The 115282-nt window shown below is 46.3% G+C and overlaps 4 protein-coding genes across 6 annotated transcripts; 2 read left to right on the top strand and 2 right to left on the bottom strand.

The window, feature by feature from the left end:
• Positions 1-302: 302 nt before the first annotated feature.
• LOC149342214 (E3 SUMO-protein ligase RanBP2-like) lies at positions 303-100349 on the bottom strand. 3 transcript variants are annotated; one of them, XM_089544511.1, is made up of 39 exons: positions 100086-100349; positions 98218-98352; positions 96558-96625; positions 94661-94774; positions 94025-94068; positions 93886-93932; positions 93617-93676; positions 93093-93161; positions 88950-89123; positions 78622-78821; positions 73084-73216; positions 70754-70931; positions 70016-70098; positions 68669-68798; positions 67864-67970; positions 67530-67783; positions 61321-61441; positions 58541-58852; positions 56410-56599; positions 50805-50989; positions 48034-48267; positions 43024-43446; positions 38893-39390; positions 36381-36536; positions 35397-35525; positions 31444-34185; positions 29388-29738; positions 26191-26370; positions 23432-23596; positions 22232-22447; positions 20353-20551; positions 19944-20090; positions 17769-18074; positions 16238-16444; positions 13817-13992; positions 12610-12688; positions 9107-9306; positions 4954-5205; positions 303-628 (listed from the first exon to the last, which is right to left on the bottom strand). In XM_089544511.1, the coding sequence occupies exons 4-39, from the start codon at positions 94717-94719 to the stop codon at positions 560-562; spliced, it is 9075 nt and encodes a 3024-aa protein (XP_089400637.1). In that variant the 5' UTR covers positions 94720-94774; positions 96558-96625; positions 98218-98352; positions 100086-100349; the 3' UTR covers positions 303-559. The 3 variants fall into 3 exon arrangements, with proteins under 3 accessions (XP_089400637.1, XP_089400636.1, XP_089400638.1); XM_089544510.1 differs by lacking the exon at positions 98218-98352; XM_089544512.1 differs by lacking the exons at positions 29388-29738; positions 98218-98352.
• LOC149342215 (uncharacterized) lies at positions 53839-55182 on the top strand. Its single transcript, XM_089544518.1, has one exon. The coding sequence runs from the start codon at positions 53854-53856 to the stop codon at positions 55180-55182; it is 1329 nt and encodes a 442-aa protein (XP_089400644.1). The 5' UTR covers positions 53839-53853.
• Positions 62956-65991, bottom strand: LOC149342216 (uncharacterized). The gene has a single exon (XM_089544517.1). The coding sequence runs from the start codon at positions 65236-65238 to the stop codon at positions 63016-63018; it is 2223 nt and encodes a 740-aa protein (XP_089400643.1). The 5' UTR covers positions 65239-65991; the 3' UTR covers positions 62956-63015.
• A 3185-nt stretch (positions 100350-103534) lies between the features above and the next one.
• Positions 103535-114587, top strand: LOC149342217 (cytochrome P450 20A1-like). Its single transcript, XM_089544519.1, has 11 exons — positions 103535-103695; positions 103898-103947; positions 104081-104250; positions 104558-104703; positions 105708-105875; positions 108541-108619; positions 109162-109326; positions 110310-110433; positions 111657-111768; positions 112528-112592; positions 113536-114587. Exons 1-11 carry the CDS (start codon positions 103624-103626, stop codon positions 113783-113785), a joined length of 1401 nt encoding a protein of 466 aa, XP_089400645.1. The 5' UTR covers positions 103535-103623; the 3' UTR covers positions 113786-114587.
• The last annotated feature ends 695 nt before the right edge of the window (positions 114588-115282 follow it).

The raw sequence follows: 115282 nt of genomic DNA on the forward strand, positions 1-115282 counted from the left end.
GAAGCTATAAATATGTCACTTTTATAACGCCTATATTCAAGCTGTTCCTAACAACTTTAACACCCAATGAACTAAGTGACAAACAAAATTCCTACCTCACTATAGCGTACCCCTTGATCAAGTAAGTGCTTGTATTATGCTAACAAAATTTCCCTTACAAGTCCAGCGCTGTGTCGTTCCAGTGCTATCGCACGATGATGCTTGTATGTTGCCCAAAGATCCCAGGTCTTGCGCTGGACGGGCTTTCACTGCTTGAATAGTCAGGTGCACAACCAACATTGGAAGGATACACGTAAAAAATATTGTGAATCACAAGTGGCTTTTATTTTGGCATCCGCACTACAAGGGGCTGGCTCATAACAGCCTTTATGTACACTTAAATTTTAACAATTTGACTTAAAAATTGCCTAAAAGAATTATCCTAAAGTGCTGATTGTTGGCGCAGTAGACAATGTAGTTGCGGTTCCTGCACTGGATCACCATCAAAATGCGTAATAAACAGCACTATCAGTCACATAAATTAAAGAAAAACAGCAGCAAGGCCTCCTCATAGCTTCCATCATTTTGGATGACTTGGAGGCTCGTCAATGGTCTCCACTATGGAACTGTTTACGGCTAGGTCCTTGGCCTGCAAGAAAGAAGCAGAATTCTTGAGAATGGACACCACGTCGGTGCTGAAACACTCACAAATGAAATGAAAGCAAATACAACAAGAACGACCTTCATGAGACTTTCAAGAAGACTTTGGATTAATTTCGAACACCTGAGTTTCTCTAAAGAACACTGGGCACAACTCCAAAGAATTTTGGCTCTCAGTGAAAGTCATCTGGCTTTCTGCGACTATTCTGACGTCTGTTCAGCAGAAAAAGACATTTATTGCAGAGAAAATTGAATTTAGAAATGAACATTTATTTTTCCTGACACTCAATTCAAGCACTGGACATCCGAAACTGAGGAGGACTCCACAAGTACAGTTATGAAGTAAATGACAACACAACCCAGTCACAGAGGTCAGTGTGAAAAAAATCCGGTCTTTAATACACTGCAGTTTGCTTGTGAGAACAGCCGGTGCTGGTGAATGCCTTTGCTTCATTTCTAGATATGTTTTCAGTGAAATAAGTTCTTTGTCAGTAGGATGCGGCCATCTATATATACAAGCTGGCTTTGATTTGAACTCGGTATCCCTTAAACCCTTTTTAGGACAGCGGGACACATGTGGTCCCAAAGGCTTCGAGTAACCACGTTGGCCACCTCCGTACTTAATTCTGCGTGCTCAGTACTACCGACCTAAAGCAAACCAGTCAGCGTGTTTCTTTACCTTCACCTACTAGGCTTTCTTGGTGTTCTATGTGTTTTTACAAGCGCAGGTGCAGTTACACGCAGCTCACTTTAGCGCAAGGAATTTATTTTTGAAAACTCTTGCAGATTTTGAGCCTTTTCCTTCTCTGAACTGTCTAATAATACTGATGGAAGCAATTTTCAATTCTAATTCAGCCTTTCTTATGCATTAAGAGTACGAATATGAGATACAAATACGTACTAAATTTTAACTCTATATAAGCAGTTATTGGCACAAACGTATACCCCCTTTTTTTCTTGCAAAACAGAACAACTGCTGAGTGATATTATTCAATTCCTAGAGTAATTCTGAGTGAAATTTTCCCATCTGTATGCATCTCAGATATGCATACAGCTCACACCTTGTAACAGGTTAATGTGCACTAACATCACAGAGCACAGGGGTATTTTGCATTTAATCTCCATTGAAAATCAGCCTCTGTGACAAGGATTTATCCCCTGACCTTGGGTTTGGCCACTACGCCACTGCCGTGGTGGGTAGGACCTCGCTATCCATAGTGCACTGAACCGCGAAGGACACTAAACAAAAGTGGATTTTGAAACACCCAAAGAAGAATAAAGACAGCGAAAGCTGGGCGAGAACATTCTCAATGCTTCAATTTCATCTGCCATCGACATGGCTTCGAACAGGAACCACAACTCATGTGACATAGCGGAAGATAGGCCCACATTGAATCGAGTGTGCGTTCACGTCATGCCAGTTAAGTGGCTTCCATTTGATGGAAAGACAATGCAAAAAATATGCCTGAGCAGTGGGATCTTGGAACATGTCAGGGAACCCTTTGAAGTCAAGACTAAACAGAAGCCTTGCATTACAACATGGCTCAGTGCCCACAACAAGGGGTTTATCATTCTAGCCTCAGGTAGGGAGCCGCAATGGCTTCCACAAGATGCCGAGGAACCCCACAGATCCTGGCTTCCGTACATTTCTGCCTATAATGCACGCAAATGCACAGCCCCTCAAAAAAAAATGCCCAAATTCAATAAACAATAACTGGCTGTACAGCGAAAAAATCAACCACAGTCAAACCCACTTATAACAGTATATCGGATATAACAATGAACAACCGCAGCACCACCAGCTGTACCACGTGTTCTATGATAAAATAAACCACTTAGAACAATGCTGTCATAGAACAATGCTGTCATTCCAATGCTGTCATAGCACACTATGGGTTGAACGAAAACATCTTTGACGGAGGTCCGTCTGGTTGGGTCCGCTGCTGCTGGCACACTTTAGTCACCCCTGAAAAAGGGACCGAGTTGGTCCCGAAACGTTGGGCAAAATTAAATATTGGTTGGCGTCAGCTTTTTCTCTGACACTATGGGTTGTAACAATTAAATCTGGTCACTGAGTCAACCTTAAAAGAAAGGCTGAAACACAATGAGGAAACGCAAAAGCACACGCGTATAGAGGTGACTGACTGACCGAGCCGATGCAGCGAAGGCGAAAAAAGATCCAAGTGACCACGCACTGGCAAACACCAGCGCACGTGCTTGCATGTTGCAGCGATATGGAAGAGGAGAGAAGAGAGATACTTTACCCCGTGCCAGGGGGCAAGGCAGAGAAGAAGGAAGCACGAAGCCATTTTGCAGCAGGTTATTATTCTGAGGGTGCGCCACTCTCAAAAAACACATCTGCTTGTCCCCACCGCCCCCTTTTTTTTTTTAACTTGGCCACTATGTTCCTCGCTTCTTGGGTTCAACATGTACTGAGGACAGGCTAGATGCTGCATTGCTTCTCTGTCAGTCGGTGCAGTGTATGCGTGTTGCCAGTGCAGTCTCTCTCATCTGCCATCACTGTTTCCTCGGTTTTGCAAGCTCCTTGGATTTCTCGTCAACGATCACTTCCGGAAAGCATGCTTCGTTTGGGATGCCAGTGGCAAGGTGGCTCATGAGACTCCCGGTGATTGGTCATCGGTGAATGGCGATGACTACAGCGAGTCAATTCTTGAAAGGATTCTTGCACGCTGGCGATGTACTCATGATGAATGAAGACCTCACCGACAGAGGCAATCATCGCAGCTGTCGCCGGCGTGGACATCGGCAACCAACAGGAGCCAATGCAAAGTGCAGTAACAGCTCGTTAATTCAACCCCCATTAATTCCGAAATCTGGATAATTTGAACTGCTAGCGCTTTCTAGGCCAACTCCAGTGTAAGTCTATGGCATCGTATGCTCGCTAAGGAGTAACAGAGAGATTTCAAGTTAAACCGCCCATTCACCGACTGACATTTGACACCTTTAGCATCCGTGTACAGTGTTAGCACTGCAGTTACCAGAGAACCGGGAGCCCACACACGTCGGCATTGAGGGTGCCAGATGGCTCCAGGTACCCAGCAGCTTTGAGGACTCCTGCCGCATTGAAACCAATCGACCCATCTGGGCTCTTGGTACTCCGGTACCGATAACCCTGCATAGTAAAAATGTCTATTCTCTATGTTCCTGCTTGCTGCCCTGTGGCCCCGAGTCAACGTAAGCTGCAGTCTTTGGCGCAGCTTGCGGCGCCCACCCCCCTGCCTTCCAACAAAGGTGCGTCAGTGCAAACGCCACCCTCCCGAGAGGCTGACTTTGGGTACCTGCCGCTTGACGACAACAGGTGCCTCATAGCCTTGCTGCTTATCAGATGACAGATGCGAACCCCCGCCTGTACGAGCTGTCCTCCAGTAGTCACTGCAATGCATGAGTACACATCATCGATGGCATCTATGGGGGAGTTCAACTGTAGGCCAACATTTAAGGAGGGAAGGGTGCGGAAAACCTTATTCCTACTCAGTCTTGACATGGCAGACCATCATGCGTCGGGGAACAGCACCAGCTGAACGAGGGGTAAGCTCCCTTCTGGGAGAAGCTCATGCAGTCATGGGAGTGCCACCAATAGGCAGTTACGTGGAACTCCGCGGAACTGAGGAGAGTCTCTTCAGGATCCTGTCAGCATCGTGAGCGGTTGTGGTGGCATGTTCTCGTCGCTTCCGCAATAAGTGCAAGATCCTGCGCCCTGCCGCCGGACTTCTGGCTCTGGGCAGCCAAGTCGGTTCCAGAAAACGCACGCTCTGGCCGTACCCTTGGGCTCATGCCTGGGGATGGCTTTACCTGAAGAATGCGGCGCGCATGAGAAGTCCCGGCCGCCATTCTCAGCACATGCAAATGTTCACCGCTGATACCTCCGAAGTCGCGTCCCTGTCCCAGCTGGTAAGTCCGAAGTCCTTCTATGTAAGTCGTCTGATCCCAAGGAATGCCTCGATGTTTTGTAGCTAGTTGTCCCGCTTTGTGTATCATTTACAAGCGCAAAAAACAGCATCCGAGTGCACATGCTTTGTCGTCCCTCCCTTTGTTCTTATCGAGCGCGAACCTCTCTGCAGTTAGCAGGCTAGGACGTTCCCGTGGAGCGGCAGTTCGAAGGAGAGGACTGCCCCCGATATCGCCACAGCGTACGATACAAAATTCCAATTCTTTCAGAACAATCTGTTGAAACTTGATGAAAAAAGTGGGTTCGTAAAGAGTAAATATGTATCCCCCCCCCCAAGAGTAGGTGAAAGTTTAAGGGCAAGAGCGCACTCCAAGGAACCGACCATGACATAGAAGCTCTCTTACCTCCGCAAAGATTCGACTAAACTCTGCAATAGCAGCAGTCGAGCTGAAGCTGGCCTGGAAGTGTCGCCGGGTGTGCGGGTCGAGAGACATGTCCACAGCTGTCCAGTAGGCTTGCAGACGCTCTGTGCGCAGGCACGTCTGTACGGCTACAATGTTGTCGCACAGCACAGACCCATCGTCCGCTATGACCCGGATGCGTCCCCCAAAGCACGAGTCGTCGTACACCATGCGCAGGTTGCCCATGCCCAGGTGCTGCAGACACAGAACAGGAAAGAATGGAGAAAAAAAGTGTTAAGACACTTGCAAGACATGAGCTGCCATTGATTTCCATTTTTAACAATTTATTACAGTCATGAAGTGATTACGCGTGAGGAAAAAAAACTGGCAATGCAGCTTGAATGGTTCGCAGCTCCCCAAAGTACATACACATACAAAAAAAAGAACACGTTGCCTAGCGACATAAAACAGAAAAACGGAATGATAATGCAGAAATAACTTGTTCACAAAACTCAGAATGCCTGATTCTAGAAATCAAACAGAAAAAAGAAACAAAGTTTTGCACTCAACTTCATGAAAATGCCAATTCTAAAGCAAAGTACACATCTGAAAAACTTGCAAATAACAAGTGCCGTACAAGTGAAAATTTTATAAGAAAAAAAAAAACATGTAGAACTGTTAAAACAGCAAGTTGCTACTCCAAGAACTTGCAGCATACATAAACAGCAAGCAAAAAAACGTGAGTCGGTCACATCAAAAGATTATTGTCAAGCAAAAACAATTCTATTTTCTTTCTCACAGTTATTTGGGGAGTATGAAATACCATGACTATAGCAGAAGTCCAGCAGTGTTCTGTGCTTCTAATGTCATGAGGTATAGTTCTTTTACAAAACGATGCCAACCGTAGCAGAAGATATTTATTATTTTTCACTTCAGACTTCTAACGAGCACACAAGCAATGCGACTATGCTCGTCTATTTGCATTATAAGGTACTTCAGAAACAGGGTGGGAAGGGTGGCTTCTGGTACATTTTCAAGCATTTAACATTTTTTTTATGCAATATTATACCACTCTCTGCACATTACTTTTGGCTGTATTCCCCTAACTAATTAATTGTGCAAGTATAACAGTGGACTGTAAAATAATCAAGTGCGCTATAAAATAATCAATCTGGCTTCCTTCATTTCAGCTTTTCTTAATTGTGACAGCATTCTACTATGAATAAGCAAAATGATATATAGAAAGAAGAGTAGAAGTTTACGAAGTCTCAAAAATTGATACCATGTGCTTCTCCTGTTTCAAAACGGCTGCGCAAGAAATTATCGGATACAACCGATGTAGAGATAAGCACAGTCTCGTTGCGCCGTTACTGCGTTGACCAACTGCTTTACGTCATCACAAAATGAAACTTCTCCCAGTAGCTGACCTATCCAGCAAATCATGCCTCCCGAACTTCTATGGCTATTTGCAACAACATTTACACAAGTTCGCGTCTTATGATCAAAGCCGTCAGAAAATTGCTCAGCAGCATGCGGGTTTGATGTTGCCAAAAAGCGCATAACAAACTGGTACCGAGGAAAACACTGAGAGCACATTTTCATGCGCAATAGAAACGCCATGCTTTCCATTCACTCGAAGCAAATTTCTATCGTTAGTGTGCAACATCCACGGCGCTGTCATGTCGCACCTCAAGCATTCTATCACGTTTTCTCAGGGCAATGCATCGAACTTGTGCTCGGTACGCTACTGTGTGGTCTCTGATGACATGCTGTCTGAGAGCAAACTCCCAACCGCGTAGCTATTGCGGTGCTTGACCATCGTGATAAAATTGCAACGCTCGGCAGCAGCACACGAAAACCACAACTACAACGAACTGACACACAGCCACAACTCCCATGCCTTTGACAGCCACGAAAAACTGGAGCCATCTGGAGCTGGTGATACTGTTGCCGATACGGATAGCAGGAGCTCGCGGCGGAGGAAAAAGTTGTCGATGATGAAGATGAGCCGCAGCCTAGGGCACAGATCGAAGCTCCCGTGTGTGGCCTCTGTGATCAAGTGCACCGCTGCTCGCAGCCGGCGCTGATCACGGAGGCTACTGAGCGTGCATTTCTAAGGTTATTCCTGCGTGAGTCGAGGAAAGTTTGGGTGCGACCCTTAAACGGATTTTTTTTTTTTTAATATTTCCTTAAGGAAAACAGGTTGCCGCCCTTGCTTGTGTTTATATGGTATTGAGCGAAAGCAGGATTTCGCAGGTGGACACCACCGCCACCTACCTAAAAGTGCGACTGAGGTGTACACTGACCCAGGGAGCCGGTTATGCGCCTTTCTTTCTCTCAAACTCAACGAAGACTACAATGCTGTCGACGCCAACGCCAGTGAACCCAATGAACGCCGGCAGCCTGTTGCTGCAGTGCAGTGCTTCTGCCAAAACGCCAATGCAAACACAAACACCATATATCTCTATGTCAGTACCGCCAAAGTGCAAGTGAGGTGTCCACCGACCCAGGGAGCCAGTTACACATCTTTCCTTTTCTTTCACGACGTGCTCGCAGATGGACGTTGATGATGATGAAGACGTGCAATGCACAGTGCAAGAGTGGCACTTTAAAAAACAAGGCGTGATCCGCTGTGGCGACAGCATAGTGCTCACATGCAGCGGCTACCTATGCTGATCTGTTCGCACTGCCGCGGATTCAAAACCCAGTCGCGGCAAAATTTTTTATTTCTGCAGGTATCTTCTCAAGAGACTTCAAACAGACCTCGCCTTTTTCAGGATTGCTAGTCAAAGAGTGGTTTCACATAAAAAAAAAAAAACACTGAAAATGTAGTGAACCCTTATGAGGAGACTCACAAAAACAGTGAAAAGCCCGTGACAAGCACGCAGTTTTTCAGTGGGAGAGAAGAACAGAACATAAGTGAGAAGAACATACACTGGCGCTGGAATAGTGAAACTATTTTTAAAAAGGAATAACAAATGACCAGTGATGCGCCAGTCAGCGTCCAAAACAGGCGCAGAGCTGGGTTCGGACAAGTGGTGAATGCATGGTCCAACAGCTGCCGTTGCCGCAGGCTGGCGGCAAAGTTCAGAAACTGAAACTATGGAGCCAGGCTACTTTTTGCCCTAGAAACAGGGACCCTCGACCGTCGTCATGCTTTCCGTTATGTGCACTCAAGACATGCGCAGGTTACCGTGCACCATGCCGCAAGCGGAATTTTTACATTATCACCTGCCCGCTGCGACACCTCAGCTCGACCCTTTGGAAGCCGCATGCAAAATTTCACAAGTGAGCTTTCCCGCATATCATACTCGACCAAAAAGAAATGGCAAAGCTCACGGATGGATAGTTACGAAGGCAACAGGATGAATGTTAATGGGTGTGGACATTACGTATGTAACACATTATTAAGGAAGGACAAAAAATAAGAAAGACACAGCGTGCTTTCACAATGTTTTAAGAGGGTTGTCGGCCATATTGTTCCCATCAGGTGTCATATGTGGGAAAGCCCATTTGCAGAATTTTGCGTCAAGTCAGGCCTGGTAATGTCCGAAACAGATCGGTTTGGTTGGTTGGCTGGTCAACGGGATGAACGCCGCAGAAGAAAGCAAAGAAAACGCGTTCGTATTATTTTCCAGGAACTTTAAACTTGATTGTCGGATAACTTTCCCGAGATACTGTGGTTTTTCAAAGGCTGAATTTATGAATTTCAGCGCAATATATGAACGCTGCCGAATATTAAAAAATTTTCGAATATTTGAAAATTCTCCAATGCCCAATTATAAAATATGAATATTAACCAAATGTCAAGCATATTCGATTCGTATCCAGAATCTCGAAATTTGCACACGCCTAATATTTTTCCTTCCTTAACAAAGCCGCACAATGGCTCTGTGAATGCCAATGCACGGAACTTCTGTGGTTTGCAGTCGCTGAGAAAGTTGGGTCTTAGTCAAAGGACACTTGAAACAATTCATCTTATGCAGATTCTTTTTTTATATTGAGTCCTCAGGGAAGCCAACAAATGTCGCACGCTGTTCATCTTATCTGAGAATTCGTCTTAACAGGAGTCTACTGTAATGCAAGGGGTGACTTCCAATATCTACAAACCTCAGGTAAGAAATTCTCTACGGTGTTGTAAAGGCAAGAGGCCTACCTCATAACCGCCACCGCCAGGCTTCTGCACAGCCAAAGTGACCCTCTTTTCAAACATAATGTCTTCCCCATGTTCATCGTCTTCCTCATCGTATTCCTCCTCGTCATCTTCTGCCTCCTCCTCTTCCTCCTCTTCATCTTCCTTCGTGGGGTCCTCGTTGGGCTGCTTTACTTCCAGCTCGCCATTCCTCTCAGAGCCAACTGCAAGAAGAATGTAGATGCACACAAGAATGCGGCGAAATGAGACGCACAGCTAAAAAGCTGCTTGGAGAAGCCTGGTGTACCCGTGCAAAGGGTGATCAAAGTAAAGTAGAATCTTGATATGATTACGGTTGATCCGAACTTCGCTATAATAGGAATTTTACAAATTTCCTGGCCAGAGTGCGTTATATAATATACACTAAGTTTGAGATGGCGCGAACTATTTCTCAAGCCTTTGTGGATGCTAAGAACACGCAATCCCCTAGGCATCCGCTGGCAGGCACCCAATAATGATGCCATTCAAAAGGGACTACAGTCAAACCTCGTTATAACGAAACGGTTAATAATAAAACAATGGATATAATGCAGGAATGACAAATCCCCTTGTAAGCTCTGCCAAACAGGCTATAACGAAGCTACGGCTAGAATGAAGCAATCGCCAGGTCCAATTCAACTTCGTTATGACAAGGTTCAACTGTACTTGGCAAAACCGAGGGGAAAAAAAGAAAGGCCCAAGCGATCAATACAAATTTACAACCGTAATTAACAGAGCAAAAATAAACTGGTATACCGAGCCAGCCAGTGCCATGTAGTTCCTGCTCCAATAGTAGGTGGCATGCTTCGCCACCCTATACAGGCTGCTGCTGCTGCTGGTGCAGTACAGCGTGCAGTAAAGCTCTTAGGCATCCGTTCGTGGATTCCGTGTCGCAGTCGGCGGCAGCAACGCTGTCAGCATAGTCAGTGTAACACGCCATCCAACAACTGTAGCAGGCAGTATCAGGGTGAAACGCCTCCATTTACAGTTGAACCTCGATATAACGAAGTCCTACTTGCAGCCGAAAATTTCGTTACATCGCGAATTTCGTTACGTCGAGGTTCCCATGTTTCAGCTGTCAAAATAAAGTATAATTGGTTCAGGAACACTGCTTGTTGATGGGAACTTGTAAATCACTTATTGAGGAAATACGCAAGAAAATCGAGTAATAGTATCGCTAACAAGGGCACCGGATGTTTTTTTCTACATCAGGAGCATAATGAGTGATAGCAAACACCGCGACGGCATCTTTTTTCTCCGTGTGCGCATAGCAAAAGAACGAGCGCAGCGCCTAGTACTGAAAGCCGCCACAAGATGTCGCTACTGGTATCATCATCATCAGCATTGAACATTTGCAGCCGGGGACGCATCAGAGAAAAATAAAGAAAAATGTTCGCATCGCTCACGCCGGCGCGGTGGGATTGTGCTCGCGGCGCGGTTATACTAGCGCGAGCGTGCGGCACGGCGAAGTCACGTCCGCGAAACAGCGGCGCCCGATCGCCAGCGTGTTCGGCGGCTACCGGCGCGCTCTGACGGCGCCCGGCGCGGAATGCAGCCGGCTGCATTTCGCGCGGGCCGCGCCGAGAGCACGCCGAAGCCGCCCACCCAGAATGCACCGCGCGCGCCTCCCACGCCACGCCTCCCCTCTACCCCCTTCGCCACTCGCCTCCTCTGCCAGGGCACGTTTTTTTTTTTTTTTTTCGCCGCTCACCCGTTTTAAAGGTACGACCACACTAGCTCCACGAGTTTGTCAACACTGAAGACTTTTTTTTTGTTGTTGTCTATGAGGACATCACACGCAAAAAGAAAAAAAAAACGAACGGACGCTGCAAGAAAATTCCGGTTTGCGCTTTCACGTTCAGTCTACAGCTCGCCAGTGGCGTCATGGCGCGGCGCGTCTTGAAACTTCCATGCCGCGGGCTTTGTATGCGCACGACAGATGGCGCGGCGGTACGTTCTCGCAGATTCCCACACTGCCGGCAAAATTGGCGCGTAAAAGGGCAAATACAAACTGCGTTTCGTCTCGGCTAAACTTTTAGCTCTCATTCGATTGTCAAGGTAGCTCCTGGCACATGCATGCGATGCGCAAGGACTTCGTTACATCGAAAGTGCGGAGCAAAATTACTTCGTTAAATCGCGAAAAAAAATACATGGCTTTCAATGGGGAAGTGATTGGGAAATGAAAAAAATGCGTTACATCGCGAATTTCGTTACATCGAGGTTCGTTACATCGAGGTTCGACTGTACCTCTAAATGCTGACCTCACAATTGCATCATTCCGTGTTTATCACTTTGAGCTGCATGGGTGCCATCATACGGGGAAGAGGGTCTGTGGCGGGTATGCGTCTGCTTTTTATTTGGCCAACGAGGGGCGCAAGTAGTGGGGTCGACTTATATGCGGTAATGTATCGTATACATTGTGTGTTATGACCTTTGTAGAGTTTTCTAGGCCATATTCGCAAAGCCGCAGCATAATTCATGCAGCCCCATTTTGAAGCCCTTATCTTAGGAAAACACGGGCGCAAAAAATGCGAGCAAATATGGTATGTCCTATTATATCAGGGGTTCTCAAACTTTTCTGACTCAAGGAACGTCAACAGCTTCAAGAGAACGAATGTCATGGCTTCAAGACAGCTTCAAGACAAGAGAACGAATGTCATGGGTGTGGGCATTCAATATATCACGAAGGGCCAAACCAAAGACAGCGCACTTTCATGTTTTGATTGTTGGAAAAAAACAGGGTGGTCGGCCATCTTGTTCTCATCAAGTGGTCATGTAAGAAAGCCAACCTGTGAAACTAAGCGCGAGGTCCATGCCTAGCAGTGTCCGAATGTACATTTTGGGATGGCACAAATTTGTAAAATGCCCTGGCCAAAGTGCATTGCATGCAATGAACAGAAATTCAGATGTCACGAAATCCCCCCCCCCCCCCCCCCGACACCCTTCAATGCGGATGGATAACACACAAGCTGTGATGGCAGAAAGCGGAAACAACGCCTTTATCCTGTTTTGCTGGCTCTAAACAAACTGCAGATAATTTACCCAATCACTGATTTTGCAACGGCCGGGTTTATGAAAGTCTGTCTGATATTTAAACGCTGCTGAGAATCACTTTGTCGAACCTAATATGAAATGAATAACAAACACATATAATTCATATTCAGAATTCTGAATACTCACACACCACTAGTGTTTATAGCTCCCTTTCCTAACATCACACACCATAGCAAGGCTTCCTATTCACAGTTGTCTCAGCATGAGAAGCAACCTTGCTGAGTTGTGGCAAATTCCATTTGGCAATGCAGAGAAAGTTTTCTTGCTCCACGAAAATGAAGAGCACGTTCTAATGAGCATTTTCAATTCAGACCCTGAGTACTGATTGGACCATGACGTAATAATCTTGCCTTCACAGATTTGGAGCTGCTCCGGATTACAATACGGAATATGCCATTATATTCTGCCGAACACGACCACATTCGCAACCTCACCTGTTTGGCTTCCGCAGTCCACAACAGCCAGCCTGCACTCTTCGAAAACCTTTGCAAATGTGTCCATTACTTCTGCGTTCTTTGTGAAGGAAGCATAAAACAAGAAAGAGAAAATAAAAAGGCAGTCAATTATCACTACTCGTGCACCTTTCAACTACGTACGCCAAGGTAAAAAAAAAAAAGACATAGTGGCTCCAGCAACACATGAGAAGGAGGAAGAAAAGAAATGTCTTCCTCACTCATTAGACAAAAGAAAACACCTTGAGATTTAGTTGAATAGCTTGAAACCTTCCCCCCCTCAAAGTGCTATGGAAATCAAGCCATGCCATAATTACAGTTAGCATCCACTTAAAAGCAGCAATATAGGTGGCCCCATACCAAGATAATTCTTTACTTAACTCTCTCTTACTGCGCCCATTAAGCATCGTTAGCATGGAAGTCAGGTTCCGAGTAGGGCTGATCCGGACCTGCCATTCCTACATGCGGCCTCCTTTGAGGAACCAGTTCAAATTAACCAGCACAAGACCCTTAGTGCCCAAGTTAGTGAGCGTCCCAAAATCATATGGTTACACGACACTGGCAGGAACTGAGCCTGCAGTTCAAATTATCCGGATTTCCGAAGTAACCTGTTGAATTAACAAGCTTTTACTACATTACCCTGCAGATGTAATACTTTACAATAGTAATGGAGAGCCCCACCCTTACTACGTGGCCATGCCACTAAGTCTACTCTGTGTTAAGCTGCCAGTTGGAAACTGCAGCGTTTTGTGCAGAATTCACCATGGCGATTATCTGGAGAACAAAGCCCTTCTTCGGTGACGGTAGAGAAGGAAGCTTCTATGCACTTTGTTAGTGAGCCAACGAATCCACTGAAAAGTCCCCTGTGTATTACAAATAGACCTTGTGTATTAAAGAGTGGGGCGCTACATGCTTTTTTTTACTGAACTAACCCTAGGCATGATTAATCCTAGCTAATTGGTTGCGGGCCTCACTCAACACAAACCAGAGATTGGCACCAGCTGGAAGTTACTGGAAGTTGCTAAAAATCGGTAAAAGTTGTCTGCATAGCTTGGTCATTCCCACTAGCGACACCGATTATTTCGTTTTTTCACAACCATGCCTAGGGCATAATCGGATTGTACAGCTAATGGCCTGTTCCAAATGGATCAATAAACCGCCCCATTGAACAACCATGACTTTCCCTTACCTTAAATCGGACTGCAAAGGCCTCTGGAGATGACTTTCCCTCAGAAAAGTCCAGCGCTTTCCACGTTAGGGAGTTTGAAGATGTAGACAGTGGGGACAGCTTGGTAAACTCAGTAATGGAGTGATTGCAGGCTATTTTGTGCACCTGGTCTCTCCTCATGAGCACCCGGAAACAACCTAAATCAGAAAGGAATACGCTAATATAATAATACTCAGAACAGCAGAGTAGTCACCTTAAAATTGTTTCAACGTTAAACTGTGCAAAAAGGCAAAGGAACAGGAGAAATGTAGGACGGCACCTGTGCTTACGCTGTGTCTTGAATGTACAGTCGACGACTGATTTTTCGGACTCTAGGGACCGCGAAAACGACCGAAAAATCAGGCAGTCCGAAAAATCAAATTTCACCGAGAAAATCACACTTATTACCAGTATGCCCGAGAAAGCGGCCAATTGTATTGCACACATTCTAAAGCTCCTCATGACTATATTTCGCCGTGCGACATACCGTATAAATGCGCATAAGGGCCGCACTTTTTTTTTTTCCAGATTCGAAGGCCAATTTTTGGGGAGCGGCCCATACACGCGATGTGCGGAAAAAAATTTTTCCCAGTAAAAACACACCAATCAGGGAATGAGCAACATTTATTCTATGTTCAATCGTCACTCGTGGAGTATTTCGACTCTTGAGCTGGTGTGTGGTCTGGTGCACGCTCATCCCAAAAGAAGCCACGCAGCATGTCTGCTGTCAACGCAAGCCGTTGTTCCGAAATTCCATCACATAGAGGAGCAGCTCTTCTTCCAGTTCGGGAAACCCGCACGGCTTGCCTCGGAAAGCTTGTGTTTCTCTTTTGGCTGCACCATCATCTGACGCACTTTTCGGCCACGTCGAATTTCCTGCCCGCCGCACGCTTACCGTACTCGAGAGCTAACTCGCAGCCGTGAACCTTAAGGCGCTTGCCCATCGCGCTAAAACTGCGAAGCTCGGCGGCAGCACGCGAAAGCCAATATCACAACTATTACGGCGAACGCGCTAGCACGCCACAAAAGGCCGAAGCTGGCAATACTGACGCCAATGTGAATGGCGGCAAATCGTGGCGGAGAAAAAAGTTGATGATGATGATGATGACCACGGCCTCGGGCACCATCCATAGACGGCACTTGGAAGCTTCTGTGCGCGCGCGTGGCTTCCGCGAACAGCGCGGCGCCGGAGCAGATTGCAGCGGCCATGGTGTGCACCGTGGCCGCCGCGATCTGCTGCGGCGCCGCGCCCAAAGCGCGCTTCGATCGCAGAGGCCACGGCATACGCGTAGCCTCCACAATCGTGTTCGCGTTCCGTGTTCGCGTTCCGTATTCGGGACAAAAGACTCGGCACAGATGAGTTCCGTGAACTCAGACTACGGTTCAAGTTCGTGCGGCGGAAGACATTCGAGAACAGTACGAATTCGAAAACATGAGAGCGCAATGTGCCGACTTGCGCAGAATTTCAGCGTTGCAAGTTAAAAGGCTCCCTTTAAGCTTGAATTTCGTTTTGTTTGATCAAGTTTTCGGTCTCTCCTGCAGTTTGAATTAATGAGGTTCCACTGTACACATTATATGGCAGCTTGGGTACTGGCGGCGAGTGCGAATGAGGTCCGAAAAATCGAGTGGTCAGTTGCGGTGCGTCCGAAATTTCAAGCGCTCTTACACATTGGCTCTATGGGCCATGTCGCGGTGCCGCGAAAAAGTCCGAATAATCAAGCATGTCCGAAAAATCAGGCGTCCGCGAATTTTCGGTCATCGACTATATTATTTTCCAGCAATTTAAAGGTAACAATTGCCTTACGAGATTTTGCTTGAGGTGATAAATGGGTTTTCTTAAATCTCAAGGTTAAACCCATGCTCTACCACGTAAAGCAGTCTTGATTCCACCTTTATGAGCAACTATCATTATCCTAAACATAAACCTAGAGACTAGAGTCAAAAGGAAGGTGCTTAAATTTGGCCAAACTTGCCTGCACAACTTGGATTATCACACTTCAACACTGCTTCTTAAGAGCCTCTTGCTAAAAAAACCTTTTCAAAGATCCAGATCATGTCACCAGCCACACGCAATCAACTAACAATGGTGATAAGGGCATTCTTTACTCTCCTGCTGCTTTTACCCATTTATTTTAAGTTCAACATCATTAAGTGCTATTTTTGCACAACTTTTGCACTCTATATATGCTGTACCTAGCCAAGCCAATTCAATTTAAGAAAAGAGTGTTTACGTACATTAGCAGAGCGCTTCCACTAACTCTAAATGTGGTCTCTTGAATGCTTCATCACAGAACACAACTCCATGACCAGGACTTTGCTGACACAGACATCCTGCCTAGGCCTTTACCGAATCATGGCGGGTGGGAAGTGGAAAGAACTGAGTGAAAAGGAAGCCTGTCTCACGGGGGCGTGTCTTGTGCTTGAGGATCTTGATGTCGCCGATGGCGCGCTCTTTCCACTGCTTGTTGTGGCTGTCAAAGAGGTACAGCTTGGCTCGGTGGCAGAAGAGTGCCTCTTCGTCCTCTTCACCTGTGCGCAGCTCCACCAGATCTGGCAGCGGCACTACGGGCTCAAAGTGGATGTCAGCGCTGGGAGCCACCTCATCTCCACCTGCACACGACGGCAAAATAAGGTGGGACGCAGAAATTTCATTGTCATTATTTATACAAGGTAAACAAATTTGGCACAGATGCGCAACTTTTTAAGCCAGTTTCAGAACTGCATTTTATTTTAAGCTGTAGCCATTACAGGATGCTGAGTAATTACAATTAGCACTGCAATAAGCTCATCAACTGAGATGACGATGTAAAGGAAAAAGTGCACAAGTTTTTTTAAGTCAGCACGTTCCCAAAACCCAGTTCTGTGCAATAAAGCTATTAGTTTTTTTTTTTTTTAAATGTCCAATACCCATGAAAATAAAGTTAGTCAACTGCATGCACACTGACAAGAAAACATTCCTTACAAAAGACGGTAGGAAGAAGAATGAGATGAACACACTGCTGCATTTGTCACATTCTTTGTCCTACTACGTGCGCCTCAGATTCCATGCATACATATCAAAACTGAGAGCTGTATTTCACTCCTCAATACCCCTGGATTCAGGCACAAAAAAACAATCTTTCTACTGCCAATCTTTACGCAATGCCGAAGGGCTGAGTGATACAATCATAAAATGTGTGAAAGCCGCAAAAAAGTTTGTTCCCTCATTTGACTCATTTAACATCGTGTCTGCTTTTGCTTCAGGAGAGAGAAATTCAACACTGCAACCAGCGGAAGCTCTAACGCTCCTCTTCACAGTGATACTAAGATGGAATCAGCGATGCGCTGGAACCATCAAGGTGCAATTCGCTCACAATTTTCATCGAACCAACAAAAAAGTCATTTCCTAAATTTCTACTGCATATTGCGCCATACTCACTCATCAGTCACTCAGAAGACCTGAAGAACACAAATACATAAATACTAATAATAAAGTGAGAAATAAAAAAGTTCAACAAATGGCACTTCATTTCTCCCAGGCATTTCATCTGTCCCCAGCAAATTTAAGCCCCAAGCTTATATTTTATTAAGATGCGGGCACAATTTCTCAAACCTGCTACTGAATGTTGAGAGATGGAGTGGAGCTGTTGAGTGGTATTTACACACAGGATGTATACCTCCCTTAGCATGAGCAAGCACACACCATACAACTTAAACTTCCATTCTCCAAGAGGCAGAGAAGTGACGTAGGCTTGGCGCTGGGAATAGGATTGTTTGGTCAGTTTAGTCCCTGGTTTGCTCAGTTCTAGTCTGTGCTGCAATGCTGCGGCATGCAGCACAATGCCGCGGCATGAAAACAGCTTGGGCTGACTGCCAATGGTCTTAAAGCAGTAATCTTAATACGCTATCCTTAGAAAATATGTAAGCGTGAATCTCTGGACATGCAGAACCTTACCGTCATCCTCAGCTTCTGACTTTCGTCTCCCCGTGGAAGACTGAAAAAGTTTGCTGCCCGCTCCTGAGAAGAGGGATTGCCCACTCTTGGGAGATGGTCCTTGTAGTCCGAATCCAGCACCCGACTGCTGCTTAGCCAGGTCGGCAAAAGACACCTGAGCTGACGAGCTGAACAGGCCACCACCTTCGCTGCCCTCGTCCTCCTGACTGCCTGTGGTGCTGTCGGCTGCAGCCAGGTGTGGCGCTGCCCTCGCAGATGAGCGCTGTGCATGGCCTGCAGATGCTGCTGATGAAGCTGCTAGCGTTTCTGCAAGAGAGTTGCAATTGCTGTAATTACGCAAATTGTAAGCGGTTGTGTGCCTGTCCCCATTACTACAAAGAACTGTGTGCATCAGAACAGCAATACATGTAACTCTAGCACTGAGTAAACTACCGTATTTACTCGCGTAATAGGCGCACTCGCATAATAGGCGCACCCCTAGTTAGGGCGCGAAAAATCAGTTTTTTTTTCTTTCCGCGCATAATAGGCGCACCCCGAACTTGGCACTGTGATCAATACTGTATTTACACGATTGCACGACGACGCCTCGCCACCCCCCGCTTCCCAATCTTTATTTTAACAAAGTTTTTGCTGAACTGACTACTAGTCCCTACTAGTGCTGCTGCCGTCGCAGCTGCTGCGGACCCACAGCACGTACAACGACATCGCGTAGAACAGCCGCACACAGTTTTCAGGGATGCTCACTTTAAACGTCTGTTTGGAAAGCTTCATCTCCAGCCAGAAACGTTCCCGACTTAGGCCCACGAAAACTTCGGCGCTTGGAGTCGCGTACGAAAATTTAGGGACGCCACAGTCGCACCTGCCGCAGTTCTCGGCCACGTCGTATTTTCCGACCTGCCGCACGCTTGCCGTGTTCGAGAGCAAACTCCCAGACGTGTAGCTGTTAAGGTGCTTGCCCGTCGAGCTAAAACAGCAACGCTCCGCAGCAAAGCGATAAACCACGATGAACTATTGCGCTATCGCTAATCCCGGCACTTGACAGCAACAACAACAACAAAAAAAACGAGCTGGAGATGCTGATGACGATATAGATAGCGAAAGCTCGCGGCGGAGGAAAACGATGATGATGATGATGAGCATGGCCTTGGGCGCCCTCCGTGGGCGGCGTCTGGAAGCTCCTGTGCGCATGTGTGGCCACCGCGATCAAGTGCCTGTTGCGCGCAGCCGGAGCCGATCGCGGAGGCCTCGGCGCGTGCATACCGAAGGCTATTCCCGCGTGTGTCGTGGAAAGTTTCAGTGCGGCCCTTACACGGATCTTTTTTTTATATTTTCTTCGCGAGAACGAGTGCGGCCCGTACACGAGTGGGTTTACGCGGTGTGTTCAATTTTGCGAGTCGAAATATTTCCGGAAATTTTATCCCGCGTAATAGGCGCACCCCGAACTCTGAGCCGGATTTTCTGGAAAAAAAGTGCGCCTATTATGCGAGTAAATACGGTACATGCAAATTAAAACTATCATAAACAAAACTATGTGCACTATTTAGCAGCGTTTCCTTAACTTTTCAAGTGATATAATTCATATAACAAAATCTTTCTTCTCGTTTCTGTCGTTCCATTTCCTTTTGTTGTGGTATGCAACTTATGGTTTTGTTGTTGTAGAAGGGCTCCAGTACATAAAACACATCAAGGCCTTGTTAAGTAGCTGAACATAAGGTAGCAAATCACGTCATGACAACATTTGCAAACTCGACAGAACAATCTTATTTTGTATCTGTATCGGAAATCACTTTTTGGTTCTGTATTTTATAATGATATCCAAATATGATTTTTGAAGGTATTGCAAGCGAAGATACTTTCTTGGAGTATCCTGCACAGCCCTGACTGATACAATGCATGTGCCAGGCATGTTGGCTGTTCTCTCTCAGCCCCTCAGCTTCCACTGCTTATTATGATTTAGGAACCACCACTCTGTGCCTGAATGCAAACTGCCCATTCATAAGGCTTGAGAAGTTTTACACGTAACTGCAAGGCACAGTGAAACTTAATAAATGTTTTGAATATCCCCTTCAAACAAACTTTTATGAACCAAACCCTTTTCTCAAAAGACTGGGGTAGGGCTGCAATGCAGAGCTCTACCATGAGAGCAACATCCAATGAGTGGAACACACTACATACTTTTTCTGTCCTCCCAATCTTCGCAGCCTCGGCATCCTGGGCAAGGCTCCTTATTCTCATAGAGGTAGAAGTTGTCAGGCAGCTTCAATGACCTTGCACGTGCAACATCCTCAGGACTTGCCTTGACCTCAGACACAACCAACACATCTGGGATAAAAAAAAAAAAAAAAAAAGCCCACAATAACAGCTTTACAAGTGCATGTACAGAGCATGATACACGTGAGCAGGCCCACGTACAAGCCATCCTGACGGAAAGCAGCAGTTAATAAGCGAACAAAAGCATCATTTAATTCCAAGTATCAGCTACATCATACCGTAAAAAGGTTTGGATGCCGATACTGAAACTGCGTCCCAGCTGCATTTCACACATCAATATGAGACACCTGACATCCTCAGCAGTCCAACTCACCGTCGTCTACACTGTCCTTCGATGGCGTGGTGTTGCCAAAAAGTGATCGCACCACAGTCTGCTTTGTTGGTCCAAAACGACTCCCCAGGGAAAAAGCACCAGGTGTGCTACTGGCAGTGCTCCCAGCAGCTCCATCCAGGTGGAAGTTGAAGGTGGAGGCATCCACTGGTGCAGTCTGCTCTTTGGACACTTGAGCAGCCTGTGAGGGGGCCACGCAAAAACATCTTGCACGTACTGTTTCAATGGCACCATTTTTTTTTTTTTCGTTACCAAAGACAGTACTGCAGGTGAGCAATGCATGCACGAATATTATGCTGCTAGTTCCTTTTCAAGCCCACTGCTCATTGTACACTAAGGAAAGGATGTCACAAGCAGCAGTCACCAAAGGGTATGAAGTAAGTGACCGGTTAAACATGGCATGCATGGTTTAATGTTCTGAAGCTGTTCATGGGCTCTGATGGGCGCCATATTGAAGGGTTTCCAATCATTTTTGACTGCCTTGGGTTCCTTAGCGTGTACTGATATCACACAGCACACCAGCTGTTTTGCATTTTGCCTCCAGTGAAAAGCAACCACTGCAGCTGGGATTCAATCCTGCGACACTAGACCCTGCAGCCAAATGCCTATCCCAGCGAGCCACCACGGCAGCTCCACAAATGACGACAAGGTGCAAGAGGAGGCAAAGGGTGTTCGCAGGCTGCTTTAACACAGCCTCCACAGCATGGTCCTTGTTTTCACAATCAGTGTGCATGTGTGTGTGAGCGTGCATGCGTGTGAGAAGCAAGCAAGAGTTGTACAGCACGAGTCTTTGGTAGGCTCCTGGACTGTAGTTTGAAAACCTGATTTCTTCCACAGTGTCACAGCTGATGACACCTGACTCAACAAAAGCCGCAGCCATAATATGACAGTAATGTGAAACGTGTAACATTATGCATATTGTGTAACATTTTGAGCAATGTGCCTAACCTGGCCTTGCCAATATTTTGGGATATGTAAGTTGCAATTAATGAGGGTTTACTGTAAAGTATCTTAGTGCAACAAAAGCCAGAGGCATGAAAAGTGACTGATAAGAACACAGCAGCCGAAAACTGTTCCAGGTGCCAGGAGTGGAAAAGAAGCCATTTTAATTAAAAAATGAAAGGAAACTGCGCTATGTAACCCATCAGCTCAAACAATATATCACACTAAAGCATCACAAATCTGTTACTCCACAATGGGTTACCCTGACCCCCGGTGATTCAATCAGTTCCACCAACGGTATTTTGAACTGCGCACCGTAACTGCTTACGCGACACGTTAACGCTGGCAGTTGTTCTCCCAAAAGAATGATAGGTGGTCGTGAAAATTTCCACACTCCAGGAGCATGTGTCATTCCCGAATCCAGAACTAGAGCCATCCTATAGCCACAGCCAAAGCAGCCATAGAACTGTTGGTGGTGGATCATGACTAAGTCAGTTGGTTTGCCGCTCATACACTTATTCAGTCTTCGATCTCCATCAACAACATAAAATTACCCTTGCAATTCATGGTGGCTTACATAATGGCAGATTCATGTCTTATATTCGAATATTCCTTAAAACCTGATCCACTGTAACGAGATCCACAATACCAATACAGTCAACTCTCAATCGAACTCAAAGCGAAGCGAAAAGCTGTTCAATTTATGCGGAGTTCATATTAAGACCTTTTGAGTGCATATTATGCGAATGGAACCAAATAGTCAGTTCTAATAAACAGAAAGTTCGAATTAAGTGAGTCTGAATTCATGATATGAAAGTGTACTCGTAATTCCTTCAGTTACTGCGACCAGTTCAACCAGACAACTGAAGTTATGCACCTTATTGCAAAACAATCAGTAGGGATAGAAAAGTCTGCTTACAGAAGGCAGTGATGTGCCGGCAGTCTTGTTCCTTGCCTGCTCCACGGCAGCAAGGAATTCATCTGCTACCTGTGCACTCCTGAAGCGCAGGGCAAACTGGTACGGACTTGCAACATCATCTGAGAAGTCTGTCGCGGACCATGTAACAACACGCTCATCTTTCTTGTTGAACAGTAGCTCAGGTGTCAGTAGGTGGTTGAGACACACCTTCAAAACCTGCCCAAAAAGACATGCCAAAGCAGCTGCTGTAGAAGAGAGCGCAGACTACAGCCAACAGCACTCAACAGCAACAAGTCAAAAATTTGTAAAAAGGACTTGCAGAAGCGGGTACATAATTTCAACCCCCCCCCCCCCCATCAATTAGCTCAACAAAAGTACCAAAAGTAGATACAGCAGAATCTCGATGACACAAATCCCACAGGGCCATGAAAAATATTTGTATCGTCCAAAATGAACTATATCCATTGCAGATGCTTGGAAATGCATTCACACAGATTTGTTGATGGGATTTATTTATGGTCGCTGGGGTAGCTGGCGCCATCTACGGCAGCTTCTTTTAACCAGCTGTGCCTAGCAAATTTGTTGTCATAAGGAAAATAAGCAAGCTAAGTCGAACTTCAAGGGAAAGGAACAGGTAAAAAAAGGCTTACACGGGCGCTGGCCGAGACCAAGCCAGTAGTTTGAATTATTTAGATTTTCAAAATATGGGAGAATTACCCAGGTTTTTCTGCTAAAATAAAATGCTTTAGGAGAAAACTAAAAAATCCAAGCAAGGAGTACATTCTGCTGCCGAGGAAGAGACTGCATTTTGGCTCTGTAGCTTCTGCTCCATCACCAGTAAAAGTAGTGACACAGCAATTGCGACGGCGGCGATGTGTGGGCACAGTGAACTGCTCACAGAGCATACCACACAACAGGCGATTGCGGCGGCGGTGATGTGCAGGTAGTGCTCAGTGCTTGAGGGTGCGGTCACAACTCATACATTCAGATTATCCATAGTGCTGTGGGAGTGTGTTCAGAGCATCCAAAATTCTGCACAGGAACATTAGAAAATTAGTGTCGTCACCAAAATCATATCAATCGACATCACATCATCGAGATTCTGCTGCACATGGAAAGCTCTCTTCTAGAAAGTGGAGAGAGTAATTAATGAAAACACAAAGAGAGACGGACAGGAAGCAAGAGCTGCGTTCAACTGACCGGCTCCCGGCGCATTAGCAGCCTGGTGCGTTGCGTGGCCGGGTGATGGAGAAGCTTGATGTCACCCAGGCCGCGTTCTTTCCATTCACCATCTATCCAGCGGAACAATTTGGCCCGGTGGCTGTAGAGAACATCCTCCTCCTCTTCCCCAGTGCGAACTTCCACCTATGCAAAACAAAAGAGCACAGCACTTCAGGCAAAACAGCCTCAGCTCTCACCTTAAGTTTAAGAACCCAAATCCAGTCTGTATCCACAGTCCAAAGTTCATATGCTAGGCTGCATAAAGAAATATTGCACCTCAATCTTCCATCAGCATCAAAATCATCACAAAGGCACCCCCTTTCGTGCCAGTGCATAGAAAGCTGCCCATCCCATTAATAAAAGGACATAGGTAGCTCAGCAATAGTGCTCGTACTTTTGTCACCTCAAAATGATAGTGCGACAGCCACACCAGTTAGCCAAGAAGTACTCGAAGAAAGCAAGCATCATGATAAAATCAGTGAAATCGTGCAAATGGAGACTACCGTAAAAACCCACGTATAATGCTGACCCGCACATAATACGACGTGTAATTTAGAGATAGCAAGAACGGGAGAAAAACTTGTCATCCACGTATATTGCAAGTAAGGGAGGGCAGTCAGCTCGAAGGCGTACCAGAAGTCGTGGAAGCTGAATGCCCCTAAATTATTTGTGTACGTTGTCACGCCGGATACAACGCATGTAGCGCGAGCGGCAGGTACAGAGGCACCGTGCTTGTGCCCACTCGCGTCCTACACCACGAGTATGTGCAGACCGGTTCCGGCACACGCGCTGGCGCACACGAATCAGAAGTGCCTGTCGAAGCTTTAGTGATCGTCACTGCTTGGTGTACCGGTACCATCGAGCGCATGAGATATCCCACAATTCCTGAAACAAGCAGCAAGCTCCTCGGAAATATTGGCCCAAGCGTCCGTGCCCAACTGCACACCATGATAGGAGAGGCCCGTGCCTAGCAGCAGAACTGTAGGCTCCCTACATCATACAGACAATGTAACAGCGCTTGAAGCGGTGCCGATGCTTTCGGCAGATCCGATTACAGTAGACACCCTTTAAGACGAACTCCAAGGGACCATGAAGACTGTTCATCTTATCAGAAGTTCATCTAATTAGGAGTGCTTCTTAAAATGATGTTCGAGCATGCAGTGTGTCCAAATACTTCGTATATGTGAACAAAGCCATGAAATAGTCTTTTAGGAAAAAAATAATTGCAACATAAGCATTTATAGCACTACTAGTGCAGTTCATCAGGCACTGTTGAGTGTTGCCCAGTCTGTTATCTTTTTTTGTGTCTGTCGAGAAAATCGTCTCCTTGCTACAAGCGTAGGCATATCACTTAACCTTCCAAGATATCTTCAGTGCCCTCACAGGGGAGGAGCAGCGACAGTTCTGCTTTCACAGAATCGCCCTTTCAACGGAGACGTGGTTAGGTCTCTGCCTCCCCGCGTCGCATGGATCGTCGGCGGTGCAAAAAGCTTTCAATTTTTTAGCTTTTTTTTTTCTTTCTTTCCGCTGAAATACTGCTAGAATGGTCGAGTAAAGCTGCATGGCTTGGGCACGGCTGGTCGTGAAAGTTCATCTTAATCAATTAGCACGTGTGCAGTGTACATCTTAACAGATTTTTTTTGCATTGACTCTATGGGAAACCAAACAAATGACCACCACTGTTCATCTTAACCAAGGGTTCATCTTAAGCGAGTTCGTCTTAACGGGAGTCTACTGTACTATCTTTTTAAAAGCAGCCGAGTGTTGTTTTCGCGGTTCGGTTGTCATGCGAGGTGCGATTGTCCTGCGCGTCGCGATCTTAGGTCAGCGTAGTGAAGTGCCGTCGGAATCGAAACTACCGACCTACACCACCACTAGAGAGCACCTCCTCTTGCTGAAAGCATGATGGCGCTCGCAAAGCGGATTCGTGCACCCGCTCAGTTCAGCGAGCAAGCGGGAGCACGAAACGCTCAGACGGAAGCATGAGTGGAATGGACTCTCAGTGCCGCTCCCGGTGAGCCAAGCAGAGTGACGAACAGTCCTCGTAAAACCTGCTGGTCTCGCGCCAATTTTGACCGAAAACTGCATGGATCCGCATATAATACGAGGTGGAAATTTGACATGCTAAAATTTGGAAAAAAACCTCGTACCATACAAGGGTTTTTACGGTAATACTGCACTGGTGGCTGAAGTCTTGCTTTCAATCATGTGTATTATAGATGTGAGCCCAAGCTGCAAGCAGACTGGTAAAAAAAAAAAAACCTCGCAAAATGAGTCACTGTTTACATTTCGTGGTCTTTTATAAAAAAAAAAAACAGCTACTGATCATTAATCAATGGCTCTCATTTGTTTGCAAGCACCCAGTTACCAAATGTCAGAGCTTCGCACCAACCAAGAGCTGCATCACTAGATTATGACAGTGGTGAGAGACGAGAACAGATAGCATTGCTCGCAGGCTAACCTCGGCCTGTGGCTCTTTCGTTTGGGCGGGCAAAACCGAACTTGTGTCACGAATGTTCATGCGCCTTCCATCGTACATTGGTGGGTAGCACTACACATGCAAGAGCCTGTGCATCAAGCAAGAAAAAGAGAACAGAACGAGGAAAGGTCGGAGAACATCCTTCTCTTCTCCGAAGCACACATCCACCCATACACCCATATGGTCAGCTTTTGATTGTTTGCATTCCAGCCTGGGAATCCTGTTTAGTCTGCATGCCAAGGCTTGGAGTGGTACTTACTTTCGGAGGCAAGGGCACCACAGGCTGGAAGTAGATTTCAGCCTCGGGGGATTCAATGGTGCCCGACTCTTCTTCTTCCGCATCAGTGGGCGTGCCAGGAGACTTCGGTGTTTTGCCCGGGCTGCGTGGTCGCACCCCACTGAAGCTGAATTCGTACTTTTGAGGGCTGCCAAACTTGAACTGCAGAAAGGAGAGAAAGAGAGCTGAAGGGAGAAGCAACAAGCAATAGCTCACAACTAAGTGCTCGTAAGAATACTCTCCCACAATATGTCGCCACTGCAGTGGAAGCTACGGTTGGAATTAACAGTGCAAAATCATGTCCAAGCAGCACCTGATGATTTGGTTTTTTTTTTTTCACAGCCTTGTGCTGCACAGGCTAGAAACGGCAGTGAGCAGTCTGGGGAAATTGTCCACGAGATTCACTGGACACTGCAGCAACTCACAGCAGACCGTTTCTGAACAACCAAATGTCTCCGGGAGTTCTTCCACACTACCACAGACAATGTAAACAGGGCAGGTCGCCCACAAGCAGTGCCATCCTCATTCTAACTTGTGTGACGGAACCGTGAATCTCATCATTCTAAAATTGAACGGGGCTCAAAAATAGCCGCCTGGCTTGGACAGCACGTATGTGTATGTGTAACCTCGCCGTTTCCAACAATGCTGATCTTTACCCCCTGCAGTATTCATTTTACGTAATGTGAGCTATGTGCACACTAGAGCGACATGCTGATGGTATCAGGTTAGCCAGCACATCCTTGGACTGTGACTCTTTCCGCTTGTCTTTCACTTTCTTGCAGCAGTTTTCAACGATTGTGAAAAAGTGACAAAGAGGTCGAAAACATGCCATAAAAGCTCAAAAGAAGACCAGCAAACAAACAAAGTCCACAGCAGCTCCCACAATGATTGATGAGCACCAGAAACGCTCTGTTTATTTCAAAAATTGGCTTGCAACATGCTTTAGTCCATAAAAGTACGAAAATAACTGAATTCCAGAACATATGTGGCAACTGAAATGGTCTTGATGAATTTGGTTTTAGCCAGATAACAAGCATGTATTGGTAATGATGGTCTGCCTACATTGCATATGGGGAGATTCTTTCAAATCAAGTTGTCGACAATTTTCAGCAGAAATAAGGACACATCAATAAAATCAGGAGGATCGGTATAAATTAAGAGCATCTTGGACAATTCAAGGAAGTTGACTAATCTGCAATTTATCAAAAGAAAAGATAGGATTACCTTCACTGCCAACTGCAACGAAATTTTGGTTTGGCCTCTCAATGCGTTGGGCATGTCATAATAATAACCATGACAAAGTTCTATGCTTCTTAGAGAGCCAGTTCTGTTGTTATAAGCGTTTTAAAAAAGCCAGAGCAGACAACGCGTGTACCTGACAGCTGTGGGGATTGAGCTTCTTGGGCTACCCGAGTGTGCGCCCGCTTCTGCCGTTTCGTTCGTTAGAGACCCCCCCGTGGGGTGTCCACGAGCGGAATGCGGGCAGCCACGCTGCTTGTCCTCCCTTGCAAGGGAAGCTCTTTCGAGAACCGCAGTAAATCACCCTCCCTTCCATTCTTCCCGCTTCGACCTCGCGTCCCCATTGGGTCACTCCGAGTGACAGTTGGGGGCGTTGTTTCGGCGAGAGGTCCCGAGGGGGAAATGAGAGGAGAGATCGCCACAGACTCAGGCAGCAGAAAGATGCGTAGAGTTTGGCTCCCGGGTGCCCCTGCCTTTGCTGGGGGCCCATGAGCGCGGGTGCTTTAATGTGCGCATCTAGTAGGTATGCTCGAGTCCAGGCCTGAACCTCCGGAGTCGTGTAGCCCGCTTGTGCAGCGCCGACGCGCTCCGGATTCGGGAGGGCCTGATTTGGCTGGTTCTCCGTCATCGCCGGGCCATTGCCGGTGACGACGCGCGATGAGACATCGATGTGCGACCTGCGTCGTCAAGATGTGCTCCGCGTATACCCCATCCTCCCTTGTGTTGCGTTGCGCACGATTTAACCCTTTGGTTGGCTGCGCGACATACGGTCGCCCTTAGCTGTGCTGCCACGCGCGTATGTAGCCTTTGCTTTGTGCGTATGGCTCCGCAGGCCCGCTTTTGGGTGCAGCGGCGAGGCTGTGGGTTTCACCGAGGTCTGTGGACTAGTGCAGAGTTGTGTAATGCAGCTTACTGTGTAATACACTTGTGCTTTCGAATAACTGCGCCTTCCTTCCTTCGGAGCGAGAGCACAGGCACGCACCAAACGCTGGCAAGTGCCCTCAGCTTGCTCCGGCCCGAACCCGCGATATGTGGGCGAAGTGCCACCTAATTAGATCACTGGCACTAGGTATTGGTAGATGCCACAAAGTGTACCGCGCAGTTAGGCAACTTGCCGAACATGACGTAGGTACTGACCACCAAGAACCTTCATCAAACCGGACCCGCTGGGACTGAACAGATTACGGACCGCAAGGATTAAAAGGGTGGTGGCTGAAATTAGGCTCAACAGTCCTACTGTGGTACTGCGGAAAAGTGCTTCGACATTTTAGGCGAGACTACCATGAAGAAGCACTGCATAGCTGTCAGGGGCATGAATGCGCACGCCACGCGTATTTTCAAAGCACGACAAACAGCAAAGGTTGTGGGGCGTACGGTGATCTCTCTTCTTCCACGTGGTGCTCTGTTCAGCTCCTTGCCTGGACTCGTCAAAGTGAATCCAAATCCTGCATCGTCTGCCGCAATTCCGTCCCAAAAAGCGTTTTCGCAAAAGCTTTACTAGCAGCACTATGCTTCCTCAGTGACAGAACGATGAAAGCAGATGGCCTGAAACACATGGTTGCCCCTGCTCACGTGCGTTCATTCGTAGCTTTTAAATTCTTCCACTTGGCATTTGTGTTCTAAACAATACATGCTTGAAACAAGTGCCCATTTGCTGCAGTTTCTATGGGAAGCAGTGAGTCTCCGAAACTACTACGGGGCTGAACAGCACCAGCGTAGGCCAAGTGGTTCGTTTCCGCGTTATTTCCGGCATTTGATATTTGATAATGGTGACCCTATTTCAAGTTTTGGTTCGAAACATTTTAGTTCTTGCAAGTGATCCCTTATGCATTTGCTTCTGTTACGAATTTTTGATGTAGATGACCTTCCAGTTTTGCCACGGAGAGAAAAAAAAAAACAAAAGCCTGCTGAAATAAGCCCAGCATGCTGGATGCTCTTACAGCTGTTGGTGTTGATGTTGTGGCAGCCGGTGCGCTAGTCGTTGGAGCTGCTTCGGTCTTGAAAGGAGCCATCCCAAACGTGAAAGTAGAAGAAGGCGGTGCAGCGGAAGTGGGGCGCACAGAACCGAAAACAAATCCGGGAGCCTTGCTTGTTGCCGAGGCCAACTGGGGAGTTGAAGATGGTGTGGTCAGGCTACCAGTTGTGGGCGGCGCCCCACTGCCAGCACTCGGGCAACCGAAGGTGAACTTTGGCGGAGCAATGCCCACAGGTGTACTGCCAAGAGGAAAGCCTCCACCACTGGAGATAGGGGCAACAAACTTCTCCAATGCCTTAAGAGGGGACTGGGTAGGCTGCACAGAGAAGTATGACCGAAAAATATTAGCCCAGCAAAAAAGAAAAAGTCCCAACGTTCAAGGCACCCACGATATCAATGCAGTCAGGGCCGGATACATTGAACATTACTAAATATATTGAACCCATAAAATGGTACAGTGAAATCTCGTTACTATGAACCTTACATTAACAAATTTTTCAGATTTACAAACTTTTCAAAAATGCCCTCCAAAATGTGTATAATTTCAATATGAAAATATTTCACTACTACGAATTGCGAAATGCCCACATTTCAGAATAACTTGAGTATTTATTTCGTCACCCATAGTAAAGGCATTTCATTATTACAAACTTGCCCCGATTTACGGTGGTGAAAGCACTACCAAGGTGCTCGATTTACGGTGCATGACACTGCTGACAGCTGTCATCACCAGTCTCGAGCTGGAAGCTGGGTGCGCGAATGGTAGAACAGTAAACCACGTTACTTTCGCAAAATATTTTATTTTTTCTACAGGGTGCGGTTGTGCAAATGAGGTTTCGCTACATCGAGAAAAAAAACTCAGCAGAGAGCCTGATGTCATGCAGCCATGCTCAGCCTTCACAAGCAAAGTTCTCATGAACCTGTTCTCTCCCACAGTTTTTCGCTCCCCGAGTCAGTCCCTATTGTTTTGATAACGGTATGTTTAGGGCACCCGTCTACGCAGCAGTAGTAGATCACCACACACTATCGCGTGGTGTGATCAAGGGGGGACCAATTCTCTCATTTTTTGACTAGGCTTCACAGTTATTGCCGGACGCTCTCTCCAGAGTTTGTTTCCTCCATGGTTCTCCAGCCTTGTTGCCTTGTTTTTCTTCGTGCTCTCACTATCACGTGTGTTCAACAGCACCGCCAAGTCTCACATGGTGCTGAGACGAGTGCTTGACTATCGTCTCTGGTGATGACCGCGCTAAGAACAAGCGATGGCAGTTTTCGCTAGAAGAGGAGGTACGATGACAACGAACGACCCAGTCCAAGAACAGTCCGACTGCTTAGTTTCGGTTTTGCTTTTCTCAGCTTACGCCAGCCTGCAGCGAAGGCTCGAGCAGCCAACACCTACCAGCCAACCCAGCTGCGCACAGTTTTGGATGCTGCCTGGCGCGTCACCGGTGTTTTCTTCCCCATTTTTTCTTTCTCGCTGCTTAGCGACCAACGAGACGGAACCAATACCCGAAAACTCTCCAGCCACACCTAAATGTATCCTGCAGTAGGTCCAACCAGCAACACACAGAAAATCCTAAGAATTTCTCCCTTACAACCACAGATGACAACCAGCACTGATAGGTAATTCAACAGCAGAGAAGGCATGAGGCCTTTTTATCACCGTAGCAAGTGGCAGCAGCCAGTAAGGCGTCACAATAGTTTGCAAATTTCGTATTAACACTAGCACGACATCAACAAGAACACAAAAAAATTTTAATGTTGCAGTCAATGCAAGTCCCAAAGGCTGAACTCACTCATCCCCCATCTTGTTCACAAGGCCTGAACCCTTGGCTTTATCCTTGGGCCAAGCAGAACATCAGCAAAGATAATGCCAAAGATAATGCCGTAATATGAATTTGGAGGCGCGGCCCATACATGATTAGAAAAAACTTCTTTTTCCTCAATTGCCTAGTGCAAAACAGGGGGTGCAGCCCATACATGGGTGCGGCCATTGCACACAAGAATATACGGCATTTACTGACCTCGCAACTGGCTGCACCAGGCCTTGGGGTCTCGCAGGCTGCACATGCCGTCCGATCAGCAGGATTTGACACGTAACAAACGTCACAGTTCCAGGACCCTGGTTTTGGCTTGAACTCGCTCAGCTGGGACAGTGGAACAGGGGCTGCTGGCTCCACTGGTTTCTGTGCTTCAGCCGCCGGCACTTTGGCATCACTACTACCTTTCTCTGCATCTTTCACCTGAGCTATTGGCTGGGCCTCATCCCGACACTTTTCGAACGTCTGCTTGAAGTCATCAGCCTGCTCACGTGTCTTGAAACGAACTGCAAGGTTTTCCTCGCACAGTTTTCCCTCACTGTAATCATTCGCGAACCAGGACCATGCACGGTCGCTTGTTGACAGTGGGCCCAGTTTCATCTCGGGCAGGATCCGATGGTTGGCACAGAGCTTGAGCACCTGGTCCCTGCGCATCAGCACACGACACACGTGGGTTTCTGGGTGCCGCAGGATCTTCAACTGGCCAATGCCACGCTCCTTCCACTGCTTTGTCTCAGCATCGAACCGGTACAACTTGGCCCGCTCGCAGAACAGAACCTCCTCGTCCTCTTCACCTGTCTTGACCTCCACAAGTTCAGGGAGGGAAACCACTGGCTCAAATTCGGCACTGGGAACAAAGTCCTCCGGCACTTCTCCCGGGCTTCGAAGCGAACTGGCTCGTTGCCTGGTTGCACCGGGAGTTGGAGGAGAGGGCTTTGTCACAGGGGATGTGACCTTAGACTGAGAAGACAAAGAAGATGCAACTTGAGACTGAGATGATAAAGGAGATGCAACCTGTGGCTGAGGTTTGCCTGGTGCCAGACTGAGCTTGTTGATCTCCGAACGAGCACCTGCTAAGAATGACTGTGTAGCATTAGCTGGCTCTGGTGATTCGTCTTTCTTGGCTGCGGTGGGACTCTTGAAGGTGAACCCAGCAAACGGGCTCTGCTTTGGTGGCTCCTTCACTGTAGTCACTGCAGCAACAGGCCTGGTCTCTTCTTTGGGAATCTCTTTCACTTTTGGTGGAGAGGAAAATGTGAACCCGCCAAACACATTCTTTCCAGTTTCTTTCTTGTCTGAAGCAGTGCCACCAAACCCAGGAGTGAGTGCAACAGTTCCTTTCTGGTTTGAAGCAGTGCCACCAAAACCAGGAGTGAATGCAGCAGTTCCTTTCTGGTCTGAAGCAGTACCACCAAACCCAGTAGCAAATGTAGCTGTGCCTTTCTGGTCTGAAGCAGTGTCACCAAATCCAGGAGCGAATGCAGCACTTCCTTTCTGCTCTGAAACATTGCCACCAAACCCAGTAGCAAATGTAGCTGTGCCTTTCTGGTCTGAAGCAGTGCCACCAAATCCAGGAGCGAATGCAGCACTTCCTTTCTGCTCTGAAACATTGCCACCAAACCCAGGAGTGAATGCAGCACTTCCTTTCTGCTCTGAAGCTGTACCCCCAAACCCAGGAGCGAATGCAGCAGTTCCTTTCTGGTCTGAAGCAGTGCCACCAAATCCAGGAGCGAATGCAGCAGTTCCTTTCTGGTCTAAAGCAGTGCCACCAAATCCAGGAGTGAATGCAGCAGTTCCTTTCTGGTCTAAAGCAGTGCCACCAAATCCAGGAGCGAATGCAGCAGTTCCTTTCTGGTCTGAAGCAGTGCCACCAAATCCAGGAGCGAATGCAGCAGTTCCTTTCTGGTCTAAAGCAGTGCCACCAAATCCAGGAGTGAATGCAGCAGTTCCTTTCTGGTCTAAAGCAGTGCCACCAAATCCAGGAGTGAATGCAGCAGTTCCTTTCTGGTCTGAAACAGTGCCACCAAACCCAGGAGTGAACGCAGTAGTTGCTTTCTGGTCTGAGCCTGAAGTGCCAAACAGAGAACCAAATGGGGTGGTTCCCTTTTGATTTGCACCCACTGCCCCGAATATGGAACTGGCTGCAGTGTTACTAGCTCCACCACCAAACAGCGAACCAACAGCAGATGTTCCTTTCTGGTCTGAAATAGCACCACCAAACACAGAGCTGCTAGGTGCGGCTGTTCTCTGGTCCGGCATCGTGATACCAAATTTAAATTCCGCACCTGCAGGTGCAGCCTGTGTGCTAGACAGCTTGGCGCGAGCATCTCCAAATGAGCTGGATGCGGGTACAAGGGGTTTTACTCCTGGCTGCGGGACTGCCACAGGTGCCTCAGCAGCCTTTGGCTTATCAGTGCCTGGCTTTGGCGAGTCGCACGCTGCACATGTGAGTTTGTTGGCATCATTGCTCACATAGCATGTGTGACACCCCCATGCTCCAGGTTTCGGATGAAACATTTTACCAAAACCAGTTGCTGACAGATGGGGCAGACTCGTGGGTGGTGATCCCGATGCCACGATAGATGCAGGTATAGGTGTCCCAAGCGACATAGCAGGCGACGCAGCAGTGGACACAGATGGTGCCAGCGTTGTTTTAGGGGCGGCAAAGCTTGACGGCGAAAATATAGCACCACCAGTAGAAGCCGCAGTAGACATGGCAGGAGATGAAACCATGGTGGCCTTTGTGGACTTTTCAACGGCTTGTTCAAAAGCTTCCTTGAACTCTCTAGCAATTTCTGGCGTTTTGAACCGTATGCAGAACTTTTCTGGATGCGCTTCGCCATCTGCATAGTCTTGGGCATCCCATATCCAAGCAGTGTCCTTCTTTGGCATTGGCTTCAGCGACATTCCTGAGTGAATGTAGTGGTTTGCACATACTTTTAGCACCTGCAATAAATAAAATGACCAGAAATGATACAGGAAAAATTAAGCATGAGATAAGAGACTATGAAGGACAAGGAATTTTATAACCCTATTATGTTAGGACGCCTTACGGACAATAGTTCTTTCTCATTTTTTTCTTCCTTTCCCACATTTTTTTTTTAAAGATTACCAGAAGTCACTCAGAGTGACCTGACCCATGTCGCCTCGCATGAGTCGAAGCTTCCTGTTTGCGCCTCATGCTCGCACTCTGATGCCAGCTGAGAGTATGGTTTATGGTTCATGGGGTTTAATGTACCAAAGCGACTCAGGCTATCAGGGACGCCGTAGTGGAGGGCTCCGGAAATTTCGACCACCTGGGGTTCTTTAATGTGCACTAACATCACACAGTACACGGGCCTCTAGAATTTCGCCTCCATCAAAATTCGCCGCCAGTTGCTCTCAGCCGAGAGGTAGCGCACCAGCTGAGAGTAACTGGCAGCCCTCCTGTCAGCTTTCTCCCCGCATCACTCGCAGTAAGTGCAGGCCATGAAAGCTGCATATTCGACACTGCCAATTACCAATTTCACCGAACTATGCACTGACGCGGCAGTTCAGTCTGACATCACGCTGTGCTATCACCTGTTGTCATCGGTGCCGATGCCCACAGATCACAGTTTCCATTCGTGCTCCTGCCTATTTTTCTGCGCATTTATCAATGTTACAGATTCCCTCTTTCGGCTTTACATTTGTTCACACTAATTAATCTTTAAAAATGGCCGCACCTGAACACCTGAGCCAGGAGGACAGCTTGGTGTTGCTACTGCACACAATAAGGTACTTTCACTGCTTTCCTCGGTATCGCTATCTGAAGCACTTTTCACTGATGTCAAACTCGAGTGCTCGAACTGCTTCATTTGCAAGACCACGATTTGTTCAAATGGTGCTGAAGACAGCCACAGATGTGTAGGAGGCATGACTCACTGCACGGTTCAACGAGTGGGAAGTGTTTCATGTTCCTAGGAGGTGCACGAGGGTTCCTCAGTAAAGTACGAAACATAGTGACAGCCCGAAAAAAATGTCGACTACTGTAAGTGATGATGATGTCAATATGCATCAATCTTGCAGTGTAGCTGCGCAATCAGAATGCGTTAATATTTTCTGTTCACGGTCTTTTCTTTAGAAGAGGATGCTGATGCACATTAGAAGCAAGCTTCAGCAGCAGGTGCGCTACTCACCTGTTCCCGCCTCATGAGCAGGCGCACTTTGCCTTCCTTGTTCTCAAGCAACTTGACCACGCCAATGCCACGCTCCTTCCACTCTTTGTCAACGTAACGGAAGAGCTTGGCCCTTTCTTCAAAACAAACCTACACGAATCCATAAAATATTAGAGCCCATCAAAATGAACCTACAAAAAATGGTTAGCAGCATCAAAGTCAATTCATCACTTTGTGAACATTTGACATTATCAACAGCTGGTAACTGTATAAGCTATTTTAATTTCAATTGAATTCATAACGCACTACAGCTCTCATTTGAAAATCAAAGCCCCCTAACTTTACGGTTGTGCTTGATTATTCACACTTCTTCACAGACCAAGGACATAATCTAAAGAGCCAACGTATAAAGGAAACCCAAACCGTGGAAACATTGCAGCTGATTACTTGATATTTCGGGCTTAAATCGCACCCACCATGGTAGTGCTGCCAAAAGCCATGCCAACATCTAACTTGCATGACGCAACCTTATAACATGTGTCAAAAACATCAATTTGCTTTGAATAAAGCGACACCAAACTAAAAGGAAACAGTTTTAAATAACGAGGTCAACATTCCCAGCAGTTAGGCACACAATAACTGCGCTGCAAAAGCTTGATCACAAGGTCATGTTAGTGCTGGATGTCACCTGCCGCAGTCGACAAGATGTGCAACAATGTAAAAAGCCATGTATAATGCATGCAACTAGGCTTTGAACATATGCTTCATCGATTTGACGATTAATGCTCAGGATGCAGCTGCATTTCATCCTGACCAAATGGTACAGCTTATATGGACAAAGAATGGGCGAAGCTTTTTCTTTTTGCACCCATGCACCAAAACTGCGAACTATGCGCACGACTGACTGCTTGCAGAGGTGTTTAAGAAGCCACAGTTGGTTGAAAGCTAACACATTTTGCATTATACATCTTGCATGTGAGAAAGCAGTAGGCCATGCTTCCACACCTTCTCATTCTCCTCGCCTGTGCAGACAGACACCTCCTCAGGCAGTGGAATCAAGGGTGTGAAATTTCCTTCTACTTCCACTTCCTCCACATAGTCGTCCGAGCCAGTGCTCACTCGCTGCAAGCGTCGTGGTGCCGCAGGTGATGGGGTCTGCACCTGCAAGTCCCAAGCGCGCCTATTATTAATGCGAAAGCCTTATACGGCTCATCAGTCGAAATCCGCCATTGACTGACTAACCATCCACAAGAAACGGACCGATGTGACTTAATGGCATCATCGGCAGTGCCTTCATCATCAGGAAAGAAGGAAAGATAAAATTTCTTCCCAAGTGGGTTTCGAACCCAGGGCACAACAAGTCAGTGTCAAGTCACCACGGTCTCGGAAGTGATGTCATCAGACAAAAAGTGAAACCAGAAGTGATGTCGCCAGGCCAGAGCCAAAACCAGAAGTGCCGTGAAGGATCGGTTAAAACGACTATTTATATGCATTAGTAAGTCATGTGGTCCTTTCTAAAGGCCTTCACCATAAGGCCTTTGACCTCAAAAGCTTTACCGGAAAGGCTTTTCAGACATTAGTACTATCTACTACTAGTAACCCACGGTGACAGAGAAAAGCTTTCACATTCACAGCACGCAAGTAGCTTTAAGTACCCTGTAATTTTTGCACTTTGGAAACTGGCTCTAGCTTCATATGATAAAGCCAGTCAAAGCTCTCCACTTAGAAACACTCACGAGCAGTAAGAGGGGACGCACGGATAAACTCACGAAAATCTCGAAAAAAAAAAAATAAAGAGTTCAGGAAACATCAGTTTTGGTACCTACAAGGTCTTTTAATCATATCCCAAAAACAGCCCAGAAGTAACTTTTAAAAATTTCTTCAACCAATGGTAGCAAAAAACTGGCCTAACTCTCCATGAAAATAGGAGATATTCAACCACGATAGCTCCGCTTTGGCGTTGCCGCTCCCGCCAAGACTGGTGTCAAAAAAAACTGGTTCCAATGCAATTCTCCTCTCGTCAGAATTGCGCGTCAATGATGAAGAACAAAAGAACAATAAGTTAAAATGCGATGGCCTCCACAGAGCGACTGCTTTGCATCGACTGGTCTGGCCTGTCACGATGACGCTCAGAGTGTCTTGTGTGCAGTTTCTCGAGCAGCGGCATGCGTGCATGCTTTTGCTGATTAATTGACAGTTCACGAGTCTACAGCTGCCATTCTGTGAGTAGCACTTCTTTGCTGCACGAGGTTCTATGCGCCAGCGATGCTTAAGATGAAGCACGTGTATAGAAAGCAGAAGTGCAAGCTTGCCATCCCAGAGAAGAGGGAGCAACAGTCGGCAAATCAATGGGATGCATACTGGGCCGCCATCAGCAACGGAAAGGATCAGTGTGCTGTATGATGGGTCACAAAAACAAGGGAACAGCAGTGAAACCAATCAGGATCCTGTGCGTTAACTCGGTGCTATGATGCGGCTGCAACACAGGGCAGTTTCCATTGACTGACGATGCCGACCGATGCAATCTCGCAGTAACACAGGCATGTAGGTTCATCCAGCGAATGTCACATTAAAGGAGTATAGACACATAATTTTGGTGGCATGTTTTCTTCTGTACAATGATGTGGAAGAGGCTAGTATCCATGAATCACCATATGGTATTTGCCTACGACCACTAAATAATTTATAAACAAATTTTCCGTCATCCTGTTTGGGTTTCGGTTTCAACAACCAAACAACGGCTGCGACGTCAAAGTGTAGTTATGCGTCCCGTAAGGCATGAAAAAACTGCGATATAATCACTGCTTCATCGTTTTTATTCACTACAGTGCTGAAGCCAGCCTTCCTCAAGAGCTGGAAAGGCAACGAATGTAGGAGCACCAATTATATTGCAGTTATTTCATGCCTCACATGATCTAAAACCTCTCTTTAAGGTTTACGGAGTTTAAAGTCCCAAAGCGACTCAGGCTATGAGAGAAGCCGTAGTGAAGGGCTCCGGAAATTTTGACCACCTGAGGTTCTTTAACGTACACTGACATCACACAGTACATGGACCTCAAGAATTTCGCCTCCATCGAAATTTGACTGCTGCAGCTGGGATAAAGCCTGCGTCTTTCGGCTCAGCAGCCGAGCACCATAACCACTCAGCCACCGCGGCAGCGCTGGTAATACGACTTGCAAGTTAAAAAGTTAAACCTCTCTTTGACGCCACAGTCATCACTCAGATACACTTAGCACTTTTTCTTTTCAAAGCAACAGTGATTAGACAACCACGTCATATGGTCAGATTTCAGTTCCGATTGTGAGACTTTGTCTCAGAGGCCTGTAACATCGGCGCGTGCAGCTGCACTGGAGTCAGCTTACAATTATGTAAATACGGTAAATTTTTTATTTAAGCATGCAATGGAATTCCCCAATAAGCATGCCACATTTCACTGCTCTACCCCCCCACCAATATGAAGCTCCTCCCACCCCAAGTTTGTGCCACCAAACTCCGCAGTGAACACAAGCAACTCACCGGAACCCTCGGGCTTGCCTCAGCCGTTCTGGTGCCAACGGCGGCAAATGGTGCCTGCTTTTCTGGAGCAACTGAGGCGGACGTTGGCGTTGCTCCTGTGAGCAGTCCTTGCAGCTGGGACGCACCAGCAGCCGACTTGGGGGTCACCATTGCAGTGGGAGTAGTCCCTGCCGCAGGAATGGGAAATGACGAGGGTGCCACCGGTGACACACCGGACCCTGCCACTGCGGTCAGATGTCCCCCAGTGGTAGTTGGCAGGGGGATCTGGAAGGCGTGTGGAGCATTGGGCGGCTTGGGCGGTGTGACTGTAGATGCAGGTTGGATGGAGGTGGCCGGTGGTGGTGCAGTGTGCAGAGATACAGGCTCCACAGGCTTAGCAAGGCAGCTGAATGCAGAAGGTCGACCAACGTCGCCACTGGCCACATGGGAGGCCGCACTGCTGGCCACATGGGTGGATGGAGGCGGCTGGCTGATGTCAAAGGTAAACTGCGGCAGAGGCTAAGAAGGGCGAGGGAAGGGGGAAAAAAAAAAGGAAAGCAGTGCATATATAAAGTTGAAGTGGCTGCTGCTGTTGGCTTCTCAGCAGCATTTGCTTGGGGGCTAGTCAGTTCATGTTTTCAAGGCAGAGTACTTTGAAAGTATACCGCCTTGAAAAAATTCTGTTGGCTTACGAGCTTCGCTGCACTGTCTTAATTTATTAATGAGCTGCGCTTCTTATGCTTACAGTATTAATGCAGTACAGTGAAAGCTCGTTAATTCGACCCCCGTTAATTCAGCAAATCGGATAATTCGACGCGCGCGCGAGGTCCCTACAATTATACATAGGAGTCTATGGGGCGAAACTCTCGTTAATTCGAACAAATTCTGCCGCGCGTCGGTTAATTCGACTTCACTCCGCAGCCCGCCAAGCCGGTGTGCCGAGAGCAAAAAGAAAAAAACACTGCCATGAGCGGGGTGGCTGATAGGCCATCCCTATGGTCATATCATCCATCCATCCGTCCATCCATCCGAGGAAGCGAGTTAGCCGCGGCCAAAGCGGCTGGCGTCTTTTTTTTTTTTTTGTGCTTTGTTGTGTTGCAGCAGTCGCTATCAAGGTTATTTACGGCGCCTTTTTTGGTAAATGCGCGCTTTGTCAGCGTGTTTACTGCGCTACTTGTTGCTGTTTTGTTGCGACTGAGAGAAGGGTGAAAGGAAATCGCAAGGGATTGCCTACTGGCTCAGCCACCACCGCTGTCATGTGCAGATAGAGGAGAGTTAAAAGATCAGAGAAAAAGATAGAGAAAAGATAAGACACCCGTCCACAGTCCCCGTGCAGATAAGAGGAGAGTTAAAAGATCAGAGGAAAGATAAGACGGGGGTCCCAGCAACAACGCCGTCCCCGCGGACGCTGGTTGAAAAAACAGATAAGCGGGGAGGGGCGCTCCCTTCACCTCCTCCCCTCGCTGCTTTCCGGTGGGTAGCGCCATAGAGGAGGCTATGGTAGCGCGCAGGGCCTGACCGAGGATGAAATAATTGAAGTGACAGGCGCTGACAACGACGACGATTTACGATTGTGAGCAGTTGCACCAAATGCCGAAGTGCACGGTGAAAGAAGCCGCAGAAGCCTTGTCTGTGCGGGAGGACTTCTGTGAACAAATCCCTGACGGCGCGTGTGCCGCGGAGCACCTGGCAGCTGTTAGAGCTATCGTAGTCGCTCAAATTCGCTCGAAAAAGCGGACGGTGATTACAGATTTCCTTGCCAACTAAGGGTATACGTCCTGTTGCGGCAAACATTGTTTTTTGTTGTTCATTCGATAATTCGACATTCGGATAATTCGACAATTTTTCGCGGTCCCATCAGTGTCGAATTAACGAGCTTTTACTGTATAACCCCGCTGTTATGTTTTCCATGGGACCATGAAAATAAAACACAGCAGCCGGGAAACACAGTAGCCGTCGGGAAGCACGAAGGAAAAGGGATGTCTGCCGAGCTACATTTTTTTACTCCCAGTACAAGCTGCATGCTTCTCGAAAATTTGCATGAGTCTTTGTGGCTGTCGTGATTGTCCACACAAACCTCATCTGTTACAACCTAAAAATTCCGTGGCAAGGCTAGCACACAATACAAAAACATGCCTCAGAGCCGGCCATGCATCTGTATCAAACAGTGCTGCCAGTGCAGCACTTTGGTGCGGCTCGGTTTCGTTTTCATGCCTCTGAACGTTCGTGGCGACGGGGATGCTGGCATAGTTCAATTTAACTGAAGTTCAAACTAACAAAAGTGAACAAGATATGCGGTACAATGGGATCGGGAAGCAATTGGAAGGCCTCTTCTTTGCCTTCAAAACTGAAGAAGCGAGCAGCATCCGGTGCGTCCAAACTTGCACAGCGGAAGACTGCACCAGAGTTGTGAAGGATGTGCGACTGCCTGTGAGTATGGTCACAAGTGTGGTAAACCAAGCAGAATGTGACTGTCGTGCGGCTCCCACTTTTTGATGAAAACAATATGCACCCTTGCGAGTCATGGAAATTACGCGACCATTCAGGTCGTAAAGTGACTAACCTTGGATGGCCGAATGTATACGGTGCCCGATTTTCGAGCGTTCCGACCCCAAGTCACAAGCTGCCAAACCAAAGAAAGTGCTTTTTGGCAACATCATGTTTCAACGACGCACTGGCGTTAAAGGTGCACTGAAGAGGAATCTGAACTCGTATTTTTACTACTGAAACTCGATCTATACATTCCAAGCGTTCTTAGAAACTTTGAATTATTGCCCTGTGCAGCTGATTTCCCTAATTTAAATCCGATTAAATGTCCCGGCTCCTGCCCTTTTTTTTTTTAATTCCCCGCTGTGAGAAGCTTACTGCATGGAATCGGGAAAAGAGACCTGTGTAAGTGACCCCTCGGTTTCGGTTTCCAAACAGGAAAGGCAACTCTTGGATCAGTATTAACTATTGTAATCCAATCAGCTGGGACAACATCGTTTTTTGATGCTTGTTGACATGATTGAAATACTGCTACTTAACTCCGTTTTTTGGCGATTTATGTTACGACGTGAAGCTTATATATGTGTGTTCATCGCAATAAAACTTCAGTTGACAGTTTGCGCACGAGAGTTTGTGTCGTCCCTGTTTTGTCCCGTCTTTTAAAAAGCGCAATTATGTTTGACCATGTTAACTACCAACTAGCCCAATTTGAAACCCTTTTAACATAGAAAAGATGTGCAGCAAATACCAGCAAAAGCTCCAATTCATTCGTTTCATTCATGTCGTGGTATGTGAACATGGTTTTGGATCCGGAGTACCAGAGATGCTGCGACGTGCCTGATTTTCTATATCTCACCGCTGCTCGCGCTATCCACTGCCCAACAACAAAAGCTAGCCAGCAAGCTATTGAAATCTTAAAGACCAGCGATTACAAGCAACAGCCGGGTACAAATCTCAGACGTCATATAACTAGTTGCAGCCACTAGGCTACACCAGAGAGACTTCCCCTCCCCGTTTATGCAGCCTCGCACCTCATGTGCCATTTTTACCCTCTGCAAATTTCCGAGGCAGCACAGCCTCCTAGGAGCGCTGCTTGGTACACCGTGTGCCCAGGACACCCAGGCAAGGCAATGGGCAGTTCGGATTATCAGTGGTGCCACCCATTTACATTCGAATTAACGGGCTGTAATTTATGTAAGACTCCAATGGTACTTGGACGGACTAAGCTGCACATTCTGGGTTTTTTTTGCGCAAAAGACACGACACAAAAGAAACGAAACGAGGTAGACAGGACAAGCGCTTAACGCAAAAGACACGACACAAAAGAAACGAAACGAGGTAGACAGGACAAGCGCTTAACGCAAAAGACACGACACAAAAGAAACGAAACGAGGTAGACAGGACAAGCGCTTTTTGCGCAAAAAAACCCAGAATGCTTAGGCACCAACTAGCCTGCAAAAACATACTCGTAAGCTGCACAGTTCGAATGATCCAAAAGTTCGAATTAATGAGGTTTGAATTAACACACTTTCACTGTATGTCCAGACATTACAGCATATTTTTAGTGTTTCTGATCAGCAAGCGTCACCGCTACCTTACCAGAACCCCTTCTGAAACTGCTGGCATTTACTTTACCGTGAGCAGCAGCTACACAAGTGCTCTTACCTGCCCCTCGGCTAAGCAGAGACCAGGTGTTGCTACAGCCGCTGCTGCTGCTGCCACCTGTGGTGAGTAGAACGGCTGGGCAGGCAGAGGCGGGGGCAATGGCCGGCCCAGGGGTGGGGGTGGGGGCAGTGGGTAGCCCAGGTGTGGTGGGGGGTAGCCAGGGTAGGCTGGGGGTCCACGGAATGGAGAGTACCCCAGTGGGGCAGGCGGTGGTGGCACGGGATGCGGCGGCCCTGCTCCCACCAGCGGAGCAGCTGTGCTGCCAGAAGCTGCTTCCAGGTGCGAGTAGTCGGTGTACGGATCATAGTCACCTTCATAGCCCCCCGCATACTCATCCACATACTCGGAATCTTCTCGCTGGCGCTGTGAGCGGGATGCACCAGTGGTAGTGGCAGCCTTTGTAGCAATCTCATCAACTTTTTTCTGCAAGAACAAAGAAGGTGGCTTGCCTAAATATCTGCATGCAGCAGCCGTAGCCCTGTGTAACAATGCACTGGGTAAGTAAAACAAACAGCTAGAGCAACCAACAGCGCAACAATGTCCAACAGCTACAGCATGAGGAATGTACACGCAGTATTTACTACGGCAGAATCCCGCTACAACGAATTTCATGGGACCCGCGAAAAACTTGATGAAGCGGAAGTTTCACTGACATGAAATCAGACGAACAACAACAGATAAGACTGGACACCTCATGAACAACATTGAACTATTTTCCGAATATCTTCTAGCTTTGGTCTTCTGCCATTTCAAAGTTAGCGTCATGGCGCTACTTTCATGGTACAGTAGAACCCTGCTATAGTAAACTCGGTTATAGTAAAAACTTGGATACAGGAAAGTGAAGCTGCGGTCCCATTTTGCTTTTTTTTTTTTTTCGGTTATAATAATGTCGATCCATTATACATATATCTGTCTGGCAGGCATTAAAGTCTGGCAGCTTAGTCTCGCCAACCATTTGCCGCAGAACATACCGGATGGTGTCATACGATTCAGTCTGTTGTGCTGCATAAACTTACTACAGTCAAACCTCGATATAACGAACACGCATATAAAGAATTATTGAATATAGCAAACTCTTCCGAAATATTTTTATCAAACACATGTATTTTTAACTTTCTATAGCGAACGCGGTTCGGCATAAAACGGATATAACGAACTTCGTGATGCCAAGCACTACCTCAGGAGGCAGGCTTCGTTGCACTACAAGTGTGTTATGCGGCGCAGCAACCGTTCCAGACTACCTCGCAGGCGCCGACAGCGCCACAGATGCCACGTCGGCAGTGAGAGTTGACAGCCAAAGAAATCGTTCGCATCTCACAATCGCTGACAGTGCCACTTCAGCAGCGGCGCGATGGAATGTTGCTTTTGCCCTTTTGCATTTTAGTGTTAGCCGTGCGTGGTCATCATGGCGTTTTGTGGAGGCTGCGTCGGTGGTCGTGTCGAGTGTGGTGCGCGGGCATGAACTTTCTTCAGGAGGTGGCCAGCACGCGGTGCGGGTTCGGGTGCTGACGTATACGCAGCAACATACACAATACCTATATTGCGCGTTATGACCTTCACGGAGTTTATTTCAGTCGCGCTCATGAAATCCCCGTGTAATTTGTGCACCATATTCTTGGAACCCTAATTTCTGGATAAAAAGTGCGCAAATTATGCGCTTAAATACGGTAGTAAAGACCCTGATATAGTAAAGATTTTTGCTAATCCGAGCTACTTTACTATAGAGGGGTTCTAATCTACCTGATAAATCTCGAAGAATAGACATTCGTGTGCACCCAATACACTTTCCCCCGCACGCATTATAAAAGCATTCCCTTTTGGATTTCGGCCCTGAGGCTCACGAGTTCACATCACAGGCACATTGAAATCGATGCTTTGGATACCGCGCACCTAGCGACACCGAGCAAACAGCTCATAAATCCCCAAGACAGACGGACAAAATCACTGATTCCAGTTGTGAACAGAGCACCACTACAAGAAAGAAGCGTTGCTTGTGCCTGTTCCTGAGCCGTACTAAAGAAACTGATTCTGCTGTAATCCACCCCATCCCATACCATGTCACCAGAAAGGTCTTGCCCTTTGTTGAACTTTTGTTTCTTGGCATCTTGATTTCGAGGATGTGGTCGGCACTTCCAGTTCTGGCTAGCATATGTTCCAACCTCAATGTAAACTTACGATTAAGGCCCGCAATAGACAACTTGCAGAATTGCAGAAAAGTTGGCTAACAGGAAGGTTTCTTCCAACCAAAAACCCTCGTTCAGAGATTGCATTTTCACTTCCTGCTCTGCTGACTGAAGGGTTAGAGCCAGGGAAGGTAAGTCAGTCGCCCTCCACTGTATCCTTCTCTGAATAGGTGAGGGGGCTGCCCCCTGATCTACGTGAACCTGAAGCCGCGATGGTCACCAGCAGCTTTGCAGATAGAGCGTGATCTGCGTGAACCTGAAGCAGCAAAGGTCACCACCAGTTTTGGAGATAGAGTGTAGAGGGAAGTTGTCCAAAGGTTACAATGGGCGCATTTGTTTTTCCAGTCCCGGACTACTTGCTGACAGGTCTCGGCTTCCGCTCCGACAGAAAACAGTGTCATGGTCACATGACCTACTTGCCATAGGCTGCTTGCAGACTCGCCGCCAGAGCCGGGCTCCCCCTCAGTTACTGTACTAGGACACTGTCATCCGCTGCAGACGACGCAAGCCATGGCCACCACGACGCCGAAGCAACGCCGTGCGCTCGATCATGATACTTAGCTGCTTTGAAGACCGTACTGTCAGTTTAGCGTAGGTGCTCACAGAACCCAGCTTCGGGGGTATGCTCGCAGCTACTGCTCGCGGCGCAGTGCACACAAAGGAGCCCAACTCGTTACGGATAGGCAGATAGACGAAAGCCTTCGCAAAAATGTTGACAACAAGCGCTATAGCTGCTCCACTATACGAGTGGTTCACCTGCGATCCTTTCAGGTAAGCATGCAGACAGCATGCCGCAAAACAGGTGAACAAGAACCTCTTGACGACACGAGCAAACAATATGCGCTCGCAGCTCTGAACGCGTGTCCGTGTGTGGTGGACTTCAAGAAAATAGAACGAAGATGCAAGGACAAAAAGTCTTATGATTGCTCAGAGAGCCGCTACAGAGCTCATGTGAAGGTTTTATGCACGATACCGTTCTCCAGGAACACGAAAAGTACGCAAAATGCACGCAGAGTCTAACTCAATATGGCTGGCAGCGCGGCGCGCAGCTGTCGTCTGCTGCCTTCCCCGCAGCTCCAAGTAGCCCGCGAACTGCCATAGGCGAAAAACGAACGCGTTGCTATGGCGATACAGGCAGGTGGGCGGAGCTTTCGGGCTGCCCGAGAAAAACAAATACTGGACTCAAGTCCGCAAGTAGTCCCGGACAGTCCGGGACTGGAAAACAAATGCGCCCAATGATGCATTCCCTAGACGAGTACCTGTCTTGACCCACTCCCCGTTCGCGCCCCTGCTCTACTGTGTCCTTTCAACAACTTCCCTCTCATACAGATGAAGGGATATCTCCCCTCTCCCTTTTCGAACAAGAATGTGAGATTGCAGTCTGCGAACGAGGGTTTTCGGTTGGAAAATTGTAGAGGGCGCTCGATATTCTGCAAGTTGTCGATTCTAAACACTAAAAATCAAAGGTGGCAAGCATTTAAGCTTCAAAAAAATTCGCATTAGTCATCTAAAAACCCCAAAAAATTTACAAACTGAGTAATGCTTTTTGCTGTTTGGCAGCAAATAAAAACCGTGCTAGTGAGAAAGCACTAATCCGGAGGTTCAGAGCCTAGCAAAATTATCTTTCTTCTTTTTTTGCAGGCGGCTGACTTCCACGAAACAAGTCAGAAGTGACTGCAGCAGCTGCAGCCACTCTTTTTCGCGTGAAATTCAGTGATCAGGTGCGGCAGCACAAGCATGAGAGGGAGCTAGCACAAGGTACATGAAAGCAGGTGTCCCTTTCCAACGCCTGACAGGAGGCGGAGCTGGGCACTGGGCATGGGGTGCGTACGCCTAGCAGGTGTACACGCAGTCGCCACATGCAAGCAACAGCTGCAATGCAATCACAAAAAAGTCCAGCAGCTGGAGGTCTCAGAAATGTGTTTGCCAGCTCCGCATGGTGACTCCGGCAATTTCTGATGGCCCTTTTTGCAGCTGTAGTGCGTGACAAAGCTTCAACTCACTTTCATGAAATGGCCTTGAGTGCTAAAAAAATACTGCATATACTGAAAAAGCCTACTGTGCCATTCAACCTTTTTTGTATGCAAGTAGTAGGGTATTGCATAATTTGCGTCCGCAGATAATTTGCACGCCCCCCACTTTTTACTCTATTTTTGTTTTGTTCTGTTTTTTCACTCTGCCGTGCCAGACCAGCAACATGTACTCAGGTGCGTATAAGGCAGACTTGGGAAGATCGCCGTGTGCGGTTGCAAAAAGTGCGAATGGAGAGGACACGAATTGTGCGCAGTTTACCCAGCTCGCTCACGCTACCAGTCATCCTCCCAGACAAACAGCTGAGCGCGCGGCCGAATCCGGAACTATCCAACCGCATGCTGTTTGGTTTGACACTGGTCAACCCGGCACCTCACGAGGGCACCGTTTCATTGCCCTTTAGCTGCGTTGCCTCCCACTGCTGGCTTCCCGATTGTATCACTGCGCGTTTATTGCTTCCGAGCTGCCCACGTGCCATCATGCCATCCCACGGGGAATCACATATGTGAGGCGTGGTAGGAGGGGGTTTTATTTGGAAGGGGTTATATTTGGAGTTATATTTGGAGTAAACATTTTTTTTTTTCTTACCAGTGCAAGTTGGGAGATCGATGTATAGGTGGCAATATAGAGTATATATTGCGTGTTATGACATTCGCTTTGAAACAAAAAAACATTAGTCGCACAGGCCTAGGAGAGACATAAAGGTAACACATACCGCTCCCGCAGTAACAAAAAAAGAAAAGAAAAAAAGAGACATCTGCCTGGAAGTGCAATAAGACCGCAAAAGCAGACCAACCGACAACTGGTCCAGGGCAGCCTGCTGTTGCTTGACTTCAGTCAGGACGGTACGGTGACTGTCGCGTAGCTCCCTCAGGACGCTCTGGTTGGCCTCCTGCATCTGCCGCAGCTGGCTCATCACCAACTCCTGGTGCAGTGACAGCGAACGCAGCTGCAGCTCGACAAACTCGCTTGCACCAGGCACCATTGAAGTGGGGATCCTCGACTGCCGCGTTGGAGACTCCACTGTGACCTGCGAGTGGCAGGCCGCTCCGGATGACGCAACCAGCAGAGAAATTTTTGGAGTGAATTTTACTTTTTTTTACGCCTGTCCAGTTAACTCGCAGCTGCTTCTCAACTTCTATTAAAACCTGCACTCAATCATGACTGCAAATTCAAAGATGCAAACTCGTAAGCACAGCCCACGGAAAATGAACAGCATTCCTTTGCAGGTGAAGCACCCCTTCGAGTGGGACCCCTCACACTGAACAATTACCGTAAAAACCCGCGTATAATACGAACCCGAATATAATACGGGGCTAAGATTTAGAGACGCGAAATGGGAAAAAAAGTTTCACCCGCGTATAATACGAGTAACACAAGCTCATAGAAGACATTTATTCAAATCGCATCCCGCACTTCACTTCAATTACTTTGTTCTTCAGTAGCGCTTTCTTCGAACATTTCTTTGTCCGACAAATCATCCCAAATGTACTCATCTTCCGTGCCATCGAGGGCGTTCGAGATGCCGCACTTCTTAAGCCCACTTCAGCCGCCCGGTTGGCGTCACTGCAGGCTCACCTGAGCGCATCCACTCTGCGTAGCACCGCCTGACTGCGTCCTTGAACGGTTTGTTTACACAACCATCAAACGGCCGCGAAAGCTTTGTCGCGTTCCGCTGCACGCGAAAAGGGCTTCTTTCTGTTGTGGCCATCCACGAATGCTTCCTTCGACGACACCAAACTGCCTCCCGGCCGCACCGTTGCCGATGTTCTCCGCAGCCAAAATCGCTTGAAAGTAGCTGAGTACTGTTTTCGAGACCGTGACATCGTGCTCTCTAAAACAATATCCACTTCACGAAGCGTGCCTTACATGCTAGCACGTGTGTTGTCAACAGGCGCACGGCACACCGCGACCCCCCGGCGCACCCAACGGATCAACAAAGAAACGACGTCGTGACGTCGTTTGTCGAGAGTAACGAAGCCAAGCCGTAGCCACGCGCCAATAGCGAAGCGAAGCCATAGCCACGCCGCAAAAACGAAACCAAAACATCGAGCAACTTCGAAAATTTTTGTTCGGATCCGCAAATAGTACTAGGCGGAAATTTAGGACGCTAATTATGGGAAAAAACCTCGTATTATACGCGGGTTTTTACGGTACTTCTTACAAGCACTCTCATAATCAGGTCTACTGTATGCAACTGACATTTAGGCACGAGCCAAGACAGGTGTTTTCACAAACCCAATCAGGATGACAGAAAAGTTAGCCGCCCTAAAATCCCCAAGAACACACAAGACACACACATCAGACATACAACAAGACTGCAGCCAGCATGACAAACCAAAACTACTCTGTCTTCGGGGTCTCCACATCTCTGAATAGCACAAGACCTACACTGAAAATTAGGGGAGTAAAAACACTTGGAATTTTGAACATGAATAAATTGTCTGTTGTTCAGATCATATTCAATCCAGGAAATGGAATTGGAAATGGAATCATCAGTACAGACTGAATACCGCTGGCTTTCATAAATCTGCTCGTCACAAAACGACAAATTAACTGAAGATCAAGTTTAAACTGTCAGGAAAATTGTACAAAAGCCCCGTCCTCGCTTTCTTCTATGTTGCTTATCGCATGGGCCGGTCGCAATATTCCGCACATGGACTTTTCCATACACCACACAATAATCACAAGATACCTGATCAACCGCTTTGAAAAATCTTAACAAGAAAGTGGTTGTTTTTCTGTTTGACCCTTCCATAATGCGCTTCATACTTAATGCCCACACACATGGCATTCACCCTGTTGCCTGCACAACTCCTCTACTGAAAGCTCCGCCACCTCGTTTCACTTGATCAACTGTGTCCTGAAAGGGAGTGAAAGCTATTTCCTTTCTCACTTGACGAATTTTGCACGGGGCTCCCAGCTCCCGAAAAACTGTACGCTTTGTCACGACTGTTCGAAGCCAGTTTGCCATCTTGTCCTTATCAAGAGTGATATGTGGGAAAGCACACCTGCAGAATTTCTCATGAGGTCCAAGTAAGCAGCATACAAATGTGATAAATCCATGGGATAAATGACTGAGAAGAAAGTGAACAGGATTTCAAAGGAAGCTAAGAACAAACAAAAAAAGTTTATTGCATCGCAAACTTTAGTTATATCGAGGTTCATTGTATCAAGATTCAACCGTGTCCCGGTTTAACTGCATTTATTGTACCATACTTTGCCATATTTTGGGTAGATTCTGCCATCTGAACATACCCAGAAAGCACAGCTGTTCGAAAACAGTGCCACTATAGCCCGATAAATATGAAAGAATCGTAAGCTGCTGTGACACCTAACACAGAGAGTTTTAGATTTCTCAGTCCTGCTCCTGATTGCATTGCAACAAAAGACTTCTCTGGGCAAACTCTGATGTCCCAATTGCACGACGATTCATAGACATGACAGGTAGCTAGCAATATTGAGCCTAATAGCTCAAATTACTCGGTTACATTATAAGAAGTGACCATACCAATGTGGTGGAAGAAGCAAGCATGATCGGTATGGGCACAGAACACAGCAGCATACCTCTGATACACCAGACTGGTCTGCCTCCGCTGGTCTGACTGGTGTTGCATAGAAGCTTGGGTCCACCTTGGGCGTGCTGCTCTGCTTGGGCCTGCGTGCCGAACTGATACGGGAAGGTCGTGCTGGGGGAGAGGCGTCGTGCATCCACGAAGCATCATCCACCGCATGGTCACTGTAGGAGCCATCTGAAGAATAAGAGATAGGAAAATATCATTAAAGCTTCACTGATAAAAGAACAAACATCAGCAGCGATTCCTCAAGGGGTATGCCACCACTTTGGTAACGAAGAACAAACTTGCCCACAAAAAACATGCAGAGAATCTGCAAATGGAACCAAAGCACAATCAGTCTGTCAGGCTTGCTTGACACGCCTGACCCACTTGACTGCTTATAAAATGTGCGAGGCAGCCATGGGTCACGCTGTGAACCACGAATGAATGCAGCACCAGCACACAGCAAGGCTCGCCCTCATCGTCTAAAGCACAAAGCGAGGACACAGCCACTTCTCGGGAGGAGGCAAGCACCTCTGACCCCTCTAGACTTAAGCGCTTACCCCACCAACACCTCCTCACGGCATCACCACACAACGGGAGGTGTCTTAACCAGAGGGTCAGATTTTTTATTGGCGATTTTGAATAAAAAAACGAGTAAAGTCAAGAGAAAAAGAAAAAAAAAATTAGGGACAGTATTTTAGTGACAGCATCACTGAGAACTGCAGAAATGTTCAGGAGAGTGATAATATCCTATGATAATACCCAGTAAGCATCAATAATAAACTAAGGACTGCGCCAATAAAGAACAAAATCCAAGTTGCACAGGCCTCTGCAAAAGAGCGCCAGCAAAAATTTTTAAAAATCCACCTCTGCATGTCACTGTAGCGATCACATGGATAAACCGAAACCACAAATGTGGGTCACCATAAACCAAGCAAAATGCAAACAAATAATCAGGGTTTCACTGTACTTCAAGACGACGCTGAGCAACTGTCTCAAATTGTGAGCATATTTGACAAATTCTATTAGTAGGTCAAACATGAAAGTATTCATTTCGATCCGAATGTTTGCCAGTCGGAATCTCAAAGTATTCGTGCCAAGTGAATAGATGTTTCCAGAACGCCTGCTTTGCGTGGTTTCAATTTAGTGCACCTCCTCCAGGGTGGCACCGTGGCGCACGCGCATCCAAAGACCAGACTCCATGGCCACCTGCCCGACGTGCCTGCACACCCACGCACATGCTGGAGCCAGTCCGCGCATCCACTCGGCATGCACACCCCAGAGCCGGCACAGCGACATGCACTTAAGGGGGGACACTGGTCTTGAAAAGAAAATTTTATTAATTTAGTCATAGTTATGAAATTTTCAGGGCACATGTATTTTTGTGCGCTGATTCTAGATATGTCATTTAATTTCATGTAAAACAATTCCTTGAGCACTTATGCACTTTTTATGCAAGTATTTTGCAGAGAGTTTTGAAGAAAATTTGCTGCAGGAAACTCGCTGAAATGTATGCCATTGGGTTCTCTCGACACCAAGGAATACAATAAGGGTAAAATTATCATCCTGGCTCTCATAGAACTTGAGTAATAGGGTACTGAAGCTGCCACTTCAGAAACAGGAATACACACTTTCCTTCTCATTTCTGAAGCGACAACTTCAAAACTCTATAACTTAAGTTCTATGATAGGCAGGAAGACAATTTCACCCTTATTGTATTCCTTGGTGTCAAGAGAATCCAATGGCATACATTTCAGCGAGTTTCTCGCAGCAAATTTTCTTCAAAACTCTCCGCAAAATACTAGCATAAAGAGTGCATAAGTTCTCAAGGAATTGTTTTACATGAAATTAAATGACATATTTAGAATCAGCACACAAAAATACATATTCCCTGAAGATTTTGTAACTGTGACTTCATTAATAAAAATTCTTTTTTCAAGACCAGTGTCCCCCCTTAAGGGGGACACGGGTCTTTGAGACCAAAAAATGACCAAAAAATCAAATTTTCGAAAATGTCATTTTCGGAATCTACTACTATTAATCTCCAGTTTCACGAATTTTTGACTCCCAGAAATTAATATTTTTGCCGTATTGCGAAATTTAAATCACCGCGTCACCCGATTTTGCGCACGAGCAGACGATAAAAACGGTGCACTTTCTACTCCGCTGAACTCCCGTTTCAGCGCGCCGATCACAGCCATCTTGGTCTCGTTTGAAGGAAGACTCTCCAGGCTTCAATTTTCCGCCGCTTCTGCTTGCATGCCCTGAATGGCCACGGAGCAAACGAAGCACAAACAACAAAAAAAGCGCGAGGCCCGATTCGTCGATACGCGCACGTGACTGAAACGAGCCGTCCCATTGGCGGATTCTCGCATGCTTCGTCTGCTAGGCTTGCTGCGGGCGTTGGCAGACGCGTCCCTGTCGCCATTTTGTTGAAAGGAGCGAGACCGATGCGCAACGATGCTGCCTAGTAAATTCCACTCGCGGCACAAGTTCGGCCAGATGAAGAAAAATAAGCGAGTCTACAACCTTCCTACACGTCCTGCATCATCGGAAAGCACCGATAATGAGCAAGAGCCAGCGGCCGGTGAAGCAGCGGCAGCCGAGGTCGAAGTAAGCCTAACGAGCTCGGCGGCAGCTACGCAGGGCGGCCGCGTACGCCGCGACACCACGATGTTACAGCGTTCGGAATTGCTGGAAATCAAAGCGAAAGCCGAAGAAAAGCTACGAGCTCTCGATTCAACTGCAGCAACGCAGAGGAAACTGGATTTTTGCAGCGACCGCCCGCATCGAGACGCCAACGTCAGTGCTGACGATACTGCGTTCACCGTTGTGAATCTGTTATCTTTCAACGAACTCTTGAGTGCCGTCACGTGCAAGGTTTGTGGTGGAAACGTGAACGTTTCAAAAGGAGATCGTGAGTACGGTTTAGCCGTGTGAGGCTCATTCTCTCGTGCGTGAACTGCGGTGAGATCTCATCTGCTTGGAGTTCGCCGCGCGTTGAAGGCAGCCAAAACATAAGCCCATTTACCATAAATATTCTTGCTGCACAGGCCATGCAAAGTACGGGAAATCGGCAAACCGCACTGAACGATGTCTTCGCGGTAATGGGTATTTCCCATAGGGGGCTTCATAATAAAACCTGGCAAGGTTATGTGAAAAACAAACTGACGCCCGCGACAACACGCGCAGCCGAGAAAGTGATGATGTACAGCGCCCATACCGTTCGCGAGCTGTACAGAGAGTTGCATTTGGACAACCCAGGGAATATCGCTGTCTCGTTCGACGGTTCGTGGATGACCCGGGGTCATACATCACACATCGGTGTGGGCGCAGTGATTGAGCTGTTCACTGGGCTCGTACTGGACTACGTTGTGTTCAGCAACTTGTGTGCGGGGTGCAAGCGCGGGCCTGCAGAAAGTGACCCATCATATGAAGAATGGAAGAGCAGCCACAGGTGTCAGAAAAACACAGAAAAAAAATCTGGCGAGATGGAAGTGCAGGCTGCACTTGTCATGTTTCAAAGGTCCTTTGAGAAGCATGGCCTTCGATACACGACTGTTTTGAGTGATGGAGATAGCCGCGCATTTCTGGCACTGCAGGAGGCTGATGTATATGGTTTCATAAAAGTGCAGAAAGAGGACTGCACAAACCATGTGCAAAAGCGCATGGGCACGGCCCTGCGCAATGCGATTGCAAAGCACAAAGGCGAGGGAACAGAGAGCCTCAGTGGCAAAGGCAAGCTCACGGGTGACCTTGTGAACAAGTTGACTTCATACTACAGCTGGGCTCTGAAGTCTCACTCCGGAGATGTTGAAGCAATGCACCAGGCAGTGATGGCCACCTATCATCACGTCACATCGAATGATAATGTGTCAAACCACAGCCTGTGCCCAACGGGCCCAAACTCATGGTGCCGCCAAAATGCTGCCGCAGCAAAGGGAGAGCCCACTCCGAAGCACAGATATAACTTGCCATCGCATGTGTCCAAGGCACTACTGCCAATATATGAGCGCTTGGCAGACCGAAAGCTGCTGGAGCGTTGCCACCGAGGAAAAACTCAAAACACCAACGAGAGTTTGCACTCGCTGATATGGTCACTGGCACCAAAGGAGCGCCATGCATCATTATTTGCAGTTGAAGCAGCTGTTGCAGAGGCTGTTGTCCGTTTCAATGCCGGCAATCTTGAAGCGTCTTCTCAGATACTCAGCGAGCTGGACATTAACCCTGGCCTCAGCAACAGGAAGAGGATGGCTGAGAAGGATAGGAGACGAACAGCAGAGTCTACGCGCAAGCGGGCCTCTTCTGCAAGTGTGCAACGGGCATTGCAAAAGCGGCACTCCACCCACAAGGAGCAGTCAGACTACATGCCTGGTGATTACTAGCCCTCAGGAAATATAAATATGCAGCTATCATCTTGATATTCAATAAATTTTGGCCCATTTGGGTTTTTCTCATTTTTCTCAATTCGCAAATTTTTGACACCCGGCTGGTTTGGGACAACGATATCTCTGCATCTAGAGCAGATAAAGATGTAATTTTTTTTGCTAAAGGAAGCTTAAGGTGCAGGGGTTGCAATGTTCAAGGCAGAATTCCTTTATCAGGCTTCAAAAATTAATGATTTTGCAAACTTTTGAATGCTTGACAAGCACATTTTCAATGCTGTTGTTCAAAGTTTCATTTAAATTACACACATGGGTAAAATGGAAAAACTGCCTTGAACATTGCATTCTCTATTCATTAGGCTATGTAGCCATGCATAAAAAATTAATTTTTGCTTGGCCATTTTTATTGTAGTGAGGTACTAATTAATGACTAATTAATGTGATGTAACTTGGATAATAATTAAGTTAGGAAAGAAAGAAAGACATATTTGAAACCAGCACAAAAAACTGGACAAGATAGTGAAATTTCATTATTATTGGCTAAGAAATAATGAAAATAGTTTTAAGACCAGTGTCCCCCCTTAATGGAAGACGTGCGGCTCAGAAGGCTTCTATGGGATGTGCCTGAGCTGACTGCAGCTGCAGCAGCCATTCCTCTCCGCGTGAAATTCGCTAATAAAGAGCAACGGCACGAGCCGGAACAGGAGCTAGCAAGAAACAGATGGAGATGGGTGCCCTTGTCCAACTCTTGATGCAGGGTGGCACCAGGTGCAAGTAAAGCATATCAACCTTCGTATGATAATGCTATCTTTGGAAGAATGCCGCTCCGTGGTCACGCCACCGTCTTTGCTTCTCACTCACACTGGCCGCACCATCCACGCCTCCCCAGGCATGCATTAGGCACCATTTTTGACGCAGAAGCAATGCTTGTGGGAGAGAGAAACCGAGGAGGGAGGGAAGGAGGGGAGGGGAGTCTGTGGAGTCACCGCTGAAAAGCAACACCTGCAGAACAACCCAATCGCAATTAAGAGCAGCAGCAGGCACCACATGTATGTCAACTCCCCCAATTTGTGATGGCCATTTCTGCAGCAAGTCGAGACAGCTTCAATGGGTGTGACAATGCCTCAATGCAGAGATGCATGGTTCTGAAAATGCATACTGTGCCATTCAACCATTCACACCGGAACATTCACAACTGACAAGCACTGTCCCTGTATGCATGCTCACTGGAAATGTTGACGAGGCTCATGCGTCCCTCGAGGTCTTCCAGCTCGGCACGCACGGCTGAGACCAGGCTTGCGTCAGGCTCCCTGCGACCACGCTCCAGAGCAAGCTGCAGGGCCGCCCTCTCCCTGTGCAGGAGGACCTGCTGCACACCCCGGTCGGGAGACTCTCGCTGCGCCATCTTTTTCATCACCTGCATAACACATCATTAACAACATCATGAAGGGAAATGACAAACGGCAAGACAAACGAGAGCACAGGCACTAGGCTAGGGATTCTAGCAAACCATTCCACACAGCAGGCTCACGCTAACAACGTAAGGCCTATCAGCATGATAAACCATTTTTTTTTATTTTTCTACAAGCTGCTTACACTTCATCCAAAGAAATCGGGTCATAGCACGCCTCAGTTCTCGGTGCTCTACATGAGTAGCTCAACAAAAAGTACTAGGAGAATCAACATGCAAAAGCTAGTGTTTTTTTTTTTGTGCTTGCACAGCTGCTAAGTGGCCTCAGCTGCTGGAAATTGTGAATCGTGCAGAAATCACTGAACGAAAGACATATGTTGCCACCAGACACTAATTCTTTGAAGGCGATTGCACGCACATAGTTTGTACAATACAAACCACCATCAGCCCCACTCAAGCCTCTTATCTCCTGCCATTCCCACTGCGCTGGGTGGGAGTAAAGGTCAGCAATACCGGCCAATTTTTTTCGCCATGAGAGTACTAACTCCCTCACATTAAAACTAAGCATGAAATTTCTGGAAGCGGACGGAGGCACCGAGGAAGAGAGTAGGAGTGCTGTAGCTCGCATCAAGCTGCATCTCCCTGCCGACTTCTCGAAGAGACTTGAACAATCTCTAACCGCAAGCCCATGAGCACAACTCTGCCAAGGTCATGGGGAGAGTAAAACCAGCCCCGTGAGGCGAGATGTGCTATCTGGAGCACGAGCGTTCAAGCATGCTCCAAACAATCTTTTCTTTCTTTTTTGCCGCTAGTCGCAGGCGCATGACCTGCCTTCATGCTGTGGCTTTCCTCCTCACACTCTCTTTCGCTTAATCCTCCGCTGCAGTCTGAGCTCACTCTTTTTCATCCTCCGATGCGTTCATTCATTCGGTTATACAAATACCGACGCCGAGTCAAGCCTCTGAACACAGGAACGGAAGCCTAGTAGCTGCGTTCAAAATTTTTTTTCTGCTCGACTTTTCTTTCCTTGTAGCATTTTATAGAGTTCCTGTATTTGTCCATTCTTTGGGGCTTGTGCTGGAGACCCTGAGATGCACCTCCAGAAAGAAACAACGGGGAGAACCTAAGAGTTCACAAGATGTCGACCAGAAGTCTGTGTCACTGGTGCTGCGATCATCCAAAAACTTGCGCGTAGATGCGTCAGAATCAGCAGAAACACACTGTTTCAACAAAGAAGCAGCATACGTCGCCGACGCCATCATGGAAATTACGAGCACTCATCACCTGGCTTGGAGGTGATGTCAGAGGGGTATTAAATGTCACCAAGCAGCAGCACAACACAACAAAAAAAACCGAAAAGGTAAGAATAGTTCCACTGCCCACTAGACTCCATACAAGGCAAACAAGGTGCAGAAATTTGGCAACTGACTGTTTAGTAGGGTATGCATGCAAGACAACAGAAGAAACCTGCCCCCTCGTAACAAAGAATGCAACTGAAAGTACAGCAGAATCTCGATGATATGATCACGGCTGATACGAATTTGCAAATGCCCTTACAAAGCGCAAAATTTCAGATGTTCTTAACGCTTTTCTGTGCCACCATGGATGACAAGAATGTGCGAGCCACTACCGCCAGTTGTGCGGTACGCATTCCAAGCAATGAGCAGTAGCAAGTGGCCAGCGTAACGCCAATACAGTGATTTCACCGAGGATGCAAATGAGCGGTGGCAAGCAGTATGCACCTCAAGCAGTGAGCGTTATCGTGGCCGTAAATAAATCCCTTCAGCCATAAACAGATATGAGCGAATGCATTTCCCATGCTTCTGCACACAAACTTTGTTCCTTTTGGATAACACAAATTCCGGACGATGTGAACATTTCTCGTGACCCCAGTGAGACTCGTATCATTAAGATTCTGCTGTACAGCGTCTCATGCAGGCATCTCACAAGGGCTGTGTAGAAGGCAGACTGTGCGGTGGTCAGCTCCGAAAGCATCTCGGCAGCCTCGTCCAGGCAGCCCGCGTTCATGGCACGCACGGCCAGGAACATCTTCGCCTCCTGCTTGAGGGCCCTCATCTCTTGGGGGCCAGTCATGGCAGTGCCGCCGGACAAGCAGAACAGCCGGCGTGATGCTGCCAGGGGGCTGCTGGGGCTGCCAGACTTCTCAAGCATCGAGAGGACCACCCCCCAGTAGCGTGCTGCGTGGTCCTCCAGGGCCTTCGATTCCTCCTCCAGGCCCTCGGCACTCCGGGCTGATGACTGCGCACCAGAGAATACGAGAATGCTCATGATGTAAGGCACACTCTTTACCTTTTCAGTGGCTCTAAAATGCTCCCACCCTAAGATGTAGGCAATTAATGATAATGATGGAGTTAAATTTTTATGGCACGAGAGTTAAGCAGACAAGATCCCCAAAGGGCAAGCAATGCAGTACAGTAGAGCCTCGCTATAGTAAACTCGGATGTGTACTACAAAGTGAAACTTCGCTCTCATTTTGCCTTCCATAGACAATGTACATTTTTTTTCAGTCACATTAACGATTTCCTTCAAAGAAGCAGCTATAATAAAGAGCGTCTGGCCGTGACAATGTACCTCCCACGCAATGATGACATTGCGATGCACGAAGTCTAGGATAACAAGAAATATTAGGAGGCAAGTTGATACTGAAAACGAGAAAACAAAGTTCTTTGAGACGGAGATCGATAGCTGTGAGGAGAAGCCAATCTTTCGAAGTCCTTGAGGTAGCGATGCAGTAATGTGCAGTAATGCAGAAAATTGTAGTAATGTGCAGGGAAGGTAAGAAAATGGCGGATGCTCACAGCATGGCAGCAAGAGGCACGGGGAAGTGTCGAACATGTTTCTTAACTACTGCCCCTTAAATGACACTGAGGTTGTGAAAGATGGTGCCATGTTGATGCAGAGCTTCGGTTTCACGTGATCAACAGAAAACAAATAATCATGACAAAGGGACGATAAGGGCACGACCCATGCTGCTCTCCCTCTGGGAGTTTGCAAGTGAGGCAGCAACTGACCTTCAAATGTGATCTCCCTGTCCCACTCCCCATCTCCTGTGAATAGGCCTTTGTACCAGCTCCATTTAATAAAGGTTACTCAACTCAAGTACCTGCCCCCGATTCCAACGCGCACCCAATTTACGGCACCAAAAAAAAACAAAAATTCAAGCCCCGATTCTAACGCGCGCCCGATATTGGTAATGAAAAAAATAACTACAAGCCCCGCTTCTAACGTGCATGTGGCTTCCACGAATGAAAAGAATTTGCAACCGTTTTATATTTTAAGGAGAGATGCGTGTGAAAAAACCGCGATTTTTTTCGATAAAGTCGATTTTGTATTTGCTTACGTTTTGTATTCCCCCAGGCCTCTTCTTTTATGTATAAAAAAATCAAAGCCGATAACCAATGGGAAGTTAGTAAAAAATGCACTTAAAGCTCTCGCGGTGGCTCGCGAAAGTGCGAATTTGACCGAATTTCGGGAACGCGGCATTTCGCTCCACGGCGTCGCCCGCTCTTGAATTTTCGCGGGGAAGTAGGCCTAACTCTCTCCTACCAGAAGCCACTTCGGCAGCGGCGCATTCTTGATAAAAATACGAAAAAAAAGATCGTTTCCCGCCCGAGTCGAGCGTCGCGACTGGCCCTTCAAATCACGTGGTACGATCGGAGCTCTTCCATTGGCTACGAGCTTTCCACCGCACGGTCGGACGCAGACGCTCTTCCTTCGTTCTGCCGCCACCGAGACGTGAACCAACGCTTCTGCCCAGGTTTTTCTCCTTTCTCCGCTATGGATGCGACTGAGAAACGAGATTTTCTTTCACGCAAGTTCCTGACAAAGCAACAATATAAAGGAAGACGCCCCAAGCGCAAGCGGAGAGCTCCCTGCGGCAGCGGCGATGCACCATTTGGATCCTTCAAGCTTCTTGCGGAGCATCCATGACTTCGTCAGTGCATCTGAGCGAAAGATAAAGATGTTCGACGGCCAAAACAAACGTAAAAACGAGCGCAGAAGCGCTCTTATCTGTTAGATTGGCATGATGCATGACCTCATCAGCGGCGCGACGTGCCCCGCCTGCGGACGATGTAATCTCTGTCAGAGAATCGGCCGCAAAACAGAAAGGACTCTCATCGTTTTTGGAACTTTACCGCCGAAATGACGCGTTTCCAACAGCCGTTGTTTCATCAACATACTCTTCGAGCCGCGTATCTCGATCGTGCAAAGGCAGTGATGAGGCGTCTGCCCGCGGCAGTGCACGGATACCGTTGCCGTGAACGTGGTCCGTGGTCGCTGAGCACGCGACCAATGACAAGTGCCACCGATTGAAAACGGCTCCTGCGACGCAGAAAACGACGAGCAAACGTGCTCCCATGTTTGCCGGCAGTGAGTGAGCTCCTACATTGTATAATGGCGATGACGATGGGCAGCTATGGGGCAGTTTCGGTTTGCACTCGAATCCAACACATGCGATTTTGAGACTCATTTTCCCCGAAAAAAGGTGCGTGTTGGAATTGGGTAAATACGGTAAGTAGCCAGTTGAAGTAAGTAGCCAGTTAATTACCAGAGAGCATCCTCAGAACCATGCCGTCACCAAAAACTGATATAGCAAAGTTTTATTTGCTGGTCCGAGTTACTTAGCTATAAAGGGGTTCTACTGCACAAGTTTGCAATAACACAACAAACAGTTTCGTGGTTTTCAGAGCTGCACATTAACCCACCTTGTCGACAAACGTCCGAGCCAGGTGAACAACTAGGGAAAGATCCATGCCATGGTTTCCGATTCCCCGGATCACTTCAAGGCCCCTTTGCAATATGCGCCTGTAGTCGGCCACCTTGTCCCTGCAGCAAAAGCAGTGAAAAGCTCATTTAAACAGCAAAAGCAAAAAAAAAAAAAAAGGTACCTCAGGTGACATGTGCAGCCTGAAATTTTTACGACAAGTGCAGTACAAGCTGACAAGAATTTTCGACAGTGCTCTCTGTGGGGGGAAAGGGGGCGGTGGGGGGGAGAAGGAATTTTACGGAATTCCCTAATGCAAAATTTGAGAACAGCTCGATTTTGTGATATTGGAGGCAGAAAACTTGGATGGCGCTTACAGGACCATACACACCTAATTTCATTGCATGTTTTCTTCTTTAAAATGGTGCGTTAGACAATGGAATACAAGCATCAACGTGTGACATTCGCCTACAACCTCAAAATAAATATAATTGAATTTCTTCTCTCATGCTGTTCTGGTTTCATCAACCAAACGATGTTTGTGACATGCAGTTGAAGTTTAAGTCGCATCAGGCACGGAATAAACTGCAATATAAACACTGATACACATTCTAACGCACTATAGCACTTAAACCTGCCTGCGCTTAGCAATGCGAAACCACCATAAATTTTTCTCTGCTAGGCCGTATTATTGTTCACTGGCTCTGAGCATGAACTGCTCTAGTGCAATGCAATATGACATTCCAGAAGCAAAAGCAGCAGAGATACACTGACACCACTGGAGCACTGCGTGTTGTCAACTGCAGTCCTTCATTGCGATCATAGACAGTCTCCTCGGGTCAGTTCGTGCTTTATCCTCACTAAGCTTTTCTGCCAAATTTCATAACTCAGCACAAACTAACATATAATCGGCATAGTGAGTTCATTGTAGCAAGGTCAACCACTGCAACACCTTCGTTGCACAGAGGTCTCAAATGCACATGCTTCAACGGGGGTGGCGCTTTGGGAATTGAGAAACGTCGTAATATTGAGGAATTCGCTATATGGAGGTTCGTTACATCCAGGTTTGACAGTATTCAAAATATCAAATAATTTAAAAACAGTATCTGCTTTTAAGGGGGGACACTGGTCTTAAAGCTATTTTCTTTGTTTTTTGACAGATTTTAATGAGAATGCACAGACTTGCTTAATTTTTTATGCTGATTTCAAATAGGCATTTCTTTTTACTTTAGGCCAATTAGATTTCCAGATAATTAACAATTAATGTCCATTGTTTGAGGCCCAAATGACAAAATAATGGCTTCATCAAAAATTGATTGCAAGGCATGGTTAGATAGCCAGAAGAGTGAATTGTGAAATGTTGAGAGCAGTTTTTTGATATGTCAATTATTAATCTTTTTACAGCCTTCTGAACTTCATCATACAAAATGTGTGTACCAAGTAACAGTAAATTAATCAAAACAATTAATTTTTAAGGTTAAAATGAAGAAATCTGCTCCCAACATTTCACACAGCATACATTAGGCTTTCCATTGCAAAAAAAATTTCAGTTCTATGTGACCTGGTTGCTGAGATATCAAGGCCGCAAGACTGCTAGTAGTCGACAATATGCATTTTGAGAAAAGTGCAAAAAACAAGCAAGAGACAGTTTAATAAATATTTGCAGGTGCAGTGAGATTTTTACAACAGGAAATGGCTAGTAGCCTCCAGGGATGTAGTCCTTCTGCTTCCTACTGTCCAGGTGCCGCTTCCTGAGGACTCCTTGAACATTCTCAGCAATGGAATGTTTTCGAGCACATTTTTGCTCTCGGCGCTGGTCCTTCTCGGCCATTCTTTTTGTGCCCCTTGCGTTCGTATTGAGGCCTAGCTCCTTTAATATCGCTGCAGACGTTTTTTCGCTGCCTGCATTAAACCGCATCACTGCCTCTGCCACGGCAGCTTCAACAGTAAACTTTGATGCGTGGCGCTCCTTGGGTGCCAAGGCCCATATTAGGGAATGAAGGCTCTCGTTACTGTTTTGGGTTTTACCCCTATGGCACCGCTCCAACAGCTTCCTTTCCGACAGCCGCTCATAAACAGGGAGCAGAGCTTTAGAAACATGAGGTGGAATATTGTAGCGGTGCTTTGGAGCAGGTTCCCCTCGGGCTGCTGCCGCATTGTGTCGGCACCAAGAGTCCAGTCCCAATGGGCAGAGGCTGTGGTTTGGTACCTCATCAGTAGAGGTAATGTGATGGTAGGTGGCCATCACAGCCTTCTGAGTTGCTTCTACATCTCCATTATGAGATTTCAAAGCCCAGGCATAATAGGAACTTAGTTTTGTCATCAGGTTGCCTGTCAATTTCCCCTTGCCTCCAAGGTTCTCGGTACCTTTGTGCTTAGACAACAAAGTACGCAGGGCTGTTCCCATACGTTTCTGTACGTGGTTGATACAGTCTTCCTTCTGCACTTTGATGTATCCATACACATCAGCCTCTTGCACTGCTAGAAAGGCCCGACTGTCACCATCTGAAAGCATTGTCGTATAGCGAAGCCCATACTTCTCCAAAGACCTTTCAAAAAGTATAACAGCTGCCTCAACCTCCATCTCTCCAGCCTTTTTTTCGGTGTTTTTTTGGCATAGGTGCCCAGCCCTCCAGGACTGGTAAGATGGGTCATCTTCTTTCGGACCTCGCTCGCAGCCGGCACAGAAGTTGCACAACACAACGTAATCAAGCACGAGTCCTGTAAAAAGTTCGATGACGGTGCCCACACCTATGTGGGATGTGTGGCCGCGTGTCATCCAAGTACCGTCGTATGACACTGCGATATTGCCGGCGTTCCCAAAATCGAGTTCATTATAAAGTTCTCGAACTGACCGCGCACTCTCTTCTGTCACTTCTTTGGCCGCACGGGCTGCTGCAGGCGTCAACTTTTTCTTCACGTAGCCTTGCCACGTTTTAGTGTGAAGACCGCGATGGGATATGTTGAGTGACGAGAAAATGTCATTCAGAGCTGTCTGCTGGTTCCCAGTGCTCTGCATTGCACGCGCAGCGAGCACATTCACGACGAAAGGATTGGCTTTCTGACTGCCACATACCCGCGGCGAACTCCATGTAGACGATGTGTCCCCGCAGTTTGCGCACTGAAGAAGAAGTTTAACGGCGAGGCCGTATTCCCGCTCACCTTTTGCAAAGCTAACGTCGTCACCGCCGCACGTTTTACACTTCACTTGTTGCATCGCACTGTTGAGCGATTCGAGGCAAACGATCGTGAAGCTTGCCTCGTCGCGCGGACAGTCCGCCGAGCTGTCGTCGCGGAAACAAGCAGACTTCCTCTTCGTCGCTGGAGTTGAGGCGAGTTCCTGGAGTTTTTTTTTAGTTTTCATATTCCTTTCAAGCAAATCTGACGGCTCGAGCATCACTGTATCGCGGCGGATGCGGGCGCTGCCGCTAGCGGCTTCCCGTGCTTCGGAGCGACTTAGGCCTAGCTGCGCAGCCTCGCCGACTCGATCGCTCGGCGCAGGAGTCTCGTCACTGTCGGCGCGCACAGTAGGAGCATGGCGCCTCTTGAAGTTATCGATGAGCGACTTCTTCCTTTTCTTGGCACCAAATTTTTGCTTTGAATGCACCTTGCGAGCGGAACCAGGCATCGTAGCGCGTTTCGTGTACTGCACGGTCAGGCACAAAGACGCGTCTCCCCGCGGCTCGGGCGCGCCGAGCAGACGCTGCCAGCCAGCTCCGCCAATCGGATGACGACCAGGTGTCACGTGTGCCGCGACAGCCAATAGGATTTCGAGTGCCACCTTTTTTTTTTTTGGTATTTTCTCGCCAACCAACGGGCGAAAAGAAGCAGCACTGGCGGGAAATTGAAGGCAAAAGGCGGCTCTTTCAAATGCAACCAAGATGTCTACGGTGCCGCGCATGGAACGGACGCTACGCATCGCGGAAAACTGCCGTTTCGGCGCAGATTTCAGCTCAGATTATGGCGACACGGATTATATAAATTGGTATTATGACCAAAATACTGGACTTAGAGGTGAGAAATTTAATAGATAGGTAGATAGATAGCTGCTGATTTCGAAAATAACATTTTCAGAAAACCGATTTTTTCGGCATTTTTCGGCCCGAAAGACCCGTGTCCCCCCTTAATACAATTTGCAACATGTTTTTTTGTAATGAAAAATTCAAAATCTGGGATTTTTTTGCTCACTTGACCTCACATGGTCAAACTCGTGGTGTTTCTGAATAGTACTTACTAAGTACAGTAGAACATCACGACAGTACCGTGCATTGAACACACCATGTTCACAAAGCGGGGGGTTCATGGCAGGCGGATCCGACTGGGGATGAAAAGTAGGTTTAGCGCCCATAATTATGCATGGATAAAAAAGTTTTCAAGCAGTTTTCTGATTTCACAGTGCACCTACGATATCCCTTCGCAACGAACAACCAAATTCATTCTATAACGGGTCCTGAAAATGTGACGTGTGATTTCGTTTTATAAAGACAGCTTCGAAATGATGTGCCATACTTTGTCACGCGCTTCTTCAAAGCACTGTTAACGGCCGCTTTCATGGATACTCTGTGAAATGAGAAAAACATTTCTGAAAGTTTTGCTGACATGCGTTTCTATGGACCACGCTCCCAGAAGTCACTCTCATTCGAATGAGTTTTAAAAGTACATTGCCTTCGAAATGACACTTCGTGCTTTCAGAATCTGTTCTAAGATGAACGTGGTTATTCTGCACAAAGGGAGAACATCGTAGTTGCACTGTGAAATCAGTAAACTGCTTCAAAAACTTTCACTTCCATGTATTCCTGTGGGCACTAAGCCTACTTTTCACCCCCAAGTTTTACCCCAGTCGTTCCAGCCGGAGGCAGCAGTGCCATCGTACCGTGCTTACGTCACAGGTTGGTGTTGGTCTATATTCGTGTAAAGGCCGCACCTTTTTTTCCTTGGTTCTTACAGGCTGGGGCCCGTACATGGGGCCAGCACTTTTCAGCAACTTTTTTGGCTACAGCAGAACTCTGATTACATGGCCCCCATTCATGCAGTGACACATACTTTTATAAGAATTTGCGCAGCCGTGGCAAATCCTTTGATTTCGATCGTGGCCAGCAAATTAATCTTCAGCTCGCCATTAACCCGCAGTTTCACTAAAAGACGCACAACCACGCGCTTCCGAAAGCCCAGGCTGAACGCACAGATGGTGTCTTGATCAAGTCGCTATAAAACCGCTGTTGCTTCTGGTGGAAGGAAGCAAAGCTCAATGGTTTTGAGTGAGATGCCGCAGCAGTGTCGTGCTGTGCTGACCAGTTATCCAGGAGGACGCAAGCATGAGGCGCCCGCTCGTGGGAAGTTCCTCGGAAGGAAAATGCAAGCAAAGAAAATAAGGAGGACGCCAGCGTACCGCAGCCTACATAGGCTGCCGAACTGCCTTCTCCCAACCTGAAGCCAGCGTGATAGTTCAGGAGCTGCCCTACGTGCTTGATCACGTGGTAGGGGGCTGCCAAATAGGAGCGCTGCAAAGCGAGGCTGGCGAACAGCGCGGACTTCAAAGGGCTGTTCCTGCTCCCGCGTTTCATGGGTTTCGCTGTAGCACGGCCGGGTGGTCAGGTGGCGCGTCTGCCCTGAGACTACCCTCAGCCGGCGCAGAAGCGTACTGACAGGAACTCAAGAGTTTGATATACCCAATGTGTAGCTTGTTACAAAAAAAATACAGTTTACATGCATAATACTAACGCCACAAGAACTTCCGAGTGTTCGATATAGAGATATTCCGCTCTATCCAAGTTCGTTATATTCGGGTTTGACTGCAGGAGAATCAAGAGCCACAGACATGTCAAGGCGCACTCGTGAGGCCAACAATCTGAGGCAAATGGATACTGATGACAATAAAGTGACGGTAAATAACCGGCATGCTTGTGAGCTCCAAAGAGAAGCCAATTCTTGGAAGGCCTTGAGGCCATGAGGCAAAGCACGCAGCGTGCACACATCATATTAACACAATTGTAGCTCGACCTTTTTTTCTTTTTTTTTCAGATTTTGAAATCCGAAGTTTCGGGGTGTCAACTTACAATCAAAAACAAAGTACAGCACCAAAAACACAGGTACGACAGACGAGATAGCAGGGATGCCACAATGTGGTTGCAACTTTATGCTGATATTATTTTATGTTACGTTAGCCATCGAGACCATGGGAACACTTCCCCATGCTGTACATGGCCCCACCTGACAGTGTTGGTGTGCAGGCGGTAGGCAGCGCTCCACCAGTCTGCCTGCGGTCCTGTGCACAGCTGCAGGCCCACCTGGGGAGGAAGTGCCAGGGGACCCTGGGAAGGCCGGCTGGCCTTCCGCCCCAGCGAATGAGCGGAGCAGAAGCGTGCCGCCTCCAGGAACGCCAGGGTGTCCATCTGGCTCAGCGTCTCTGCCACTCCAGAGTTGAATGCATGCGGCTCCCGCTGCAGCTTCTCGAACACTCGCACCTGCCACCGCAAGGCGCGAAGAGAAGTTCACGATTACGGGCACATTCCAAAAGCAAGCATTTCCATTACGCCTGGCTAACCTCAAAGCAGTGTTCAGTGCCCTTGCACTTCTTGTCCAACACTGTGCTCCAGTGAAGCGCCAGCCAGAGCAAGTGGTTGAGAGAGGCAGGGTGCAGCCATTGGGAACCTGCAGAATTCACATGACGAGGTTCAAAAACTGGCCAGAGAAACAGCTGAACAAAAGGCACCCTGAGGTTGCAAACACAAACATATGCACAACACAGCTTGTGCTCTGCAACCACTTAAACAAATCAGCCAAGCTATGCTCATCCCTAGAGTCGTATGTCATTGTTCCGCACTGAAGAAAGTACGACTTGGCAGAAAAAGGGCGAAACCTACAGTGCTTGCACCCATAGCAGCAGGGCTGAGCACTATTGCAGCACTGCCACTGCCCATGCCCACCATCACATGGTTGTAAAATTTCTTCGAAGCACTGGAGCAACTGTGTCCCTGCCACATAGCCCAAGCATTAATTTCAACGTGCATATGGCCCCTATTTAAACGTGAGTGCATACACACATTCTCAGTACAAAACCTCGCATGAAAACAAGCACTTTAATAATGCACACGGTAAGAAAAAAACAGTTATGCGCTTTGATAGCCAGTGCAGCGGGTGCATTATTACACAACTTCTGAAGCACCACAAAGATCATGCGACAGCACTGATTTTGAAAGAGCAAAACATGAACGTTGTTCATGACAACAGAGGTTCTCAACTCAATTTTAGTGGGTCACATGAATTTCATTTAGCAGTATCTGACATCAGCAATAACCCCACCCCCCTTCCCAAATTCGTAAAATGCGAAGCACAGCATTGATTCTTGCCTTGATCATGTTGCTGGAGAGCTGCAAGTGTGGGGAACTCAAAGGCACAATGGACGAGGGTTGGGTCATGAAGAAACCAGGATGCAGCGCCTTCGCCGTCAAAAAGGCTCCTGTAAATCCGGTCTCGAACCTAAGACAATGTGCATGCAAAACAACAAAAAAAAAGGGAATGAAGAATTGGTTTCATCATGCTGCTGGCAAATAATATCTAAAGCTAACAAAAGCATTACACCTGCCTGAATGCTTGGAAGTAAAATTTGATACAGTCTTTGTAAGGATACATGAGCAAAAATTTGTTTTCATCCCTTTGAATTTTTTTTTTGCACTGACAGTAAACGATGGTTGTAGTAGTTAGCGTTGGTACAAGAAGGCATCCGGTATCCACAAAGGCATTGACACAACTGTGACAATGCCTGTTTATATAGACCAGATTTTTCAGCAATCTCGGGACGCAGCCATTTTTCCGCGACTTGCGCGCTGTGGTGCAAGCACTTCCCAGGGACGATCGACGCTGATCGCTGCTGATGATGGCTGGTTGCTAGGGCACCGCAGCTCTTTTGAAGCTTGGTGAGCACATTTTCGCAACTTTGTACTGTACGATTCGATAGTAAGTGAATGGGCGGTGACAGTGATAACAAGCTGCTGCGCATACATGCAGTGCATTTGCGTAAGTGGTCGTGTATTTGACCGCTGTCGAGCGCCTTTCTGCAGAACCGCGAGTCAAGTAACCTATGTGCACAGTTTTTCAATTGCGCAAACTCTCAATGCAGATAATTTGCTGCGCAGGTCGGCCACACCATGAATGGGCCAATTTAAGTGCGCAGGCTTGAAATACAACAAAGGAAACGCCGGTATGGTTAAAACCGGATGTGGTTTTCAAAGTTCCTCTACGATGCCGGGGACGGGCCGGCACGACGTGTTTTTATTCATCACCGAGCGATGCACACGATTCAACTGTTCGCGACAAACGATTTTTTTTTACAGTTTTGCTTACGTTCCTAGCACAGGCACCCGTGTTTTGCCGCACCCCGAGGCGATCGATGGGCGATGGGTGGGCGACATGCAATTGTGGCCGCCTGTGCAGGAGCACCACATCACATACTACTTGCTATATATCACATACTACCAACTACAGGAACGCCAAGTAGAAGCACCAAAAACAAGCAGACTCGGCCATATTTGCGTTCGGAACAATGCATTCAGACGACGCTCGCAAGAAATCCCGCAGTCCCCTCAGGGAGGCGGCGTTGAGATTACAGCGCCGCCCGTGAACTGCTGATGAGGCTAAAAAAAATCTGGTCTATAACAGGTAAAGTGGGCAAATGTTACATGCCTAGCACGGCTTACCTCAGGTGTGCACACTTCTTGCTTGAGGTCAGACAGCCAACGAGATTTGTTTTCGACTTCACAGAGAATATGCAATATGTGACCTGCAAAAGAGAAGAGCAGAGAGAAACATCCATGCTAGGGAGGCAGACATGGAAAGTAAGCTTTTTTTTTCTTAGTTCCAGTTTTCAAAATGCTTCAAGAAAATGTTTCAAGAAAATGTTTCAAAGAAAATGTTTCAAAGAAAATGTTTCAAAGAAAATGTTGCACTTGCCTTCGGCCAATGCAACACCAAAGAGCAAAACAATGCTTCCAGCTTGCATGCGGTGCTGAATGCACGCCACAGAAACACTTGTAAGACAGTGGACAATGCCAAAGCCCGCATGCCAAATGTGGCTAAAGCATACTAATACAGTAGAACCTCGCTACTATAACACTGGCGCGTGAAAAATTTCGCTGAAGCGGAAATTTCGTTGTGGAGAAATCTGCCCCGTAACACTGTCAGATTTGACTACACACTTCACAAACATAATTTATTTTATAAAGAAATTCTGTCATCTTCGTCAAATGCATCCATCACATCCAGTAAAGGAGGCGGGGCCGATGTATCTTGTGCGTCACTCTTTTGTCGCCCGATGACGCGTCATTACGGTGAACCTCTTCAACTGTGAACTCATCATTTACCTCTTGATGAGTAATTGCTTCCGCGTAAACGGCTGATCTTAAAGCTGCGTCCCCCTTAGAGTCACACTCACTCACCAGACACGGAGAGGCGGTAGTGAGCACGGTCGACAACATTGCGGTACAGCCTCTGCCTGGCCGAGTCCAGTGCAAGGAACCAGCCCTCTTGGGAGAGGCCACTCGGGGGACGCACCGAGTAGGCACACAGCAACAGGGCTGCTGCCCAGCTGCGCGCCTCTTGCCAGCTGTAGCTCTCCTGGAGAGGCACAAGTGGGAAGAACCCTTCACGCACTGACACCTTCAATCCACACAGCACTCAACTTGCATCACAGTCAACGGAAAATACAACTATGTACACCCGGCGCCAAAAGCTTGCAGAGCACACGTGTGGCCGAGAAACGCTGGTTCCGCTTAGCCTGGGCAGACAGCCTGAAAACTACAGGAACTCTGTGTAGTCCCCGCCTTAATGCGCAGGCTGGAGGTTTTCACTTCAGGGTACACGTAATGGCTTATTCAAAATGCACGTTTATCACAATGCGTGCCCCGTAAACTTTTGACGCCGGGTGCACGTCGATCCATGCAAACTGCTCATTCTTATGGTTGACGTTGCCACACCAAAGATTCCAAAACAAGCAGGACCACATCGTTCTCAATACAGAAAATGACTGGGGAAGGAAAATAATTTATTACACAGCAAATTTCGTTAATATTGAGGCTCACTTTAGCCAGGTCCATAATATTTAGATTGCCAGGTTCAACGACATACGCAGTGAAAGCTCGTTAATTCAAACTTCATTAATTCAAATTTCTGGATAATTCGAAATGCAGGACTTCGTCTGTCCACACTCCACTGCAGTATATAGCCTGATGAATCGAACATGAATCTGTTCCACCCCTGACAGTTTTAATTATGCGCCGCCGTGCCTGGCCGGCCGGCCTGGTCAACTGGCCAACCGAGCAACAATACCACAAGGCTGTGCTGCCTGTTCGGAGCAGATGTGAAGGGTTGCATGCAACTAGTTGCATAACCTCAGGGATTCATACATAACTGTAGCTGGCAGCTGTTGACTGCACAGACCTCAGTAACTTGCTGTGCTAGCTTTTCCCGTTCAGAGATGGACGACACGATCAGTGCTGAGATACAGCAAATCAGATGCTTCGCAGCGTCTCCGGCACTCTGAAACCACGCTCGTGTACGCAACCGCGGAGTGCACAAAAGAACAAATCGGAGCTTTTCCTGATGTTTGCTACGCGTTTGCGTTTCGGTTTTCCACTGCCCTCCCCATCACATTCTGTGCTATTGGTTGCCGAGTTGCATCAAGTTAAGCCTACATGCAGCTGCGAGTTAGAAATGTCTGTCCGCGATAATTACCGCGCCACAACGTTTCAAGAGAAGATACAGGCAGGATGTCTCCAAAAAGCCCTCGCATTGGTTTAATGGCTTTCAACTCGGGGTCGGAAGGCTGGAAAATCTAGAAGCACAGGATGGGCCTGGCAACTTTTGCTTTTCTGCATAAACAGTTGCGAAGCCTCTGCGGTCTGCAAGTGTGAATTTGTGGGACACAGAGAGTGTGCCAACACTTTCGTTAAAAAGCAGAAGTCACGGAACGGTAGCAAGCTGCTCAATTTTCCGACATTGTGACCACTAACTTCGGACTTTGGAACATAAGGTATTGGCCATTGCTTCCGGGAAAAAAAGCAGGTGATCACTGAATTTTTTACACCAAAAAAGCAGGGTAATCACACTAATCAAGTGCTTCCCGATCCCAGTGTACCGTATTCTTGTTCACTTTCATTAGTTCAAACTTCGGTTCATTCAAACTGCGTTGGAGTCCCCATGAATTTGCATGTCCAGACTTTCATGGCTATCCTCTCGCATTAAAATCCTCATATGAATTCAACAGACTTGGTAACACCAGACCACTGCTGCAGGGCCTCTTTCGAATACATAACTACTTGAGTCGGCAATAACTCCAATATTTGCTGGCACAGCCATCCCAAGCTGATGACCACAGCATACAAAGCAACAGCTGCTTGGTAGTGCGGTTGGCCAGCTTTCTGCTGGCAGCTAACAAGGCTAGAGAGAGACAGGGAAGATGGAATTCCTGACTGCTCAAACCTGTACAAAAGGCACGAGAGAAGTCTCATCCGGTAACCGATGTTTTTAAAGAGTTGGTCAGTGGATTCAGCTTTTTCTCCAGCACCTTGTGCCAACAGAAAGTGACAACAGACAAAAACACTGCTTTCCTCCCGTCATTCTGACAGAGCCGTACTCTAGCTGGTTGGCCAATACACCCCCCCCCACCCCCCCAAAAGAGCAAATCTCCCCACACTTCTCTCTCTCTGCCTGCACAAGGACGTGGAGAGTTCAGCCTCTGCACCACTTGCGAGCCAAGACGTACACATACCTTCCAGGCTCTCTTGAGCAGCAAAGTGGCCGTGTGAAGATAGAGCTGGGCAGTGACATGCTGCAGCACGAAGGCCCAAGCCCCACCCCGAGGCCATTTCTTTTTGTGCGCCTTCTCCAGCAGGCAGTCCAGCCTGGGCACAGAGCATGTTCACAATGCCTCTTAATCGTGCAGCTATTCGCAACGTGTAATCAGCTACGAGCAAACATGCACACTGGGACTGCATGGGCCTAATTATGGTCTCACCCGACCCAAGCATACCCCTACAGAAGATCGCTCTGCACAGGTTCGGCCTGGCCCAGACTTGCCTGGTTTTAGGCCAGTCATCTGGTTAAGGATGCAATATACGTTTGGTCCTGTAGGCATACAACCTCAACACCTTGACATCTTCAGGGCGTACAGAGTACAGAAGCCTGTAGGAGCCCTCAGAGTGAACGCTACAAGTGGCTCTTAATGTAATCAGTAACCTTTTTCTTGCTTCTTGTCAATGTTTTTTTATTTCCCTCAATTTTTTTATTTCCCTTCAAACTACACCCTTCTGCGAAATTCTTTTCGCGTATTGCATGATGACTGTGGAAAGCACGGCAACTCTTTTATTAATACAAATGTAATTCTACCTATGTTTTTTTAAACACAAATTCCAAAGTCGGGCGGTTGACTTACAATCAAAACCAGATGATGGCACCATCAATAAAGGTGAGACAGACGAGATATCAGAGACGCCATGATGTGATTACAACTGTGTGTTTGATCTACGATGCTACCTAGTAGCATTCAGCTATTCTGTGCACTTGTTCAAAAGTATTTTTCCATCTTTTTTTTTTTTAATTTTACTGCGCTCTCCACGCTCATGAGTGTCGGTAGTTGATGGGACAGGCCACTGTTCCAATTGTGGTGGCACCGCCACTCAGAACTGACGTTTGGTGCTCTGTTCACTGCGGTCTCCGTTATTGCCGTGCGCGGCATGAAAACAGTGCTGTAGCTTTTGAAAAGGCCCCTCTCAGCTGCCATCCTTTCACTGACAAAATTGCGATTCTCCTACACAAGTTACTGGCACAATTTTTTATTAAGAATTTCGGCTATATCTAACTACAGTGCAATTTTTTTATCTGTTCGTTATAAGAAAATATGGCTGCAGGTGGCCAGCGAACCGCAAAAAGCACTCCAAGGAAACCCCATGGTTCTGCGCAACCCAGTTAGAGAACCCCTGGTGTATAGAAACTAGGAGGGTTTGCTGCGTTAAGGGGGGACACTGGTCTTGAAAAAAAAATTTTTATTAATGAAATCACAGTTACGACATCTTCAGGGAATATGTATTTTTGTGTGCTGATTCTAAATATGTCATTTAATTCCATGTAAAACAATTCCTTGAGCACTTATGCACTTTTTATGCTAGTATTTTGCGGAGAGTTTTGAAGAAAATTTGCTGCAGGAAACTCGCTGAAATGTATGCCATTGGGTTCTCTTGACACCAAGGAATACAATAAGGGTGAAATTGTCTTCCTGCCTATCATAGAACTTAACTCTTTCGCTACCGCAGAAAAATGGACGATTTGGAGTGTACGGAAAGAAAAATTTTTTTCACAAGAACTAACACACCCAGCACATATTGCAATGCATGAAATTGTAGCTTATTAGTTACACTTCTGAATGAAACAAACAGAAGAGTTGTGTGTGCGAAAGTAAATAAACATTTATTTGTGAAATTTGCTAAAAACACAAAAAAAGTATATACAGTAAAAGCTCGTTAATTCGAACTTCACGGGACCGGGAAAAACGTTCGAATTATCCGATGTTCGAATTATTGAATGGCCCCGAAAAAACCAACAAGAACCACTTGCATTACGGTGTATGTAGGGTATTTACTCGCGTAACGAACCCACTCACATAATGAACCCACCCGCCCCCGATTTTTGCCTAAGAATAAAAAAAAAAAAGCGTCAGGCGTTAACGCTTCCCTCCGTTTGGCACCGTCACACAACGCATTTCTTGGCGGCGCGCCAAGATGCTGCGCAGAGATAACACCACTTTTGACGTTAGCTCCAGCAGGGGGGAAGGGAACTTTGGCAGAGTGCCAGCGCTTGTTCGGTTGTGCAAGCCTCGTTTTCAGCACCGTCACGGCCCGCAACGCATTTCTTGGCGGCGCGCCAAGATGCTGCGCAGCGATAACATCACTTTTGACGTTAGCTCCAGCAAGGGGGAAGCGAACTTTGGCAGAGTGCCAGCGCTTGTGCTGGCGTCTTGTTCGCGGCTGAGCGCGTGCTTCCGTTGGCGATCGACCGATGTGTGGAAGCATGGACGACACTCGTAAAGAAAAAAAAAGTTTTTCGCTCGTAATTTGTAACGCCCGTCCGAAGTCATAGCCTTCATGGGCGTTGGCTGGGACCGCGCTGACAGTGCTTATCCCTATTTTCGAATTAACAGGGCTCGAATTAACGAGCATTTAGTTGCGAGTTCCGAGTTCTGGAGGTTGCCCGGAAAAGAGGGTAGGCAGCCGCCAGCGCAGTCGCCAACCCCCTTCCCTCCGGTGCCGCCGGCCACCGGCCACCGCGCCAGTGATGGCGCCATTTAAGCTTTACCCACTCTTCCAAGGTTTTATCTAGTTCCATCTTCTGTCCCCGTTTAGGACATACGCAGCCTCTAACTATGCGGAGGAGGTGCTTTTTTTTTTTTTTGACCACATGCTGTGTGCCAAGCCGCCCAGACGCGGTGGCGCGTAGTTCGAATTATCCGTAACGGAACCGACTCGCTTTCGAATTAACGGGCTTTTTTATACACAGATCTCTATGGAGCTTGGCCGGACCAAGTAGTGTAGTTCGAATTATCCGAAAATTCGAATTATCGAGTTTTGAATTAACGAGCTTTCACTGTAGCAAAAACAAAAATTACCAGCTGCACTAAGCCAGATCTTGATTAGAGGAAAACTGGAATATACAAACTGTTGTACATGTTTATAGCTGTCATTATTCACAGTTTCAGCTATGAGAAAAATTTACTGCACTTTCCATGGCCTGTCAAGTCAGGGGTCCTGACTGTGGTGCCACTGTGAAGAGCAATCAGGGGTGAAGATGTGAAGCAGAGGTAGACTGACAGGTGCTTCACATAAGGTTTTATTTTTGTTCCTCCCTTGTTCTCTGATAGCCGAGCTTGCAGTTTCTTCTTTTTTTAATTTTTTTCGGTTGGTGTTGAATGGATTCTATGGGAGGATTGGGGGCGTGGACTTCATTTCCCTCATCATGCCCGAAGATTTCTTGAATGAGCTGCTCCCTGATAGCCAGCTGATAAAATTTGGCATTTTAGGCAAGCTCTAAAACATCAGAATCAATGAAATAAGTTTTAGCGATGTGGTTCGAAAGCCAGGACACTTTCCAAGTCTTGCCAATAGATGCTGCCGCCACTGAATCATCCGGGTCCGTTACGTGCAAAAAAAAACAAACAAAACAAAAAAGCGAAATACCAATTTTGAGAAATGATTTTTGATGGCAGAGGGCCAGAATAGATTATTCTGGTATTTCAGTAGAAATAAAGTCGCGGCAGGTCAACAATTTCATTGTATATGATGATTCCAATGAACATCAGCATCTCCAACAGATTCACGTCTTCCCATGAGCCGTCATGCCGAACTTGCCGAAAATCTTCATCCATGCATACTTATTAGTGTTTCCGCACACGGTCTTCATCATTTCCGCCGTGAAGAGCATCAAAAAAAAGTCGAGAAGTCGAGCTAATCTCCGAGCGCCGCTCCGCAGCGATGTGCCGATATGGGCACCTAGCTGTCGTCTTGGTTGAAAAACGCGACGCGACCTTGAGCATTTGGCAAACTGCCTTCGCCATACGTTGTCAAGACCCTGAAGCACAAAAATAAACCACTCTCATCAATTACAAACCGTATGGACCGCAGAAAACCCACAGCGAACGAAAACAGAACTTACATGCAAGTGCGCGCTCACGTTCCAGGCTCCCGAGGCGAAGTCTCGCTGTTGAAACCGAAATCCAACGTTTGTACATTGTTGCCCGACTAATAACCGCTGCTTTCGCCGCAAAAAACGAAACCGAAACCGGCCGACGTACTCGGTGTCAGCTTTCGTTTTCGAGGAGCGCGCGGCAACGCGGACGCCATTTTCTCCGGCTGACGCTGCTGCGGCCGTTCAAAGTTTTATTTTTCACAGCGCCCCCTCATGTCAAAACACTGAAACCAAGGCTGCAATCCAAAGAGCAGTTGTTGAGCTTGCTAGCTAGATGGCAGAGCACGTTCACGACTCTCCAAAATGAGCTTTTTTGCGTGGGCGATTTGAATCGATCATATACGATCGATGGCCTATGGCGCGGTAGCGAAAGAGTTAAGTTATAGAGTTTTGAAGTTGTCGCTTCAGAAATGAGAAGGAAAATGTGTATTTCTGTGTGTGAAGTCGCAGCTTCAGTACCCTATTACTCAAGTTCTATGAGAGCCAGGATGATAATTTTACCCTTATTGTATTCCTTGGTGTCAAGGGAACCCAATGGCATGCATTTCAGCGAGTTTCCTGCAGCAAATTTTCTTCAAAACTCTCCGCAAAATACTTGCATAAAAAGTGTACAAGTGCTCAAGGAATTGTTTTACATGAAATTAAATGGCATATCTAGAATCAGCACACAAAAATGCATGTGCCCTGAAAATTTCATAACTATTACTAAATTAATAAAATTTTCTTTTCAAGACCAGTGTCCCCCCTTAAGGAGGGACAAAGGTCTTTAGGGCAGAAAAATTGAGAAAAAAAAACTTTTTCGCGAGTAGCATCTTCAAAATCTGCAGCCCATATTCTACCCATCTATTAAGTTTTTTATTCGTTGGATGTCCCGTTTTAAAATGTGATTTATATTTTATCTCTGTTCATTTTTCATTTTCTCAAACAAAATTGCTGACTGTCTGCAAATTTACAAGGCGGATATCTCAGCATCTACAGTAGTACAGCAATAATTTCTGCTGCAACGTGCTGCTAAATGATTAAAGCATGCAATGTTGCAAGCAGATTTTTTAATTTGTGCCTGCAAACATTTTTGTGCACTCTTAGACTGCTCATTAACCAGTCCAACCAATAATGAACTTCAACGCTCTGTAAAATAACCTTGAATAAGTTTGAATTACAGAATGACCCCGAAAAAAAAAAAAAAAAACACTTAGAACTGCTTGCATCCCGGTAAATTTATTTGGTGAAAGAATGGGCAACCCGACTATCACGACATAAGAGCAGTGCTGGAATGACTGTCTTCGCATTTCCATTAATGTTTTACTGTACACACGCTGAATGAAGCATCGAAGTAGAAGTGCTCCAAAATCGTAAGGGCCTACTCCATCATTCACAGTGCGAAGTGGTGAAGCTCCAGCACTGCCACGTCCCACTTATCATTAGCGGGGTAGCATCGCAAGTGAAGAGGCTTCGCCTCACAAACAGTGAATGGCACCTGACAAGCGCACAGTTTAGGCACACCCAATCAGCGCCTGAAAACCTAACCTAACTGCAGAGAAAATGACTACATGTCCTTTGGCGAAACACTCACGCTGTAACGGCATTGATGGCATCTTCCACGGCGACCCGCTCCCCCTGCTTGGCTGACTCTCCGTTGAGGGAGCCAGGGGTAGCACAGGGTGCAGAGTTGTTAGGATTGGCCAGTGTCAGGGTGGCCAGCTGGTCCAGGGTCAGCAAGTACTTGGCAAAGAAAGATTCGTCCACTGGGCCAACCTGATTTTCATTGTACGCCTGCAAGCAAGACACACGAGTAAGTTACCCCCTCGCACTCAATCCCACCTGGCATGCTGCAGTCATGAATCCTTCGCACGAAGCCATTTGTCTAGTGCATGGTTAAGAGCAAGCATCATGGGGATCAACATTCTACTATTCTGCAGGCACTAACATCCCGACATAACAATGACAAGAAGTTTCCTCCAACTAGTTTCTTGGCATTTCTCGCAGCAAGACTGCAGTTGAGAGCTGTTAACCACTTCCACTGACTAGCTACCTTAACCGAGTTTTTCGAGTTTCGAACATGAAAATAAAATGCGGTTAACTGTAATTCACCTCGTCATGTAAAAACTGGTTTGTCTTATTTCGCCAGCAAAAAGTTGTGTGCAAGATGAGTGACCTATACGGAGACAGCAGATAATGACTTCCTTGAAACGTTCCTGGTGTACACGACTTCCATTCTCCTAAAACTGGCTTTATCAAGTGTAGTTTATTATTTATTTCACTGTTCCAAGCGGATTGCCATTTTTGCTTTGCTTTAAGATTTACTATGTTTATGCAATCTCGATACGGCACATTTACATTTTCAATTTGCTTGCCACAAGCTTGGACAGTGCACAAATCTGCTCTTTCATTGCCGTTTTTGCCGACATGACTGGGTACCCACCCAGCACAGTTCTATTTTTTGTCCTTGAGCTATGGTGGTATTTATGTTGAGTATGATTGTGTATGAATTTTTTCTACGGCTACAGAGATGGCATAACATTCGGCTGTGAAGATGGATGCACAGTGTGGAAGTCTCACTATTTTATTCCAATTTCCTTGTACCACCGCGCCTCCAGCGTAAACATGCTTTTGAACCATCAGTGTAAAAAGCTGTAAAAAGTACTGTACTTTTCCTCAAGTGTAAGAAATTCTTGTATTATATGTTGTTGTGGAATTTGTTTTACAAAACTGTGTAAGGGTGAAATCGCAGACTGCAGGGAAATTGTACCAGGGTGGCAGTGGATGTAGTCTTTGAGCAATGCGCGGCAAAGTGTCTAGTACGCCTAGGTTTTGGCACATCTCTTCAAATCACAAGAGCAGTGGCCGGGTAGCTTGCAGTTTGTTATTAAATAGTGTTCTAGATGGACACATTGTGGTGATTGGGTAACATATATGCTTCTGCAATGAACGGATTTTTAGAATGTGCGAGCATGTAAGCATGGTTCTTCCAGGTGATGGTTTGTTGGTTTCTACATGCGGACTGGTTATGGGTGACGTCCTGTATGCACCAGTGGAAAGATGCAAACCTAAATTATGCAATGGATCCAGTCGTTTTAAGAAATGATAGTACTGCTGACCCATAAATTATAAATCCGTAATCCAAGGTAGAGCGTACTACAGAGCGGTAAATTTGTAAAAGACATGTTCTGTCGGAACGCCAGTGTTTTCGTGACAGTACTTTTAGTATATTCAGGGAGGGAGAAGCTTTCTTTCTGAGGGTGTTGCAGCAATGTGGCAGGGGGTGGCAGCAATGTGAGTTTTTTTGTCAAAAGTTATTCCTAAAAATTTGTGCTCATCTTTTACTGGTAATGTGACCTCATTCATAAAGGGTGGGATCAGTGTGCAGTCCTCTTCTAAGCGAGAAGCTACTGACTTTTGCGAGGAAATCTTGAAACCATTTTTATCTGCCCATGTTGTTAGTTAAGCAAACAAGGGGAATGAGGGGCTCGCTATAAATATGAAAGAAGCCAACAGCCACAGAATCCGTTCGATGACGTTCTACGTCACACCTGCGTTAACTCAGGACGTTCTACGTCCGCCGCTTATGAGCGTGGGTGGCGCTGATGAACACTCTCAAGGTTAGGTTACTTGTAAACATAAATACTCCCGAAAGCAGATTTGACAGCCGTCGCCGTAGCTCAGAGGTAGAGCACCGGACGCGTAATTCGGAGGTCGTGGGTTCGGATCCCACCGGCAGCATGTGGTTGTTTTTTCTTCTGCTTTTCTAATCAGTTATCTTTAAACGATAACATATTCAGTAATATTCTAAATTGATCAACACCACGAAATAAATAAATAAATTAAAAAAAATCCCCTGTGCCCCTTGGTTTCTGTGGCTGTTGGCTTCTTTCATGTTGTTAGTTATTTTACTGTCAGCTGTATTTGCCTCTCACACGAAGTAACCCTAGAGGATGTGCAAGCAATCTGGAGATTGTCGACATAGACTGAATGCATGATGGACTTTGGAATTATTTTTGCTAGGGAATTCATTTTTACTGTGAAGAGCGTAGTGCTTAAAATGCATCCCTGAGATAAACCGTTCTCTTGAGTGAAGTTCTTAGAATAGGTGGCACCGAGAGGTACTTGAAATGAGCGGCAGGACAAAAAGTCCTCAAACATTTCAGCATCCTACCACGGATGCCGAGGTCTCCAAGGTCCCGCAGAATGCCGAACCTCCATGTAGTGTCATAGGCTTTCTCCAAGTCAAAAAAGACCGCAAGGCAGTGTTGTCTGTGTATAAATGCTTCTCGGACTGTGTTCTCAAGCCGGACTAGATGGTCGGTTGTAGAGCATGCTTTTTTAAACCCACACTGATGGATGTCAAGAAGTTCACGGGATTCAAATACAAACATTAACCTAGTGTTCAGAACGCTTTCAAAGAATTTTGCAAGTACGCTTGTCAGGGCTATGAGCCTGTAATTGCTAGGGGAGGTAGGCTCCTTTCCTGGCTTCAACAGTGGTACAATAATTGCTTTTTTCCAATCCTCCGGTATTTCTCCTGACACCCATATTTTGTTAAGATTTCAGGAGTCTACAGCGGGTTCGGACAGATGAGCGAGCATTTCGTAATGGATACCACCTGGTCCTGGTGCTGTCTGTTTACCAGAAGAAAGTACGCTTTCAATTTCTCGGAGTGTAATTGGACTATTATATGCTTCGTGAGCATTGCCCGTTGTCGGCAGTCTTTGTCTTTCAGCTGTGTTTTTGTATTTGAAAAATGTATCTGTACAGTGAGAGGAACTAGATACAAAGGAAAAATGTTCACCTAATATATCTGCTTGTTGTTTTATATTTGTCTGCACACCAGGAGCCGTCAGAAGAGGAACCGTGAATGGAGACCATCTAGTTTGTGTACCTGCTCCCACATTTTTTTTGATGTCATTTGGCTGTTTATTGATGAAACGAAGCTCTGCCATGATGCTTTTTTGGCATTCCGACGTACATACCGAGACCTAGCTCTTGCTTTTTTTAAAGTTAATAAGGTTTTCCTGTGTAGGGTATCTGCGAAATATGCCCCAAGCATTGTTTTGCAGTTTTTTTGCTTCTTTGCAATCTCGAGTCCACCACACTTTGATTCTGTCGTACTACTCCTGAAGATTGCGGAATAGCCAAGTGTGTGGCAGCCAGGATACAAGTTGTGAACTGTTCATTTATTTCGTTTACATTAAGATTTTCTACAATTTTTTCTAAAGTGGCTTCTGTTCTAAAAAGTTGCTAGTCGGCAAAATGAAGCTTCCAACGCCGTGGTTTTGTCAAGGTGACTGACAGTGGAGATAACAGACTGATTTCAACAAGCAGATAATCACTTCCATAGAGGTTGTCTAAAACATCCCATTTAAAATCGCTAAACACCGATGGAGAACTAAAAGACTCATTTTTCCAGAGCTAGAAGTGCAATAAGTAGGTTTACCTTTGTTCAGTAAACAAATATTATTATATAGTATAAAATCTTCAATGACATGACCCCTGCTATTCTCACTGCTCAAAAACAAGAGTGTGCATTAAAATCTCTAACTACAACGTATGGCTCCGGTAACTGTTCTACAAGATTCTCTAATTCATGGTGTGTTACTTCGAGGTGTGGTTGAAGATATATGGAACATAGTGTAATGGTTTTGTAAGCAGCCACGGTGGCTGCTACAGCTACGAATTTAGTTTTCAGTTTGAGCTCTCGAGCTGCAACTCCAGATTGCACAATGATGGCTACGCCTCCCGAAAGTCTGCTCGCCCCCTCTCGGTCACGACGGAAGACAGTATATCTCTTTAGCAACTTTGTGTGACGAGGTCCTAAATTTGTCTCTTGTAGACATAAGGCGACAGGAGCGTGTGCTCCTAGTATGTCTTCTATGTCACTGTAGTTGTTTAGAAGTACTCTACAGTTCCATTGTATTATGAAAGCCATCTTAATTTTGTGTTTGTATCGAGAGAAAGACTACATCAAGTTGTTTATGGCCCCGTGACTCGGGGCCTTTTTTTTTTTACCGGTCCAGAGAGCTCCACCGACCGTCCGACGTGGACGGCACGGGGCTGCCCTGGGTCGTGTCCATCGCCTCTGCAGAGGCGCTGGACGACCGTGCGGGAGGCACGTTGATTTTCGAGTTTGACCTCGACCTGTGGGAAGAGGTCTTGAGGCCCGCCGACCCAGGGGTCTGCATTCCCTCCTTTGGGGGTGCGGAGTAGCGTGAGCTACCCCACCAGACGGCGCGGATGGCCCCACCACAGGCTCACTACGTGTGGCCTGGACAGGTTCCGAAGCCTGGTGTGGTGCGCCGCGCCCACGCACCACATCGGCAAAGTTTGTTTTTGCAGTGAAGAAGAATTTGTTTGTCTGAGAGTATCGCCTTCTTGCTTCTTTGACAGAAATGTTTTGAGTAGTCTTGAGAGTAATTATTTCTTTTTCTTTCTTCCAGGACGGACAAGCCCCGGAGTAGACAGCATGGTCTCTTTCACAGTTTGCACACCGCGGGATACCAACACATTCTTCAGATTGGTGGTCTTTCGAAGAGCATTTTGCGCAAGTTTTGCGGCCGCGACAACTCTGTGAGCCGTGGCCAAACCTTTGGCAATTGCAACAGCTGCGTGGGTTGAAAATATACGGTCTTACATTTATTTTCAGGTAGCCCACTTCAATGGATTCGGATAATGTGCACGTGTTGAATGTCAAGATCAGGTATTTGGTATCTATTTCTTTGTTATTTTTCCAGATCTTGATCCGGTGCACATCTATCACTTCTTGGTCAGGAAGTCCTTCAAGCATTTCCTTTTCAGAAAGATGGACAAAATCTATTTCAGAGATGACGCTTCGTACAGTATTCAGGGACAGATGTGGGGTCACAGAGACAGGGATGTCCCCAATGGATACAATGGTTGCAACTTTTGACTATTGCATGCTGTCGCGCAGTTCAAGAAGTAAGTCACCACTGGCCATTTTTGATGCCTTGTAGCCAAGGCCTAAGGCATCCGTCAAGCATTTTGAGACCTGGAATGGAGATATGAGTCTTGCTTGTGTTTCTTCTGCTTTGCTATGAATAACATAAAATTTTGGAAAAAATACTTTTAAAAAAGTCATCTGCTTCGTTCCGCCCTCTCTTGAGAGAGTGATCATGTTTAGAAAGGGTGGGAGCCATAAAAAATTTAAGTTTCTTGGTCATGGTGCCAGCCACCCACCATGGAGCCCAATTAGGGGACGGGACAGGAACTTGCAAGTCCTGCCCCCGCCAGCTGTACACCTCAACTATAACCCAATATGGTTCAACTCAGGGTAGTTGGTCACACAAGGTTAACCCTAGCCGCCAGGAAAAAAACCAAGAGAGGAGTATACAGGAAAGTTGTAAGAAAGAGATAGGAAAGTGAAAGATGGAGGGGAGGACAGGAAAAGGCGACTGCCGATTTCCCCCAGTCGGGTCAGGCCAGAGGTGCTGTCTACGGGAAGCTGGGGCCAAAGTGGTGTGTTGCCTCCGCCGAGGGGCCTTAAGGGGGGACACTGGTCTTGAAGAAAAAATTTTTATTAATGAAGTCACAGTTACGAAATCGTCAGGGCATATGTATTTTTGTGTGCTGATTCTAAATATGTCATTTAATTTCATGTAAAACAATTCCTTGAGCACTTGTGCACTTTTTATGCTAGTATTTTGCGGAGAGTTTTGAAGAAAATTTCCTGCAGGAAACTCGCTGAAATGTATGCCATAGGGTTCTCTTGACACCAAGGAATGCAATAAGGGTGAAATTATCATCCTGGCTCTCATAGAACTCGAGCTATACGAGGGGGTACCCAAAAGAAACCGGACTTATTTTTGTTTGAACTTATTTTTACACAATTTCAGCACAGACCTTCAATATCCTTCAAAGTACTCTCCACTTACAATGATACGTTTGTCGAATCTTTCATTCCATTTTTCAAAACATTGTTTAAATTCATCTTTTGTGATGCTTGACAGTCCCTCCGTCGTTTTTTTCTTCGCCTCAGCAGCATCAGTGAAACGCTTTCCATTCACATGTCTTTTCATTCTACGAAACAAAGAAAGTAGCACGTGGCAAGGTCGGGTGAGTATGAGGGCTGAGGAACAGAGGTCATGCCATTTTTGGTCCGAATTTGTCGTAGAGACAGGGCTGTGTGAGCAGGGGCATTGCCATGGTGGAAAAACCAGTCACCCGTCTGCCACAAATCAGTCCGCTTCCACCGAACACTGTTGCCCAATCTTTTCAAAACATCCAAGCAGAAAGCCTGGTTAACTGTCTGACCCTGCGGAACAAATTCTGAATGGACGACTCCTCTCACGTCGAAAAAACAAATCAGCATTGTTTTAAGGTTTGGTTTCACCTGACGAGCTTTCTTGAGGCGAGGTGAATTTGAAGTTTTCCATTGGCATGACTGTTGCTTTGATTCAGGATTTAATTCAGGAACACTTGAGTTGTCCCCATAGCATCGTCCTTGAACGTCTTTCTGAATATTTCAAGAGTTTCCGTTCCACTTTTTCCGAGAAAAAATCATAATTTCACCGGCGCACGCTGTTCACGAAAATCAGCCATTGCAAAAACGACACTCACACAAAACAGTCGTCACTCTAAAACTCTGCCTAAACTAGTCTGACCTCCTTCAGCGACGGCACTCGGCTTACTGACTCTGAAATGTTCGTTCTATGCGCTCCTAGTGGCAAAACGCGGTACCACAGAAGCTGTGCCGATTCAAAAAATTTGTCCGGTTTCTTTTGGGTACCCCCTCGTAGGCTACTGAAGCTACCACTTCAGAAACGGGAACACACACTTTCCTTCTCATTTCTGAAGCGACAACTTCAAAACTCTACAACTTAAGTTCTATGATAGGCAGGAAGACAGTTTCGCCCTTATTGTATTTCTTGGTGTCAAGAGAACCCAATGGCATACATTTCAGCGAGTTTCCTGCAGGAAATTTTCTTCAAAACACTTCGCAAAATACTTGCATAAAAAGTGCACAAGTGCTCAAGGAATTGTTTTACACGAAATTAAATGACATATCTAGAATCAGCACACAAAAATACATGCGCCCTGAAAATTTCATACCGTATTTACTCGCATAATGCTCGCACCCCCCACATTGCCCATCGAAAATTGGAATTTTTTTTTTCCTCGCATAATCATCGCATCCCCAACATCACTCGACAGAACTAAGGAAAAGTGCATGCACTATCAAAATATAGCATTACCAAACTAATGATAAAAGGACTAACATATACAAAGGAGCGGATGACCCAGCTACACCCTAAGACAACTACAGCTCAGATAGGAAAGAAAATGATTACTTCAAAGCAAAGCGGAATCTTTGGGCTACATAAAAATATTCAAGAGAGCGAGAAGGCGAGAAGGTGTTTCGTCAGTTTTGTTCCGCTGGTACCGCCGCACGTTCTCCCGAGTTCCGCGCATAGTTCTGCCATTTTGCGAAGACTTTCGTAGGCCTCGCTCAGTGCGTGCTACTTTTGTCACCGTGCTCTCGGTGCCGCTTCGCCATGGGGCGATACGCAAGCTACACCGCTGCCTTTAAGCTAAAAGCTGTCGAGTACGCTTTGGAGCACGGCAACCGCGCTGCCAGCAGACACTTCGGAGTCAACGAGTTTTGTGTCCGCTACTGGAGACGGCAGCACGACAAGCTCAAGGCAACCAGCAAGACTCGGCGTGCCTTCCGTGGTCCGAAGACGGGAAAGTTTCCTGGGGTTGAAACTGCACTCCTGGACTACATTAAGGCTCTACGGGCGGATGGTTGCGCCGTGTCAATAGAGCTGATGCGGAACCAGGCGCGCGTAATTGCAAGGAAAGAAGGCATCTCGGCGCAAGATTTCCGGGCAAGTAACGGGTGGGCCACGCGGTTCATGCGGCGCAATGGACTTTCGCTCAGGAGGCGGACGACGCTTTGCCAGCGGCTACCTGCAGCCTATGAAGACAAGATTGTGGACTTCCATCGCTTCGTGATACGAATTCGGCAGGAAAAAAACTTCTTGCTCTCCCATATCGGAAACGCGGACCAAACGCCCCTCAATTTTGATATGCCGAGCAGCACTACAGTGGAGCAGACAGGTGCGCGGTCTGTGCACATAAGGACGACTGGTGCCGAAAAACAACGATGCACGGTCATGCTAGGCGTGACTGCGGACGGGCGGAAGCTGCCACCATATGTGATTTTTAAGCGGAAAACCCTGCCAAAAGGAAAGCTGCCCTCCGGAATACACGTGCGGGTGCAAGAGAAAGGTTGGATGACGGCAGAATTGATGATCGACTGGTTGAAGACGGTGTGGGCACGGCGACCGGGAGCACTTCTTTGTCCGTCGCTTCTCGTTCTTGATAGCTTCCGCGGTCACCTCATGGACTCTGTTCGCGCGAAGTTGACGGAATTGCGTACGGACATCGCAGTAATACCAGGTGGCCTCACATCGATGCTGCAGCCTCTGGACGTGTCTTTGAACAAGCCGTTCAAAGATAACGTTCGGAGGCTGTATGCAGAATGGATGACCGAAGGCCAACACGCTCTTACGCCGGGTGGCAAGATAAAGAGGCCATCTGTGGAGCTGCTGTGCAGCTGGGTAGCAGATGCATGGAGCATGATTGGCGCTGACGTGGTCGTGAAGAGTTTCAAGAAAACTGGCATTTCCAACGCCCTGGACGCGACAGAAGACCACTTGGTGTGGGACGAAGATGAAGAGGGTGAAGCTGAGGAAGCCGACGAAGCAGCGACCAGCGATAGCGATGGCAATGTCGACGTGGACTCCGCGGACTCTGAGTGATGGTGATGTTGCGGGCGGCCAGCCTTCGCAAATAAAGTGTTTCTGCAGCTAGTGTTTGTCGTCTCTGTGGTTTTATTACAAACGTAAGTCCTGCTTGCAATTGAAGTTTTGGATAAATTTACAATAGCTGGCTTGAGAACCCCGGTTCACAGCCTATTTACATTTGCTTTCAGCACTCCAAAGCATTGTTCAAAAATTTTCCCCGCGTAATTATCGCACCCCCTAACTTCGAACCAATTTTCTGCGAAAAAAAGTGCGAGGATTATGCGAGTAAATACGGTAACTATGACTTGATTAATAAAATTTTATTTTCAAGACCAGTGTCCCCCCTTAAAGGTCCAAACGCTTGGCACTGGCTCAACCACCAGGATCCCCTTTTCCCCAGACACGGCGATCAGACGCCCCTGCAGGGGGGAGCTCTCAATGACCCAAAGCATAATTCCGCACTTCTTAAAGGCCTTGCCAAACAAGGCAGACAAGATTGTGGGTCATGCATTCATTCACTCATCCCACAGTCTTGCAGCGAGGCACTGGGAACCAGCACTTCTAACCACCAATCTCTGGAAACCGGCCATTCTTCGGCCCACTGAAACTCTTCCGAATCGACAGAATGGCGAAAATCCTTCTTTGCTTTAACCAATCACACACACACACGAGTTTCAGTATCACCAAAGGAATGTGCAGAGGCTCTTCAACCCAGTGTAGTAGCGAACTCGGCGTGCTTTCACAACTGACGGTTCCACATAAGCTCAAGTCCAGGTCCCAACCTTGCTGAATGAACACTTCAGATGCTTGCAAGGCCTACCAGTATCCACAACTGAGGTAGGAGATCGACTCAAAAGAAATACCAAACCACCATTTTGTGATGCTGAAGACAATAGGCTGTTGCTGATACAGCTTCACGCCCGTATTCAACTCTAATGCACATGTCAATTCTAGATTAGTTTTTCCCAGGAAAAAAGGTTCACATTAGAAATCAAGTAAATACGGTAACAGTGAAAAGCTTTGGGGAGTCAAAAAAAAAAGTCACTCCAGCCAGTAAACCATCTGATCTGTGTGCCTACTCCAGAAAATACAAATAAAAAAACAGCGCTGTTCATGGCAACATTCTACAAACGAAGGAACATGCCTCAAACACATCAGCCAAGCAACGCTGCCACAGGAGTGAGTAGAAGGCCTCGGCACCAAACTGCGGCTCCTCCTCCGCTTGCAGGGCGTGCTTGTAGGCATCCAGCACACGCCCAGAGTCCAGCAGCAGACGCAAAAGCTTCACTCGGAGTGGCACATCCAATGGACGCGTCACCTGTACACAATGCATATACCGTGTCAATAGTGCTACAGGCAAGACCTTGCAACTCTGGCAGAGAAAACTGTACCCCATCAATTTGAGTCACCCTAGCAATCTGGACTTTATTCGTGCCCACAACTCAAGAGCTAGCAACCAATGCAGCTGCAGGGAGAGGACCTCCTCTGCCACCAACTAATTATGCCTTCGAATGACAGAGAAAAGTGCTCCTAAGGAGACACCTTGCATTCGACTGGTCAACACTGGGTGTTCTTTTCACACTCGGCTCGGCCTTCTGGAGGATCAGCCTCCAGCGTAGAGGATTCCACACTCTGAAAAAAAAAATGTCCAAGTGCCCAGGCACCCTAGGCCACATGGACACTTACCATCAATCTGCGTGTAGCGCCAGCGTGCTGGCGATGAGCAAAGGCGCTATCGCCCGCTTGTGTGTCTGCAGGCAGTGAGGTGGATGCGAGACAGTTTTCCCGATGCTTTTGAAGTTTAGTTGCACACAAGCTTGAAGCTATTCATCAAAATGTGCCAAAGTCTCCGAGGACTTCTTTTAGGTGCGCGAAAGCAGCAATCACTGTACCAGCATCGATGACTGCACTAGCAGCGTTTGCAAGTTTGCAAAAAAGGCCTAGCACGAGACATCCCTGTGGAGTCCTTGGACTGAATTTGCAGCTTCATTTCCATGTTGTGTCAATACAGTACACATGTACACTAGAGCCTACAGTGAAAAAAGTCTGGGTGTACACAGCAACAGTGCAATGCTTTCAAGGCTCAGCAGTGCAATCTGGTGAGTGGGTGACAAGCACACTGACCAAGCATGAAAGCCATGTTATGAAGAATTCAAGAGTGTGTCAACCAAACAGCTTTGCCAGCGGGTGCTCCAAGAAAGGAATACAAAAGTGTTCCAATGAAAAGGTACGACATAGAACAAATAAAATGAGCTGAACATTGCTACCAGTTGATGCCAACCACAAAGCTTATGTAGTTCTATTTCTGCCATATGACTGCTTTGAGAGCACCTCAAATATTCGGCTCAGTAGCCCCTCTAACGTGGATTCCCATCTTGCACCCAATCGAGCGCTCTGGGTCAGAGAGCTTGGTTTATGGGGTTTAACTGTTTCCGTACCATGGGAAAAATGACCATTTTCTGAAGGTTTCAGTACATTTTTTTTTCAGTAAAAACTATTGCATTCAATATTGATTGCAATACCCAAAAGCAGAGTTGAATAAAGGTGCTTTCTATTAATATACGTTTGAACAAAATATTGCATGTTGCAACAAAGAATTTTATTTGCTAAAAGAGAGATTTTAGAAAAAAAATCAACAAAACTTGCAAAAACACACTTGTATTTAAAAAGAAAAAAATGTTAAAAATTTTCTGAAATATGCAAAATGTTTGCTACTCTACTGGCCACTCTCTGCATAAAAAAATCATTTCTATCTTGAATAGTACTATTGCTACAAAACAATAACTGGAAACCCTATAGTTGTGCATTGCAGCGCGGCCGCCTGTGTTTCAGGCTGGCTTCCATCATCACCGATGTGAAAAATGAATCATTTCAGCACCTTGCAACATTTTCAGGCTCGTTGTTGCACAGGACATCGATTAAATCACTCGCAGACGAAACGGAGTCCTGAGATTTTCTGTCTTACAGCGCGTGCCGCGCATGCGGAGGATGCCAAGCGACTTTGATGGTACCGCATCTTCGGAGTGCGTTCAAAAAATGCCGTTTTGTAGGGGGCAAAAAAAAACTGTATCGGAAACAAAACTTCAGTTCTCTGGCTACAAGGCAGATGCGCATCGTGCCTGTAAGCAACGCGGAAGGCTCCGAAGTCGAGCGGCGAAGGCATCATCATAGGGCAACATGGCAGGCAATAAGCGCAGCACGTTAGAAAGTGCCCCCTCGCGGGACAAAAGAAAACTACATCGGAAACAAAACTTTGGTTCCTGGCCTACAAACTACATCTGCAGCGTGGTCATTAGCAACGCAGAAGGTTCTGAAATCAGGGCACGAAATGATTGTTAGCGAGCTAACGATGTTCAATGGGCGCGGTAGGGAAAGAGTTAACATCCCAAAGCGACCCTGGCTATGAGGGACGCCGTAGTGAAGCGCTTCGGAAATTTCAACCACCTGGGGTTTTTTAACGTGCACTGACATTGCACAGACACAGGCCTCTAGAATTTCACATCCATAGAAATTCGACTGACGCGGCTAGGATCGAACCCACGTCTTTCGAGTCAGCAGCCAAGCGCCGTAATCACTGAGCCACCGCGGTGGCAAGGGGTCAGAGGTTCAAGGCAGCCATTCAGTGACTAAAACTAGGCTCAAGCTCCTCCTTTAAACCATTTCGTAGATGAGCTGGGGTCATTCAAGTAAAGTTCGTGCAAATATTTGCAAGCAGCTTGTAACCGGTCATTCTACACAACCTGCAACATGAGGGTAGATGTTTCGGCATGACATTATTCCATAGGATATATGTAGCAGCGCAGCAGATCAAACAGACAAGCTAAGATACATACACTACTGGCACTTATGCACCAGTGGTGTACCCTGCATTTGGCTGCTCTGTCTACTGGATTACTACACACACATTATGAAACCTCCAACAGTTCCACTTGAAGAGAAGTAAGGAACATAAGACTAGGCCCACTAGGCCCAGCAACTAAACCCACCTCTTGTCCAGCTTTAAAGTGTACTGAAAAGTGGTGAAGGCACCTCTATAAACAAGGTAAACTCAGAGGGCACAGTACCCAACTAACTCGTTCCTTACTGCGAAAAAAAATGACCAATTTTGAGTGTTTTAAAATAAAACTTACTCCTTCTAGAAGTGCTAAACGCATTGCGCATTGTAATCTATCGAACTGTAGCTAACTGATTATACTTCTGAACAAAAAACCAAAGTTGTGTGTGCAAAGCTTTTTGGACATTTGTTGGTTAAACATGCAGGTAACAAAAAATACAAGCAAAACAAATATATGCTGCTGCACTGAGCCAGAAAGTGATTACAAAATAATTAAACTATATAAAACATTGTACATGTTCTCAGCTATCATTCTTGCAAATTTCAGCTGCATATATAATACACTGCACTTTCATCTCTCAAGTTGGGCAATATGACTGCTGTGTCACTAGAGAAAGCAGTCACGCCAGGACATTAAGTGAAGGTAGATATGGGATGTGTTGTATATTAATACACTTGTTCTAAGTTCTGTTCACGTTTTTTTCTATAGCAGAGCTTGCAGTTCCTACTTTTCTCTATTATTTTTTTGGTTGATAATGAATGGCTTCTACGGGTGAAAAGGGGGCTTGGCCTACCTTGACGTCATCATAATCAAAAATCTGCAAGTGCATTCGGTAAAATATCTTAGCAGTATGTTGCAAAGATCCTAAAGCACCAAATAAAACCACTCATTATTTACAGATCAGGCGCACTGCATAAAATACAATGTGAGCAGCAAAACGAAACACGCACGAGTAGGTGCTGATATAATGGGCCTCTGAGACGAAGTGTCGCAATCGGAACTGAAATCCGGCCATTCTGCATGGTTGTCTAACTCGCTACTGCTGCTCTAAAGAAAATGAAATGCTCAGTGTAGCTTTTGCCTTCCAGGAGCGCGCAGTGCAACAGACGCCATGATCACCAACCAGCAGACTACCTCTAGTCAAAGTTTCATTTTTTTATGTCACCTCCTCTCGTTAGAAAAAGAAAAAATAAAACCGAGACCAAATAGATGGTGCCAGAGAAGCAAACTAGATGGCGCAGCTTGTATTAATTTTTTAGGCAAGTTTTTCAGAACATCAGTCATATATGACGATAGCCTATGGCGCCTAAAGCCTGAACTGATCTGTGCGACAGCAGTACCACAGCCAGAATGGTCATACCAGCAACATGCTGCACGGCTAAGCAAACTCCGTTCAGCAAGATGACTAAAAAACAACAAAAAAAAAGCAGCAGCAAACGAGAAATGCTTACCAGCTCAGACGTGATCAGATTTTCCATGTCTTTCACATCTGGTTCTCCTCTGGCTCTTGCCACCCCTTCCTACAATAGAAATCAACCACAAAGTATCAAACAACGATTCCCTCACTTCATTCCATTCCTTCTCCATAACAAACTACGCTGGCTGCACACTTGTCTTGGCAAGAGAAAAATTTAGGACCAAAAAGAAAACGCTGCACCTCACCTCCAAAATAGTTACCAGCTCCAACAATGACATCTAGGGAACACCAGTGTTTGGCCAAATGTACCCGTAACAGGCATGAACAAGAGCAACAGTATTTACTACGATGCTATGACACGCAATGCTATGTTGACTTTTTTTTTTTTTTTCAATAATCCTTATCGCAAGCAGCAGTCGACCAATAGTCAACGCAGTAGTTTCAGGAACGTCCCCCCCCTACTTATGCGCATCTAGAAAGTACGTTCAATTTAGCTAAAATTTTACACTCCATCTAAGCACACTTTTGGATAGTACAAGGTGAAAGGCGAGCACCAACCTTGAGCTTAAATACAATCCTATGGCCCGGGAAAAGGTTTTCAGCCCGCTCCAGCCAGTACTGAAAAGGAAGTCCCCACAAACATTTTAACCAGTGAACATCTTAGGACCGGTTGAAAGTTAGCTTAGCATATAATGGAAAAAATGTTTGACAGACAAAAGTGACAAACAGCGCAGAAGCAAAAACTGCAAAAATTTATAGGCTCTTATGTACTATCACATGCAGCCCACATTAATATGCATTCATTCTGTAAGCATCCTTTTTCATACCTTGGTTGTATCTGGATCAGCAGGTGAGTTGCTGTATATTTCACAAACTGCAATGAAACAGGCAATCATTGATAAATTATCACTTCTCACTGCCCAAACCACAGACTTTATTATGGGTAAAGATTTTTTTAAATCTCACTTTTTAGGATAACGTCCTTTTGGTTGTCTTCAAGCGCCAAGGAACTGCCAACGAAGAAGAAGATTTGAATTAGTTTCAGGGGGTAGTCAAAATTGGTACATTATTATGCGTTCATTTTTAAAGAATCACGAAAGGTTCCTGCTATAAGATCCTTTTATAACTGCCCACTGCATTTTTCAGGAAGTAATCAGAGGTAAGATAATATGCGCCAGTGTCTTGGACCTGGCTCAAAACCAAAGTGAAATATACATCCCAAGTTACATACTGAATATGCCCATCATAAAATGCAAAGCATTCTGTCAACACTATATAGAGATATACCAAGGTTGCCTTTTGCATGTAACCATATAGAAAACGAAAGGGGCTCCTAACACAAAAAAACTTCATGAACAGGTACTAAAAGCAACCTTTAAATGACTAGAAATTAAATATGTCAAAGAACATGGGCACTACCAGCGGATTCCTTCCTCAAACATAACACGGGCAAGACATACTGATGCAATAGCTCCAAACTGGTACGTTACAAGTTTACCATCGTACAGGGTTACTATACATGAAATATCAACAACCATTTAAAATATGCACTTGCACGACATAGAACTACCATCTACAATATCAGTAACAGTTCATTATTACTGTTTGTAAGCCTGCAGGGCTTGCTTTGGGCTTCCCATGGCTTCATGGATCTCTCCCATAAGCTTGTATGCTGCTGCTTGCTTGTCAATTACAGTCAAGTAGTCAGCCAGGTACCTACAAACAACATAAAGCAAACTGATAGTAAAACCTCTGTCATGCAGCGCTTGCGCAGCACACACATGGCACATCAATATGACATCTTAGCAACAGTTAGTAAGCATTTGAACATACAATACTAAAATCTTGAAACTAACACTGCATTCACTGTTTAATGACTGCATATCATACTATCTTCGACAGCGGCACTTCACGAAGCATTGTTACACGGGCACTGTCAAACAGCAGTCAGAACAGCAAGGTTTCGATGTGCTCAAACCTGAAAATGTTATCGCTATATACTTTCAACAAAGGTCACTGAAAGGCTCAACAGTTTTACACCCTGCACTTGCAACAAGACCCTGCCTCCATGCCTGTTACCTCTCCACCACCCTGCTAATAACACTGCGTCCAGCAGGTTCACACACTCTCCTTACTGGCACATAATACAGCCCAAAAAAGCCATATTTTGAAACTGTTTACTTTAGTTCTTAGAAAAAAAAAAAGAACTGCAGTCGAGCCCACTTACAACGAATCTGACAGTCACGCAGATTCCGTTCGTTATAAATATCCTATGTTCATAGTAAGTGGACTTTCCGTATAACAGCCAAAAATACTAAGGCCGCTGAAAGACGCGTTTATTTGTTATAAAACTGCGTTATACGCACCTAATTGTGCAAAGCAGAGCCTGCCACAGCACTTTTCAGGCTATCTAGGGCGGCCATTTAATCCTCGTCAAGACCCTTGCTGTCAACTATTAAATTTAGGGATGTGATATAACTAATCGTGGTAGAAGTGTCCACGGCAGCTGGTGGCAGGTTGGCCGCATAAACGAGAGCTTTCGAGCTTCATCTGTCATTCCTGGGCTAATGCAGCGACGAAAGTAGCGCACCGCTCGTGGCGCAGAGTGCATCAGTTGCACTGTACGCTGTATGATGCTGCCTGCACTTGGTAGCATGGCAAATGATAGAGCCGACTGGACAGGTTTTCAATATCACATGACCAGCATGGCCAGCAAGAAAAATTCTCAAATCGCTGCTGTTAGTTTATCCACGGCCATGGTTAGTAGGTTTGCTTTTGACGATGCCTGTGTCTCGCGCGCACCACACTTCTTTCATTTGGGATGCTTTTCCCAGCCGGCAAATGCACAGGCAATGATTGCCCTCGTAGGCCATCGACGCGGGCTTGGCCGGCGGTTACCGTTTCAATAGAGAGTTAAAGCATATCATCACAATGTTTAGTTTACCGTTTACAGTGTTACCGGACGCCGGACATTCCGGTTAGCACTGCGCACGGCGGTACCGCCTTGCAGTTGCATTTTTTTGATGACATGTTCTTTCTGGGGCAGTGTCATGAAGGTTGAGAGGCAATCTTTCATCTCCGCACTTAATGGAAGCACAACCTCTTCAACTTCACGGGTAGTTTACTGCGCCTCCTCGTTTGGTATAACCCAGTCGTGTAGCCAAAGTTGTTCATGTGTGCGATGAATCTTATGCATATTTTGACGGTAGCACCGCACTCGTTCATAATAGCCGAGCATTCGTTATATCTGCGGCCGTCATAAGTGGGCTCAACTGTACATGAAAAACAAGCCCCAACTATAAATATCATGCAGCCATGTATGCCATGGTGATGAACAAGGGCGCATGCTTCGTTTCATGTGATAATTTTCATAGTACATTAAGCCTACAAAACATGAAGTGTATATAGAGAGTACACATTGGAAGCATTCAAAATTTATTAAAATCCCTTTTCTCAGTCACAAGGATTAGTGAAACGAGCAGCTGAAAGGGGTACATACCGCCTGGCCGACTCATAGTCCTTCACTGCAAAGTACAGCTTGGCAAAGTTGAAACCTCTAATCTTTCTCTGAAATAAAGGCAGACCACATACACTGACAGAATGCAGATAGGACACACAATTGCAAGCATATTGTTAGGCCAGCACAAGTGAAGTATCAATGAAATATGGAATCAGTTAAGACATCACATTTTTTTTTTAATATGTCGTTGTACTCGGACACTACATTTTTGCAATAAGACTCCTTGCTTCGATTTATCGGCTAATGCTCAGAGACACAACAGCAGTGAGGAGCAAAAACTGACAAGACAAACAAATGCTGTGTTTCTACATCATAATCTTAGGTAATTACTTGTTGCGCCACATGTCATGAATTCAAGGTGCACTAATAAGGATTCTGAGGTCATCTTTTTACCATGGAAACTCTACCTACACACTCCGAACATTCTTAGAAACTTCCGAGCTATTGTCCTGTGCGGTCGATTTCCCTATTAAGTCGGATTAAATGTCCCGGCTTCCATCTTTATTTTGAACTAACCTCAGAGAGGAGGAGGAGTCAACCAACACGTGGAGTGCCTTTCAACGAGTCGCGTGATGGCTTCGCTTTCACTTTTACTGTTTTTTTTTTTAGGTTTTCGTGAATAAATAGTTTCGGTCACAGACAACATAGCCGCAAATTAGGCCCACGGAAATAAAAATATGCGTGGACTCTTTGCTTTACATATCACTCCACTGATGGCAGAGCGGCAAGGCGGCCACACAACTGGCTGAAAGGCACTCCCGTTGGTTGACTCCTCCTACTCTTGGGATGAGTTCAAGAAAAATAAGGCGCGAGCCGGGACGTTTAATTCGATTTAACATGTAAATTGGCCGCACAGAACAATAACTTGAAGTTTCTAAGAATACTTGGAGCGTGCAAATAGAGCTGCTGCGGTAAAATGACGAGCTCAGAATCCTCTTTAGTGCACCTTTCAGGTTACTGAAACGGCTCACAGAATCGCATAACTTCTCCAACAGTCTGTCTTATAGCTCGGAATGTATATCACACGCTCTATCAAATTTTGCCATTGTTAAACAGGCCACAGGCATGTTCTTGCAGTGTTTAAAGTATGTGAAGCGGAAAATACAGAAATGCTCTGCAAGCACACCAATCTGCTGGATCCCTAAGCATAATGGGTTCACATGCCACTGTTTGCTGCCACGACGGTGACCATCATCAATCAGCACTCACTCATGCATATTCATAGCTGCTAAGAGGGGGTGCTGATAAGTACTGAGCCTCACCCAGAAAAAATTGAGCTAGGAAGCTTAAACTGCCACAGTATTTTACATAGTCCCCCAGGATTTCAATGCACTTGCAACGTCCCTACTGCAGCTTTCTAAGTCCCTGCAAACAGAATTTCTCTGACTACTGGTCAAACCACTGATTTGCAGCATCAGTTGCCTCCAGAACTTTAAGCGAAGGGTGAATAGAATGGATGGGCATCAGCTAAAGGCCTAAGGAGGTCATTTCAGCAATGCTGACACCTGCAGTGTGTGGCAGGGCATTGTCATGCAACACGACGACCCTTTTGACGAGGTTTTCTTGGACTTTTTTCCTGAATATTTTACCTCGGCTTTGTCAATAACGAGCAGTAATATGTTGCACTGAGGGTTCCAACCTTTTGAAGGTAGTCCTTTAAGCAGTACTTCTTTCTTATCCCAAAAAATGGTTGCCATTTGCTTCTGCATTGATTTTAGCACCACCCAACTTTCTTGGCCTTGGGGAACTGTGCCTTCATTCAGACTTCTTTTGCCTATGAATCATAACAGCAGATACATGTCCCATCACCAGTTACCAGTTCGTCCTGAAAATCTGACTCATTTCTAGCAAAATACTCGAAAACAGCCAATGGTGTCTCCACACGTCTCCCCTTCTGTTTACTTGTCAAAAATTTCAGGATCCATTAGACTGTAAGCTTTCTCATTCCCAGGTTGTTGTGTATAACGGCACTAACTCTCTCATGTGATACCCCTAGATATGTAGCAATACTGACCGATATTCAGCGGTCTTTCACGATCATGTCATGGATGGCTTTCACACTTGCAAGCAAGGAGACAGACAAGCCTTCCACTGTGTTTCTCACAACACAGAAATGACCTGTTCCAAAATCTACACCTAGTGTTTCACTGTTGGATACGAAGAGCCCCTGTTACCCAAATTTTGTAGCATTTCTTCACGGCGTCTGCTCTGCATCTTTCCCATGGGGGAAAAAGGAACTGAATTATGATCCTACGTTCTTCCACACTGAACATTTTTGGAGATACTGTCGTGTTCACTGTGACGCGCGAAAAAAATCAAGTTGAAATCATAGGTAGTTGATTTTTGCCCACTGAATACAGTGAAATATGGGACACACCCCGAAATTTAGATTCCTAGCTTAATTCTTTCTGGGTAAGGCTAAATATTTATCAGCACCCCCTCATACATTCGCAATAGTGATCTAGATCAGGCTGCCTATTCAACAAGATACTTTATTAAATAAAGAATTCTTCCTCTTCCCACTCCCCCTCGATTTTATTTATTTGGGCTAGCCCGTCCATTACAGCAAAAAAGTTGTTTTTCCTTTCATTTCTACAATGATGGAGCAACTCGGAGCGCCTTTCCTTTAATCCCTCCTTAGAAAAAAGGAAACGTATACTCCGGGCAATCAGAAAATGGTTTGCACAGGTAGCTGCTGCATTTTCATCCAAATTATAATTCTACGGCACCTTCCAACCCGGAGGCAGCACTACACGCGTACTACTGTTGACATTTTGAAATGCGCTCCAAAAACCCGGCGAAGAGAATGGCCACCTTAGGGCGTCACACCTTCAGCGTTGATCACTGGGTACCTGATTAAGAACAAATGATCGACGAATGCAGTGTCAAAGTTACCATTAAAATGTACAATATATTTGAAAGCGCAAAACCAACGTGCTCCTCGGTACTGCCAATAGAGAACAAATACACATCCACAATGAATGGGCAAAGTCTAAAGCTAACGCGTCATTTCACAGTGCACAGCTGACAGGAACGTCAGAGCTAAAGCACGAACAACACACAAACTTGCAGTAGCAAGTAGCGTATTCTGCACCAGAAAGCCACAACACGTTTATTCACCGGTCAATGCCCACATCGTTCATGCTTGAGCATATCGATGCGAGGCAAAGTAACAAAATAAAAAGAAACCAGCAAGCATTCAAGATACCAGAAAATTGCCTGAAATACAACACTCAGCCCGCATATCATTAAAATGCAGGTTTAATAAACGACAATTTCGAGAAAAATAAGTAGCTGCCAAAAGTTTCGAAAGGTCTTTGCTAAGCCTAACGTCGGCAAACCGCCAAAACGCTGCATATGCGCATAAAATAAACAGCTAGTTACCACCGAAGCACAAGACGCAATAAGAGCTAACAAAATGCGACGCTACAGCACAACCAACACCAAAGCTACTTCGGCAAGCTAATGTGCAGCTAATGTCACAGCGACGCGCCAAGAACACCTTACCTCATTCTCATCTTTAATTTTCGCCAAAATGCCGGCGAGATGCTTGTCAACGTCCTTTTTCGTACGAAACATTGTTGTCCTCTTCTACAGCCCCTCGGCACCAGAAGTTTTGCATATGAAGCACCATAAAGCACTGCACGTCAACAACGACGCCCGCGCACGATCACCGGACAAAACACGCTAAGCAACGAAGACCGCTCGCGCTAGCCGGTAAAGCGAGCACGCGGTGCGCAAACTTCTGCGTGCTTCTAGGTTTTTCTGTGTCGCAGCCAAATAACGCAGCGGGAGCCGCGGGAGCAGCAGCTTACAAAAAAATAGTGCGTCATTGATGCGTCGTTGTAAGAAAAAAAATGCAATGACGCAAAATAACTCGAGTATAAAGAATGCAACCTAGCCTTTAATTAAAACTATCAGCAGTTACTATCATGCTAAACATGCATTCACTTTCAGTCAATGTGCGCGCTGCGCGTTCTGCTGGGCGGCTCGCTTTCTGTTAACGAGACAGAGGTAGACTGCATTGCGCAGCTGGTGGCGGGTCTGTGGTGACATTTAGCAGGATTTAGGAGGCGTATATGGCGCGAATCATTTGAACCCTGTGTTTCTTCGGCTTTTTTTCGTCGAATAATGTGAGGTTCAGCATGGTTTTGTACGCAAAATTTGTCACCTGGGAGTCGGATCGACAGCCTCTGGTCGCTTCGTGTCCGAGCTTGAAACAGCCGCATGCTTTGCCTAGGCACTCGGAGTCTCGAACTCTTCTGCACAGGAGGCCCCCTGCCTCCTCGGGTCCGACCCTCCTGAAAAAATGAGGCTACTTTGCGGCTTTCTCGGCGCGTTTTGTATTCCCTAAACGTCAGGCTACCCCCCCCCCCCCCCTTTTTTTTTTCCGGCCTTGTTCTTTTTTTTTTTTTCTAAATCCAAAAATGTATGCCCCAAGTATTTTTACTCGGGTTCCTCCGGTTCCACAAGGAACCAATTTTTTACTGCGATTGCTGTAATAGGCTCATTTCTCCAAATCCCAGCGTCACAGAGAGAAAGGGAGAAAACGTTTACCCAGAAACAATTTTTTAGACCCTGACCCTATTGATTTAACTGGCTGTTTGCGAGGCCCGAGCGCTCAGCTGGCGCTCAGTCCCCGGGAGCTGGACAGCGCCTCCTCCTACTGGTCGGCCGTTGGTGCGTTAATCTTGGGTATAATGGGGCTCTGCTGGCAGATACATACCATATATAAAAGTCATTATGTTCCTGACAAAATTTACGAGATGCTTGGTTTTCGTCCAGGTATATTTGGAAAAGTCTATTTGGGTGTGGGTAGGTTCATGTTGTAGTTGGGTAGATGTGTGGGTGTCTAGCTGTCAGTGCGTAACTTTTTCCTCCTCGCTCGCTGAGTGATTTATCGCCGTGGGGATACCGCCATCGACTAAGCCGACCATTGAGCAGTGTTCTAAGGTACTAATGGTAATAGTATAACGATGTAGTTAGCTATATGGGCGGAGATTAAAAGCTCGGTAGACATCTTCGTAACTGCTAGGACTTTGCATGTTTTGAACCGTAAGTATTCCGCATTTTTAGTGATGGAAATCTAACCATATTCTGCCCCTTAAAGGGAGTGCGCTAGAGGACTGCTCACTCCCTTTTTACTCCTTTCGTGTTTAGTCAGCGAACGAGCGCCAGTGTTATAGTGGCGACAGCTTTAATCCTACACAGATTTCTTTTGTTTAAATCTAGAAACTAAATTTTAAGCCTCAGTGGACGAGAAAAAAAAAACAGGCGTAAAAGCTAGACCCTAAGAGCAACCCTGCAACTGCATCTCTCACAACGCAAGCCAGCGTGCTGCATCTCGTTGCGTAGTTTCGTTTTCGCGGTTTGCGACAGCATTTTTGGCCCATCGCGTGGCTTGCAGTGCAGCGAAAACGATATGCAGGGGTTAGACGGTTTGTGACCCATCGAGAACGGCCACGCGCGTTTGGCCGGCATACCACAGCTGGCGGTCTGCCTTCAGATGTCGCGAGGGAGCGTGTGAGGGACGGATGGTCTCACACGCAGTGCAGCCCATGCACGTCGCCGTTCTTTTGTTTCCCGAGCCACTCTCGTCACATTTTGACAACAGGGCACTGCGCAGTGCTGCTCGATCCTCTTCACATCACGCCGCCGGTGAGGAAATATTTGGCCATCTTAACATATTTCACGGTCCAGTTCATATTGTGCAATATATAGAATGCTTTATGACAGGTTCTGTAAGCTGCTTTGTCATGAAACCAAGAATTCAAATGCTCATATTGGACTTTTTCACGAACCCATTCAAGTTATTATTTTGCAAAATGTAGTTTACTGCTACCGCGTTAGAGCTTGGCGCCGAATCCCACATGAACGAACGCCTGAGGACGCAAAACTCGCTATAAGGTCCTTGATCAGGTGGTCGAAATTATTCCGGCGCCCTCCACTATGGCCCCTCCTTCTCTCTTTCTTCTTTCGTTTCCACATTCCTCCATTCCCTCACGGCGCCATTAGGTGTCAGGCGAGAAGTGCGTTAGTTAATTACGTGCCATTTCTTTTCCTCAAAGGAAAAAAAAAAAACCTTTTACCGCATCCACTGCAATCCCTTTGTGCAGGTGGCTGAGGTGCTCGTTCTATAATGGCTAACAGCAAAACCGCACCAGCCGGCGCAAGTTCTGAGCGCGACCCCTCTCCCACCCCCGCCCCTCCTTCTTCATTTTCCTCCTTACGTTTCCGCCTTTCTCCCACTGCTACCCCCTCCTTCGCCGTTTCATCCTCGCCCTCCCTTCGTTGATTGACTGAAACCCTTTATTTTAAGTAGGATGGCTCAGTGGCCTATCTTTATCGCTCTATTTTCATCCAGCGCCGTGCGCTTCGCTTTGCTACCATTCTGCCGGTGTCGCCGACAGTGACCACGACGTGCAAGCGAGGTTCGGGCGCCTGAGAGCTGCTCTGTTCTTGCGGTGAGGTGGAGTGGTGCGGCACCCGTTTCTGACGCGCCTCAGCCTTCAGCAACGAACTAGCGTTGGAGCGCTTCACTTTGGGGCAACTTTCGGAGGCCGCTTTTCGCACCATAACTGCATTAGCCACTATAGTCTTGCTGCTGCAGATCGCATGTTTCAGCCACAATGCAGCCACCGAAGCATGCATACGTAGGGACAGGTACAGTTCTTTCCTTCCTCCATAGGACAGGCTTCCTCCATGGGACAGGTATCATCGTGTTGGAGCATAGCCTAAGGAGGCTATGGTTGGAGACGTTAGCAGACGCACCTCCGGCGCCATCCTGATCCCGGCTGAAACCCCACTTTCGTTCCAAGAATAGCAAAACGAGATGCACCGAACGTGCATTGTAAATACTTGAAAAATGCATTATTGATATTACAATGCTAAAATAAAAAAAATGCCGTTTGTGGGTAATATAAAGGCTATGGGAGCCTTTACGAAACTCACTGCATATTAATAAGTGGCGGTGTTCACAAGAAGAAGCGGGTGGCGGCGCGGCGGCTCACTTGTACGCGTACGCGAGTCAGCGCGTGTTATCAAAATGTTGGATTTTGCAATATTCGCAGTTTGTTTCGTCGTGTTCCTAGTGGCTCTTGTGGTGTACCTTTACCCTGTGAGTGGAATCTTTTGTGCAATTTCTTCGTTGCGCCAATTACGTGGTCGCATGTCAAAACGACGACATGCCCGTATGTTTGTTTTGATCACCACGGCCGAATATGTACAGTGGTTCAGCATCAAGAAATAATGGCGGCTGTGAAAGAACGGATATTAGCACAGAGTTAAGTGCTCACCACTAATTGAAGCTCTGTTTTCAGAGTTCCACGAAACAGACGACCATTCCTGGGCTTGGTCCGTCGGATGCAAAGTAAAGTACCTGTTGCCATTGCGATCTGCTTTCGATCTTGAACCTTTGTTTCGGTTTTGCATGTTGACGCATCTGTTGACTTTCTGCATGAACTGTAATTACTAACCTTTGATCTGCTCCCCGTCTTTTGCAGGGAGGGCAATGTTGGTGACATCGTCCAAGCCGGAGGACTTCAAAATTTTCTCGTCTCCTTGCACAAAGAACACGGTCCTATCGCGTCTTTTTGGATTGGCACAAAACTGGTTGTCAGTATCGGCCAAGGAGAGTTGTTCAAAACACAGTCCCATGTTTTTGATAAGCCAGGTGAAGTTCGTTTATCATTACGCCTTACTCACTCAAAATTTTTCACAGTATCATTTTGCCATGAATAGACCGGTACCATAAATTTTCTCTGTAGCCCCAGCTCAACTTCACCGATTATGACATTGTCAAGGTGATGTCACTACTGATGAGGTGTAGAGACACATATGCCAAGAAGTTGTGCAGTGGTCAGGAAAAATTGTGAAATTGACAGTCATTTGCCTGTTCGTGGTGTTCCTAGAATATTCGCCTATATGTACTTCACTTCATGCCGCACACCTCTTCAGCCTTACTTGCGCTGACTTTTCAGCCGACTTGTTTGTGCTGTATCGTGAAGTGATGGGCACAGGCAGCATCTTCTTTGCGAATGGAGCAGAGGCACGGAAAAGACGCAAGCTTATCGATGATGTGCTGACAGGACAACGTCTTGACAAGTTCACTCTGCCCATAGAGAAGGTAAGACATATTTCGCACTCAAATCAATTACTGATGGATAATTAATGTGGAGGTCTAGCAGTCTAGCAAGGAACAGCAGTTCGCAATTGGTAGCTAGGTGCTGGAAGTAGTAAGAGAATATGTCTACTTAGGGCAGGTAGTGACAGCTGATCCGGATCATGAGAGGGAAATAACTAGAAGAATAAGAATGGGGTGGAGCGCATATGGCAGGTTCTCTCAGATCATGAATGGCAGTTTGCCAGTATCCCTCAAGAGAAAAGTCTACAACAGCTGTATCTTACTGATACTCACCTATGGAGCAGAAACGTAAAGGCTAACAAAGAGGGTTCAGCTTAAGTTAAGACAATGCAGCGAGCTATTGAAAGAAGAATAATAGGTGTAACTTTAGGAGACCGAAGGCGGGCAGAGTGGGTGAGCGAACAATTGCGGGTTAAGGACACCCTTGTTGAAATCAAGAAGAAGATGGCTTTGGCCGGGCATGTAATGCAAAGGCAAGATAACCTCTGGTCTTTAAGGGTAACGGAGTGGATTCCAAGAGAAGGCAAGCGTAGCAGGGGGCGCCAGAAAATTGGGTGGGTGGATGAGATTAAAAATTAGAGAGACATGGGGAGGCCTTTGCCCTGTAGTGAGCATAGTCAGGCTGATGATGATGATGAATTAACACCAGTTAGCACAGTGAACTCTGCACTGTTTTTGTTCGAGGGCTGAAACTCCAATGTTACCACCAATTAAAATTGGATTAAACCGTGTTTATTAACAGTTCACGTTTCTTCACTGCAATGAAATTTTGTAGTGCATCACTGTACAGAGTGGAGGAAGATGATATTTGCTACTAAACCATAAATGATGCTTTATGTTAAAATAATTCTGATGCCTCTATTTATGACTAAATTAGGGCTTTACGCTGCCTCCTATGAGCAGCTGGTGTTCTTTGACACTTACTCCAGATTTGTATATCATTTGATTGTTCCAGTTTGATTCAGTTCAGTTGTTTCAATTCACAGCTCTGCAATGAAGTGGCTGCCCACTTGTGCAACACTCCAGAGGATGAACATGTTCCTGTGTACCAGTACATGTATGCCCTCTGCATGAAAATCTCCACACGCCTGCTGTTTGGAGAGTACTTCTTCAACGACATGGAAGTGCTCAAATTTAGCAGAAACTTTGAAACGGTGAGAACCTTATTCTCACTGTAGTTATTTTTCATGCCCATTCTACTCTTTGTCTGAATCATTTGCGGTGCGGGCAGGGCAATTTCATTTTTCTTTCTTTTTATTAGCCCATTCTAATGTATGCCCGCATGAGTATTCAGTCAGACCTTGTGTAACCATGTAGACCTAGTTGTGAAGTGCCGTATTTACAATTTTCCAGCTATTCCATTTTGTAGTCTTGCCTGTGGTATTTGCTGTTGTGACTGTTTGGGTGATTGAGGACATTGTGGTTGCAGTTTGTAGCTAAGGTTCTGTGCTGTAATCACTGTGCAGAAGTTTTGCTGCATAGTAGTGTCCTCTCTATTCCTTACTCATGCATGGCTCAGCTAGCTGATGCTTATATACTTCGCTCATTACTCTTGTGGGTGCCGCCGCGGTGGCTCAGTGGTTATGGTGCTCGGCTGCTGACCCGAAAGACGCGAGTTCGATCCCGGCCGCAGCGGCTGGATTTTCTTTGGAGGAGAAATTCTAGAGGCCCGTGTACTGTGCGATGTCAGTGCACGTTAAAGAACCCCAGGTGGTCGAAATTTCCGGAGCCCTTCACTACGGCGTCTCTCATAGCCCTAGTCGCTTTGGGACGTTAAACCCCATAAACCAAACCAAACCAAACGTGAAATCATGGCGTGCATATGCTTCAAAAGGAAGTTTACAGTGCAGCATATTTATACTGTGTGCTCTACTACACAATACAGCTGTGCAGTTTTGGTCATTGTGGGCACAGTGGATTTTCTTCTCAGTAGTGGAGCAGCCTCCCAACTGGACATCACAAAGACTTTTCTGTACTGGCTCCAAAGGGCACTGTTTCCTATTCGCATAAATTAGTGCAGCCCTTCCTTCTATAACTCTACATGACACAGTGCCATTAGCTATGCTCTTTTAATGCGTTCGGTTTAGAAGCTCCACTATGAAGAAAAAGTGTCCGGTTATGTAGTGTTGTCTGCATTTTCCCCCTACCGCCTGCCAGTATGTAAGAGAAGCAATTAAAAGCAAGGAGAAAACCCAATTTTATTGTATTGTCGCTGCTTAATGATAAATAAGCACCCTATAATTTTTTTCCGTATGACCTGTGACCAAGTTGCACGTCATCTTCATTCTTCCCCTTTTCAGCCTCTTTGGATGCACGGTGTGTAGGCACCCATTCATCAAAACAGTTTGCATGTTTTGATGTATGACAGCTTACATGTTTTGCATTTTCTCCTTGGCACTTTTTGTCCATCCAACTCTACAAATTAGGCCCAGCCTAAGATGTCCACATGCCACAAATGAATATCTTAAATCAGGTGTCTCATGACACCCACGTGTCGCTTCAGGTGTGTGGGTTCTGAACTTATGTCTTTTTATAAGGCAGCGGACTAATGGGTGTAAGTGCCAGAGCACAGTACAGAGTTATGACTGAGTTGATGGCATTAACTGCTTAAAAGTGGAAACATAACTGAATGAGACTGACATCTTGTTCTGGCAGGAACTATTGACATAGACATGTACCACCAGCAGGAAGCATTGCTTTGCAGGGAAGAAATGCATTTTCTTTTGCTCATGCTCACCTGACAGTGTAGTTTTTGGTGAAGAGTCTCCATTAAGAGATGGGGAACCAGTAAAAAGGGCTCTTTAATGACCGTCAGACATGCAGTGCTGCTTTGTTCTCCATACTGTTTAAGCCTTGTCGTATGCGTATAGTGGTATGTAAGTGTACAGACTTAATGAAGGTTGCTTGTGCAACATAACTTGGAGCAGTAGCTAGCATTAACACCAATCACCTTCATCAGCTCTCTAAAGCGTAGTCTGTAGCAAAGCCCTCTTGTCTCTTGTTGAGCTCTTGTATGTTTTGAAGGACTGAGGAACTGACCAGTATTCCCACATTGCAGCAACAAGCTCGTATTATGCCAGTTTTTCTTTTTCAGCAAATAGGTTTGTCACCTTTTTTGCCTCAACCACTTATTAAGGACACCTGAGCTACTGAATGTATCTCGTGTCATACAGACAGCTCATTAAAAGTGGAAGCAACTGTATTAAGGTACCACTAGCAAGATTGTGGTCAGACATGTCACGTTTCCCATTTGTGAACCGAGGAATAGTCTGCTATAACTGGCTCATATTAGGTGAACAACAGTGCTTAGACATGGTAGAGGGAAAAACACTTAATGATTGATGCTGACTGAAAACCAATGTTTTGTTTTTGTTGTTGCATAAAAAAAAAAGAGGAGGACATGGAACTGAAGCGTTAGGGAGAGGGAGGCCAGAAAAGGCAGCCTGACATAATCATGTGATGAACTAGGGAGGCACCTTCTTAACTGAAACTCGCCGCATGCCAATGGGCTTGACATCTGTGTCATTGTATGAAAAGTAGATCAGACAGTGAGCCACTGCATGTGGCACTAGGCAAGCATTGTATAGGTCACCAAGTTGTTTAAATGTGTGACTTGCTAGCAGTGGCTGAAATTAATTTTGCAAAAAAGAAGTCTGCCTATGTTTAGTGGACTATGGTGCACTGCACTGAGCCTGCAAAAAAGTGTGAGGTCCAATCAGTGTTTGTTTCATTGGTTTGTTAGTATTCTACTACAAGGTCTCACCATTTTTACTTCCTTCTGTTCAGACGCCTGTGCACTTTCTTTTTTACTATCTACAGTGCATAAAAGAACTGGAGGAGATGGCTGGTGGCATGGTGCCTGACTCCAACAGCCCCAGAACCAAGAAATATGAAGAATGTGAGCTTATGTTAAAATGTGTTTGTTTGTGGAAGCTGTTGTGAACATTGGTTTGGAACTGCTCATTGTTAAAACGCAGCTGTAAAAAAAAAAGAAACTTTGAGCAACAGAACGTGCACATTTTATAATTATTTAGCAAAAGCTGGTGTTGCACATTTCATTAGCCTTTATATTTTATTTACAGTGGCTTGGGTACATTCGAAAAATAGAGGAAAAGTAGCCCTGCATTTTTACTGCATGTCTGGATCTAGAGATTGTGTTGATTGCACTGAGTGCTACTTAAATCCAAAGGTGCTTAAGGGTGTCTTTTTAATTTTAATGTTTTTTTTTAAATGAAAACACAGACAGTAGGAATTGATCTAATGGAAACAGTTTGAAACTGGGTTTGCAGTATGCACTGCTGCTAACCATTCTGGGCTTTTTTTTTTCAGAAAGAGTGGTGTTTTTGTGTTTAGGAGTTGGTATTCTATCGATACAAGCCAACTTCAATTTCTCCTCTGTGTCCCTTTAAGATTACAGCATGTGTGCCATTTTATGTGCAGCTATAAAGGAGATGAGAGCCCTGCTGGCTAAGGCTTTGGCCAAGTGCAAGGAAGGTGGTGAAGGGACACAGTTGGCAAGTGTGTTGAATGACTGCTCTGTGTCTCAGGAGCAAGCTGTGGATGACTGTGTCACATTCGCCATCAAGGGCTACTCCCTTGTGTCAGGTAAGGTGGTAGAAAATCAGTTCTTCGATGATGTTCTGATTGTTACTGCTGTTCATTTGAGTTCTCTGTGCGGGAATGGCTTGTTTTTCTGTTTGGCTTGAGAAACTTGTGTGAAAAATTAGCAAATTGAGCTTTATGTGCAGCCATGGAACTAAAACCACAAGCAGCTCAGTCTACTTGGCTGCTGATGTGTGCATGCATGCCAGCCAGCAGCTGTGGATGAATTTCTCTGGGAGCATATTACATTTGCACGCAACAATAAAAGAATCCTAAGGAATAGGAAGACTTTTCTTCAAACCAAAATGCGACTGTACAGAATACCCAGATATGCATATTATAGCTTTGTGGTACGAAATTTAATTGAAATCGAATGAAAGGCAGGGCTTACAGCCATCTTTGCAGTCACCCATCCTGCCATATACACACATGTAACAAAAGTTACAAATGCACATCTCCTCGGGAGATGCCTGTATCTGATCAGTAAAGCCTTGCTATAGGCGTGGAAGTCTGCTGTAAATACTTGTAATATGGTCAGCTTTCACAGGGAAGTAGGGAAAGGAGAGATAGATGCAGGGGTATACGTGGCTCTGGGTGTTCAAGGTACCCTAGGAACAGAACAAGGAGAACCCAAGGCTTTCACGGAACCCTACTTGAGAACCCCTGGCTTTCAGTGAACAAAACATATATCAGCTCGGTTTAATTTTTTAAGATCCAGGTGTCAAAAAAAGAAATGCCACTTGAAAAACTTTATCATGACATGGCATGATAAATATGTTGCATTTCTAAGAGGTACAATAAGCATTATATGGCCAGGAAAACGTTGCCTCGAGAGTTTCTTTGTTGCCTGGTTCTGCTTTGTGCTGTTTCTTTCTTTTTCTTTTTTTTTTTTGCGAAGAACCTCTCAGTGATGAGGTTCTTTTTTTTTTTTCTTAACCATCTCTAAGCGTAGATCTGTACACTGTGAAAATGCTTCCTGCTTCTAGCGATGACGTGGCTGCTGTACTTCCTTGCAACACATCCCGAGCTTCAGGACACCATTGCCAAGGAAGTAAAACAGGCCTTGGACAAAACAGATGGCCTGACCCGAGAACGCATTTCAAGCATAAAGTGAGTTTCTTGCATCTGCCAGAAGTCTCTGTTCCAGCGCCTCATACGATAGGGGGATAGTCGTCAGTAGCACTTCCCATAACAGGCGCCAAGTGTACTGCATATGAGCTCTGCACCCATACCTGGCGGCTCCCTTGCTTCTCGCCCTTTCGCCCTTGCCACCTCTCCAGCTGCCATTGTTAGATTTCTGTTTTATGGCAACAGCTGTTTGTGATAAAAGCTGGATTACAGGAGCACAAACACAAGTTTACTGCACCGCTTGCCCTCAGGCACTTTAACAAATGCTGCATTCATTCCTGCACAGGTTTGGTCTGCATTTCAGACAATATATGAATGTGGCGAAATTTCTGCGATGATTGTGCAAGAGCTTCTCACCTTTCACTTTTGTGCACCCTGCTCATTATTGACTCACAAGCTTTCTTTTTTTTTTTTTTTGCACCTATCTTGTGACTTGCTCTTCCTCAACAAATAAATTACATACTGGAAGAATAATAGACCAAAGGGAGAATGAAGGACAAGACTTGATCTTTGAGAGAGGACTTTCACTTGCTACCTTTTTTACCGAGGACAGATATTTAAAAGAAAACTAAGGTGGGCTACAGGTTCAATTTTAAGAAAGGTAAAACAGCACAAGGACATGAACAAAAGAAGGACAAACAAACTAAAAGTTTATTATAAGCACTGCAAATTAAAAGGAGAGGAGATCATGACAGGAAGGAACAGGAATAAGAAAAGGTTCATAAACAAATGCAACTCGCAAAAGCAAGTGCAAAGGGAAGAAAGCACCTATTTAGTGGAACACTTTGTTTAATTAAAGCATTGCAGCTCTAGGTGCCAGCTTTTGAATTCATTACTAGTGCATTTTATTTATGTAACTGTCTTACGTATTTAACTAAAGCTGAAGTTAAAGCATCTGTGATGCCTTATGCAGCAGCCCTGTACAGCAATTCTGGGTGCCTTTGTTTGTATTCTGTGCATGTGTGTGTTATGAGTTGTTGAATTGACCTCAGAATTATGCGATTTAGGGTCTAAAATCGAAGCCCTGCCAGTACAACTTGGCATTTGCCATTTTTTCTTGCCAGTCAATTGGCCGGCACCCATTGTCTGAAAGTTCAGGCTAATTGCCAGCCAAATCAGTGAAACGGATCTTTTGATGTTTGTTTATGGTGACAGTTCGAAAGCAAGCATGTTTACCTTTTTCTGCCAACCTTCGCATCCAATAGGTCACTGCAAAATGCCATAAAGGAGACGCTGCGTACTGCTACCATTGAGCCATGGGCAGCTCGTTGTCAGGACGTCGACATTGAAATAGCTGGACACATCATTCCCAAAAAGGTGAGCTATTGAGGTAGCCACGGTGCACATAGTGTGTAGAGGTTTTCTGATGGGGTGAGCTCTTTTCTTGGCTGACACGCAACTTGCTCATGGGCTTAGTTTTTATGCGTTGCTTGTATGTTGTACTTGTTCACTTTTAAGCTGATCTTTTCAAATCAGCTGCCAAAATTAAGTTCTGCTGTCACTCTTTGTTCTTTATCAACCACCTCAGTTTCCCACAGAAGTTCACAGAACCAGCATCGTATTCTGTGTGAGTGCTGTTGGTAGTGGTAGGCAGCAAGCATCCCGTCATGGCAAAGACGCAGTATTGTAGTTGCACTTTTATGTTAGCTTGTAAGATTGGGCTGATCGGATATCCTGTTGTTTTGAAGGTTTTTGTAACTGCTTTATTCTCTTCATATTCTCCCACTTCCATAAAAATTCCTCCCATAAAGCACCCATTCTGCATCCCGCTTTCGTCTCCTATGCAAGTTGTATAATCACTGCTGCTAACAAACTGCTGGCAGGCTCACACAAACTGAATGTAGTGTATAATATAGAACCTCCAGGCTTCAAACTGAACGCGATAAGTCTTTGACTGCATGATCACACTATTATCATTTGCTGGCTGCTGGTGCACTGGCCCGTCTTTGAAAGCACTGTTCTGGCTCTCATTGCACGGTAAAAGCGATCAGGCGGCACAAATTTTGTCCACTGCCCGAGAGACTGCAGTGGCTGCTGTTGTGTAAAATACTGGTTATGTGGTCATTTTCTTCGCAGACCCCTGTGATACAAGCTCTGGGAGTTGTTTTGCACGAAGAAGAAAGGTGGAAGGTGCCACACAGGTACAACAATCATGCTTCCTTGTTTTTTTTTTTTTTTGCTTTCGGTGCCCAACACCAACTTGCTGCTCAGGACTTTGCCACTGTAACCTGCTCTCAGGCAGCCTTCAGAGAGTTACCCAGTCTAGCTACATTGTGCCAAAAGAATGCACAGGCAGCTGTTGTTCCTGTCGCATGTGGTGTAGAAGATTTCGGAAGCAAACGCATAGTAAATGACAGATGCTTTTTCATTGCAGTGAAGCAAGATAAAAAAGTCCTTCAACACTGCTTCTTTAGTTTAAATTTTCTAGTTTCTTTAAAAGTGTCATCATAAACAAAAGTACCATGAAAACGCAAGTCGTGAAATGAATGACACATTTCACATCTGCCATTCCATCTGCGATTACCATGCGGCACGTGCATAAAGACTACCATGATCATCTGCAGCACCAGTGGTGTAGTGAAGTTCATGAGAAAACCAGTCTGTTGGGTACAGTCTCAATCGACGGGTGTGAAGCGAAGCTTGATAGCTTCTAAGTTCTGTAGTTGTGTTCAACCAACCTTAGAGTTTATCAACTTTAAAATTTATTCCGGCATTTGCTTCGTTTATTACCTCATGTGTTATTACTTATGGGCAGAGAAATGCGGCATTGCAACCTTCGGAGAGTCGACTTATCTCTTTGGGATAAGAAGCACTATTTGTACAGCTTTCGATGACTACACATCAGAAAAAAAAAAAAAAAATTTATGAGTTTATATTGCATATTTTGCTGCAATTTTTCGTCACAAGACGGATGAAGGCCCGATAGTTAAGAAACAATAAATTTAAAATAGAAACTGACCAAATTGGTCATTTTATTTGCTGTCCCCCCTCTTAAATACCCGCAGACGGGTTCACTCAGGGTTCAATCTAGCATTCATTTCCTATTGTTGTCCGCCACGCATTTAGTCCAGCGTGCCCTTTCAGGTTTGATGCCTCCCGCTTTGAGGGTGCCCCTCAAGACCAGCTGGCTTTCTGCCCCTTTGGCTTTGCGGGCAAGCGCCAGTGCCCGGGTCAGGACCTGGCTCTCCTGGTGATGGGCGTGTTTCTGGCCACACTGTGCCCCAAGCTGAAGCTGCAGCTTGTGCCCGACCAGATCGTCACTCCAACGTCGGCAGTGATAACGCGGCCGCAAGACGAAGTCTGGGTCACGCTCAAGAAGAGGCTCTCGAGCTAGTCTGGCCAGCTCTGATTGTGTAAACTGTGAGGAGAGCTGTGGGACCCGACGTGGCGAGAGTGAACTGTCGGAAATGATACGGAGGCGAGTGCAGAGGAAAGCCGCTGGCTAGATGGCAAGTGCGATTGGTGGTGGTGGTGGTCGGGTCTTTGTTCCACTGCACAAGGGGGCAAAACCTTGTGTCCCCGTACTTGCTGCTGTACTTTGCTTCTGATGTGCCTGGGGAGAGTGGTTGAAGACGGTCTGCAGCGAAGGAAAGGAGCTCACGGTAGATGGGACTCTGTAGGGCAGGAGTCATGTCGGGAGGGCTCGTTCTTGTTTTTGTCTGGTGGGTATTCCTGGTAACGTGTGTTTGCTGCCACTCTTGGTACTTATGTGTTGAGGTCTGATTACTTCTTTCAATTGTAGAGCCAAAAGTTGGGGCTCTGTCATGGCTCTAGTGGCTACCTGACAGAATTTTTGCGCAGTATGTGTGGTACAAACCGATTTTTACCCATAGCACGGATGTCCAAGAGAGGGGTTTTGTTCTTGATCTCGAGCTTATTAATATCTGTTCGGTCTTATGCTCATGGCATTGCATCACCAGGTGGGGAATGCACCCAGAATCTGTAGCCTTAGCAGTGTTCATTACTTGAAACTGGAGTCGCTGACACCTAGGAGGTGAGACCACACTCTTCACAGCACTGCGTTCTCTCCATACATCCCTGTTTTGCAGTGGTACACTTGTGTGCACCCTGTAAAAAAACATTTTGCCAACTGTCATGGAAGAAAATTTGTCACATAAAAGTGCAAGTTTGCCAGATATAGTTTCCGGCTGTTGGCAAATTGTCTCATTAATAAAGAATGCACTTTGAAAAAAAAAAAAAAAGGCTTTTACTCTCTCTTGCTAGGTTTGTTTTTAAAGCAGTTACATTTGTACAGAAAACAGTGGCATTCTTGAATGCTATGAATACCGTTTTGTATTGGCTTGGAGTGGTCAATGAGCAATGATTCCATAATTGCACCTGCATTGCATATAAGTCAGTTTGCAGGTGAAGTGCTCTGAAAAGGAAGAGCCATAGAAATAAGCGGGGAGCCAGAACCGTGTGGAACTAGTATACTCCATGACAACTTTTTCTGCCAATGGAGCAAAAGCGCCAGAGCTGCAACGCCTTCTCTTCCTAAGCAGCGGAATATAGTCCCCGCGTGCAGTTTAATATTAGTTTTCAGTTAAGCCATAGCATATTGTCAATATATATAATTTAAGGCATATTTCTGAGACAGCTGCGAACTTTGAACATTATTGTTACAAGAAGCTATCATAGATGGCACCAGCCACACCAGCGACAAGAGAACAAGCTGCCACGCAGAAAGCAGTGTGCGAGATTCAGCTTCGTAGAGCCAAACTATTTGGCAGAATGGCACAGTTACCGACTCTCCACTTCTGTAGCCTTCCTTTCGTTGCCAGGAAAAGCTGTTGCCGAGAGTAGTCGTGGCGCTATAGTTGAGGGAATAATT

The sequence above is a fragment of the Amblyomma mixtum genome, chromosome 5 (genome assembly GCF_055824585.1).
Source record: "Amblyomma mixtum isolate Tamu chromosome 5, ASM5582458v1, whole genome shotgun sequence".
In the NCBI taxonomy this organism is placed as follows: Eukaryota; Metazoa; Arthropoda; class Arachnida; order Ixodida; family Ixodidae; genus Amblyomma; species Amblyomma mixtum.

Excerpts from the sequence above, each read along its gene's own strand:
- LOC149342215 (XM_089544518.1), top strand. The coding sequence starts at position 53,854 with ATGCAAAGTACGGGAAATCGGCAAACCGCACTGAACGATGTCTTCGCG.
- LOC149342216 (XM_089544517.1), bottom strand. The coding sequence starts at position 65,238 with ATGCGTAGCGTCCGTTCCATGCGCGGCACCGTAGACATCTTGGTTGCA.
- LOC149342214 (XM_089544510.1), bottom strand. The coding sequence starts at position 100,157 with ATGTTTCGTACGAAAAAGGACGTTGACAAGCATCTCGCCGGCATTTTG. Across the intron at positions 96,626-100,085 it reads AAATTAAAGATGAGAATGAG|AGAAAGATTAGAGGTTTCAA; the intron begins GTAAGGTGTTCT and ends CCTTTATTTCAG. Across the intron at positions 78,822-88,949 it reads GCTTGGCTGATGTGTTTGAG|GCGTACAATGAAAATCAGGT; the intron begins GCATGTTCCTTC and ends TCTTGCTTGCAG.
- LOC149342217 (XM_089544519.1), top strand. The coding sequence starts at position 103,624 with ATGTTGGATTTTGCAATATTCGCAGTTTGTTTCGTCGTGTTCCTAGTG. Across the intron at positions 108,620-109,161 it reads AACCAAGAAATATGAAGAAT|CTATAAAGGAGATGAGAGCC; the intron begins GTGAGCTTATGT and ends TTTTATGTGCAG. Across the intron at positions 112,593-113,535 it reads AGGTGGAAGGTGCCACACAG|GTTTGATGCCTCCCGCTTTG; the intron begins GTACAACAATCA and ends GTGCCCTTTCAG.